Here is a 137,682-nt window from a genome sequence, read left to right on the forward strand (position 1 = left end):
ATGATATAGCCTAATTAGCTTACTCGTGTCGATACATAAATAATTCAAATCATTCGAAATTAACTACTACGCCAGAAAGCATGATTTGGCCGCAGAGGATCATTAGCTTCTTTTTTTTAAAAGCGGTGGATTGTTTTAAGTCGCATAGCCTTCAGCCGGCAGGGCCCGCAATTTGGGAAGCGCTCGCTGCAAATGACAAATAGATGATTGTTGAGTTGCGTCTGTCAGTGAAAAGCAGAGAGATCCAGCCAGGCATATCGCAACATTTAAAAATACAATCGCGGAGAAAATGCTTGGACAACAAATGTCTATTGCTGTAGCATGGACATCACCAGGACCTGGCTTTCAGGGCTTTAGCCACGAATAAGTTTGCGTCAGCCCCGAATCTTTTCGTTCCTGCAACGGTGTAAAAACAAATATAAAACAAATATATATTCATGTTTTTAAATTGTTATTACTGAACGCGCCTCTTAGTTCATAGAGCTGTGGTTACATGAAACTCCCGAAGTCTTCCGACTGTTATCATTAGGATTGTGGTGCTGCGGGTGCACAGCAGAGCGACGCTCCAAACTTCTCAGAATGGTGCCATGTCTCGCAAGATCACTAGATGATTAATTAGGATTCAACATAACAAATCGAATATAATAGCATGATATTGTCAGGCTACTGTTATACCAAAAACATTATTATTTATAACAATTTAGGATGATTGTGCTGAAATGTTGGATTGTATTTCTCATGCGGTGGCTGGTTAACTCCATGTGCTCTCATTGTGATTAGTTAGTCCGGTTAGCCACCCTTATTTACATCACTCAAGAAGAACGAAATACATATTCCCATGAAACTGATTGGGATCAAATGGTTGACTGCATGTAGCATGGACGTTATACCTTTAAAACGTGTAGAATTATCATTCGGGATTGACAGTGATGATGACCTAATTTATAATAAAGTGGTGTTTTAGGATTTTAAAAAGATAACATTTTCCTTTAGCCACTTACAGTATGTGTAAGCAATCGTGCAATTTGGATGATGCGTTGTATGTAGTAGCCTACATTCTAAAATTATTTTATACAAAAGGCTTCATGTTGGTATCAACTTTCATTTAGAAATGATGTCTTAATAATAATTTTAAAACAATGGTGCTACGGTAGACAACCTAAAAAATACCACCATAACTGGTTATAATAAATGTAAAGCAATTGCCATGTGGTCAACTGATAATTCCACCACCGTTTTGATTGGGACAGCGTCATCGCGCTGTTTGGAGACAATTACGGGAACTCTTGATTAATCAATCAATGTCAGATTTTTGTTTTCACGGAATCTCCGTTTGGATATTTGGTTACAATTAGACTGGGAAATGTTAGCTAAATTGAAGTGAGTTCTTTCCTGAAGGCGTCTATTACTGACCAAATAATGATCATTTAGACCAGCCCATTAGGAGAAATATAAACCAGCCCATCTGACATTTGCCAGACCGACAATATGGCCGGTCTATTCTGCCTTAATTAAATGGATATCTTACCTGCTATACTGAGATGATGAGTCAAGTGGTCCTTATTGATTCTCAGCCTTACAGAAGTACTGCCCGCTGTCCTCATTGCTGATCACTGCCGGACCAGGGGAATCCTCTCTGCCGCTCACCGCACAGGAGTAGCTGCCTGCATCCTCCCTGCCTACCGGGTCTAGTTCCAGGTAGTTGGCCATAACCTTGACCTTGTTGGTATAGGTCAAAGGTTGTGTCCCTGTACCAGTTGTAGGTGGGATTCTCGCTCATGAAGCAGGAGCCACAGGTCAGGACGGCCCTCTCGCCATCCACAACTAGGTCAGGGGTCAAATCAACATGGAGCCCTGGGTAGAGTGGGGGTCATTTTGATTTAGTTTTGATTTTATTTCAAACAAAATAGCTTTATTAGATCAAGTCAATCCAGTAAAATAACATAAAGCTTAATAGATTCTCCTCCCAAAGCTTCTAGAAGATTCTCCTCTTTTATGCCCTCTTCAGGATGGTAGCTGTAAATGCTGTAAAATATTTCTGCCATTCACATACAGGAAAACGGTACCAAATAAATTACATTGTTACGTGCTCCACCACCCATGTTATCTACGTCATTAAATGTCCACGTGGGCTGTGTTATGTAGGTAAAACCTGTCGTTCTCTTAAACAGAGAATAAGTTAACATGAACGTCCAATCAGGAGAAACGACAGGGAGTCGCAGTGCATTTTAATGACCAAAATCGTGACATTTCTACCTTTAGATTTTGTGGCATATAGAAAGTTAAGATATCAGACAGAGGAGGTGATATAAATAATACAAATGTTTTGGGATTTTCACCCTCAAGACATTATTCCCAAAAGGTCTTAATGATGAGATGCCCATACATGTTATGTTGTAAATGTGAACATGAACTAATGCCACCCCTCCAGCCTACTCTGACGCTTATTGCACTGTACCCAATGATTTATGAAAACTTACTTGATAGGTCGTTGTTCTCATTGTGGCTTTACAGACCTGTTTAATACCTTATGTACACATTGTATTAGAATACTTATGAAATGCACATTGTTATACAGTGGTACTTCAGTAAAAATACTTTAAAATGTGTACTCTAGTAGTTTTTTGGGGGTATCTGTACTTTACATTTTTGACAACTTTTTTTCTTCTTCTACATTCCTAAAGAAAATAGTTTACTTTTTACTCCATACATTTTCCCTGGCAGGAAAAGGGTCCAATTCACGCGCGTATCAAGAGAATGAATATCCCTGGTCATCCCTACTGCCTCTGGCGGACTAAACACACATGCTTCATTTGTAAATTATGTCTGAGTGTTGGAGTGTGCCCCTGTCTATCTGTAAATTATGTCTGAGTGTTGGAGTGTGCCCCTGTCTATCTGTAAATTATGTCTGAGTGTTGGAGTGTGCCCCTGTCTATCTGTAAATTATGTCTGAGTGTTGGAGTGTGCCCCTGTCTATCTGTAAATTATGTCTGAGTGTTGGAGTGTGCCCCTGTCTATCTGTAAATTATGTCTGAGTGTTGGAGTGTGCCCCTGTCTATCTGTAAATTATGTCTGAGTGTTGGAGTGTGCCCCTGTCTATCTGTAAATTATGTCTGAGTGTTGGAGTGTGCCCCTGTCTATCTGTAAATTATGTCTGAGTGTTGGAGTGTGCCCCTGTCTATCTGTAAATTATGTCTGAGTGTTGGAGTGTGCCCCTGTCTATCTGTAAATTATGTCTGAGTGTTGGAGTGTGCCCCTGTCTATCTGTAAATTATGTCTGAGTGTTGGAGTGTGCCCTTTGCTTTCTGCAAATTTTAAAAACAAGAAAAATGGCGCCATCTGCTTTGCTTAATATAAGGAATTTTGATACTTAAATATATTTGAGCAATTACATTTACTTTTGAAAATCTACCCAATTGTCATACTTGAATAAAGATACCTTAATAAAAATGACTCAAGTACAAGTGAGTCACCCAGTAAAATACTAATTGAGTCAAAGTATTTTTAAAACCAAATACTTTGACTCAATTAGTATTTTACTGGGTGACTCACTTTTACTTGAGTCATTTTTTATTAAGGTATCTTTACTCTCAAGTATGACAATTGGGTAGATTTTCCACCACTTGTTATATTTGGTAATGCTTGCTTATTTTCCCTCGACTCCAACCCCATTCGATGCATTGAACGGATATGGGTGGAGCAATGTCTACATAAGGGTGCCGATTAAAAACACTCACTAAAGCTCTGACGAAGGCCTTGAGGCCGATGCTTAATAAAGAGCAGCGATACTAGCCAGAGCAGTGTTGTTACCATGTACTTGCAACAAAGATAGCTCAGATGTGTTAGTGTCTTTTGAGTTGTGTTAGACTAAAATTGTAAATGGATTAAATGTAGATTTCTTTGTCACTGGCCTGCAGATGATATCGCATAATATCAAAGTGAAATGTTTTCGAAATATTTACAAAATAATTAACACTAGAACCGCTAAAGCAGCCACAATGATTTGTATTTATTTATTACTCTGCCATTTAAAGTCATGCTCCACTCAGTCCTTGACTTTTCCTAACAATAAGTCTATATAAAACACACTGTCTGTGTTAGAATCTTAATATCACTAACAGAACTGGAATTATAACCAGTTTTAGGAGGGCACGTCATTTGTCTGAATGGTTTTCCCCTCACCAGGAAACAAACACTGCCATAAATGCATGGAAAGAAAAAGCGCTTTTTTTGGTGTCACACAATCTGACAAATCTGTCAAGAATCAGAAAGGATTAAACAGGTTTCATGTCCAACGTTTCGACAGACAAGCTGTCTTCAGGGTACAATGACAAACACTGCGAGGTGACTCATTTATATAGTGTCAATAGACACACACCGGTGTCTGTAATCATGGTGTGGCCTGATATCACTGGTTAATTCTCATATATTAAAATAGCATACAAAAAACATAAATGGATAGCGTACGATCATAGATGCAATCTGGCTCCATAGGCCCACAAACATTTACAATGGCAAAATCACAATAATGTCTTCAGATCAAAGTCTACGTTGAGACCGAAGGGAGCAAGGGTCTTTAAGTTAAAGATCCAGGCAGCCTCTCGTTTTAACAATATATTATCAAGGTCACCCCCTCTCCTAGGGTAGGGTGACATGTTCGATGCCAATATAACGCAGAGACGAAATCGAGTGGTTTGCTTCCAAAAAGTGGGCCGCAACTGGGTAAGTCGAGTTTTTGCACCTAATGGTGCTACGATGCTCCGAGATACGTACTTTTAATTCACGCTTTGTTTTACCCACATAATTTTTACCAAAAGGACAAGTTATGAGATAAATAACTGCCTTAGTGGAGCACGTAATAACACCTTTGATTGGGTTCTGTTTCCCTGTTTGGGGGAGTTTGAAGGATCTACATTTATAAGTGACATTACATTTGTACTTTCCATCCAGTAGGGGTGCAAATAGACGTTGTTCAGGAATATCTTGGGGTGGTAAATCAGAGTGTACCAATTGATCTCTGAGGTTTCTGCCCAGCGAGAATACGATCAAGGGAAGGTCCGAAAACACATTACCGATACTGTCATCGGATCTTAGAATGTGAGAGAGGGTCCAGATTGTCTAGCGAAGTTGATTTGTAGGGGTGCAGATTTTGCAGCTCTTTCAGAACATCAGCTTTCTGGATTTGGTTGAAGGAGAAATGGAGGCTGCTTGGGCGAGTTGCTGTGGGGAGTGCAGGGCTGTTGACCAGGGTAGGGGTAGCCAGGTGGAAAGCATGGCCAGCCATAGAAAAATGCTTATTGAAATTCTCAATTATAGTGGATTTATCGGTGGTGACAGTGTTTCCTATCCTCAGTGCAGTAGACAGCTGGGAGGAGGTGCTCTTATTCTCCATGGACTTTAGTGTCCCAGAACTTTTTGGAGTTAGTACTACAGGATGCAAATTTCTGTTTGAAAAAGCTAGCCTTTGCTTTCCTAACTGCCTGTGTATATTGGTTCCTAACTTCCCTGAAAAGTTGCATATCACGGGGGCTGTTCGATGCTAGTGCAGAACGCCATAGGATGTTTTTGTGCTGGTCGAGGGCAGTCAGGTCTGGAGAGAACCAAGGGCTATATCTGTTCCTGGTTCTACATTTTTTGAAAGGGACATGCTTATTTATTATTATTACTTATTATGTCGCTCTTGCTGCTGGTGATTCTCTGATCCACCTCTACGCAGACGACACTATTCTGTATACTTCTGGCCCTTCTTTTGACACTGTGTTAACAACTCTCCAGGCGAGCTTCAATGCCATACAACTCTCCTTCCGTGGCCTCCAACTGCTCTTAAATACAAGTAAAACCAAATGCATGCTCTTCAACCGATCGCTGCCTGCCCCTGCCCGCCTGTCCAACATCACTACTTTGGACGGTTCTGACTTAGAATATGTGGACAACTACAAATACCTAGGTGTCTGGTTAGACTGTAAACTCTCCTTCCAGACTCACATCAAACATCTCCAATCCAAAGTCAAATCTAGAATTGGCTTCCTATTCCGCAACAAAGCATCCTTTACTCATGCTGCCAAACATACCCTTGTAAAACTGACCATCCTACCAATCCTCGACTTCGGTGATGTCATTTACAAAATAGCCTCCAAAACCCTACTCAATAAATTGGATGCAGTCTATCACAGTGCCATCCGTTTTGTCACCAAAGCCCCATATACTACCCACCACTGCGACCTGTACACTCTCGTTGGCTGGCCCTCGCTTCATACTCGTCGCCAAACCCACTGGTTCCAGGTCATCTACAAGACCCTGCTAGGTAAAGTCCCCCCTTATCTCTGCTCGCTGGTCACCATAGCAGCACCTATCTGTAGCACGCGCTCCAGCAGGTATATCTCTCTAGTCACCCCCAAAACCAATTCTTCCTTTGGACGCCTCTCCTTCCAGTTCTCTGCTGCCAATGACTGGAACGAACTACAAAAATCTCTGAAATTGGAAACACCTATCTCCCTCACTAGCTTTAAGCACCAGCTGTCAGAGCAGCTCATAGATTACTGCACCTGTACATAACCCATCTACAATTTAGCCCAAACAACTACCTCTTTACCTACTGTATTTATTTTATTAATTTATTTTGCTCCTTTGCACCCCATTATTTTCTGTCTCTACTTTGCACTTTCTTCCGCTGCAAACCAACCATTCCAGGGTTTTTTTTTAGTTTTATTTTACTTGCTGTGTTGTATTCACTTCACCTCCATGGCCTTTTATATTTTTATTTATTTATTTTATTTATTTATACATATATTTGTTTGCCTTCACCTCCCTTATCTCACCTCACTTGCTCACATTGTATATAGACTTATTTTTTTTTCACTGTATTATTGACTATATGTTTGTTTTACTCCATGTGTAACTATGTGTTGTTGTATGTGTCGAACTGCTTTGCTTTATCTTGGCCAGGTCGCAATTGTAAATGAGAACGTGTTCTCAATTTGCCTACCTGGTTAAATAAAGGTTAAATAAAAAAAAAAAAAAATTTAAGATGGTGAGGAAGGCACTTTTAAAGAATGACCAGGCATCCTCTATTGACGGGATGAGATCAATATCCTTCCAGGATACCCGGCCAGGTCGATTAGAAAGGCCTGCTCGCAGAAGTGTTTCAGGGAGCGTTTGACAGTGATGAGGGGTGGTCGTTTGACCGCAGACCCATTACGGATGCAGGCAATGAGGCAGTGATCGCTGAGATCTTGATTGAAAACAGCAGAGGTGTATTTAGAAGGCAAGTTGGATGGATGATATCTATGAGGGTGCCCATGTTTACAGATTTGGGGTTGTACCTGGTGGGTTCATTGATAATTTGTGTGAGATTGAGAGCATCAAGCTTAGATTGTAGGATGGCTGGGGTGTTCAGCATGTCCCAGTTTAGGTCACCTAGCAGCACAAACTCTGAAGATAGATGGGGTGCCATCAGTTCACATATGGTGTCCAGAGCTCAGCTGGGGGCAGAGGGTGGTCTATAACAAGTGGCAACAGTGAGAGACTTGTTTCTGGAAAGATGGATTTTTAAAAGTAGAAGCTCAAATTGTTTGGGTACAGACTTGGATAGTATGACAGAACTCTGCAGGCTATCTCTGCAGTAGATTGCAACACCGCCCCCTTTGGCAGTTCTATCTTGTCGGAAAATGTCATAGTTATGGATGGAAATGTCATGATTTTTGGTGGTCTTTCTAAGCCAGGATTCAGACACGGCTAAAACATCCGGGTTGGCAGAGTGTGCTAAAGCAGTGAGTAAAACAAACTTAGGGAGGAGGCTTCTAATGTTAACATGCATGAAACCAAGGCTATTACGGTTACAGAAGTCATCAAAAGAGAGCGCCTGGGGAATAGGAGTGGGGCTAGGTACTGCAGGGCCTGGATTCACCTCCACATCACCAGAGGAACAGAGGAGGAGTAGGATAAGGGTACGGCTAAAGGCAAAAAAACCTGGTCGCCAGTACGTAAGTTAAGTTGTAATTTCAAATATTGTTTCTTAAGTACTTTACACCATTGATAAGCAGTACATTATATAGTTCATGTTTAACACAGACAACATGTAAAATCAAACACTTCATGAGAGCCTTGGCATTCAGAATTTGGGTAGAATATGGTATGGTGTCACGGCAAAATAAATAGTGCGGGTATGCGGTACTGGTAAAACGTTAGCCGTTCACAATGAATACATTTCCAAACTTCGATAGGCTATTACACCATGAAATAACATTACGGCATGTCAGCCGCATGAACAATTAGCGACTTGACTGGAAGCCGGGAGGTATACCCTCCAAAATGCGTTGTGGTTTGAGGAGAACACATACATTTTGTCAAGGCGGAGATGAGTGACGGAGACGATCACTGACAAGGCGGAGATGAGTGACGGAGACGATCACTGACAAGGCGGAGATGAGTGACGGAGACGATCACTGACAAGGCGGAGATGAGTGACGGAGACGATCACTGACAAGGCGGAGATGAGTGACGGAGACGATCACTGACAAGGCGGAGATGAGTGACGGAGACGATCACTGACAAGGCGGAGATGAGTGACGGAGACGATCACTGACAAGGCGGAGATGAGTGACGGAGACGATCACTGACAAGGCGGAGATGAGTGACGGAGACGATCACTGACAAGGCGGAGATGAGTGACGGAGACCATCACTGACAAGGCGGAGATGGGTGGCGGAGACCGAGGCACGGGTGGACAACAGTGGACGCATCAATTCAGGCTATTGGCTATTGCCAAAATGATATAGCCTAATTAGCTTACTCGTGTCGATACATAAATAATTGAAATGATTCAAAATTAACTACTACACCAGAAAACATGATTTGGTCGCAGAGGATCATTAGCTTTTTTTTTTAAGCGGTGGATTGTTTTAAGTCGCATGGCCTTCAGCCGGCAGGGCCCGCAATTTGAGAAGCGCTCGCTGCAAATGACAAATAGATGATTGTTGAGTTGCGTCTGTCAGTGAAAAGCAGAGAGATCCAGCCAGGCATATCGCAATATTTAAAAATACAATCACGGAGAAACTGTTCAGAAAACAAATGTCTATTGCTGTAGCATGGATTTCACCAGGACCTGGCTTTCAGGGCTTTAGCCACGAATGATTTTGCGTCAGCCCCGAATCTTTTCGTTCCTGCAACGGTGTAAAAAAAAAGATATAAAAAAGATATATATTAATTTTTAAAAGTTGTTATTACTGAACGAGCCACTTAGTTCATAGAGCTGTGGTTACATGAAACTCCCGAAGTCTTCCGACTGTTATCATTAGGATTGTGGTGCTGCGGGTGCACAGCAGAGCGACGCTCCAAACTTCTCAGAATGGTGCCATGTCTCGCAAGATCACTTGATGATTAATTAGGATTCAACATAACAAATCGAATATAATAGCATGATATTGTCAGGATACTGTTATACCAAAAACATTATTATTTATAACAATTTAGGATTATTGTGCTGAAATGTTGGATTGTATTTCTCATGCAGTGGCTGTTTAACTCCATGTGCTCTCATTGTGATTAGTTAGTCCGGTTAGCCACTCTTATTTACATCACTCAAGAAGAACGAAATGCATATTCCCATGAAACTGATTGGGATCAAATGGTTTACTGCATGTAGCATGGACGTTATACCTTTAAAACGTGTAGAATTATCATTCGGGATTGACAGTGATGATGACCTAATTTATAATAAAGTAGTCCTAATTTGGTGTTTTAGGATTTAAAAAATAGAACATGTTCATTTAGCCACTTATAGTATGTGTAGGCAATCGTGCAATTTGGATGATGCGTTGTATTTAGCATTCCAGCACCGTTTTGATTGGGACAGCGTCATTGCGCTGCTTTGAGACAATTACGGAACTCTTGATTAATCAATCAATGTCAGATTTTTGTTTTCACGGAATTTCCGTTTGGATATTTGGTTACAATTAGACTGGGACATGTTACAATTAGACTGGGACATGTTACAATTAGACTGGGACATGTTACAATTAGACTGGGACATGTTACAATTAGACTGGGACATGTTACAATTAGACTGGGACATGTTACAATTAGACTGGGACATGTTACAATTAGACTGGGACATGTTACAATTAGACTGGGACATGTTACAATTAGACTGGGACATGTTACAATTAGACTGGGAAATGTTACAATTAGACTGGGGCATGTTACAATTAGACTGGGACATGTTACAATTAGACTGGGACATGTTACAATTAGACTGGGACATGTTACAATTAGACTGGGACATGTTACAATTAGACTGGGACATGTTACAATTAGACTGGGACATGTTACAATTAGACTGGGACATGTTACAATTAGACTGGGGCATGTTACAATTAGACTGGGACATGTTACAATTAGACTGGGACATGTTACAATTAGACTGGGAAATGTTACAATTAGACTGGGAAATGTTAGCTAAAATTGAAGTGAGTTCTCATGATCATTAGTCATGAAGGCTAGCTTTTTCAAACAGAAATTTGTATCCTGTAGCACAAACTCCAAAAAGTTCTGGGACACTGTAAAGTCCATGGAGAATAAGAGCACCTCCTCCCAGCTGCCCACTGCACTGAAGCTAGGAAACACTGTCACCACCGATAAATCTACGATAATCGAGAATTTCAATAAGCATTTTTCTATGGCTGGCCACGCTTTCCACCTGGCTACCCCTACGCTGGTCAACAGCCCTGCACTCTCCACAGCAACTTGCCCAAGCCTCCCTTATTTCTCCTTCACCCAAATCCAGATAGCTGATGTTCTGAAAGAGCTGCAAAATCTGCACCCCTACAAATCAGCTGGGCTAGACAATATGGAACTCTCTCTTTCTAAAATGATCCACCGCAATTGTTGCAACCCCTATTACTAGCCTGTTCAACCTCTCTTTCATATGTCTGAGATCCCTAAAAATGTCAAATCGGCCGCAGTCATCCCCCTCTTCAAAGAGTGAGACACTCTAGACCCAAACTGCTACAGACCTATATCTATCCTACCCTGCCTTTCTAAAGTCTTCAAAAGCCAAGTTAACAAACAGATCACCAAACATTTCGAATCTCACCATACCTTCTCCGCTATGCAATCTGGTTTCAGAGCTGGTCATGGGTGCACCTCAGTCACGCTCAAGGTCCTAAACGATATCATAAACGCCATCGATAAAAGACAGTACTGTGCAGCCGTCTTCATCGACCTGGCCAAGGATTTTCTGCTGTCAATCACCGTATTCTTATCGGCAGACTCAACAGCCTTGGTTTCTCAAATGACTGCCTTGCCTGGTTCACCAACTACTTCTCAGATAGAGTTCGGAGGGCCTGTTGTCCGGACCTCTGGCAGTCTCTATGGAGGTGCCACAGGGTTCAATTCTCAGGCCGACTCTTTTCTCTGTATACACCAATGATGTCGCTCTTGCTGCTCGTGATTCTCTGATCCATCTCTACGCAGACGACACCATTCTGTATACTTCTGGCCCTTCTTTGGACACTGTGTTAACAAACCTCCAGACAAGCTTCAATGCCATACAACACGTGGCTTCCAACTGCTCTTAAACGCTAGTAAAACTAAATGCATGCTCTTCAACCGATCGCTGCCCACACCTGCCCGCCCATCGAACATCACTACTCTGGACGGCTCTGACTTAGAATATGTGGACAACTACAAATACCTAGGTGTCTGGTTAGACTGTAAACTGTCCTTCCAGACTCACATTAAGCATCTCCAATCCAAAATTAAATCTAGAATCGGCTTCCTATTTCGCAAACAAAGCATTCTTCACGCATGCTGCCAAACATACCCTCTTAAAACTGACCATCTTACCGATCCTCGACTTCGGCGACGTCATTTACAAAATAGCCTCCAACACTCTACTCAGCAAATTGGATGTATCTATCACAGTGCCATCAATTTTGTCACCAAAGCTCCATATACTACCCACCACTACAAACTGTATGCTCTCGTTGGCTGGCCCTCGCTTCGTATTCGTCGCCGAACCCAATGGCTCCAGGTCATCTATAAGTCTATGCTAGGTCAAGCCCCACCTTCTCAGCTCACTCCAGGGGGGGTTACTACGAAGCAGGGTCAATGAGTTAGCCAGCTAACTTGCGTAAATATTCTAAAATAATGTTTCATTTCTTTGAAAAAAAGCTTAAAATGACATGGTCTAATTGACTGAACAACCAAAAACACATATTGAAGTTTAGCTTTCTTAATGAATCAGAAAATCAATGGTTATTTCTAGTTGTTTATCAAAGTTAGCTGCCCTTTGTTGTTTTTCAAGCTAATGCTAAGAAGTAGGTCAGTAAACAAAGCCATATTTGGGTTGCTGACTCTCAGAACCAATAGATGATTTGCTAGTGACATAAACAGATGAAATTCATACATTTCTAACATCCTCTACTACTCACATCCAACTACGAGGATCACTGCCGGACCAGGGGAATCCTCTCTGCCGCTCACCGCACAGGAGTAGCTGCCTGCATCCTCCCTGCCTACCGGGTCTAGTTCCAGGTAGTTGGCCATAACATTGACCTTGTTGGTGTAGGTCAAAGGCTGTTTGTCCCTGTACCAGTTGTGGGTGGGATTCTCGCTCATGAAGCAGGAGCCACAGGTCAGGACGGCCCTCTCGCCGTCCACAACTAGGTCAGGGGTCAAATCAACATGGAGCCCTGGGTAGAGTGGGGGTCATTTTGATTTAGTTTAGATGTCAAACAAAATAGCTTTATTAGATCAAGTCAATCCAGGAAAATAACATAAAGCATAATAGATTCTCCTCCCAAAGCTTCCAGAAGATTCTCCTCTTATATTGTGTCTCAAAATTATGGAGTCGTCCGTTGACGGATGACGGACAGAGGGATGATTGTAAGTAAAAATAAACACGTGCTTTTGTTGGCCTTTGTGCAGACTTTGTGTGAATGGAAAATAGCTGTCTTAAGTTGAACATTTGACAGACAATGATGAATTGTCACGTTTAACCTGACTCCTGGATTCCCCATCCACCCCCCAGGAGTGACATTGGTCCCAAACAGGAAGCTGTAGGTGCCTGAATTGCTCTCTCTCAGGTCTGTGATTCTCAGCGTGTAAAAGCAGACTATGGTCAAAGAAGAGCCCTTTAAAACCCTAGGATGCATATGTCAAAATGACCCAGCCTAATGTTTTTTTGCTGTATTGATCCCCCAAAAATGTCATCTACTATTCCAGGAATTCATTAAATACGGTGTATTTAATGTTCCAACATTCTAGTTTTGTTTTTAATTTCTTATTTTTTTTAAGTAAAAATAGTTTTTGCATCGATACCCCAAGTTTTCATATGTGGGTCAAATATGACCCGTAGGTATTTCCTATGGAATTCACTACATTGCACTCGTCAAACTGACCTTTCTTTTTGCTGTGTAATTAAATACTGGAAATAATTAATGTAATTAATAAAGTATTTATTAAATATCTTGTTTTTAATGTTCAGGAATCACAGTTTGTTTCTCCTTTTTAACTCATTGAGTAAAATGAGTTTTTGCATAACTACTCCAAGTTTACATATGTCGGGTAAAAAATTACCCATATACATTTCTCATGGAATTTGATAGGAACCTTTGATCCTAGTACATTTTTCCAGTCAGGAATATATTTACAGTGGGCAACACATCTGCAGTCAACAATTTCACAATACTGGAAGACAATTTTGATCATCATCTGATACATGTAAGTATTTTACAAAAAGTTGACCTCACAAAATATTTGATGTCTTCAGATAAAAAAATATTATATAACTTTTGCACATCCATCATTACAGAAGTTAGAGAGAAATGTATACTATATTATAATAATAGTAATAATAATACTAGCTATCTAGCCTGATCTTGATCTTAGCCAGCTAGCCATGCAGCTAGTACAAGTTAGTCTGTTTGTCGGTTGGTCGGATATAATGTTTTCCCCCCAAAATGTAATCAGCCAGGTAATCAGAGAGGGGGGGGGGGGGGGGAGTAGTTGGAAGATGACTAGAAGTATGTGGGAGGGGGGGGTCTAAACTTAGCCGCACTAATGTTAAATTATTCAGAGTATTGGTAGAACCACAATATGTTTTAGGAGTTTTACTTTTCAAATGATTGAAAACGCGTATACAACTACTGTCTACCTTTTTGTGTTTCACTCTTCACTGTGTTGTAAATGGCTCATTTAGAATGCTGCCAGATATACAACCAACATGGTTTTACAGATGCTGGATGAGGAAGCCATTGGTGCCTCTGACACAAAATCTGAGCTATCCAATTCAGATGACACAGACTATGTGCCTGTGGGTCAAGTTGGAGTTGTGGATGTCCCTGGTAGTCCAGCTGTCCTAGATGATTCTACAGATGGGGAGGAGTCCTCAGAGGAGTGAAAACCAGTCAAATAAAAGGGGTCTTACTTAAGTGAACACCCCCACCCCACTAAAGGCAGGACCAGAAGCCATAACATCCTGAGGAGCTGCCCAGGGCCTGTGCCGGGGTCAACAGTTGTGTCACCAAAAGATGCCTGTGAGCTGTTCATTAGTGACAACATCATTGAGGAGGTCCTAAAGTGCACACATTTAGAAGGACTGAGAAAAGCGACAGCAAAAGGGACATAGTGGAGAGAGGTCAACAAAGAGGAACTAAAGGCCTTTATGTGTTTAACCCTCCTCGCCGGCCCTCCTCGCCGGCCCTCCTCGCCGGCCCTCCTCGCCGGCCCTCCTCGCCTGCCCTCCTCGCCGGCCCTCCTCGCCTGCCCTCCTCGCCGGCCCTCCTCGCCGGCCCTCCTCGCCGGCATGGAGAACAGCTGGAATGTCTCCACACGGGAGGCAAATTTTGGATCCACTGCAGAATCCAATGTATAAGGTCACCAAGTCAGTCGGAAGATATGAGGATATCCGTCGCTACCTGAGGCTTGATGACAAGAGGACCAGAGTGTTCAGAGAGGCAACGGACCACCTGGCAGCCTTCCAGTATGTGTGGGACCTTTTCCTAGCAAACTGTAGAGGAAGGTTCATCCCCAGCGACTGGATGAGCAGCTTGTGCCGTTCCGGGGCAGAAGCAGATTCACACAGTACATGCCCAGCAAACCTGCCAAATATGGCATACAGATCTTCTGGGTGTGTGACGCAAGAGTCCCCTATGATGGCATAGTCTACACAGGCTGACAGCCAGCAGAGGAGGAACAACAACCTGTGGCATAGTCTACACAGGCTGACAGCCAGCAGAGGAGGAACAACAACCTGTGGCATAGTCTACACAGGCTGACAGCCAGCAGAGGAGGAACAACAACCTGTGGCATAGTCTACACAGGCTGACAGCCAGCAGAGGAGGAACAACAACCTGTGGCATAGTCTACACAGGCTGACAGCCAGCAGAGGAGGAACAACAACCTGTGGCATAGTCTACACAGGCTGACAGCCAGCAGAGGAGGAACAACAACCTGTGGCATAGTCTACACAGGCTGACAGCCAGCAGAGGAGGAACAACAACCTGTGGCATAGTCTACACAGGCTGACAGCCAGCAGAGGAGGAACAACAACCTGTGGCATAGTCTACACAGGCTGACAGCCAGCAGAGGAGGAACAACAACCTGTGGCATAGTCTACACAGGCTGACAGCCAGCAGAGGAGGAACAACAACCTGTGGCATAGTCTACACAGGCTGACAGCCAGCAGAGGAGGAACAACAACCTTAGAGAGCGTTGTGTGAAAGTTGTTCAGTGGAATGAGACAAACAGGTGAAGTAGCTCTCTAGGTATTATTGCAATACCTCGCTTGTTTATCTTGTTTATCTTTTCAAGTGTGTATTTTAGATAGACATTTTAATCCAAAAATAAATTTAATAGAAATTCCAAATGTATAATTTTGGAAATAAAGTAAATTGACAATTTGTCCCTTTGTTTTGAATCACAGGTCGCAACATCACAATGGACAACTTCTTTACCAGTGTACCTCTAACTTGACAATTGTGGGGACTCCATGACAAAACAAGCCAGACATACCAACAATTATGAAGCCATCCAAGTTCAGGAAGGTGCATCGCTCCGAGTTTGGTTTTAATGGCAACTTGGCCATGGTGAGTCATGTGCTGAAGCAGCGAAAGGCGGTTGTCCTCCTGAGCACCTTGCATGACGACAAAGTGGCGGATGAGGCCTGTGCCAAGAAGAAGAAGCCAGAGATGATCCAATACTATAACTGCACTAAAGGAGGAGTGGACATTATGGATCAGATGGTGCGTAATTACACATGCAAACGCCAGACAAGGAGGTGGCCAATGGTGCTGTGGTACAACCTGCTGGATGTTGCCACCCTCAATGCTTACACAATATTTATGGCACAGAAGCCCAACTTCATGGTAGGTGTGAACAGCACCCGACAGCTGTTCATCAAGGAGCTGGTCAAAGAGCTAGTGATCCCACACATGCAGAGGCTCATAGAAGGCTGTTGCAACCTACCAAAGGTCATCACTGAGGCAATGGAAAGATTGTAGCGGTATTTATTAGAGAGGGGTAAAGAAAGATTTTGTTCGGGTGCCAGGTAGGTATTAACCATGCCGAAAGGAAAAGAGTAGAATAGAGAGAGTACCACTACCAGACCCACACACATCAGCAGAAGAGACTGTCTAGACTGTAGCCTGTTTACCAGATAGCCAGTGGAGAGAAGAGAATACACACCCTATAAAACTCACATCAGAGCACAGAGGTAACCCCACCAAGAATACCTCATACAACAATAATAATAATAATAATAATAATAATAATAACAATGGCAGAGCAATTGAACAGCAACTTCATACCAGAAAGAACCCAGTCATCAACAGAGGATTTGCAATAATCTGTATTCTCTTCCCGCGGAGGAGTGCAGAGGGTATGAATGAGGTAATCTGTATTCTCTTCCAGTGGAGGAGTGCAGAGGGTATGAATGAGGTAATCTGTATTCTCTTCCCGCGGAGGAGTGCAGAGGGTATGAATGAGGTAATCTGTATTCTCTTCCAGTGGATGAGTGCAGAGGGTATGAATGGGGGGGGTGTTCATAGACACAACAAAGGCCTTAAAAAATGTCCACAATCTTCTCGGCCACATGTCCTTCGTACACCCCACCTCAATACAGTTCAAATAACAATACACAACTTTAAAGCAACCTCCCTTTTAACTAAAATGTCCACCCAAATACTTCTGGCAGGGCAGTAATAGTCCAGCTCCAATGAACTTCACTGGGAAGTGCATTAGTAAAATAGAGAGTCTGTTTCAGGGTAAAGCACTGGAACGATAGAGGGAAGAGAAAGAGAGAAGGGGAACCAGAGAGATCTTAGCTGTGGTCTCCAGGCGTGCAGGTGTACTGTCTGACTGTCCGATGGTTTGTAGGATAAAGCTTCGGAACAACGTTGCTAATAATCCATTGCGATCCATAACCGGCGCGGTCCCAAACGAAAACAACCACACCACAGAGCAATCACACGGAGGATTGAGTTAAATACTTTATAAACTACATACGCTGAAAACAAACAAAACTTCTGCAGTATAGCACACACAATCAAACTGTCGCGCCACCCAAGAGCTCCTCCTCAAAGAGCTGAATGAGCCATCTTTATTTCCTCCTTCCTTACTGCTCATGCGCTCTTAAAGTGGCAGCGCACGGTGAAGGCTCCATGCAGGATTTCGCCACAAGATGTCGGGTGATGAGAGAGCCATGCCACCACCACTCACAGCAGCCAGGGCCATAAGAGGAAGAGGTGATGAGAGAGCCATGCCACCACCACTCACAGCAGCCAGGGCCATAAGAGGAAGAGGTGCCAGCTCTGCCCACCACTCACAGCAGCCAGGGCCATAAGAGGAAGAGGTGCCAGCTCTGCCCACCACTCACAGCAGCCAGGGCCATAAGAGGAAGAGGTGCCAGCTCTGCCCACCACTCACAGCAGCCAGGGCCATAAGAGGAAGAGGTGCCAGCTCTGCCCACCACTCGGGGCAGCCAGGGCAGGGCCATAAGAGGAAGAGGTGCCAGCTCTGCCCACCACTCGGAGCAGCCAGGGCAGGGCCATAAGAGGAAGAGGTGCCAGCTCTGCCCACCACTCGGAGCAGCCAGGGCCATAAGAGGAAGAGGTGCCAGCTCTGCCCACCACTCACAGCAGCCAGGGCCATAAGAGGAAGAGGTGCCAGCTCTGCCCACCACTCGGAGCAGCCAGGGCCATAAGAGGAAGAGGTGCCAGCTCTGCCCACCACTCGGAGCAGCGAGGGCCATAAGAGGAAGAGGTGCCAGCTCTGCCCACCACTCGGAGCAGCGAGGGCCATAAGAGGAAGAGGTGCCAGCTCTGCCCACCACTCGGAGCAGCCAGGGCCATAAGAGGAAGAGGTGCCAGCTCTGCCCACCACTCGGAGCAGCCAGGGCCAGAAGAGGAAGAGGTGCCAGCTCTGCCCACCACTCGGAGCAGCGAGGGCCAGAAGAGGAAGAGGTGCCAGCTCTGCCCACCACTCGGGGCAGCCAGGGCCATAAGAGGAAGAGGTGCCAGCTCTGCCCACCACTCGGAGCAGCCAGGGCCATAAGAGGAAGAGGTGCCAGCTCTGCCCACCACTCACAGCAGCCAGGGCCATAAGAGGAAGAGGTGCCAGCTCTGCCCAAGCGCAAAGGATAGAAAAGTCAGCTGCTGGTGATCTCAGTGCAACACACCCGTCTGCAAAGAGCACAGTCACATGCTTGTGCTTTGTAACAAATGCATGGACTACGACAGCATAAGTAAGCATGACACACACACACAGACACACACACTTTGTTAATTTTAGTGTTCATGTTTTCAAATTCACAAGTGTTAGTGATGTCATTAATATTGATGATGAACTTTGGATTTTCAAATAAATGTTTTGAAATATTATAAAACATGTTTAAGGTAGTTTTTGTTTTGTTATTCACAATTATATTGATGATAAGAAAAATATGCTAATATTTTCAAAAGCCGTTATGAATTATCATGATATGTTATCATTGAAATGTGTATAAAACTGTTGGAGACCAAAAACATTTCAAACAGTACAATAATTATTGAAAGGTCCAAATTATCACTCAAAATATTTATGTTCCACAAAATGGATAATATTTTAGACCCATCTAAATAAAACACAGATATTACATTATCGGGTCATCTGGACTCGGCATGTGCGTTCTTGGGAAGTCAGGTTTACTACGCATCCTAGGGTCACACATCAGGATGCAGAATCATAATTCCATCATTAATTAATCGATACTGAAGATGGTCACACTCTATATACTAGGTATATACAGTGGGGAGAACAAGTATTTGATACACTGCCGATTTTGCAGGTTTTCCTACTTACAAAGCATGTAGAGGTCTGTAATTTCTATCATGGGTACACTTCAACTATGAGAGACGGAATCTAAAACAAAAATCCAGAAAATCACATTGTATGATTTTTAAGTAATTAATTTGCATTTTATTGCATGACATAAGTATTTGATACATCAGAAAAGCAGATCTTAATATTTGGTACAGAAACCTTTGTTTGCAATTACAGAGATCATACGTTTCCTGTAGTTCTTGACCAGGTTTGCACACACTGCAGCAGGGATTTTGGCCCACTCCTCCATACAGATCTTCTCCAGATCCTTCAGGTTTCGGGGCTGTCGCTGGGCAATACGGACTTTCAGCTCCCTCCAAAGATTTTAAATTGGGTTCAGGTCTGGAGACTGGCTAGGCCACTCCAGGACCTTGAGATGCTTCTTACGGCGCCACTCCTTAGTTGCCCTGGCTGTGTGTTTCGGGTCGTTGTCATGCTGGAAGACCCAGCCACGACCCATCTTCAATGCTCTTACTGAGGGAAGGAGGTTGTTGGCCAAGATCTCGCGATACATGGCCCCATCCATCCTCCCCTCAATACGGTGCAGTCATCCTGTACCCTTTGCAGAAAAGCATCCCCAAAGAATGATGTTTCCACCTCCATGCTTCACGGTTGGGATGGTGTTCTTGGGGTTGTACTCATCCTTCTTCTTCCTCCAAACACGGCGAGTGGAGTTTAGACCAAAAAGCTCTATTTTTGTCTCATCAGACCACATGACCTTCTCCCATTCCTCCTCTGGATCATCCAGATGGTCATTGGCAAACTTCAGACGGGCCTGGACATGCGCTGGCTTGAGCAGGTGGACCTTGCGTGCGCTGCAGGATTTTAATCCATGACGGTGTAGTGTGTTACTAATGGTTTTCTTTGAGACTGTGGTCCCAGCTCTCTCCAGGTCATTGACCAGGTCCTGCCGTGTAGTTCTGGGCTGACAACTCACCTTCCTCATGATCATTAATGCCCCACGAGGTGAGATCTTGCATGGAGCCCCAGACCGAGGGAGATTGACCGTCATCTTGAACTTCTTCCATTTTCTAATAATTGCGCCAACAGTTGTTGCCTTCTCACCAAGCTGCTTGCCTATTGTCCTGTAGCCCATCCCAGCCTGTTGCATGTCTACAATTTTATCCCTGATGTCCTTACACAGCTCTCTGGTCTTGGCCATTGTGGAGAGGTTGGAGTCTGTTTGATTGAGTGTGTGGACAGGTGTCTTTTATACAGGTAACGAGTTCAAACAGGTGCAGTTAATACAGGTAATGAGTGGAGAACAGGAGGGCTTCTTAAAGAAAAACTAACAGGTCTGTGAGAGCCGGAATTCTTACTGGTTGGTAGGTGATCAAATACTTATGTCATGCAATAAAATGCAAATTAATTACTTAAAAATCATACAATGTGATTTTCTGGATTTTTGTTTTAGATTCCGTCTCTCACAGTTGAAGTGTACCTATGATAAAAATTACAGACCTCTACATGCTTTGTAAGTAGGAAAACCTGCAAAATCGGCAGTGTATCAAATACTTGTTCTCCCCACTGTAGGTCAACATCTTTTGGGGAATTTGTTTTTAACTGACAAGCTAAAAAAGAAGTTCCAAGAAGTAAGAATTACATTTGTGGTGTTGAAATCTGTGCCATCTGCTCCAAGAGAGTTACAAGTTCCCTTTCTGTGAAACCAAAGAAAGAGAAGTACTGGGAGGTTTAGTTTTCAAATGGAAACAGTACACACCAATACATCCAGATCATTCCTTTTCAGGGGGTAAACAAACAAGTACAACTAAAATGTTATTTAATCTCAACTAGTTTACCTGTAGTCATGAGCAGGATGAATCCCAGGTTGGAGTGTTGAGATTCACCTCCCTGCAGAGATGGAAGATGGTGGAGAAAAAGATACAAAAGCACCATCATCATCATCATCATTATAATGAGTATACTAACCAGTCAACATCATTATCATGACAGAACATACTTCATGTACAGTATACTAACCAGTCAACATCATTATCATGACAGAACATACTTCATGTACAGTATACTAACCAGTCAACATCATTATCATGACAGAACATACTTCATGTACAGTATACTAACCAGTCAACATCATTATCATGACAGAACATACTTCATGTACAGTATACTAACCAGTCAACATCATTATCATGACAGAACATACTTCATGTACAGTATACTAACCAGTCAACATCATTATCATGACAGAACATACTTCATGTACAGTATACTCAATGAAAAATGATATGAGAAGAAATACTATGATATGAAAGTATGAGACGACACACAAGGCCTGATAAGAGGAACACCTGTTCATAATTACAACATACATAATACTAACATACGTACTACTAACTGGCTTATTACATTAAAAGTTCCTAACAGTCATCTGCAGGAGAATTAGTCCCTCACTCTGCGGCCATCTGTCAATTTCCCCTCTCAAAGATCTCTCCTCACCTCTGAAGACTGTAGCACCTTGTTTTAACAAATCATTCTATTCTGATACTACAATTTCTCTTTTCTCGATAGAGGGGTCTTCACATCCAGACCACCACACAGGCCTATCAAATACAATTGATGGTGATTCAGTTCATGGATCCTCCTACTGTGTGTATTTATACTACTGTGTGTATTTATACTACTGTGTGCATTTATACTACTCTGTGTATTTATACTACTGTGTGTATTTATACTACTGTGTGTATTTATACTACTGTGTGTATTTATACTACTGTGTGTATTTATACTACTGTGTGTATTTATACTACTGTGTGTATTTATACTACTGTGTGAGAGCTCTAACCAAATCATTCCAAGGTATGTATTTATTTTAGTACCTGCCAATGAACTAGTTGAACTTGAACAAAGATAAAATAATATAGAAGTACTCTTACCATGTTGAAACAGGACTCCAGTAACAGAGACTCTTACCATGTTGAAACAGGAGTCCAGTAACAGAGACTCTTACCATGTTGAAACAGGGGTCCAGTAACAGAGACTCTTACCATGTTGAAACAGGACTCCAGTAACAGAGACTCTTACCATGTTGAAACAGGAGTCCAGTAACAGAGACTCTTACCATGTTGAAACAGGAGTCCAGTAACAGAGACTCTTACCATGTTGAAACAGGGGTCCAGTAACAGAGACTCTTACCATGTTGAAACAGGGGTCCAGTGGGAGCTCTTTCTCACCGTCACTAGAACAGTAGAAACACGTAGACGGACACTGATGGACTTCCTCTTCTCTTCTTCTCTTTTTGTCATAGTTTTTTTCTACTTATTTCACAATGAAAAATGTGTTTGCGTGTTGGTTCTTCTATCCTTGTTTGCCCTCACAGCTGAGGGTGGAAGTGCTCTACACTCACCGGACAGTTTATTACATACACCCATCTAGTACCGGGTCAGACCCCCCTTGCCTCCAGAACAGCCTGAATTATTAGGGGCATTTTACAAGGTGTCGTTTGACAGGGATGTTGGTCCATGCTGACACGATGATGGTATCACACAGTAGGTTGGACAGCAGTACATTCACGTTGTGAACAGCCCGTTCCATCTCATCCCAATGATGCTCTGTTGTAAAACTCATTCCACGGAGCGTTTGCAGGTTTTTACTCCAACCTTGTACCTCACCTGGTTGTCTAGATCTTAATTGAAAGGAAAAACGTCTAAACCGGCAGACACTCGGCCCTCCGTGGAATGAGTTTGACACCCCTGCTCTATTGGGTTGAGGACTGGGGACTGAGCAGGTCACTCAAGTAAACTCACTTTCATGTTCCAGGCTGATGCTGTTCAACTCCTCAGTTCTCTTCTGTTGGTGATCGCCCATTGGAGACTCTTCTTAGTTGAATTAGTTAAAGAGGATGACTACTGATAAATAAGGAAAAAAACTATGAAAACCTCACTAGACCTTATAGTGGTTTATGAGTAGACAGTCCCATGAAATCCCCACAGCACCTCACTAGACCTTATAGTGGTTTATTAGCTTAAATAAAGGGTTAGGGTTGTAAATGAGAACTTGTTCTCAACTGGCCACCTGGTTAAATAAAGGGTTAGGGTTGTAAATGAGAACTTGTTCTCAACTGGCCGACCTGGTTAAATAAAGGGTTAGAGTTGTGAATGAGAACTTGTTCTCAACTGGCCACCTGGTTAAATAAAGGGTTAGGGTTGTAAATGAGAACTTGTTCTCAACTGGCCTACCTGGTTAAATAAAGGGTTAGGTTTGTAAATGAGAACTTGTTCTCAACTGGCCGACCTGGTTAAATAAAGGGTTAGAGTTGTGAATGAGAACTTGTTCTCAACTGGCCGACCTGGTTAAATAAAGGGTTAGAGTTGTGAATGAGAACTTGTTCTCAACTGGCCACCTGGTTAAATAAAGGGTTAGAGTTGTAAATGAGAACTTGTTCTCAACTGGCCTACCTGGTTAAATAAAGGGTTAGGGTTGTAAATGAGAACTTGTTCTCAACTAGCCACCTGGTTAAATAAAGGGTTAGGGTTGTAAATGAGAACTTGTTCTCAACTACCTGGTTAAATAAAGGGTTAGGTTTGTAAATGAGAACTTGTTCTCAACTGGCCTACCTGGTTAAATAAAGGGTTAGGGTTGTAAATGAGAACTTGTTCTCAACTACCTGGTTAAATAAAGGGTTAGGGTTGTAAATGAGAACTTGTTCTCAACTAGCCACCTGGTTAAATAAAGGTGAAATACATTAATAAAACTAAGAACGGCCCATGTTCTGAATTCTGTCGCTGTACATTTCAAAAGTGCTGAACAAAGAGTTTTATTGACTACATCCATCCTAGCTCGCTCATTAATGTCTTAATCGAAATTACGGATTGCCTCTTATCTGATTGTCGTCCCCTTATGCCATAGTTTGTACATCTCAATTGTCAGTAGAAACCACATTTGTTTAAGCAAGTCAGCCATATCAGCTATGTTTTTTTTAAAAGGCAGTAAATTGGGCTGAATGAACTGTTTTGCTGCCAGACAAGGCTACGCTGATAACCAGGTGTAGCAGTGGTAAGATGTTGGAACTGCTGTTGGGACAGCTTTATGTAGGTCCTAACAGTTTGTCACCGTTAGAGTGCAATTCATGTTTAGTGTTGTGTTGTGGCTTTGCTGGCTGGCATGCCACTTTATAATTTATTTTGTCCCACCAAGATTTACATGCTAAAATCACCACAGGATATATAGATTTCCTAGCCTTTCAGGTAATCAATTCTATGCAGTTGGACATTATTATTATTTTGCATTTCTTATACCAATACACTATTCAAAGAGGGACGCAAGTAGTTTTTTGCTGGATGTTAAATACAGCAGCCAATAGAACTCACAGGTAGTTTGAAAGAAGAACGCATGATGGCGGTAGGCTATAGTTGTTATTTATTCAGAACCAACCATTCAATCTTCGTGAAGAGAAGTGAAAGCCTTCTGCATCTAATTCTAGTCCTACATTACTCAAGGATGTCATTAAATGATGAAGATAAGGAAAACAAATGTATTTTATAACTGTTGAAAACAAGAAAGGAATGAAGCAACAATAGAGAAACAGATAGGCTAATAACATCAGGGGAAATGTTATGAAAGGTTATATATGCGTCAGCCTACCAATTATACAAATAGGCCCTATTATATTTCAACATCTAATTCGCTAGCCTATACTTGGAACTTTGTAGGCCGCATGTGCTGCACCAGAATCACATGTTCTCTTCTGCTTTATCATGGTTTGAATGATGTGCACAATTCCAGTCCATATAATACAGTACAGTAATACAGTTCCCGCTCAAAAAGATTAGCCTACTAGAGCTAGTATGATTTATAAACCCCAACAATGCTGTAAAAAAACTAAACAATAGTGAATTAAAGTCATTATGTGGAAAGTCGTTGTCCTGACTCTGTTTTGGGTTACCCTAACGTGCATGTAGAATTTCCATTTCCTGAACTCAACTATTTGATCTGAATACCGTAACTGTACTCATACAGTTACTCTGTACTCATACAGTTACTCTGTACTCATACAGTTACAGCTTCTACCCCCAAGCTGTAAGACTCCTGAACAGCTTCTACCCCCAAGCTGTAAGACTCCTGAACAGCTTCTACCCCCAAGCTGTAAGACTCCTGAACAGCTTCTACCCCCAAGCTGTAAGACTCCTGAACAGCTTCTACCCCCAAGCTGTAAGACTCCTGAACAGCTAATCAAATGGTTACCCGGACTATTTGCATTGTCTCCCCCACCCCAATTTTACGCTCTGTTACTTTACCTCTACCTGTACGGTCAGGTCCATGAGTATTTGGACAGTGACACAATTTGCATCGTTTTGTCTCTGTACGCCACCACAATGGATTTGAAAGGAAACAGTCAAATCAAAGTTTATTTGTCACATGCGCCGAATACAACAGGTGTACAGTGAAATGCTTACTTATAGGCTCTAACCAATAGTGCAAAAAAAAGGTGTGTGTTTGTGTGTAGGTAGGTAAATAAAGAAATAAAACAACAGTAAAAACACATTTGAAAATAAGAGTAGCAAGGCTATATACAGACACCGGTTAGTCAGGCTGATTGAGGTAGTATGTACATGTAGGTATGGTTAAAGTGGCTATGCATATAATGAACAGAGAGTAGCAGTAGCGTAAAAAGAGAGGTTGGGGGGGACACACAATGCAAATAGTCTGGGTAGCCATTTGATTACCTGTTCAGGAGTCTTATGGCTTGGGGGTAAAAACTGTTGAGAAGCCTTTTTGTCCTAGACTTGGCACTCCGGTACCGCTTGCCATGCGGTAGTAGAGAGAACAGTCTATGACTGGGGTGGCAGGGGTCTTTGACAATTTTTAGGGCCTCCCTCTGACACCGCTTGCTGTAGAGGTCCTGGATGGCAGGAAGCTTTGCCCCAGTGATGTACTGGGCCGTACGCACTACCCGCTGTAGCGCCTGGCGGATGGAGGCCGAGCAGTTGCCGTACCAGGCAGAGATGCAACCAGTCAGCATGCTCTCGATGGTGCAGCTGTAGAACCTTTTGGGGATCTCAGGACCCATGCCAAATATTTTAAGTTTCCTGAGGGGGAATAGACTTTGTCGTGCCCTCTTCACGACTGTCTTGGTGTGTTTGGACCATTCTAGTTTGTTGGTGATGTGGACACCAAGGAACTTGAAGCTCTCAACCTGCTCCACTACAGCCCCGTCGATGAGAATGGGGGCGTGCTCGGTCCTCCTTTTTCTGTAGCCCACAATCATCTCCTTAGTCTTGGTTACGTTGAGGGAGAGGTTGTTGTCCTGGCACCACACAGCCAGGTCTCTGACCTCCTCCCTATAGGCTGTCTCATCGTTGTTGGTGATCAGGCCTACCACTGTTGTGTCGCCTGCAAACTTAATGATGGTGTTGGAGTCGTGCCTGGCCGTGCAGTCATGAGTGAACAGGGAGTACAGGAGGGGACTGAGCACGCACCCCTGAGGGGCCCCTGTGTTGAGGATCAGCGTGGCGGATGTGTTGCTACCTTCCCTTACCACCTGGGGGCGGCCCGTCAGGAAGTACAGGATCCAGTTGCAGAGGGAGGTGTTTAGTCCCAGGGTCCTTAGCTTAGTGATGAGCTTTGAGGGCACTATGGTGTTGAACGCTGAGCTGTAGTCAATGAATAGCATTCTCACATAGGTGTTCCTTTAGTCCAGCTGTGATAGGGCAGTGTGGCGTGCAATAGAGATTGCATCATCTGTGGGTCTGTTTGGGCGTTATGCAAATTGGAGTGGGTCTAGGGCTTCTGGGATAATGGTGTTGATGTTTGCTGCTATAGCAACTACTGTACTTCATATTCTGTAGTTGTCTACATATTTCATGGTATTCCTGCGCAAATGAGAACTGATTTAATTTGATCTAGTTTACTATAACCCTGTTCACTTTTTATGATGAAAATATAGAGTCATTTTGAAAGTTCATAAGAGACATGCATCTCACCAACACCGGATGTAATGTTTAGCAATGCAACGGAATGTCCTCATTTCAGGAAGAGCTCATGACTTCTGGCTGCAGTTTTGCAGCTGTGAGCTGGAACCCGCCACCCTGATCCGCCACAGACTCTGGCCCGCCCCCCATCCCCCATCCGCCACAGACTCTGGCCCGCCCCCCATCCCCCATCCGCCACAGACTCTGGCCCGCCCCCCATCCCCCATCCGCCACAGACTCTGGCCTGCCCCCGCCCCCCATCCGCCACAGACTCTGGCCTGCCCCCGCCCCCCATCCGCCACAGACTCTGGCCTGCCCCCCCCCCCACCCCCTCGCCACAAACAGCAATTTCAGTGGACCTCCTGCACCAGTTTGCAGCCCTGCAGCTGGAGTGTCTTTGAGGGGGATTACCTTTCCATAAATCCAATACATGCTAGAAGGTAGTTATTGTATTTGAAATTGGAAATAAAACCATACATGTAAGTGTTTTTTACCATGAGGAGTATTTTTATATACACTGCTCAAAAAAATAAAGGGAACACTTAAACAACACAATGTAACTCCAAGTCAATCACACTTCTGTGAAATCAAACTGTCCACTTAGGAAGCCACACTGATTGACAATAAATTTCACATGCTGTTGTGCAAATGGAATAGACAAAAGGTGGAAATGATAGGCAATTAGCAAGACACCCCCAATAAAGGAGTGGTTCTGCAGGTGGTGACCACAGACCACTTCTCAGTTCATATGCTTCCTGGCTGATGTTTTCCTCTCCTCCAGTCCTGCACTACCACCCCCCTCTCCTCTCCTCCAGTCCTGCACTACCACCCCCCTCTCCTCTCCTCCAGTCCTGCACTACCACCCCCCTCTCCTCTCCTCCAGTCCCCCACCACCCCCTCTCCTCTCCTCCAGTCCTGCACTACCACCCCCTCTCCTCTCCTCCAGTCCTGCACTACCAACCCCCTCTCCTCTCCTCTCCTCTAGTCAGACACTACCAACCCCCTCTCCTCTCCTCCAGTCCTGCACTACCACCCCCCTCTCCTCTCCTCCAGTCCTGCACTACCAACCCCCTCTCCTCTCCTCTAGTCCCGCACTACCACCCCCCTCTCCTCTCCTCCAGTCCTGCACTACCACCCCCTCTCCTCTCCTCCAGTCCCACACTACCACCCCCCTCTCCTCTCCTCCAGTCCCACACTACCACCCCCCTCTCCTCTCCTCCAGTCCTGCACTACCACCCCCCTCTCCTCTCCTCCAGTCCACTACCAACCCCCTCTCCTCTCCTCCAGTCCCACACTACCACCCCCTCTCCTCTCCTCCAGTCCTGCACTACCACCCCCCTCTCCTCTCCTCCAGTCCTGCACTACCACCCCCCTCTCCTCTCCTCCAGTCCTGCACTACCACCCCCTCTCCTCTCCTCCAGTCCCCCACCACGCCCTCTCCTCTCCTCTCCTCTCCTCCAGTCCTGCACTACCACCCCCCTCTCCTCTCCTCCAGTCCTGCACTACCACCCCCCTCTCCTCTCCTCCAGTCCTGCACTACCACCCCCCTCTCCTCTCCTCCAGTCCCCCACCACCCCCTCTCCTCTCCTCTCCTCCAGTCCTGCACTACCACCCCCCTCTCCTCTCCTCCAGTCCCCCACCACCCCCTCTCCTCTCCTCCAGTCCTGCACTACCAACCCCCTCTCCTCTCCTCCAGTCCTGCACTACCACCCCCTCTCCTCTCCTCCAGTCCTGCACTACCACCCCCCTCTCCTCTCCTCCAGTCCTGCACTACCACCCCCCTCTCCTCTCCTCCAGTCCCCCACCACCCCCTCTCCTCTCCTCCAGTCCTGCACTACCAACCCCCTCTCCTCTCCTCCAGTCCTGCACTACCAACCCCCTCTCCTCTCCTCCAGTCCTGCACTACCACCCCCCTCTCCTCTCCTCCAGTCCCACACTACCACCCCCCTCTCCTCTCCTCCAGTCCTGCACTACCACCCCCCTCTCCTCTCCTCCAGTCCTGCACTACCACCCCCCTCTCCTCTCCTCCAGTCCCCCACCACCCCCTCTCCTCTCCTCTCCTCCAGTCCTGCACTACCAACCCCCTCTCCTCTCCTCCAGTCCTGCACTACCACCCCCTCTCCTCTCCTCCAGTCCTGCACTACCACCCCCCTCTCCTCTCCTCCAGTCCTGCACTACCACCCCCCTCTCCTCTCCTCCAGTCCCCCACCACCCCCTCTCCTCTCCTCTCCTCCAGTCCTGCACTACCAACCCCCTCTCCTCTCCTCCAGTCCTGCACTACCACCCCCCTCTCCTCTCCTCCAGTCCTGCACTACCACCCCCTCTCCTCTCCTCCAGTCCTGCACTACCAACCCCCTCTCCTCTCCTCCAGTCCTGCACTACCACCCCCTCTCCTCTCCTCTCCTCCAGTCCTGCACTACCACCCCCTCTCCTCTCCTCCAGTCCTGCACTACCACCCCCCTCTCCTCTCCTCCAGTCCTGCACTACCACCCCCTCTCCTCTCCTCCAGTCCTGCACTACCAACCCCCTCTCCTCTCCTCCAGTCCTGCACTACCACCCCCCTCTCCTCTCCTCCAGTCACACACTACCCCCCCCTCTCCTCTCCTCCAGTCCCACACTACCACCCCCCTCTCCTCTCCTCCAGTCCCGCACTACCACCCCCCTCTCCTCTCCTCCAGTCACACACTACCAACCCCCTCTCCTCTCCTCCAGAAGGGTTATTTCTCTCAAATTGTACAAATGTTTCTACATTCCTGTTAGTAAGCTTTTGATCCTTATTTTCAAGATAATCCATCCACCTGACAGGTGTGGCATATCAAGAAGGTGATTAAAAAGCATGATCATTACACAGGTGCACCTTGTGCTGGGGACAATAAAAGGCCATTCTAAAATGTACAGTTTTGCCACACAACCCAATGCCACAGATGTCTCAAGTTGAGGGAACTTGAAATTGGCATGCTGACGGCAGGAATGTCCACCAGAGCTGTTTCCAGAGAATTGAAGGTTCATTTCTCTTTTTTTTTCTCGTTTTAGAGAATTTGGCAGTAGGTCCAACCGGCCTCACAACTGCAGACCACGTGTAACCATGCCAGCTTAGGACCTCCACATCCGGCTTCTTCACCAGCGGGATTATCAGAGGGGGCAGGGGGTGTGTGGAGGAATATTTCTGTCTGTAATCAATCCTTTTGTGGGGGAAAACTTTCTGATTGGCTGGGCCTGGCTCCCCAGTGGGTGGCCCTATGCCCACCCATGGCTGCACCCCTGCCCAATGATGTGAAATCCAGAGGTTAGAGCCTAATGAATTTATTTCAAATGACTGATTTCCTTATATGAACTGTATCTCAGCAAAATCTTTGAAATTGTTGCATGTTGCATTTATTTTTGTTCAGTATACTTCCTAATGGTGAATCTCTGACTAGTACTTACTAATGGTGAATCTCTGACTAGTACTTACTAATGGTGAATCTCTGACTAGTACTTACTAATGGTGAATCTCTCTGATTAATACTTACTAATGTTGAATTTCTCTGAATACTTCCTAATGATGAATCTCTCTGATTAATACTTACTAATGATGAATTTCTCTGAATACTTCCTAATGGTGAATCTCTCTGAATACTTCCTAATGGTGAATCTCTCTGAATACTTCCTAATGGTGAATCTCTCTGATTAATACTTACTAATGTTGAATCTCTCTGATTAATACTTACTAATGTTGAATCTCTCTGATTAATACTTACTAATGGTGAATCTCTCTGATTAATACTTACTAATGTTGAATTTCTCTGAATACTTCCTAATGATGAATCTCTCTGATTAATACTTACTAATGATGAATTTCTCTGAATACTTCCTAATGGTGAATCTCTCTGAATACTTCCTAATGGTGAATCTCTCTGAATACTTCCTAATGGTGAATCTCTCTGATTAATACTTACTAATGTTGAATCTCTCTGATTAATACTTACTAATGTTGAATCTCTCTGATTAATACTTACTAATGATGAATCTCTCTGATTAATACTTACTAATGATGAATCTCTCTGATTAATACTTTCTAATGTTGAATCTCTTTGATTAATACTTACTAATGTTGAATCTCTCTGATTAATACTTACTAATGTTGAATCTCTCTGATTAATACTTACTAATGTTGAATCTCTCTGATTAATACTTACTAATGATGAATTTCTCTGAATACTTACTAATGTTGAATCTCTCTGATTAATACTTACTAATGTTGAATCTCTCTGATTAATACTTACTAATGATGAATTTCTCTGAATACTTACTAATGTTGAATCTCTCTGATTAATACTTACTAATGTTGAATCTCTCTGATTAATACTTACTAATGGTGAATCTCTCTGAATACTTCCTAATGGTGAATCTCTCTGAATACTTCCTAATGGTGAATCTCTCTGAATACTTCCTAATGGTGAATCTCTCTGAATACTTCCTAATGGTGAATCTCTCTGAATACTTCCTAATGGTGAATCTCTCTGAATACTTCCTAATGGTGAATCTCTCTGAATACTTCCTAATGGTGAATCTCTCTGAATACTTCCTAATGGTGAATCTCTCTGAATTCTAGATCTTCCACTGAAGTACTCTGGAGGAGTGCTTCTCTCGCCTGTGGACAGTGTCAACGCTGTCAGGGCTCTCTCCATGAGGATGTTCTCTGTACCAGGTGTATATATATACAGTGGGGAGAACAAAGTATTTGATACACTGCCAATTTTGCAGGTTTTCCTACTTACAAAGCATGTAGAGGCCTGTCATTTTTATCATAGGTACACTTCAACTGTGAGAGACGGAATCTAAAACAAAAATCCAGAAAATCACATTGTATGATTTTTAAGTAATTAATTTGCATTTTATTGCATGACATAAGTATTTGATCACCTACCAACCAGTAAGAATTCCAGCTATCACAGACCTGTTAGTTTTTCTTGAAGAAGCCCTCCTGTTCTCCACTCATTACCTGTATTAACTGCACCTGTTTGAACTCGTTACCTGTATAAAAGACACCTGTCCACACAAACTAAATTCTTCCAAGGAGCGTTTAAGGAGAGAGGCCAATGGAGAGCATGGTGCATATTGTGCAAGAGACAGAGGCTATAAGTTAGAAGCTTATGCATAGCCCATCATTCATTAGTTACTGCCTTGAATTTATTACCTGAAAGAGGTACGATTGATCCTTCCTCTTTCAGGTAATTCTCTCACTCTGCCTCATTCAGTTAAACCTCTCCATTAGGCCCTCATCTAAGGATTTCACTTTTTAATACGGATTAAATCCAGCCCAAAGCCTAGTCCTGGACTAAAATCATTCTCAACAGAGATTCTCCTTCATCTGTGTCAGGGAAACCAGCCCTAGAAGTCCTTAGAACCTGAAGCCACAGAACGGAGGCTAAAATGCCTGTGATGGTTTTTATTGCATGATTCATACGTTTTGAAGTCTTGCACAAAAAGAGAATCATCAGCATCAAACATACAATATTATTAGTTGTATGATATTTACAATAAATGCATCACTTTTCCCTCATATTATTTACATATTAGTCTCTGGGTACTATGACAACAGCAGTTACAATACTCCTAATAGCACAATGCAGCTCATCAGTACATGACAGTGCTCAATAACAACCGATTTAACTACATCCATCAACCACTGACAGGGTAGAGAGAGGTTTAGTTAGGGTGAACTCTGCCGGGGTAGAGAGAGGTTTAGTTACGGTGAACTCTGCCAGAGTAGAGAGAGGTTTAGTTAGGGTGAACTCTGCCGGGGTAGAGAGAGGTTTAGTTAGGGTGAACTCTGACGGGGTAGAGAGAGGTTTAGTTAGGGTGAACTCTGCCAGAGTAGAGAGAGGTTTAGTTAGGGTGAACTCTGCCGGGGTAGAGAGAGGTTTAGTTAGGGTGAACTCTGACAGGGTAGAGAGAGGTTTAGTTACGGTGAACTCTGCCAGAGTAGAGAGAGGTTTAGTTAGGGTGAACTCTGCCGGGGTAGAGAGAGGATTTAGTTAGGGTGAACTCTGCCGGGGTAGAGAGAGGTTTAGTTAGGGTGAACTCTGCCATGGTAGAGAGAGGTTTAGTTAGGGTGAACTCTGCCAGGGTAGAGAGAGGTTTAGTTAGGGTGAACTCTGACAGGGTAGAGAGAGGTTTAGTTAGGGTGAACTCTGCCAGGGTAGAGAGAGGTTTAGTTAGGGTGAACTCTGCCAGGATAGAGAGAGGTTTAGTTAGGGTGAACTCTGACAGGATAGAGAGAGGTTTAATTAGGGTGAACTCTGACAGGGTAGAGAGAGGTTTAGTTAGGGTGAACTCTGACAGGGTAGAGAGAGATTTAGTTAGGGTGAACTCTGCCGGGGTAGAGAGAGGTTTAGTTAGGGTGAACTCTGACAGGGTAGAGAGAGGTTTAGTTAGGGTGAACTCTGACAGGGTAGAGAGAGGTTTAGTTAGGGTGAACTCTGACAGGGTAGAGAGAGGTTTAGTTAGGGTGAACTCTGACAGGGTAGAGAGAGATTTAGTTAGGGTGAACTCTGCCGGGGTAGAGAGAGGTTTAGTTAGGGTGAACTCTGACAGGGTAGAGAGAGGTTTAGTTAGGGTGAACTCTGACAGGGTAGAGAGAGGTTTAGTTAGGGTGAACTCTGCCAGGGTAGAGAGAGGTTTAGTTAGGGTGAACTCTGCCGGGGTAGAGAGAGGTTTAGTTAGGGTGAACTCTGACAGGGTAGAGAGAGGTTTAGTTAGGGTGAACTCTGCCGGGGTAGAGAGAGGTTTAGTTAGGGTGAACTCTGACAGGGTAGAGAGAGGTTTAGTTAGGGTGAACTCTGACATGGTAGAGAGAGGTTTAGTTAGGGTGAACTCTGACAGGGTAGAGAAAGGTTTAGTTAGGGTGAACTCTGACAGGGTAGAGAGAGGTTTAGTTAGGGTGAACTCTGACAGGGTAGAGAGAGGTTTAGTTAGGGTGAACTCTGCCGGGGTAGAGAGAGGTTTAGTTAGGGTGAACTCTGACGGGGTAGAGAGAGGTTTAGTTAGGGTGAACTCTGACAGGGTAGAGAGAGGTTTAGTTAGGGTGAACTCTGACAGGGTAGAGAGAGATTTAGTTAGGGTGAACTCTGCCGGGGTAGAGAGAGGTTTAGTTAGGGTGAACTCTGACAGGGTAGAGAGAGGTTTAGTTAGGGTGAACTCTGACAGGGTAGAGAGAGGTTTAGTTAGGGTGAACTCTGCCAGGGTAGAGAGAGGTTTAGTTAGGGTGAACTCTGCCGGGGTAGAGAGAGGTTTAGTTAGGGTGAACTCTGACAGGGTAGAGAGAGGTTTAGTTAGGGTGAACTCTGCCGGGGTAGAGAGAGGTTTAGTTAGGGTGAACTCTGACAGGGTAGAGAGAGGTTTAGTTAGGGTGAACTCTGACATGGTAGAGAGAGGTTTAGTTAGGGTGAACTCTGACAGGGTAGAGAAAGGTTTAGTTAGGGTGAACTCTGACAGGGTAGAGAGAGGTTTAGTTAGGGTGAACTCTGACAGGGTAGAGAGAGGTTTAGTTAGGGTGAACTCTGCCGGGGTAGAGAGAGGTTTAGTTAGGGTGAACTCTGACGGGGTAGAGAGAGGTTTAGTTAGGGTGAACTCTGCCGGGGTAGAGAGGACTGGGTTATGATAGGCTGGTGAACTCTGCACATGAGGTTCTGGCTGTTCTGTCCATATTCACTTCTGATTTGAAAACAACTGGATTCAGCTGAGGATGAATGGGGACCGTTGTACAGGCTTCTCTCCCAGCAGATCAAACAACACTGTGTAGAGGTGCCTGAACCAGGAGTGTCCTCCTGACGGGGTAGGAAAGGCTTCAACATGGACCTCAACAACTCAAACTGTGGACAGGTTGAAACAAAGACTAAAGCGTACTGAACTATCTTGAATAAAAGTCCACTTATTCCGGTATTAAAAGCACAGGTATATGTTGGTAATGACCACATCAGAACATGGCCGAGACTAAACCGTTGTTAGATTATCAATACTGGACTGACAAAGACGCAATAAGAACCTCTTGCTTCCAATTCTTAAAGGCAAAAAAATTCTTCAAATTGTCTAAATTTGTGTAGTTTGCATTCTCTCTGAACGACCAGTTTGACCACGATGAGTTTGTTGTGAGTGTTATCAGGTCTGGAAACTTCTACATCAGGAAACTAGACTAGTAAAGTACATACACTATATAGACAAAAGTATGTTGGCACCACTAAAAATTAGTGAATTCAGCTATTTCAGCCACCCCCGTTGCTGACAGGTGCAAAAAGAAAATCAAGCACACAGCCATGCAATCTCCACAGACAAACATTGGCAGTAGAATGGCCTTACTGAAGAGCTCAGTGACTTTCAACGTGGCACCGTCATAGGATACCACCTTTCCAACAAGTTCACAGAACGGGACCGCCAAGTGCTGAAGCGTGTAAAAAATAGTCTGTCCTCGGTTGCAACACTCATTACCGAGTTCCAAAATGCCTCTGGAAGCAAAGTCAGCACAATAATTGTTCGTCGGGAGCTTCATGAAATGGGTTTCCATGGCTGTGCAGCCGCACACAAGCCTAAGATCACTGTGCACAATGCCATTGGTATCTGGAGCGGTGGAAACGCTTTCTCTGGAGTGACCATGATTTTGGGGATGTCATTCGAAAACATAATATTAACTTTCACTGCTATGCAGATGACACACAGCTGTACATTTCAATGAAACATGGTGAAGCCCCAAAATTGCCCTCGCTAGAAGCCTGTGTTTCAGACATAAGGAAGTGGATGGCTGAAAACTTTCTACTTTTAAACTCGGACAAAACAGAGATGCTTGTTCTAGGTCCCAAAAAACAAAGAGATCTTCTGTTAAATCTGACAATTAATCTTGATGGTTGTAAAATCGTCTCAAATTAAACTGTGAAGGACCTCGGCGTTACTCTGGACCCTGATCTCTCTTTGGACGAACATATCAAGACTGTTTCAAGGACAGCTTTTACCCATCTACGTAACATTGCACAAATCAGAAATTGTCTGTCCAAAAATGATGCAGAAAAATGTATCCATGCTTTTGTTACTTCTAGGTTAGACTACTGCAATGCTCTACTTTCCGGCTACCCGGATAAAGCACTGAATAAACTTCAGTTAGTGCTAAACACGGCTGCTAGAATCCTGACTAGAACCAAAAAATGTGATCATATTACTCCAGTGCTAGCCTCTCTACACTGGCTTCCTGTTAAGGCAAGGGCTGATTTCAAGGTTTTACTGTTAACCTATAAAGCGTTACATGGGCTTGCTCATACCCATCTTTCCGAGTTGGTCCTGCCGTACAGACCTACACGTACGCTACGGTCACAAGACGCAGGCCTCCTAATTGTCCCTAGAATTTCTAAGCAAACAGCTGGAGGCAGGGCTTTCTCCTATATATCTCCATTTTTATGGAATGGTCTGCCTACCCATGTGAGAGACGCAGACTCGGTCTCAACCTTTAAGTCTTTACTGAAGACTTATCTCTTCAGTGGGTCATATGATTGAGTGTAGTCTGGCCCAGGAGTGCGAAGGTGAACGGAAAGGCTCTGGAGCAACGAACCGCCCTTGCTGTCTCTGCCTGGCCGGCTCCCCTCTCTCCACTGGGATTCTCTGCCTCTAACCTTATTACAGGGGCTGAGTCACTGGCTTACTGGTGCTCTTTCATGCCGTCCCTAGGAGAGGTGCGTCACTTGAGTGGGATGAGTCACGGACGTGATCTTCCTGTCTGGGTTGGCGCCCCCCCTTGGGTTGTGCCGTGGCGGAGATCTTTGTGGGCTATACTCGGCCTTGTCTCAGGATGGTAAGTTGGTGGTTGAAGATATCACTCTAGTGGTGTGGGGGCTGTGCTTTGGCAAAGTGGGTGGGGTTATATCCTTCCTGTTTGGCCCTGTCCGGGGGTATCATCGGACGGGGCCACAGTGTCTCCTGACCCCTCCTGTCTCAGCCTCCAGTATTTATGCTGCAGTAGTTTGTGTCGGGGGGCTAGGGTCAGTTTGTTATATCTGGAGTACTTCTCCTGTCTTATCCGGTGTCCTGTGTGAATTTAAGTCTGCTCTCTCTAATTCTCTCCTTCTCTCTTTCTTTCTCTCTCTCGGAGGACCTGAGCCCTAGGACCATACGTCAGGACGACATGACTCCTTGCTGTCCCCAGTCCACCTGGCCGTGCTGCTGCTCCAGTTTCAACTGTTCTGCCTGCGGCTATGGAACCCTGACCTGTTCACCGGACATGCTACCTGTCCCAGACCTGCTGTTTTCAACTCTCTAGAGACAGCAGGAGCGGTATAGATACTCTTAATGATCGGCTATGAAAAGACAACTGACATTTACTCCTGAGGTGCTGACTTGCTGTACCCTCGATAACTACTGTGATTATTATTATTTGACCATGCTGAACATTTGAACATCTTGGCCATGTTCTGTTATAATCTCCACCCGGCACAGCCAGAAGAGGACTGGCCACCCCTCATAGCCTGGTTCCTCTCTAGGTTTCTTCCTAGGTTTTGGCCTTTCTAGGGAGTTTTTCCTAGCCACTGTGCTTCTACACCTGCATTGCTTGCTGTTTGGGGTTTTAGGCTGGGTTTCTGTACAGCACTTTGAGATATCAGCTGATGTAAGAAGGGCTATATAAATACATTTGATTTGATTTTGGAATGAGATGTTCAACCAGCAGGTGTCCACGTAGTGTAACTCCCTGTGCTTTAAACCACATGGACACCTCATCTCACAAAACATCACATGCTCCCGCCAAGAACTCCTGAGCACCTAAAAGACTCAAGTAGAAAACCTGAAATAACCTCAATCAGGTTTCAGAGTAAAAGTCCACAATCAGGTTTCAGCTCTGTGGTTTAATAACACTACCTGAACAGGTATACTAGCATCACTCAAATGAAGAAAACAATTAAAACAATATTACGTACTTGTCTAGAATGAAATGTATCCTATGGCTATTACAGGAAACAAACATAATTCAATTCCTTAGATATTACTTATCAGATATAAAACCGCCTGGAACTAACAATATTCCAGTATTACTAGAACGTTGCTCTTTCATGTAAATAAATACTAGAAACCTGTTGAAAGTCATCTATGAGGAGAGCAGTGTCGCTTCAAGAGATGAGACAAATGATGTAGCCGGCTGTAGGTGCTGTCTGTAGCTGGGAGGTGTACTGTAGCTGGGAGGTGTACTGTACTCTACTGACTGTAGCTGGGAGGTGTACTGTACTCTACTGACTGTAGCTGGGAGGTGTACTGTACTCTACTGACTAGCTGGGAGGTGTACTGTACTCTACTGACTGTAGCTGGGAAGTGTACTGTACTCTACTGACTAGCTGGGAGGTGTACTGTACTCTACTGACTGTAGCTGGGAGGTGTACTGTACTCTACTGACTAGCTGGGAGGTGTACTGTACTCTACTGACTGTAGCTGGGAGGTGTACTGTAGCTGGGAGGTGTACTGTACTCTACTGACTAGCTGGGAGGTGTACTGTACTCTACTGACTGTAGCTGGGAGGTGTACTGTACTCTACTGACTAGCTGGGAGGTGTACTGTAGCTGGGAGGTGTACTGTACTCTACTGACTAGCTGGGAGGTGTACTGTAGCTGGGAGGTGTACTGTACTCTACTGACTAGCTGGGAGGTGTACTGTAGCTGGGAGGTGTACTGTACTCTACTGACTAGCTGGGAGGTGTACTGTAGCTGGGAGGTGTACTGTACTCTACTGACTAGCTGGGAGGTGTACTGTACTCTACTGACCGTAGCTGGGAGGTGTACTGTACTCTACTGACTGTAGCTGGGAGGTGTACTGTACTCTACTGACTGTAGCTGGGAGGTGTACTGTACTCTACTGACTAGCTGGGAGGTGTACTGTAGCTGGGAGGTGTACTGTACTCTACTGACTAGCTGGGAGGTGTACTGTACTCTACTGACTGTAGCTGGGAGGTGTACTGTACTCTACTGACTGTAGCTGGGAGGTGTACTGTACTCTACTGACTGTAGCTGGGAGGTGTACTGTACTCTACTGACTAGCTGGGAGGTGTACTGTACTCTACTGACTAGCTGGGAGGTGTACTGTACTCTACTTACTGTAGCTGGGAGGTGTACTGTACTCTACTGACTGTAGCTGGGAGGTGTACTGTAGCTGGGAGGTGTACTGTACTCTACTGACTAGCTGGGAGGTGTACTGTACTCTACTGACTAGCTGGGAGGTGTACTGTACTCTGCTGTCTGTAGCTGGGAGGTGTACTGTACTCTGCTGACTAGCTGGGAGGTGTACTGTACTCTACTGACTGTAGCTGGGAGGTGTACTGTACTCTACTGACTAGCTGGGAGGTGTACTGTAGCTGGGAGGTGTACTGTACTCTACTGACTAGCTGGGAGGTGTACTGTAGCTGGGAGGTGTACTGTACTCTACTGACTAGCTGGGAGGTGTACTGTACTCTACTGACTAGCTGGGAGGTGTACTGTACTCTACTGACTGTAGCTGGGAGGTGTACTGTACTCTACTGACTAGCTGGGAGGTGTACTGTAGCTGGGAGGTGTACTGTACTCTACTGACTAGCTGGGAGGTGTACTGTAGCTGGGATGTGTACTGTACTCTGATGGTTGTGCTTATCTACTACAGACAGGTGTGTTTAGTTCTCTCAGTGCAGACGAGTTACAGACAAACAACTAACCGGTAGAAGGACCTGATTAGCTGGCTATCTGAGTGTAAAAGGACCTGGTTGGAGGTGCAGATTAGTACAGCAGATCCCTGATGAGGAGAGCGACAACATACATTCATAAAGGGCTTTCTGTCCGTCTGTCATCTTGAAGACATTATGGGGTTGGGTCCTGTTCTGCTGCAGGTCAGCGTCTCCCAGTCTGTGGTCAGGTTGTTAGACCTGAAACTCAAGGCCTCTCCTGAAGCCTTGAGGCTGTGTGTCGGGGGCCGGGTCAGGCCTCAGTCCCCTCTGGGTAAGGGTGTTGGGTTAGTGGTGGTCGTGATCCTGGCAGCAGAGCTGTCCCTTGGGGGGCCAGGGCCGCAGCGCCCCCTCCTGGTGGTTCTTGCAGAATGAGTTGGGGCACAGCTGGCAGAACGCCTCAGATGGCTTCCCACACACGTCACAGTGGTGCCACGGGCAATCCCAGCGCCCTGAAATATAACATAATAACCATTATAGAACTAACACATTATGTTATATCTATCTAGTCCAGCGGTTCCCAAACTAGTGGTCACGACCCCATGTTGGGTCGCCTGATATGAAAATGGGATTGTGGGAGAATTTCCAAATTCAAGTTAAAATTAAAAATTAAAAAATATATAATTTTTCTACATTGTATAATAATAGTGAAGACATCAAAACTATGAAATAATACATATGGAATCATGTAATAACCAACATTTAAAAAAAAATATATTTTATATTTGAGATACTTCAAATAGCCACCCTTTGCCTTGATGACAGCTTTGCCCACTCTTGGCATTCTCTCAACCAGCTTCATGAGGTAGTCACCTGGAATGCATTTATTTGGATTTGTTTAACACTTTTTGGTTACTACATGGTTCCATAGATGTTATTTCATAGTTTTGATATCTTCACTATTAGTCTACAATGTGTGACAGGTGCACAAAAAAAAAAAAAAAAACTTGAATGAGTAGGTGTTCTAAAACTTTTGACCAGTAGTCTATATTATATCGTCTTTTTATCTCAAAAGCATTGTAATGTGGTTAACCTTAAACATCAAAATGAAAATGATTCAAATCTAAAAGTTAATTTTCAAGTCGGAGCGCCCTTAGATTGTGGGAAAAGGCCGCACTTAACTGTTGCACTTGAATCATTCCCCTGGTGAATCACTAGCTACACTATGAAACCACACACTATTGAATCATTCCCCTGGTGAATCACTAGCTACACTATGAAACCACACACTATTGAATCATTCCCCTGGTGAATCACTAGCTACACTATGAAACCACACACTATTGAATCATTCCCCTGGTGAATCACTAGCCACACTATGAAACCACACACTATTGAATCATTCCCCTGGTGAATCACTAGCTACACTATTGAATCATTCCCCTGGTGAATCACTAGCTACACTATTGAATCATTCCCCTGGTGAATCACTAGCCACACTATGAAACCACACCCTATTGAATCATTCCCCTGGTGAATCACTAGCCACACTATGAAACCACACACTATTGAATCATTCCCCTGGTGAATCACGAGCTACACTATGAAACCACACACTATTGAATCATTCCCCTGGTGAATCACTAGCTACAATATTGAATCATTCCCCTGGTGAATCACTAGCTACACTATGAAACCACACACTATTGAATCATTCCCCTGGTGAATCACTAGCTACACTATGAAACCACACACTATTGAATCATTCCCCTGGTGAATCACTAGCTACACTATGAAACCACACACTATTGAATCATTCCCCTGGTGAATCACTAGCTACACTATGAAACCACACACTATTGAATCATTCCCCTGGTGAATCACTAGCTACACTATTGAATCATTCCCCTGGTGAATGACTAGCTACACTATTGAATCATCCCCTGGTGAATGACTAGCTACGGTGCGGTCCAGGCAAGAGAGGGTCAGGGGTTAGGGGGTTACCGAAGGGTTTCTTGGTGCGGTCCAGGCAAGAGAGGGTCAGGGGTTAGGGGGTTACCGAAGGGTCTCTTGGTGCGGTCCAGGCAGGAGAGGTGGAAGGGTCAGGGGGTTAGGGTCTTACCGAAGGGTCTCTTGGTGCGGTCCAGGCAGGAGAGGTGGAAGGGTCAGGGGTTAGGGGGTTAGGGTCTTACCAAAGGGTCTCTTGGTGCGGTCCAGGCAGGAGAGGTGGAAGGCCTTGGTGCAGCTCTTCCTGTCACACAGAACCAGCTGCCCTCCGTCTCCACAGCGGAAACACTCGTCCTCAGACTCCTTCCCCTCGTTCCGCGTCCGACGCTTCTTCACTTTCTTCTTGGCTTTCTTCCCCTTGGGCTCCGCGGCCTGGAAACCAGAGGCCTGGACAGGAAACAATAGTCAGATAGGAGCCTGGAAACCAGACGTCTGACAGGAAACAACAGTCAGATAGGGGCCTGGACAGGAAACAACAGTCATATAGGGGCCTGGACAGGAAACAATAGTCAGATAGGGGCCTGGAATCCAGACGTCTGACAGGAAACAATAGTCAGATAGGGGCCTGGAATCCAGAGGCCTGGACAGGAAACAACAGTCAGATAGGGGCCTGGACAGGAAACAACAGTCAGATAGGGGCCTGGAAACCAGACGTCTGACAGGAAACAATAGTCAGATAGGAGCCTGGAAACCAGACGTCTGACAGGAAACAATAGTCAGATAGGAGCCTGGAAACCAGACGTCTGACAGGAAACAATAGTCAGAAAGGAGCCTGGAAACCAGACGTCTGACAGGAAACAATAGTCAGATAGGAGCCTGGCCACCAGACGTCTGACAGGAAACAATAGTCAGATAGGAGCCTGGAAACCAGACGTCTGACAGGAAACAATAGTCAGATAGGAGCCTGGAAACCAGACGTCTGACAGGAAACAACAGTCAGGTAGAGGCCTGGCCACCAGAGGTCTGACAGGAAACAACAGTCAGATAGGGGCCTGGCCACCAGACGTCTGACAGGAAACAGTCAACACCATCATCCCAGAAACCCGAGACCCACTCCAATTTGCATACCGCCCCAACAGATCCACAGATGACGCAATCTCAATCGTACTCCATACTATCCCACCTGGAGAAAAGGAACACCTATGTGAGAATGCTGTTCATTGACTACACCTTAGCATTCAACACCATAGTGCCCACAAAGCCGCCCCCAGGTGGTAAGAGTAGGCAACATCACCTCCACAACGCTGACCCTAACACAGGGGCCCCACAGGGGTGTGTACTTAGACCCCTCCTTTACTCCCTGTTCACTAATGACTGAGTGGCCAGGCACGAATCCAACACCATCATTAAGTTTGCTGACGACACAATAGTGGTAGGCCTGATCACCGACAACGATGAGACAGCCTATAGGAAGGAGGTCAGAGACCTGGCCATGTGGTGCCAGGACAACAACCTCTCCCTCAATGTGAGCAAGACAAAGGAGCTGATCGTGGACTACTGGAAAAGGAGGGCACAACAGTGGAGCAGGTTGAGAGCTTCAAGTTCCTTGGTGTCCACATCACCAACAAACCATCATGGTCCAAACACACCAAGACAGTCGTGAAGATATTTTCTTAACTCTATTTCTTGAACTGCACTGTTGTTAAGTACTTGTATTCAGCATGTAACAAATACAATTTGATTTGAGATAGGGGCCTGGCCACCAGAGGTCTGACAGGAAACAGTCAGATAGAGGCCTGGCCACCAGAGGTCTGACAGGAAACAGTCAGATAGGGGCCTGGCCACCAGAGGTCTGACAGGAAACAACAGTCAGATAGAGGCCTGGCCACCAGAGGTCTGACAGGAAACAACAGTCAGATAGGGGCCTGGCCACCAGAGGTCTGACAGGAAACAGTCAGATAGGGGCCTGGCCACCAGAGGTCTGACAGGAAACAACAGTCAGATAGAGGCCTGGCCACCAGAGGTCTGACAGGAAACAACAGTCAGATAGGGGCCTGGCCACCAGAGGTCTGACAGGAAACAGTCAGATAGGGGCCTGGCCACCAGAGGTCTGACAGGAAACAACAGTCAGATAGGGGCCTGGCCACCAGAGGTCTGACAGGAAACAACAGTCAGATAGGGGCCTGGCCACCAGACGTCTGACAGGAAACAGTCAGGTAGGGGCCTGGCCACCAGAGGTCTGACAGGAAACAGTCAGGTAGGGGCCTGGCCACCAGAGGTCTGACAGGAAACAGTCAGATAGAGGCCTGGCCACCAGAGGTCTGACAGGAAACAGTCAGATAGGGGCCTGGCCACCAGAGGTCTGACAGGAAACAGTCAGATAGGGGCTTGGCCACCAGAGGTCTGACAGGAAACAGTCAGGTAGGGGCCTGGCCACCAGAGGTCTGACAGGAAACAGTCAGATAGAGGCCTGGCCACCAGAGGTCTGACAGGAAACAGTCAGATAGAGGCCTGGCCACCAGAGGTCTGACAGGAAACAGTCAGATAGGGGCCTGGCCACCAGAGGTCTGACAGGAAACAACAGTCAGATAGAGGCCTGGCCACCAGAGGTCTGACAGGAAACAACAGTCAGATAGGGGCCTGGCCACCAGAGGTCTGACAGGAAACAGTCAGATAGGGGCCTGGCCACCAGAGGTCTGACAGGAAACAACAGTCAGATAGAGGCCTGGCCACCAGAGGTCTGACAGGAAACAACAGTCAGATAGGGGCCTGGCCACCAGAGGTCTGACAGGAAACAGTCAGATAGGGGCCTGGCCACCAGAGGTCTGACAGGAAACAACAGTCAGATAGGGGCCTGGCCACCAGAGGTCTGACAGGAAACAACAGTCAGATAGGGGCCTGGCCACCAGACGTCTGACAGGAAACAGTCAGGTAGGGGCCTGGCCACCAGAGGTCTGACAGGAAACAGTCAGGTAGGGGCCTGGCCACCAGAGGTCTGACAGGAAACAGTCAGATAGAGGCCTGGCCACCAGAGGTCTGACAGGAAACAGTCAGATAGGGGCCTGGCCACCAGAGGTCTGACAGGAAACAGTCAGATAGGGGCTTGGCCACCAGAGGTCTGACAGGAAACAGTCAGGTAGGGGCCTGGCCACCAGAGGTCTGACAGGAAACAGTCAGATAGAGGCCTGGCCACCAGAGGTCTGACAGGAAACAGTCAGATAGGGGCCTGGCCACCAGAGGTCTGACAGGAAACAGTCAGGTAGGGGCCTGGCCACCAGAGGTCTGACAGGAAACAGTCAGATAGAGGCCTGGCCACCAGAGGTCTGACAGGAAACAGTCAGGTAGGGGCCTGGCCACCAGAGGTCTGACAGGAAACAGTCAGATAGGGGCCTGGCCACCAGAGGTCTGACAGGAAACAACAGTCAAATAGAGGCCTGGCCACCAGAGGTCTGACAGGAAACAGTCAGATAGAGGCCTGGCCACCAGAGGTCTGACAGGAAACAGTCAGATAGGGGCCTGGCCACCAGAGGTCTGACAGGAAACAGTCAGATAGGGGCTTGGCCACCAGAGGTCTGACAGGAAACAGTCAGGTAGGGGCCTGGCCACCAGAGGTCTGACAGGAAACAGTCAGATAGAGGCCTGGCCACCAGAGGTCTGACAGGAAACAGTCAGATAGGGGCCTGGCCACCAGAGGTCTGACAGGAAACAACAGTCAAATAGAGGCCTGGCCACCAGAGGTCTGACAGGAAACAACAGTCAGATAGGGGCCTGGCCACCAGAGGTCTGACAGGAAACAGCAGTCAGATAGGGGCCTGGCCACCAGAGGTCTGACAGGAAACAACAGTCAGATAGGGGCCTGGCCACCAGAGGTCTGACAGGAAACAACAGTCAAATAGAGGCCTGGCCACCAGAGGTCTGACAGGAAACAACAGTCAAATAGAAGCCTGGCCACCAGAGGTCTGACAGGAAACAACAGTCAAATAGAGGCCTGGCCACCAGAGGTCTGACAGGAAACAACAGTCAAATAGAGGCCTGGCCACCAGAGGTCTGACAGGAAACAGTCAGATAGGGGCCTGGCCACCAGAGGTCTGACAGGAAACAACAGTCAGATAGGGGCCTGGCCACCAGAGGTCTGACAGGAAACAGTCAGATAGGGGCCTGGCCACCAGAGGTCTGACAGGAAACAGTCAGGTAGGGGCCTGGCCACCAGAGGTCTGACAGGAAACAAGACTGTCATATGTTTTTTATAAAGTGTCGCCTCTAAATCTTTCGATGATTTCTGATTGTTCCGAGAGGAGCCAACTCACCTTGGGCCGGTCTCCAAGGAAACCGCTACAGTTGGACGCGCCACAGTGACACACCGTCTTTTCATTACCAAGGCAATCCAGGTTGTAGTTGAAGGTGAGCTCTGTCCCTGGAAAGCACAAAACACCGTGTTAATGTCAGAACCCGGGTCTCCCACGGGAGAAACCAACGTCAGACCAAGAGGAAATTCCCTTTTGAGCCGAGGCTGACACTGATTTTGAAGTCGCAGGTAGGGCTACCTCCTCACGAGACCATGAGACTGACTCATGTCCGGCACATAAACACACTGTCCCTTTAAACCACAAAACAACAAATAACTAAGTCAACCATAAAACAAGAGAACAGTAGTAGACATGTCTGGGTTCTCACCAGCAGGGATGTCACAGACAGCGAACAGCCCGACTCTCGTGTCTCCGTTCACCGTCCACTTCTGTGTGTCACAGTTGGGCTGGCAGCTGTGGTTCATGAAGCGGGAGTAGTTCCCTTTAGGCCCGGCGTCTATGATCCGGTCCTGGAAACGCAACAGGTCAGTATACAGGCCAGTAGTAACATTACAACAGGTCAGTGTACAGGACAGCAGTAACATTACAACAGGCCAGCAGTAACATTATAACAGGTCAGTGTACAGGCCAGCAGTAACATTATAACAGGTCAGTGTACAGGCCAGCAGTAACATTATAACAGGCCAGCAGTAACATTATAACAGGTCAGTGTACAGGCCAGCAGTAACATTATAACAGGTCAGTTTACAGGCCAGCAGTAACATTATAACAGGTCAGTTTACAGGCCAGCAGTAACATTATAACAGGTCAGTGTACAGGCCAGCAGTAACATTATAACAGGTCAGTGTACAGGCCAGCAGTAACATTATAACAGGTCAGTGTACAGGCCAGCAGTAACATTATAACAGGTCAGTTTACAGGCCAGCAGTAACATTATAACAGGTCAGTGTACAGGCCAGCAGTAACATTATAACAGGTCAGTGTACAGGCCAGCAGTAACATTATAACAGGTCAGTGTACAGGCCAGCAGTAACATTATAACAGGCCAGCAGTAACATTATAACAGGCCAGCAGTAACATTATAACAGGTCAGTGTACAGGCCAGCAGTAACATTATAACAGGCCAGTGTACAGGCCAGCAGTAACATTATAACAGGCCAGCAGTAACATTATAACAGGTCAGTGTACAGGCCAGCAGTAACATTATAACAGGTCAGTGTACAGGCCAGCAGTAACATTATAACAGGTCAGTGTACAGGCCAGCAGTAACATTATAACAGGTCAGTGTACAGGCCAGCAGTAACATTATAACAGGTCAGTGTACAGGCCAGCAGTAACATTATAACAGGCCAGCAGTAACATTATAACAGGCCAGTAGTAACATTATAACAGGTCAGTGTACAGGCCAGTAGTAACATTATAACAGGCCAGTAGTAACATTATAACAGGTCAGTGTACAGGCCAGTAGTAACATTATAACAGGTCAGTGTACAGGCCAGCAGTAACATTATAACAGGCCAGCAGTAACATTATAACAGGTCAGTGTACAGGCCAGCAGTAACATTATAACAGGTCAGTGTACAGGCCAGCAGTAACATTATAACAGGTCAGTGTACAGGCCAGCAGTAACATTATAACAGACCAGCAGTAACATTATAACAGGTCAGTGTACAGGCCAGCAGTAACATTATAACAGGCCAGCAGTAACATTATAACAGGTCAGTGTACAGGCCAGCAGTAACATTATAACAGGCCAGCAGTAACATTATAACAGGTCAGTGTACAGGCCAGCAGTAACATTATAACAGGCCAGCAGTAACATTATAACAGGTCAGTGTACAGGCCAGCAGTAACATTATAACAGGTCAGTGTACAGGCCAGCAGTAACATTATAACAGGCCAGCAGTAACATTATAACAGGTCAGTGTACAGGCCAGCAGTAACATTATAACAGGTCAGTGTACAGGCCAGCAGTAACATTATAACAGGTCAGTGTACAGGCCAGCAGTAACATTATAACAGGTCAGTGTACAGGCCAGCAGTAACATTATAACAGGCCAGTGTACAGGCCAGCAGTAACATTATAACAGGTCAGTGTACAGGCCAGCAGTAACATTATAACAGGCCAGTAGTAACATTATAACAGGCCAGTGTACAGGCCAGCAGTAACATTATAACAGGCCAGCAGTAACATTACAACAGGTCAGTGTACAGGCCAGCAGTAACATTATAACAGGCCAGCAGTAACATTATAACAGGCCAGCAGTAACATTACAACAGGTCAGTGTACAGACCAGCAGTAACATTATAACAGGTCAGTGTACAGGCCAGCAGTAACATTATAACAGGTCAGTGTACAGGCCAGCAGTAACATTATAACAGGTCAGTGTACAGGCCAGCAGTAACATTATAACAGGTCAGTGTACAGGCCAGCAGTAACATTATAACAGGCCAGCAGTAACATTATAACAGGTCAGTTTACAGGCCAGCAGTAACATTATAACAGGTCAGTGTACAGGCCAGCAGTAACATTATAACAGGTCAGTGTACAGGCCAGCAGTAACATTATAACAGGTCAGTGTACAGGCCAGCAGTAACATTATAACAGGTCAGTGTACAGGCCAGCAGTAACATTATAACAGGTCAGTGTACAGGCCAGCAGTAACATTATAACAGGCCAGCAGTAACATTATAACAGGTCAGTTTACAGGCCAGCAGTAACATTATAACAGGTCAGTGTACAGGCCAGCAGTAACATTATAACAGGTCAGTGTACAGGCCAGCAGTAACATTATAACAGGTCAGTGTACAGGCCAGCAGTAACATTATAACAGGCCAGCAGTAACATTATAACAGGTCAGTGTACAGGCCAGCAGTAACATTATAACAGGTCAGTGTACAGACCAGCAGTATCATTATAACAGGTCAGTGTACAGGCCAGCAGTAACATTATAACAGGCCAGCAGTAACATTATAACAGGTCAGTGTACAGGCCAGCAGTAACATTATAACAGGTCAGTGTACAGGCCAGCAGTAACATTATAACAGGTCAGTGTACAGGCCAGCAGTAACATTATAACAGGCCAGCAGTAACATTATAACAGGTCAGTGTACAGGCCAGCAGTAACATTATAACAGGTCAGTGTACAGGCCAGTAGTAACATTACAACAGGCCAGTGTACAGGCCAGCAGTAACATTATAACAGGCCAGCAGTAACATTATAACAGGTCAGTGTACAGGCCAGCAGTAACATTATAACAGGTCAGTATACAGGCCAGCAGTAACATTATAACAGGTCAGTGTACAGGCCAGCAGTAACATTACAACAGGCCAGTAGTAACATTACAACAGGCCAGTGTACAGGCCAGCAGTAACATTATAACAGGTCAGTATACAGGCCAGCAGTAACATTACAACAGGCCAGTAGTAACATTACAACAGGCCAGTGTACAGGCCAGCAGTAACATTATAACAGGTCAGTATACAGGCCAGCAGTAACATTATAACAGGTCAGTGTACAGGCCAGCAGTAACATTATAACAGGTCAGTATACAGGCCAGTAGTAACATTACAACAGGCCAGCAGTAACATTATAACAGGTCAGTGTACAGGCCAGCAGTAACATTATAACAGGTCAGTATACAGGCCAGCAGTAACATTATAACAGGTCAGTGTACAGGCCAGCAGTAACATTATAACAGGTCAGTGTACAGGCCAGCAGTAACATTATAACAGGCCAGCAGTAACATTATAACAGGTCAGTGTACAGGCCAGCAGTAACATTATAACAGGTCAGTGTACAGGCCAGCAGTAACATTATAACAGGCCAGTGTACAGGCCAGCAGTAACATTATAACAGGCCAGTAGTAACATTATAACAGGCCAGCAGTAACATTATAACAGGTCAGTGTACAGGCCAGCAGTAACATTATAACAGGTCAGTGTACAGGCCAGCAGTAACATTACAACAGGTCAGTGTACAGGCCAGCAGTAACATTACAACAGGTCAGTGTACAGGCCAGCAGTAACATTATAACAGGTCAGTGTACAGGCCAGCAGTAACATTATAACAGGTCAGTGTACAGGCCAGCAGTAACATTATAACAGGCCAGCAGTAACATTATAACAGGTCAGTGTACAGGCCAGCAGTAACATTATAACAGGCCAGTAGCAACATTATAACAGGTCAGTGTACAGGCCAGCAATAACATTATAACAGGTCAGTGTACAGACCAGCAGTATCATTATAACAGGTCAGTGTACAGGCCAGCAGTAACATTATATCAGGTCAGTGTACAGGACAGCAGTAACATTATAACAGGCCAGCAGTAACATTATAACAGGTCAGTGTACAGGCCAGCAGTAACATTATAACAGGTCAGTGTACAGGCCAGCAGTAACATTATAACAGGTCAGTGTACAGGCCAGCAGTAACATTATAACAGGTCAGTGTACAGACCAGCAGTATCATTATAACAGGTCAGTGTACAGGCCAGCAGTAGCATTATAACAGGTCAGTGTACAGGCCAGCAGTAACATTATAACAGGTCAGCAGTAACATTATAACAGGTCAGTGTACAGGCCAGCAGTAACATTATAACAGGTCAGTGTACAGGCCAGCAGTAACATTATAACAGGTCAGTGTACAGGCCAGCAGTAACATTATAACAGGTCAGTGTACAGGCCAGCAGTAACATTATAACAGGCCAGCAGTAACATTATAACAGGTCAGTGTACAGGCCAGCAGTAACATTATCACAGGTTAGTGTACAGACCAGCAGTATCATTATAACAGGTCAGTGTACAGGTCAGCAGTAACATTATAACAGGTCAGTGTACAGGCCAGCAGTAACATTACAACAGGTCTGTGTACAGGCCAGCAGTAACATTATAACAGGCCAGCAGTAACATTATAACAGGTCAGTGTACAGGCCAGCAGTAACATTATAACAGGCCAGCAGTAACATTATAACAGGTCAGTGTACAGGCCAGCAGTAACATTATAACAGGTCAGTGTACAGGCCAGCAGTAACATTATAACAGGTCAGTGTACAGGCCAGCAGTAACATTATAACAGGTCAGTGTACAGGCCAGCAGTAACATTATAGCAGGTCAGTGTACAGGCCAGCAGTAACATTATAACAGGCCAGCAGTAACATTACAACAGGTCAGTGTACAGGCCAGCAGTAACATTATAACAGGTCAGTTTACAGGCCAGCAGTAACATTATAACAGGTCAGTGTACAGGCCAGCAGTAACATTACAACAGGTCAGTGTACAGGCCAGCAGTAACATTATAACAGGTCAGTGTACAGGCCAGCAGTAACATTATAACAGGTCAGTGTACAGGCCAGCAGTAACATTATAACAGGTCAGTGTACAGGCCAGCAGTAACATTATAACAGGCCAGCAGTAACATTATAACAGGTCAGTTTACAGGCCAGCAGTAACATTATAACAGGTCAGTGTACAGGCCAGCAGTAACATTATAACAGGTCAGTGTACAGGCCAGCAGTAACATTATAACAGGTCAGTGTACAGGCCAGCAGTAACATTATAACAGGCCAGCAGTAACATTATAACAGGTCAGTGTACAGGCCAGCAGTAACATTATAACAGGTCAGTGTACAGGCCAGCAGTAACATTATAACAGGCCAGTGTACAGGCCAGCAGTAACATTATAACAGGTCAGTATACAGGCCAGCAGTAACATTATAACAGGCCAGCAGTAACATTATAACAGGTCAGTGTACAGGCCAGCAGTAACATTATAACAGGTCAGTGTACAGGCCAGCAGTAACATTATAACAGGCCAGCAGTAACATTATAACAGGTCAGTGTACAGGCCAGCAGTAACATTATAACAGGTCAGTGTACAGACCAGCAGTATCATTATAACAGGTCAGTGTACAGGCCAGCAGTAACATTATAACAGGCCAGCAGTAACATTATAACAGGCCAGTAGCAACATTATAACAGGTCAGTGTACAGGCCAGCAGTAACATTACAACAGGCCAGCAGTAACATTATAACAGGTCAGTGTACAGGCCAGCAGTAACATTATAACAGGCCAGCAGTAACATTATAACAGGTCAGTGTACAGGCCAGCAGTAACATTATAACAGGTCAGTATACAGGCCAGCAGTAACATTATAACAGGCCAGCAGTAACATTATAACAGGTCAGTGTACAGGCCAGCAGTAACATTATAACAGGTCAGTGTACAGGCCAGCAGTAACATTATAACAGGCCAGCAGTAACATTATAACAGGTCAGTGTACAGGCCAGCAGTAACATTATAACAGGTCAGTGTACAGACCAGCAGTATCATTATAACAGGTCAGTGTACAGGCCAGCAGTAACATTATAACAGGCCAGCAGTAACATTATAACAGGCCAGTAGCAACATTATAACAGGTCAGTGTACAGGCCAGCAGTAACATTACAACAGGCCAGCAGTAACATTATAACAGGTCAGTGTACAGGCCAGCAGTAACATTATAACAGGCCAGCAGTAACATTATAACAGGTCAGTGTACAGGCCAGCAGTAACATTATAACAGGTCAGTGTACAGGCCAGCAGTAACATTATAACAGGTCAGTGTACAGGCCAGCAGTAACATTATAACAGGTCAGTGTACAGGCCAGCAGTAACATTATAACAGGTCAGTGTACAGGCCAGCAGTAACATTATAACAGGTCAGTTTACAGGCCAGCAGTAACATTATAACAGGTCAGTGTACAGGCCAGCAGTAACATTACAACAGGCCAGCAGTAACATTATAACAGGTCAGTGTACAGGCCAGCAGTAACATTATAACAGGTCAGTGTACAGGCCAGCAGTAACATTATAACAGGCCAGCAGTAACATTATAACAGGTCAGTGTACAGGCCAGCAGTAACATTATAACAGGTCAGTAGTAACATTATAACAGGTCAGTATACAGGCCAGCAGTAACATTATAACAGGCCAGCAGTAACATTATAACAGGTTAGTGTACAGGCCAGCAGTAACATTATAACAGGTCAGTGTACAGGCCAGCAGTAACATTATAACAGGCCAGCAGTAACATTATAACAGGTCAGTGTACAGGCCAGCAGCAATATTATAACAGGTGATCCCTAGCCACCGTGCTTCTACATCTGCATTGCTTGCTGTTTGGGGTTTTAGGCTGGGTATCTGTACAGCACTTTGTGACATCAGCTGATGTAAGAAGGGCTTTATAAATACATTTCATTTATTGATTAACGCTGATGGTAATGAAAAACGCGGTAACACTCAGAACATCTAATTCATTGACTTGTGAATATGGAAGCAGAGCTACAGATCTTGTTTTGTGGCATGTCACAGAGGTCTTGGGTGGAACGACCAAACTGTTTCTCTGGCTCCAGCAGTCAGGGACACCAACACAAGCAGACAGGACCTCTATGTGCTGGAGCCACCTGGTTACAGTGGGCCTCCAATACATTATCAATACATTATGGTTCAATAATTGGACCCCATGACAGCCCAGAGGGTACGACCTTGTCGATGGTGAGCATGTAGAAGTGAGTGATGTCATAGTTTACCTTGTCGATGGTGAGCATGTAGAAGTGAGTGATGTCATTCTCCTGGTAGTACTTGATCCTGGAGCGACATTCCTCTTCATCGATCAACTCTCCGATGTACTCATTCACAAACTCACCCTGCAGGAGAGGCAACCAATCAAATCAGGGATACAGCATCACCCAGACTACTGATACACCCTCATCAACCAATCATATCATGGATTCTTTTGTAAATTGACCAACTTTTTCTTATTTCCTTTTTCTTTTGTGAGGGGTTCAAATCAGACAGGCAATCCACCATCCTGCCCCTCCAGGCAACCCCATAAAAACCCTCCCTATACCACCCCTTCCCTGTAATATATACACACACTGAGTATACAAAACATTAAGGACACCTTCCTAATATTGAGTTGCACCCCCCAGAACAGCCTCCATTTGTTGGGGCCGGACTCAAGGTGTCGAAAGCGTTCCACAGGGAAGCTGGCCCATGTTGACTCCAATGCCAATGCTTCCCACAATTGTGGGTGGACCATTCTTGATACTCACAGGAAACTGTTGAGTGTGAAAAACCCAGCAAAATTGCAGTTCTTGACACAAACCGCTGCATCTGGCACCTACTACCGTTCCCTGTTCAAAGGCACTTAAATCGTTCGTCTCATGGCTTAAATCCATGTCTCAATTGTCTCATGGCTTAAAAATCATGTTTTATACAATCCGTGTATTTATTGTTTATATGTGTTGGGCTTTAACTGAAATTAGTCAAATTAGATTTATAAATTCCATCATTGGATGGTTTGGTAGTTGGGTTCCCAAGGGACTCCAGAGGACGGCATAGCTGACCTAAGTTGTAAATATAGAGAAAAGGAGGAGTCTGGTAACGTGTATCTTTCAAATCTTGGACTGTTCTCAAACCATTACTGTCCATGATAATCGGAAACGGTACGGATTCCACATTCGGATCATTGGGGGGATGCAAAAGGCAAGTCATTATTGTCAAATACTGGAGTACGGGCAGGCCACTTTGATTCCCAGTACGGGCAGGCCATTTTGATTCCCAGTTCGGGCAGGCCATTTTGATTCCCAGTTCGGGCAGGCCATTTTGATTCCCAGTTCGGGCAGGCCATTTTGATTCCCAGTTCGGGCCGGCCATTTTGATTCCCAGTACGTGCAGGCCATTTTGATTCCCAGTACGGACAGGCCATTTTGATTCCCAGTTCGGGCCGGCCATTTTGATTCCCAGTTCGGGCAGGCCATTTTGATTCCCAGTACGGGCAGGCCACTTTGATTCCCAGTTCGGGCAGGCCATTTTGATTCCCAGTTCGGGCAGGCCAGTTTGATTCCCAGTACGGGCAGGCCATTTTGATTCCCAGTACGGGCAGGCCATTTTGATTCCCAGTACGGGCAGGCCATTTTGATTCCCAGTTCGGGCAGGCAACTTTGATTCCCAGTACGGGCAGGCCATTTTGATTCCCAGTACGGGCAGGCCATTTTGATTCCCAGTACGGGCAGGCCATTTTGATTCCCAGTACGGGCAGGCCATTTTGATTCCCAGTACGGGCCGGCCATTTTGATTCCCAGTTCGGGCAGGCCATTTTGATTCCCAGTACGGGCCGGCCATTTTGATTCCCAGTACGGGCAGGCCATTTTGATTCCCAGTACGGGCCGGCCATTTTGATTCCCAGTTCGGGCAGGCCACTTTGATTCAGGCCACTTTGATTCCCAGTACGGGCAGGCCATTTTGATTCCCAGTACGGGCAGGCCATTTTGATTCCCAGTACGGGCAGGCCATTTTGATTCCCAGTTCGGGCCGGCCATTTTGATTCCCAGTACGGGCCGGCCATTTTGATTCCCAGTACGGGCAGGCCATTTTGATTCCCAGTTCGGGCCGGCCATTTTGATTCCCAGTACGGGCAGGCCATTTTGATTCCCAGTACGGGCAGGCCATTTTGATTCCCAGTACGGGCAGGCCATTTTGATTCCCAGTTCGGGCCGGCCATTTTGATTCCCAGTACGGGCAGGCCATTTTGATTCCCAGTTCGGGCCGGCCATTTTGATTCCCAGTTCGGGCCGGCCATTTTGATTCCCAGTTCGGGCAGGCCAGTTTGATTCCCAGTACGGGCAGGCCATTTTGATTCCCAGTACGGGCAGGCCATTTTGATTCCCAGTACGGGCAGGCCATTTTGATTCCCAGTACGGGCAGGCCATTTTGATTCCCAGTTCGGGCAGGCAACTTTGATTCCCAGTACGGGCAGGCCATTTTGATTCCCAGTTCCGGCCGGCCATTTTGATTCCCAGTTCGGGCAGGCCATTTTGATTCCCAGTTCGGGCCGGCCATTTTGATTCCCAGTACGGGCAGGCCATTTTGATTCCCAGTTCGGGCCGGCCATTTTGATTCCCAGTACGGGCCGGCCATTTTGATTCCCAGTACGGGCAGGCCATTTTGATTCCCAGTTCGGGCCGGCCATTTTGATTCCCAGTACGGGCCGGCCATTTTGATTCCCAGTACGGGCCGGCCATTTTGATTCCCAGTACGGGCAGGCCATTTTGATTCCCAGTACGGGCAGGCCATTTTGATTCCCAGTTCGGGCCGGCCATTTTGATTCCCAGTACGGGCAGGCCATTTTGATTCCCAGTTCGGGCCGGCCATTTTGATTCCCAGTTCGGGCCGGCCATTTTGATTCCCAGTTCGGGCCGGCCATTTTGATTCCCAGTACGGGCCGGCCATTTTGATTCCCAGTTCGGGCCGGCCATTTTGATTCCCAGTTCGGGCCGGCCATTTTGATTCCCAGTACGGGCCGGCCATTTTGATTCCCAGTACGGGCAGGCCATTTTGATTCCCAGTACGGGCCGGCCATTTTGATTCCCAGTACGGGCCGGCCATTTTGATTCCCAGTACGGGCAGGCCATTTTGATTCAGGCCATTTTGATTCCCAGTTCGGGCCGGCCATTTTGATTCCCAGTACGGGCCGGCCATTTTGATTCCCAGTACGGGCAGGCCATTTTGATTCCCAGTACGGGCAGGCCATTTTGATTCAGGCCATTTTGATTCCCAGTACGGGCAGGCCATTTTGATTCCCAGTACGGGCCGGCCATTTTGATTCCCAGTACGGGCAGGCCATTTTGATTCCCAGTACGGGCAGGCCATTTTGATTCCCAGTTCGGGCAGGCCATTTTGATTCCCAGTACGGGCAGGCCATTTTGATTCAGGCCATTTTGATTCCCAGTTCGGGCCGGCCATTTTGATTCCCAGTACGGGCAGGCCATTTTGATTCCCAGTACGGGCAGGCCATTTTGATTCAGGCCATTTTGATTCCCAGTACGGGCAGGCCATTTTGATTCAGGCCATTTTGATTCCCAGTACGGGCAGGCCATTTTGATTCCCAGTTCGGGCAGGCCATTTTGATTCCCAGTACGGGCAGGCCACTTTGCAAGAACAACAAAGTCAAGGTATTGGAGTGGGCATCACAAAGCCCTGACCTCAATCCTATAGAAAATGTGTGTGCAGATCTTAAAAAGCTTGTGCGAGCAAAGAGGCCTACAAACCTGACTCAGTTACACCAGCCCTGTCAGGAGAAATGGGCCAAAATTCACCCAACTTATTGTGGGAAGCTTGTGGAAGGGTAACCGAAACGTTTGACCCAAATTAAACAATTTAAAGGCAATGCTACCAAATACAAATTGAGTGTATGTAAACTTCTGACCCACTGGGAATGTGATGAAAGAACTATTATTCTGACATTTCACATTCTTAAAATAAAGTGGGGATCCTAACTGACCTAAGACAGGGGATTTTTACTAGGATTAAATGTCAGGAATTGTGAAAAACTGAGCTTAAATGTATTTGGCTAAGGTGTATGTAAACTGTATAGACACACACACACACACATACCTTCTTAATATCCCGTAGTGCCACCAGACCCCAGCCCTTGCCAGCAGTCTTGATGATCTTAGTCACTGGGTAGTGTCTCTTGGTGAAGTCCTGGTTGCAGCATCGCTCTGCGTTGGGACAGACCTGAGGGTGGCACTCGTACATCAACATCCTGTTCAGGCATTCTGACTCAAACCCACACGGCTTCTCGTCCGTGGGCTTACAGTTACACTTGGGGATTTCTGACACGTCGGCTGTGTAGACTTGCACCCGGCCACAGGGCTTGTTGATCTGCAGAACATACAGGGGAGAACATACAGTACAAATATCAAACTGGACAAAGGTGAACAAAGGACCGAGTTTGAAGGAATAAGTTGAAGTTTGGAGGACTCAGATGAAACGCGTTTGAAGGACTCAGATGAAACGCGTTTGAAGGACTCAGATGAAACGCGTTTGAAGGACTCAGATGAAACGCATTTGAAGGACTCAGATGAAACGCATTTGAAGGACTCAGATGAAACGCTTTTGAAGGACTCAGATGAAACGCTTTTGAAGGACTCAGATGAAACGCTTTTGAAGGACTCAGATGAAACGCGTTTGAAGGACTCAGATGAACCGCATTTGAAGGACTCAGATGAAACGCTTTTGAAGGACTCAGATGAAACGTGTTTGAAGTCTTGGCTCTCTCTAATTCTCTCTTTCTTTCTCTCTCTCGGAGGACCGGAGCCCTAGGACCATACGTCAGGACTATCGGGCATGATGACTCCTTGCTGTCCCCAGTCCGCCTGGCCTTGCTGCTATTCCAGTTTCAACTGTTCTGCCTGCGGTTATGGAACCCCTACCTGTCCCAGACCTGCTGTTTTCAACTCTTAATGATCGGCTATGAAAAGCCAACTGACATTTATTCCTGATTATTATTTGACCATGCTTGTCATTTATGAACATTTTGAAAATCTTGGCTCTCTCTAATTCTCTCCTTCTCTCTTTCTTTCTCTCTCTCGGAGGACCTGAGCCCTAGGACCATACGTCAGGACTACCGGGCATGATGACTCCTTGCTGTCCCCAGTCCACCTGGCCTTGCTGCTATTCCAGTTTCAACTGTTCTGCCTGCGGTTATGGAACCGCCACCTGTCCCAGACCTGCTGTTTTCAACTCTTAATGATCGGCTATGAAAAGCCAACTGAAAATTATTCCTGATTATTATTTGACCATGCTTGTCACTTGTGAACATTTTGAACATCTTGGCATAGTTCTGTTATAATCTCCACCCGGCACAGCCAGAAGAGGACTGGCCACCCCTCATAGCCTGGTTCCTCTCTAGGTTTCTTCCTAGGTTTTGGCCTTTCTAGGGAGTTTTTCCTAGCCACCGTGCTTCTACACCTGCATTGCTTGCTGTTTGGGGTTTTAGGCTGGGTGTCTGTACAGCACTTCGAGATATTAGCTGATGTACGAAGGGATATATAAAATAAACTTGATTGATTGATTGACCGCATTTGAAGGACTAAGGTGGACCGCGTTTAAAGGACTAAGGTGGATCGCGTTTAAAGGACTAAGGTGGATCGCGTTTGAAGGACTAAAATGGACCGAGCTTAAAGGACTAAGGTGGACCGAGCTTAAAGGACTAAGGTGGACCGCATTTAAAGGACTAAGGTGGACCGAGCCTAATGGACTAAGTTGGACCGCGTTTGAAGGACTAAGTTGGACCGCGTTTGAAGAACTAAGTTGGACCGAATTTGAAGGACTAAGTTGGACCGAATGTGATGGACTAAGAGGGACCAAGTATAACGGACTAAGATCAAATCAAATCAAATTTTATTGGTCACATGGTTAGCAGATGTTAATGCGAGTGCAGCGAAATGCTTGTGCTTCTAGTTCCGACCGTACAGTAATATCTAACAAGTAATCTAACAATTTCACAACTACTACCTTATACACACAAGTGTAAAGGAATGAATATGAATATGTACATATAAATATATGGATGAGCGATGGCCGAACGGCATAGGTAAGATGCAGTAGATGGTATAGAGTATAGTATATACATATGAGATGAGTAATGTAGGGTATGTAAACATTATATAAAGTGGCATAGTTTAAAGTGGCTAGTGATACCTTTATTACATCCAATTTTTTATTATTAAAGTGGCTGGAGTTGAGTCAGTATGTTGGCAGCGGCCACTAAATGTTAGTGGTGGCTGTTTAACAGTCTGATGGCCTTGAGATAGAAGCTGTTTTTCAGTCTCTCGGTCCCTGCTTTGATGCACCTGTACTGACCTCGCCTTCTGGATGATAGCGGGGTGAACAGGCAGTGGCTCGGGTGGTTGTTGTCCTTGATGATCTTTATGGCCTTCCTGTGACATCGGGTGGTGTAGGTGTCCTGGAGGGCAGGTAGTTTGCCCCCGGTGATGCGTTGTGCAGACCTCTACCCTCTGGAGAGCCTTACGGTTGTGGGCGGAGCAGTTGCCGTACCAGGCGGTGATACAGCCTGACAGGATGCTCTCGATTGTGCATCTGTAAAGGTTTGTGAGTGTTTTTGGTGACAAGCCGAATTTCTCCAGCCTCCTGAGGTTGAAGAGGCGCTGTTGCGCCTTCTTCACCACGCTGTCTGTGTGGGTGGACCATTTCAGTTTGTCCGTGATGTGTACGCCGAGGAACTTAAAACTTTCCACCTTCTCCACTACTGTCCTGTCGATGTGGATAGGGGGGTGCTTCCTCTGCTGTTTCCTGAAGTCCACGATCATCTCCTTTGTTTTGTTGACGTTGAGTGTGAGGTTATTTTCCTGACACCACATTCCGAGTGCCCTCACCTCCTCCCTGTAGGCCGTCTCGTTGTTGTTGGTAATCAAGCCTACCACTGTAGTGTCGTCTGCAAACTTGATGATTGAGTTGGATGCGTGCATGGCCATGGGTGAGGCCTGAGAACGCGCCCTTGTGGGGCTCCAATGTTGAGGATCAGCAGGGTGGAGATGTTGTTTCCTACCCTCACCCCTTGGGGGTGGCCCGTCAGAAAGTCCTGGACTGAGTTTGAAGGACTAAAATGGACTGAGTTTCAGGACAGAAGTAAGAGTACAGTTACAAAGGGTTAGGTTTATAGAGTTCAGACCTTGATGTATTTGTACGGAGGTGGTTTCCTGTTGTTCTCCTGCGTCTCCTTGGCCTCCCGTTCCATCTTGATCTCCTTGAAGCGATTCTCTGCCTCCAACAGCGCTGGAGAGACAGATTACTGTTATCTTCAGTTGTCTAAGTGATACTATAACAGGCATTATATGCACAAAAGACAATGATCGGTAGTGCAGCGACGTGTCGTTTCAATGTTCAATGTAATATGCGGAGCATTCTTTAACTGTCTAAAACACTGAACTGTTATGGCCTCCTCCCTCCTTTGTGTCTTTTATGGAGGAGGACCTAGCTTTTTCTCCAAGACAAAGGGTCATACAAGTGTCCGTTCACACACCTAGGGGCAATGCCATGTGACCTCACAGGACTACAAAAAGCCTCTTATCCTGCTGGACCTCTCAACTCTGGACACAAAGGAGGGAGAAGCACCTCTATCTCCAGCAACCCGTCTACAGGGCCTGGATCTTTGCCTTTAAATGTCCAGAAATTGTAATTTGATAAATTATGGAAAAAGTACCTTTTTGGGAATAGTACCTGTAATGGAGTAGAGAAATTGGGACGGAAGTGCCCATGCACTAAACAGACTCAGAAAACATCTCAGAAGAAGGCTTAAGACCTTCAAAGAGCTAGTGTAGCCTGAACAGTACACTACAGATCACCTTCAAGGACAAAGAGCTAGTGTAACCTGAACAGTACACTACAGAGCACCTTCAAGGACAAAAAGCTAGTGTAACCTGAACAGTACACTACAGATCCCCTTCAAGGACAAAGAGCTAGTGTAACCTGAACAGTACACTACAGATCACTTTCTTCAAGGACAAAGAGCTAGTGTAACCTGAACAGTACACTACAGATCCCCTTCAAGGACAAAGAGCTAGTGTAACCTGAACAGTACACTACAGATCACTTTCTTCAAGGACAAAGAGCTAGTGTAACCTGAACAGTACACTACAGATCACCTTCAAGGACAAAGAGCTAGTGTAACCTGAACAGTACACTACAGATCCCCTTCAAGGACAAAGAGCTAGTGTAACCTGAACAGTACACTACAGATCCCCTTCAAGGACAAAGAGCTAGTGTAACCTGAACAGTACACTACAGATCACCTTCAAGGACAAAGAGCTAGTGTAACCTGAACAGTACACTACAGATCACTTTCTTCAAGGACAAAGAGCTAGTGTAACCTGAACAGTACACTACAGATCCCCTTCAAGGACAAAGAGCTAGTGTAGCCTGAACGGTACACTACAGATCCCCTTCAAGGACAAAGAGCTAGTGTAGCCTGAACGGTACACTACAGATCACCTTCTTCAAGGACAAAGAGCTAGTGTAACCTGAACAGTACACTACAGATCCCCTTCAAGGACAAAGAGCTAGTGTAACCTGAACAGTACACTACAGATCACCTTCAAGGACAAAGAGCTAGTGTAACCTGAACAGTACACTACAGATCACCTTCTTCAAGGACAAAGAGCTAGTGTAGCCTGAACAGTACACTACAGATCCCCTTCAAGGACAAAGAGCTAGTGTAACCTGAACAGTACACTACAGATCACCTTCTTCAAGGACAAAGAGCTAGTGTAGCCTGAACAGTACACTACAGATCACCTTCTTCAAGGACAAAGAGCTAGTGTAACCTGAACAGTACACTACAGAGCACCTTCTTCAAGGACAAAGAGCTAGTGTAACCTGAACAGTACACTACAGATCACCTTCTTCAAGGACAAAGAGCTAGTGTAGCCTGAACAGTACACTACAGATCCCCTTCAAGGACAAAGAGCTAGTGTAACCTGAACAGTACACTACAGATCCCCTTCAAGGACAAAGAGCTAGTGTAACCTGAACAGTACACTACAGATCCCCTTCTTCAAGGAAAGTCAAGCAAGGAGCCAACAGATTAGAGCAACAAGCATCAGGACACCAACTCAGGACAAGCTACAACAGACTTTGATCACAGACTGAGTATTACATTTAATGTTCAGGATCTGCAGGTCTTCACTTCCATTTCAAGATTATTCTCATTATGATTGATGAGTGTTATTAAATGTTGATCAATTGTGTTTGTCTTGTTATTCTTGGGAAGAACTCCAATTGATTTTAAAATAATTCATACCTTCAGATTATTATTATTCAAATTTTCTAAGTATTATTCTAACTTTAGCCTTAGAGAGAGTTAGTGTCAATAACTGTTAAGTCAGGCTTTCTTAGAATACTATTTTGTCCAAGTAAGGACAGTGGGCTGCTGAATATTCCATGGGTGAGTTTACCGTTCTTGAAGACCTTCCCTATCCCAGTCTTCTGGACCTTGCTGCCCCTGTCTCCCTCCATGTAGGGGAAAACTCGGCCCTGGTGCGTCCAGAAGTAGTCCTTAGAACCGAAGAAGAACACTGGGAACTCTCCGATTTTGTGGCGAAGGTGCTGGATGTTGGTGGGGATGTTCCGGGGGTGCTGGATCTCTGCAGGCCACCACCTGGACATAACGAGGGAAATTACACAGTATTCTAAAAAACACACACACAGGGTTTATACCTGCCCACATACCATATCGTCATACCGTCCTTCTCTCAACCCGGGATTTATGGTATTACCGGTTTAGTACCCAAGTGGGCCGCAAAAAAGCCCATTGGGCATCTATTACCAGTATGCTAACCAAATAAGCATAAGTAATAGCGAATTTCCATGGCGGCTGCTAGCTAAATATGCTAACGACCAGAAATAAATTATTTTTTTGTTGCAAAGACAGGCGCTCCAGCTTAAAGTTCTACATACAGTTGCAAGAGAAAGTATGTGAACCCTTTGGAATTACCTGGATTTCTACATAAAATGTGATCTGATCTTCCTCTAAGTCACAACAATAGTATTTTTATGGCCTATATTGAATACTTATTTTAAACATTCACAGTGTAGGTTGGAAAAAGTTTGTGAATTCAGAACTCCGGTAACCTGGAGTCCAATCAATGAGACGAGATTGGAGATGTTAGTTAGAGCTGTCCTGCAATATAAAATACACTCACAAAATGTGAGTTTGCTATTCACAAGAAGCATTGACCGATGTGAACCATGCCTCGAAACAAAAGAGATCGCAGAAGACCTAAGATTAAGAATTGTTAACTTGAATAAAGCTGGAAAGGGTTACAAAAGTATCTCTAAAAGCCTTGATGTTCATCAGTCCACGGTAAGACAAATTGTCTATAAATGGAGAAAGTTCATCACTGTTGCTCCTCTCCCTAGGAGTGGCCGTCCTGCAAAGATGACTGCAAGAGCACAGCGCAGAATGCTGAATGAGGTTAAGAAGAATCCTAGAGTGTCAGCTAAAGACTTACAGAAATCTCTGGAACATGCTAACATCTTTGTTGATGAGTCTACGATACGTAAAACACTAAACAAGAATGGTGTTCATGAGAGGACACCACAGAAGAAGCCACTGCTGTCCAAAAATAACATGGCTGCACGTCTGAAGTTCGCAAAAGAGCACCTGGATGTTCCACAGTGCTAGTGGCAAAATATTCTGTGGACAGATGAAACTACAGTTGAGTTGTTTGGAAGGAACAACACTTTTAACGCATTAGAAATATCTTTCTGAGTTTTGTAAAAACATTTCTAAAATGCTTCTTATTGTAATTTCTGCTTCAGTTGCACTTCTAAACTCATAATTCAGGACCAGGCCTTCTATCAGCAGGCAGCGCTCTGACTGACCTCTTCTATCAGCAGGCAGCGCTCTGACTGACCTCTTCTATCAGCAGGCAGCGCTCTGACTGACCTCTTCTATCAGCAGGCAGCGCTCTGACTGACCTCTTCTATCAGCAGGCAGCGCTCTGACTGACCTCTTCTATCAGCAGGCAGCGCTCTGACTGACCTCTTCTATCAGCAGGCAGCGCTCTGACTGACCTCTTCTATCAGCAGGCAGCGCTCTGACTGACCTCTTCTATCAGCAGGCAGCGCTCTGACTGACCTCTTCTATCAACAGGCAGCGCTCTGACTGACCTCTTCTATCAGCAGGCAGCGCTCTGACTGACCTCTTCTATCAGCAGGCAGCGCTCTGACTGACCTCTTCTATCAGCAGGCAGCGCTCTGACTGACCTCTTCTATCAGCAGGCAGCGCTCTGACTGACCTCTTCTGTCAGCAGGCAGCGCTCTGACTGACCTCTTCTATCAGCAGGCAGCGCTCTGACTGACCTCTTCTATCAGCGCTCTGACTGACCTCTTCTATCAGCAGGCAGCGCTCTGACTGACCTCTTCTATCAGCAGGCAGCACTCTGACTGACCTCTTCTATCAGCAGGCAGCGCTCTGACTGACCTCTTCTATCAGCAGGCAGCGCTCTGACTGACCTCTTCTATCAGCAGGCAGCGCTCTGACTGATATGGAGATACTTTTCTCTCTACTTTTCTCGGTGTAGCCAGACTATTTTTCTCCTGTAAAATGCAAGTTTAACTTTAAGCAAAACATTAGGTAGCTGTAGCTGCCTACATTCTTCCTGTCATTCCTTCCTGTTTTTGCAAAAAATTCCTTGCTTTTTCATTGTAAGCTCATCTACTTTTTTGTCTGTCAATATCATTACACTTCTGTTGTCATCTGATGAAAATGTAGCTGTTTTCAGCCTAATGTGTTGCAACGATGTATTTTCTGAAGGAAAACTAGTTGCACGGTCCTGGTCTCTATTGAAGCAAAAAAAGACTTTCAATATAAAACGTGACCCCTGACAATACACAGCTGGACTCACCTGCTCCTGCTTTCTCCTGTTGTGCTATTTACAAACAAACACGTGACTGGGTCAGCGGTTCTGGGGAACTATGGTAAGCTTCATAATGTGACTGGGTCAGCGGTTCTGGGGGACTATGGTAAGCTTCATAATGTGACTGGGTCAGCGGTTCTGGGGGACTATGGTAAGCTTCATAATGTGACTGGGTCAGCGGTTCTGGGGGACTATGGTAAGCTTCATAATGTGACTGGGTCAGCGGTTCTGGGGAACTATGGTAAGCTTCATAATGTGACTGGGTCAGCGGTTCTGGGGGACTATGGTAAGCTTCATAATGTGACTGGGTCAGCAGTTCTGGGGGACTATGGTAACTATGGTAAGCTTCATAATGTGACTGGGTCAGCGGTTCTGGGGAACTATGGTAAGCTTCATAATGTGACTGGGTCAGCGGTTCTGGGGGACTATGATAAGCTTCATAATGTGACTGGGTCAGCGGTTCTGGGGGACTATGATAAGCTTCATAATGTGACTGGGTCAGCGGTTCTGGGGGACTATGGTAAGCTTCATAATGTGACTGGGTCAGCGGTTCTGGGGGACTATGGTAAGCTTCATAATGTGACTGGGTCAGCGGTTCTGGGGAACTATGGTAACTATGGTAAGCTTCATAATGTGACTGGGTCAGCGGTTCTGGGGAACTATGATAAGCTTCATAATGTGACTGGGTCAGCGGTTCTGGGGGACTATGATAAGCTTCATAATGTGACTGGGTCAGTGGTTCTGGGGGACTATGGTAAGCTTCATAATGTGACTGGGTCAGCGGTTCTGGGGGACTATGGTAAGCTTCATAATGTGACTGGGTCAGCGGTTCTGGGGAACTATGGTAACTATGGTAAGCTTCATAATGTGACTGGGTCAGCAGGTTCTGGGGGAACTATGGATAAGCTTCATAATGTGACTGGGTCAGCGGTTCTGGGGGACTATGGAGTAAGCTTCATAATGTGGAGCTGTGGTCTAGCTGGTTCTGGGGGACTATGGTAAGCCTTCATAATGTGACTGGGTCAGCGGTTCTGGGGGACTATGGTAAGCTTCATAATGTGACTGGGTCAGCGGTTCTGGGGAACTATGGTAACTATGGTAAGCTTCATAATGTGACTGGGTCAGCGGTTCTGGGGAACTATGGTAACTATGGTAAGCTTCATAATGTGACTGGGTCAGCGGTTCTGGGGGACTATGGTAAGCTTCATAATGTGACTGGGTCAGCGGTTCTGGGGGACTATGGTAAGCTTCATAATGTGACTGGGTCAGCGGTTCTGGGGAACTATGGTAACTATGGTAAGCTTCATAATGTGACTGGGTCAGCGGTTCTGGGGAACTATGATAAGCTTCATAATGTGACTGGGTCAGCGGTTCTGGGGGACTATGATAAGCTTCATAATGTGACTGGGTCAGTGGTTCTGGGGGACTATGGTAAGCTTCATAATGTGACTGGGTCAGCGGTTCTGGGGGACTATGGTAAGCTTCATAATGTGACTGGGTCAGCAGTTCTGGGGGACTATGGTAAGCTTCATAATGTGACTGGGTCAGCGGTTCTGGGGAACTATGGTAACTATGGTAAGCTTCATAATGTGACTGGGTCAGCGGTTCTGGGGAACTATGATAAGCTTCATAATGTGACTGGGTCAGCGGTTCTGGGGGACTATGATAAGCTTCATAATGTGACTGGGTCAGTGGTTCTGGGGGACTATGGTAAGCTTCATAATGTGACTGGGTCAGCGGTTCTGGGGGACTATGGTAAGCTTCATAATGTGACTGGGTCAGCGGTTCTGGGGAACTATGGTAACTATGGTAAGCTTCATAATGTGACTGGGTCAGCGGTTCTGGGGAACTATGGTAACTATGGTAAGCTTCATAATGTGACTGGGTCAGCGGTTCTGGGGGACTATGGTAAGCTTCATAATGTGACTGGGTCAGCGGTTCTGGGGAACTATGGTAACTATGGTAAGCTTCATAATGTGACTGGGTCAGCGGTTCTGGGGAACTATGATAAGCTTCATAATGTGACTGGGTCAGCGGTTCTGGGGGACTATGATAAGCTTCATAATGTGACTGGGTCAGCGGTTCTGGGGGACTATGGTAAGCTTCATAATGTGACTGGGTCAGCGGTTCTGGGGGACTATGGTAAGCTTCATAATGTGACTGGGTCAGCAGTTCTGGGGGACTATGGTAAGCTTCATAATGTGACTGGGTCAGCGGTTCTGGGGAACTATGGTAACTATGGTAAGCTTCATAATGTGACTGGGTCAGCGGTTCTGGGGAACTATGATAAGCTTCATAATGTGACTGGGTCAGCGGTTCTGGGGGACTATGATAAGCTTCATAATGTGACTGGGTCAGTGGTTCTGGGGGACTATGGTAAGCTTCATAATGTGACTGGGTCAGCGGTTCTGGGTAACTATGGTAACTATGGTAAGCTTCATAATGTGACTGGGTCAGCGGTTCTGGGGAACTATGGTAACTATGGTAAGCTTCATAATGTGACTGGGTCAGCGGTTCTGGGGAACTATGGTAACTATGGTAAGCTTCATAATGTGACTGGGTCAGCGGTTCTGGGGGACTATGGTAAGCTTCATAATGTGACTGGGTCAGCGGTTCTGGGGGACTATGGTAAGCTTCATAATGTGACTGGGTCAGCGGTTCTGGGGAACTATGGTAACTATGGTAAGCTTCATAATGTGACTGGGTCAGCGGTTCTGGGGAACTATGATAAGCTTCATAATGTGACTGGGTCAGCGGTTCTGGGGGACTATGATAAGCTTCATAATGTGACTGGGTCAGTGGTTCTGGGGGACTATGGTAAGCTTCATAATGTGACTGGGTCAGCGGTTCTGGGGGACTATGGTAAGCTTCATAATGTGACTGGGTCAGCAGTTCTGGGGGACTATGGTAAGCTTCATAATGTGACTGGGTCAGCGGTTCTGGGGAACTATGGTAACTATGGTAAGCTTCATAATGTGACTGGGTCAGCGGTTCTGGGGAACTATGATAAGCTTCATAATGTGACTGGGTCAGCGGTTCTGGGGGACTATGATAAGCTTCATAATGTGACTGGGTCAGTGGTTCTGGGGGACTATGGTAAGCTTCATAATGTGACTGGGTCAGCGGTTCTGGGGGACTATGGTAAGCTTCATAATGTGACTGGGTCAGCGGTTCTGGGGAACTATGGTAACTATGGTAAGCTTCATAATGTGACTGGGTCAGCGGTTCTGGGGAACTATGGTAACTATGGTAAGCTTCATAATGTGACTGGGTCAGCGGTTCTGGGGAACTATGATAAGCTTCATAATGTGACTGGGTCAGCGGTTCTGGGGGACTATGATAAGCTTCATAATGTGACTGGGTCAGCGGTTCTGGGGGACTATGGTAAGCTTCATAATGTGACTGGGTCAGCGGTTCTGGGGGACTATGGTAAGCTTCATAATGTGACTGGGTCAGCGGTTCTGGGGGACTATGGTAAGCTTCATAATGTGACTGGGTCAGCGGTTCTGGGGGACTATGGTAAGCTTCATAATGTGACTGGGTCAGCGGTTCTGGGGGACTATGGTAAGCTTCATAATGTGACTGGGTCAGCGGTTCTGGGGAACTATGATAAGCTTCATAATGTGACTGGGTCAGCGGTTCTGGGGGACTATGATAAGCTTCATAATGTGACTGGGCAGTGGTTCTGGGGGATTATGGTAAGCTTCATAATGTGACTGGGTCAGCGGTTCTGGGGGACTATGGTAAGCTTCATAATGTGACTGGGTCAGCGGTTCTGGGGAACTATGATAAGCTTCATAATGTGACTGGGTCACCGGTTCTGGGGAACTATGATAAGCTTCATAATGTGACTGGGTCAGCTGTTCTGAGGGACTATGGTAAGCTTCATAATGTGACTGGGTCAGCGGTTCTGGGGGACTATGGTAAGCTTCATAATGTGACTGGGTCAGCGGTTCTGGGGAACTATGGTAAGCTTCATAATGTGACTGGGTCAGCTGTTCTGAGGGACTATGGTAAGCTTCATAATGTGACTGGGTCAGCGGTTCTGGGGGACTATGGTAAGCTTCATAATGTGACTGGGTCAGCGGTTCTGGGGAACTATGGTAACTATGGTAAGCTTCATAATGTGACTGGGTCAGCGGTTCTGGGGGACTATGGTAAACTTCATAATGTAAAATAATGTGACATAATGTGACATAGGGTAATATGTACATGTAGGTAAAGTTATTAAAGTGACTTTGCATAGATAATAACACAGTAGCAACAGCATAGAGGAGGAAGGGAGGGCAGTGCAAATAGTCTGTGTAGCAATTTGATTAGATGTTCATGAGTCTTATGGCTTCGGGGTAGAAGCTGTTGAGAAGCCTCTTGAACCTAGACTTGGCGCTCCGGTACCCCTTGCCATGCGGTAGCAAAGAGAACAGTCTATGACTAGGGTGGCTGGAGTCTTTGACAATTTTTTGGGACTTCCTCTGACACCGCCGGGTATAGAGATCCAGGATGGCAAGAAGCTTGGCCCCAGTGATGTACTGGGCCGTTCGCACTACCCTCTGTAGTGCCTTGCGGTCGGAGACCGAGCAGTTGCCATACCAGTCAGGATGCTCTCGATGGTGCAGCTGTAGAACCTTTTGAGGATCTGAGGATCCATGCCAAATCTTTTTAGTTTCCTGAGAGGGAATAGGTTTTGTCGTGCCATCTTCACGACTGTCTTGGTGTGTTTGGACCATGTTAGTTTGTTGGTGATGTGGACGCCAAGGAACTTGAAGCTCTCAACCTGCTCCACTACAGCCCCGTCGATGAGAATGGGGGCGTGCTCGGTCCTCCTTTTCCTGTAGTCCACAACCATCTCCTTTGTCTTGATCACGTCGAGGGAGAAGTTGTTGTCCCTGCACCACACGGTCAGGTCTCTGACCTCCTCCCTATAGGTTGTCTTGTTGCTGTCCGTGATCAGGCCTATCACTGTTGTGTCATCGGTGAGTGAACAGGGAGTACAGGAGGAGACTGAGCATGCACCCCTGAGGGGCCCCCGTGTTGAGGATCAGCGTGGCAGATGTGTTGTTACCAACTGGGGAAGGCCCGTCAGGAAGTCCAGGATCCAGTTGCAGAGGGAGGTGTTTAGTCCCAGGGTCCTTAGCTTAGTGATGAGGGAACTATGGTGTTGAACGCTGAGCTGTAGTCAATGAATAGCATTCTCACATGGGTGTTCCTTTTGTCCAGGTGGGAAAGGGCAGTGTGGAGTGCAATAGAGATTGCATCATCTGTGCATCTGTTGGGGCGGTATGCAAATTATTTTGGGTCTGGTGTTTCTGGGGTAATGGTGTTGATGTGAACCATGATCAGCCATTCAAAGCACTTTATGGCTACAGATGTGAGTGCTACGGATCGGTAGTCATTTAGGCAGGTTACCTTGGTGTTCTTGGGCACAGGGACTATGGTGGTCTGCTTGAAACATGTTGGTATTCCAGACTCAGACAGGGAGAGGTTGAAAATGCCAGTGAAGACACTTGCCAGTTGGTCAGTGCATGCTCGCAGTACATGTCCTGGTAATCCGTTTGGCTCTGCAGCCTTGTGTATGTTGACCTGGTTAAAGGTCTTACTGACATCGGCTGCGGAGAACGTCATCACACAGTCGTCCGGAACAGCTCATGCATGTTTTAGTGTTACTTGCCCCGAAGCGAGCATATTAGTATTTTAGCTCGTATGGTAGACTCGTTTCACTGGGCAGCTCTCGGCTGTGCTTCCCTTTGTAGTCTGTAATAGTTTGCAAGCCCTGCCACATCCGACGAGCTTCGGAGCCGGTGTAGTACGACTCGATCTTAGTCCTGTATTGAAGCTTTGCCTGTTTGATGGTTCGTCTGAGGGCATAGCTGGATTTCTTATAAGCTTCCGGGTTAGAGTCCCGCTCCTTGAAAGTGGCAGCTCTACCCTTTAGCTCAGTGCGGATGTTGCCTGTAATCCATGGCTTCTGGTTGAGGTATGTACGTACAGTCACTGTGGGGACGATGTCATCGATGCACTTATTGATGAAGCCAGTGACTGATGTGGTGTGCTCCTCAATGTCATCAGAAGAATCCAGGAACATTTTCCAGTCTGTGATAGCAAAACTGTCCTGTAGCTTAGCATTTGCTTCATCTGACCACTTTTTTATTGATCGTATCACTGGTGCTTCCTGCTTTAGTTTTTGCTTGTAAACAGGAATCAGGAGGATAGAACTATTGTCAGATTTGCCAAATGGAGGGCGAGGGAGAGCTTTGTACGCATCTCTTGTGTGTGGAGTAAAGGTGGTCTAGAGTTTTTTCCCCCACTGGTTGCACATTTAACGGTACTGGTAGAGTATGAATGAGCAAGACAAATGATTTAAGTGCCTATGAAAGGGGCATGGTAGTTGGTGCCTGGCGCACCGGTTTGATTGTGACAACAACTGAAAGGTTGCTGGGATTTTCATGCTCAACAGTTTCCTAAGAATGGTCCACGACCCAAAGGATATCCCGTCAACTGTGGGAAGCATTGGAGTCAACATGGGCCAGCATCCCTGTGGATGCTTTCAACAACTTGTAGAGTCCATTCCCCGACAAATTTGTAGGCGGATCTGGAGAATATCCATCAAAAATGCAGGACTAAGTTTAATCTGTGTCTGGGAAACCTTCCCACAGTGTTCTAGCACATACACAAACATACTGTCAGCACTAGAACCTGGCCGTAACAGTAGCCGACTGACCCGTAGTTAGCCATGTCTCTGTACTGACCCGTAGTTGGCCATGTCCCTGCACTGACCTGTAGTTGGCCATGTCCCTGCACTGACCCGTAGTTGGCCATGTCTCTGCACTGACCCGTAGTTGGCCATGTCTCTGCACTGACCCGTAGTTGGCCATGTCCCTGTACTGACCCATAGTTGGCCATGTCTCTGCACTGACCCGTAGTTGGCCATGTCTCTGTACTGACCCGTAGTTGGCCATGTCTCTGTACCGACCCGTAGTTGGCCATGTCCCTGCACTGACCTGTAGTTGGCCATGTCTCTGTACTGACCTGTAGTTGGCCATGTCCCTGTACTGACCCGTAGTTGGCCATGTCTCTGCACTGACCCGTAGTTGGCCATGTCCCTGTACTGACCCGGAGTTGGCCATGTCCCTGTACTGACCCGTAGTTGGCCATGTCTCTGCACTGACCCGTAGTTGGCCATGTCTCTGTACTGACCCGTAGTTGGCCATGTCCCTGTACTGACCCGTAGTTGGCCATGTCTCTGCTCTGACCCGTAGTTGGCCATGTCTCTGTACTGACCCGTAGTTGGCCATGTCCCTGTACTGACCCGTAGTTGGCCATGTCCCTGTACTGACCCGTAGTTGGCCATGTCTCTGCTCTGACCTGTAGTTGGCCATGTCTCTGCACTGACCCGTAGTTGGCCATGTCTCTGTACTGACCCGTAGTTGGCCATGTCCCTGTACTGACCCGTAGTTGGCCATGTCTCTGTACCGACCAGTAGTTGCCCATGTCTCTGTACCGACCAGTAGTTGCCCATGTCTCTGTACCGACCCGTAGTTGGCCATGTCCCTGTACTGACCCGTAGTTGGCCATGTCCCTGTACTGACCCGTAGTTGGCCATGTCCCTGTACTGACCCGTAGTTGGCCATGTCTCTGCACTGACCCGTAGTTGGCCATGTCTCTGTACTGACCCGTAGTTGGCCATGTCCCTGTACTGACCCGTAGTTGGCCATGTCCCTGTACTGACCCGTAGTTGGCCATGTCCCTGTACTGACCCGTAGTTGGCCATGTCTCTGCACTGACCCGTAGTTGGCCATGTCCCTGCACTGACCTGTAGTTGGCCATGTCCCTGTACTGACCCGTAGTTGGCCATGTCTCTGCTCTGACCCGTAGTTGGCCATGTCCCTGCACTGACCCGTAGTTGGCCATGTCCCTGCACTGACCCGTAGTTGGCCATGTCCCTGTACTGACCCGTAGTTGGCCATGTCCCTGCACTGACCCGTAGTTGGCCATGTCCCTGCACTGACCCGTAGTTGGCCATGTCTCTGCACCGACCCGTAGTTGGCCATGTCCCTGCACCGACCTGTAGTTGGCCATGTCCCTGCACTGACCCGTAGTTGGCCATGTCCCTGTACTGACCCGTAGTTGGCCATGTCCCTGTACTGACCTGTAGTTGGCCATGTCCCTGTACTGACCCGTAGTTGGCCATGTCTCTGCTCTGACCCGTAGTTGGCCATGTCCCTGCACTGACCCGTAGTTGGCCATGTCTCTGCACTGACCCGTAGTTGGCCATGTCCCTGCACTGACCCGTAGTTGGCCATGTCCCTGCACTGACCTGTAGTTGGCCATGTCCCTGTACTGACCCGTAGTTGGCCATGTCTCTGCTCTGACCCGTAGTTGGCCATGTCCCTGCACTGACCTGTAGTTGGCCATGTCCCTGCACTGACCCGTAGTTGGCCATGTCTCTGCACTGACCCGTAGTTGGCCATGTCCCTGCACTGACCCGTAGTTGGCCATGTCTCTGCACTGACCCGTAGTTGGCCATGTCTCTGCACTGACCCGTAGTTGGCCATGTCCCTGCACTGACCCGTAGTTGGCCATGTCCCTGCACTGACCCGTAGTTGGCCATGTCTCTGCTCTGGCCCGTAGTTGGCCATGTCCCTGCACTGACCCGTAGTTGGCCATGTCTCTGTACTGACCCGTAGTGTCTCTGCACCGACCTGTAGTTGGCCATGTCCCTGCACTGACCCGTAGTTGGCCATGTCCCTGCACTGACCTGTAGTTGGCCATGTCCCTGCACTGACCCGTAGTTGGCCATGTCCCTGCACTGACCTGTAGTTGGCCATGTCCCTGCACTGACCTGTAGTTGGCCATGTCCCTGCACTGACCTGTAGTTGGCCATGTCCCTGCACTGACCCGTAGTTGGCCATGTCCCTGCACTGACCTGTAGTTGGCCATGTCCCTGCACTGACCCGTAGTTGGCCATGTCCCTGCACTGACCTGTAGTTGGCCATGTCTCTGTACTGACCTGTAGTTGGCCATGTCTCTGTACCGACCTGTAGTTGCCCAGTTTGACCCAAATGATGTCTCTGTATTTGGGTTTCTTTCCGGCCCGGCAGTAGTTACAGAACCAGCTGCCGTCCGGCATCACGATGTTCAGACAGTCTGGGTGGAACGCTGCTGGACACGACTCACAGCACAGGAGCTGGCCACCTAAAGGACGACACAGACAGTATCTGACTTAGTGCACAAGGCAACACGTTCTCCTGCTTGGACTCCAGCAACAGTCTTCAATGCATCAATATTACTGTCGTCCTACAGAGGAGCAACACGTTCTCCTGCTTGGACTCCGGCAGCAGTCTTCAATACATCAATATTACTGTCGTCCTACAGGGGAGCAACACGTTCTCCTGCTTGGACTCCAGCAGCAGTCTTCAATGCATCAATATTACTGTCGTCCTACAGAGGAGCAACACGTTCTCCTGCTTGGACTCCGGCAGCAGTCTTCAATACATCAATATTACTGTCGTCCTACAGGGGAGCAACACATTCTCCTGCTTGGACTCCAGCAGCAGTCTGTCTGCATCAATATTACTGTCGTCCTACAGAGGAGCAACACGTTCTCCTGCTTGGACTCCAGCAGCAGTCTGTCTGCATCAATATTACTGTCGTCCTACAGAGGAGTAGATACTGACCTTTGGAGCAGATGAAGCACCAGCTGACGTTGACATGTGTGTGGTGGCAGTAGTTGTGTTGCAGTGTGTGTGTGTGTGTGTAGTTATAGTTGTGTATCTGTACCTTTGGAGCAGACGAAGCACCAGCTGACGTTGACATGCGAGTGGTGGCTGTAGCCCTTCTTGGGTGAGAAGTGGTTGGTGCAGATGATGGTGGTGGGGGTCAACATCTCACTGCCAGCCGCAACACACACCTCTCCTGTATGGTACGCCACCGGGCAGCGCAGGCAACGCATCAGCTTACCTACAATACACCACGGTATTAACACACCTGACCTACAATACACCACAATATTAACACACCTGACCTACAATACAACATTATATTAACACACCTGACCTACAATACACCACGATATTAACACACCTGACCTACAATACAACATGATATTAACACACCTGACCTACAATACAACATTATATTAACACACCTGACCTACAATACAACATTATATTAACACACCTGACCTACAATACACCACAATATTAACACACCTGACCTACAATACAACATGATATTAACACACCTGACCTACAATACAACATTATATTAACACACCTGACCTACAATACAACATTATATTAACACACCTGACCTACAATACACCACGATATTAACACACCTGACCTATAATACAACATTATATTAACACACCTGACCTACAATACACCACGATATTAACACACCTGACCTATAATACAACATTATATTAACACACCTGACCTACAATACACCACGATATTAACACACCTGACCTACAATACAACATTATATTAACACACCTGACCTATAATACACCACGATATTAACACACCTGACCTATAATACACCACGATATTAACACACCTGACATACAATACACCACGATATTAACACACCTGACCTACAATACACCACGATATTAACACACCTGACCTATAATAAAACATTATATTAACACACCTGACCTATAATACAACATTATATTAACACACCTGACCTATAATACAACATTATATTAACACACCTGACCTATAATACAACATTATATTAACACACCTGACCTATAATACACCATTATATTAACACACCTGACCTATAATACACCACGATATTAACACACCTGACCTATAATACACCACGATATTAACACACCTGACCTATAATACACCACGATATTAACACACCTGACCTATAATACACCACGATATTAACACACCTGACCTATAATACAACATTATATTAACACACCTGACCTATACTATAACATTATATTAACACACCTGACCTATAATACAACATTATATTAACACACCTGACCTATAATAAAACATTATATTAACACACCTGACCTACAATACAACACGATATTAACACACCTGACCTACATTACAACATTATATTAACACACCTGACCTATACTACAACATTATATTAACACACCTGACCTATAATATACCATTATATTAACACACCTGACCTATAATACACCATTATATTAACACACCTGACCTATAATACAACATTATATTAACACACCTGACCTACAATACACCACAATATTAACACACCTGACCTACATTACAACATTATATTAACACACCTGACCTATAATACACCACGATATTAACACACCTGACCTACAATACACCACGATATTAACACACCTGACCTATACTACAACATTATATTAACACACCTGACCTACATTACAACATTATATTAACACACCTGACCTACAATACACCACATGATATTAACACACCTGACCTATAATACAACATTATATTAACACACCTGACCTATAATACAACATTATATTAACACACCTGACCTATAATACAACATTATATTAACACACCTGACCTGACCTACAATACAACATTATATTAACACACCTGACCTATAATACAACATTATATTAACACACCTGACCTATACTACAACATTATATTAACACACCTGACCTATAATACAACATTATATTAACACACCTGACCTATAATACAACATTATATTAACACACCTGACCGATAATACACCATTATATTAACACACCTGACCGATAATACACCACGATATTAACACACCTGACCTATACTATAACATTATATTAACACACCTGACCTATACTATAACATTATATTAACACACCTGACCTATAATACACCATTATATTAACACACCTGACCGATAATACACCACGATATTAACACACCTGACCTATACTATAACATTATATTAACACACCTGACCTATACTATAACATTATATTAACACACCTGACCTATAATACAACATTATATTAACACACCTGACCTATAATACACCATTATATTAACACACCTGACCTACAATACACCATTATATTAACACACCTGACCGATAATACACCATTATATTAACACACCTGACCTATAATACAACATTATATTAACACACCTGACCGATAATACACCACGATATTAACACACCTGACCTATACTATAACATTATATTAACACACCTGACCTATACTATAACATTATATTAACACACCTGACCTATAATACAACATTATATTAACACACCTGACCTACAATACACCACGATATTAACACACCTGACCTATAATACAACATTATATTAACACACCTGACCTATAATACAACATTATATTAACACACCTGACCTATAATACAACATTATATTAACACACCTGACCTATAATACACCATTATATTAACACACCTGACCTATAATACACCATTATATTAACACACCTGACCTATAATACACCACGATATTAACACACCTGACCTATAATACAACATTATATTAACACACCTGACCTATAATACACCATTATATTAACACACCTGACCTATAATACAACATTATATTAACACACCTGACATACAATACACCACGATATTAACACACCTGACCTACAATACACCACAATATTAACACACCTGACCTATAATAAAACATTATATTAACACACCTGACCTATAATACAACATTATATTAACACACCTGACCTATAATACAACATTATATTAACACACCTGGCCTATAATACAACATTATATTAACACACCTGACCTATAATACACCATTATATTAACACACCTGACCTATAATACACCATTATATTAACACACCTGACCTATAATACACCACGATATTAACACACCTGACCTATAATACACCACGATATTAACACACCTGACCTATAATACACCACGATATTAACACACCTGACCTATAATACACCACGATATTAACACACCTGACCTATAATACAACATTATATTAACACACCTGACCTACAATACACCACGATATTAACACACCTGACCTATAATACAACATTATATTAACACACCTGACCTATAATACAACATTATATTAACACACCTGACCTATAATACAACATTATATTAACACACCTGACCTATAATACACCATTATATTAACACACCTGACCTATAATACAACATTATATTAACACACCTGACCTACAATACACCATGATATTAACACACCTGACCTATAATACACCATTATATTAACACACCTGACCTACAATACACCATGATATTAACACACCTGACCTATAATACACCATGATATTAACACACCTGACCTATAATACAACATTATATTAACACACCTGACCGATAATACACCACGATATTAACACACCTGACCTATACAACATTATATTAACACACCTGACCTATACTATAACATTATATTAACACACCTGACCTATAATACACCAATAACACACCTGACCTATAATACACCATTATATTAACACACCTGACCTATAATACACCACGATATTAACACACCTGACCTATAATACACAACATTATATTAACACACCTGACCGATAATACACCACGATATTAACACACCTGACCTATACTATAACATTATATTAACACACCTGACCTATACTATAACATTATATTAACACACCTGACCTATAATACAACATTATATTAACACACCTGACCTACAATACACCACGATATTAACACACCTGACCTATAATACAACATTATATTAACACACCTGACCTATAATACAACATTATATTAACACACCTGACCTATAATACAACATTATATTAACACACCTGACCTATAATACACCATTATATTAACACACCTGACCTATAATACACCATTATATTAACACACCTGACCTATAATACACCACGATATTAACACACCTGACCTATAATACAACATTATATTAACACACCTGACCTATAATACACCATTATATTAACACACCTGACCTATAATACAACATTATATTAACACACCTGACATACAATACACCACGATATTAACACACCTGACCTACAATACACCACAATATTAACACACCTGACCTATAATAAAACATTATATTAACACACCTGACCTATAATACAACATTATATTAACACACCTGACCTATAATACAACATTATATTAACACACCTGGCCTATAATACAACATTATATTAACACACCTGACCTATAATACACCATTATATTAACACACCTGACCTATAATACACCATTATATTAACACACCTGACCTATAATACACCACGATATTAACACACCTGACCTATAATACACCACGATATTAACACACCTGACCTATAATACACCACGATATTAACACACCTGACCTATAATACACCACGATATTAACACACCTGACCTATAATACAACATTATATTAACACACCTGACCTACAATACACCACGATATTAACACACCTGACCTATAATACAACATTATATTAACACACCTGACCTATAATACAACATTATATTAACACACCTGACCTATAATACAACATTATATTAACACACCTGACCTATAATACACCATTATATTAACACACCTGACCTATAATACAACATTATATTAACACACCTGACCTACAATACACCATGATATTAACACACCTGACCTATAATACACCATTATATTAACACACCTGACCTACAATACACCATGATATTAACACACCTGACCTATAATACACCATTATATTAACACACCTGACCTATACTACAACGGGAGACAAACCTCAGACAACTAGTTAAATGTTCATGTGGTATCGTTAAGCAATAAGGCCTGAGGGGGTGTGGTATATGGCTAATATACCACGGCTAAGGGCTGTTCTTAAGCACGACGTAACGCGGAGGCGCCTTATTGCTATTATAAACTGGTTACCAACATAATTAGAGGAGTAAAAATAAATGTTTTGTCATACCCGTGGTATACGGTTTGATATACCACGGCTGTCAGCCAATCAGCATTCAGGGCTCAAACCACCCAGTTCATAAACTCAGGGTTAGCGTTTAGCAGTTAGGGCCCCAGTCTGCCTCACCCTTGGTAGCCTTGGGTTAGGTTGTAGGGGTTAGTGCTCACCCTTGGGTTAGGTTGTAGGGGTTAGTGCTCACCCTTGGGTTAGGTTGTAAGGGTTAGTGCTCACCCTTGGGTTAGGTTGTAGGGGTTAGTGCTCACCCTTGGGTTAGGTTGTATGGGTTAGTGCTCACCCTTGGTAGCCTTGGGTTTGGAGTGACAGCTGATGCAGGTGTGAAGCGGGCAGTGGAAGCCCTTGTTGTCAAACACAGTGAGGGTATTGTTGCGGACGCAGGCTTCATGGTAGAACATCCCACAATGCTGCACGTTACAGCGATGCACCTGCCCCTCCGACAGCTTACAGCTGAAACACTGGTGCACCCCTGGAGAGAGAGAGGGAGTCAGGGTTAACACTGGAGAGAGAGAAAGGGAGTCAGGGTTAACACTGGAGAGAGAGGGAGTCAGGGTTAACCCTGGAGAGAGAGAGAGAGAGTCAGGGTTAACCCTGGAGAGAGAGAGGGAGTCAGGGTTAACCCTGGAGAGAGAGAGGGAGTCAGGGTTAACATTGGAGAGAGAGAGGGAGTCAGGGTTAACACTGGAGAGAGAGGGAGTCAGGGTTAACACTGGAGAGAGAGAGGGAGTCAGGGTTAACACTGGAGAGAAAGAGGGAGTCAGGGTTAACACTGGAGAGAGAGAGGGAGTCAGGGTTAACACTGGAGAGAGAGGGAGTCAGGGTTAACACTGGAGAGAGAGAGGGAGTCAGGGTTAACACTGGAGAGAGAGAGGGAGTCAGGGTTAACACTGGAGATAGAGAGGGAGTCAGGGTTAACCCTGGAGAGGATAGACAGATGGTGTTAACCTGCCACCAGTCATTACCAGGAGAGGTATCTTACCTGAGGTGCAGTCTGGACAGAGCAGCCTGTCCTGTGGTTTGAGGGTGGATCCTAGACAGGATAGGTATCTTACCTGAGGTGCAGTCTGGACAGAGCAGCTTGTCCTGTGGTTTGAGGGTGGATCCTAGACAGGAGAGGTATCTTACCTGAGGTGCAGTCTGGACAGAGCAGCTTGTCCTGTGGTTGGAGGGTGGATCCTAGACAGGAGAGGTATCTTACCTGAGGTGCAGTCTGGACAGAGCAGCTTGTCCTGTGGTTGGAGGGTGGATCCTAGACAGGAGAGGTATCTTACCTGAGGTGCAGTCTGGACAGAGCAGCTTGTCCTGTGGTTGGAGGGTGGATCCTAGACAGGAGAGGTATCTTACCTGAGGTGCAGTCTGGACAGAGCAGCTTGTCCTGTGGTTTGAGGGTGGATCCTAGACAGGAGAGGTATCTTACCTGAGGTGCAGTCTGGACAGAGCAGCTTGTCCTGTGGTTTGAGGGTGGATCCTAGACAGGAGAGGTATCTTACCTGAGGTGCAGTCTGGACAGAGCAGCTTGTCCTGTGGTTTGAGGGTGGATCCTAGTCAGGAGAGGTATCTTACCTGAGGTGCAGTCTGGACAGAGCAGCTTGTCCTGTGGTTTGAGGGTGGATCCTAGACAGGAGAGGTATCTTACCTGAGGTGCAGTCTGGACAGAGCAGCTTGTCCTGTGGTTGGAAGGTGGATCCTAGACAGGAGAGGTATCTTACCTGAGGTGCAGTCTGGACAGAGCAGCTTGTCCTGTGGTTGGAGGGTGGATCCTAGACAGGAGAGGTATCTTACCTGAGGTGCAGTCTGGACAGAGCAGCTTGTCCTGTGGTTGGAAGGTGGATCCTAGACAGGAGAGGTATCTTACCTGAGGTGCAGTCTGGACAGAGCAGCTTGTCCTGTGGTTGGAGGGTGGATCCTAGACAGGAGAGGTATCTTACCTGAGGTGCAGTCTGGACAGAGCAGCTTGTCCTGTGGTTGGAGGGTGGATCCTAGACAGGAGAGGTGAAAGGACCCACAGCACTGACCCTCACATGGCACCACGTCCTCTCCAACCTGCTCACACACCTACAACAGACAAACACCGTCAGCAACATAGTGAACCCCACACCGACAAGACAGCAACATAGTGAACCCCACACCGACAAGACAGCAACATAGTGAACCCCACACCGACAAGACAGCAGCATAGTGAACCCCACACCGACAAAACAGCAACATAGTGAACCCCACACCGACAAGACAGCAACATAGTGAACCCCACACCGACAAGACAGCAACATAGTGAACCCCACACCGACAAGACAGCAGCATAGTGAACCCCACACCGACAAGACAGCAACATAGTGAACCCCACACCGACAAGACAGCAACATAGTGAACCCCACACCGACAAGACAGCAACATAGTGAACCCCACACCGACAAGACAGCAACATAGTGAACCCCACACCGACAAGACAGCAACATAGTGAACCCCACACCGACAAGACAGCAACATAGTGAACCCCACACCGACAAGACAGCAACATAGTGAACCCCACACCGACAAGACAGCAGCATAGTGAACCCCACACCGACAAGACAGCAACATAGTGAACCCCACACCGACAAGACAGCAACATAGTGAACCCCACACCGACAAGACAGCAACATAGTGAACCCCACACCGACAAGACAGCAACATAGTGAACCCCACACCGACAAGACAGCAACATAGTGAACCCCACAACGACAAGACAGCAACATAGTGAACCCCACACCGACAAGACAGCAACCTACAACAGACAAATACCGTCAGCAACACATTGAAACCCCCCCAACCCAGCCCCAATAAAACTCCCCCCCAACCCAGTCCCATTGAAACTCCCCGTCCAACCCAGTCCCATTGAAACTCCCCCCCAACCCAGCCCCAATAAAACTCCCCCCCAACCCAGTCCCATTGAAAGTCCCCCCCAACCCAGTCCCATTGAAACTCCCCCCAACCCAGTCCCATTGAAACTCCCCCTCCAACCCAGTCCCATTGAAACTCCCCCCAACCCAGTCCCATTGAAACCCCCCCCCCAACCCAGTCCCATTGAAACTCCCCCCAACCTAGTCCCATTGAAACTCCCCCCAACCCAGTCCCATTGAAACTCCCCCCAACCCAGCCCCATTGAAACTCCCCGTCCAACCCAGTCCCATTGAAACTCCCCCCCAACCCAGCCCCATTAAAACTCCCCCCAACCCAGTCCCATTGAAACTCCCCCTCCAACCCAGTCCCATTGAAACTCCCCCCCAACCCAGTCCCATTGAAACTCCCCCAACCCAGCCCCAACCAACTCCCCCCCAACCCAGTCCCATTGAAACTCCCCCCCAACCCAGTCCCATTGAAACTCCCCCCCAACCCAGTCCCATTGAAACTCCCCCCAACCCAGTCCCATTGAAACTCCCCCCAACCCAGTCCCATTGAAACCCCCCCTCCCCAACCCAGTCCCATTGAAACTCCCCCAAACCGAGCCCCATTGAAACTCCCCCCCAACCCAGTCCCATTGAAACTCCCCCCCAACCCAGTCCCATTGAAACTCCCCCTCCAACCCAGCCACATTGAAACTCCCCCCAACCCAGTCCCATTGAAACTCCCCCAAACCCAGCCCCATTGAAACTCCCCCCCAACCCAGTCCCATTGAAACTCCCCCAAACCCAGCCCCATTGAAACTCCCCCCCAACCCAGTCCCATTGAAACTCCCCCAAACCCAGCCCCATTGAAACCCCCCCCCAACCCAGTCCCATTGAAACTCCCCCCAACCCAGTCCCATTGAAACCCCCCCTCCCCAACCCAGTCCCATTGAAACTCCCCCAAACCGAGCCCCATTGAAACTCCCCCCCAACCCAGTCCCATTGAAACTCCCCCCCAACCCAGTCCCATTGAAACTCCCCCTCCAACCCAGCCCCATTGAAACTCCCCCCAACCCAGTCCCATTGAAACTCCCCCAAACCCAGCCCCATTGAAACCCCCCCCAACCCAGCCCCATTGAAACTCCCCCCAACCCAGCCCCATTGAAACTCCCCGTCCAACCCAGTCCCATTGAAACTCCCCCCAACCCAGTCCCATTGAAACTCCCCCTCCAACCCAGTCCCATTGAAACTCCCCCCCAACCCAGTCCCATTGAAACTCCCCCAACCCGAGCCCCAACGCAACTCCCCCCCAACCCAGTCCCATTGAAACTCCCCCCCAACCCAGTCCCATTGAAACTCCCCCTCCAACCCAGCCCCATTGAAACTCCCCCCAACCCAGTCCCATTGAAACTCCCCCCAACCCAGTCCCATTGAAACTCCCCCTCCAACCCAGTCCCATTGAAACTCCCCCAAACCCAGTCCCATTGAAACTCCCCCCCCAACCCAGTCCCATTGAAACTCCCCCAAACCCAGCCCCATTGAAACTCCCCCCAACCCAGCCCCATTGAAACTCCCCCCAACCCAGCCCCATTGAAACTCCCCGTCCAACCCAGTCCCATTGAAACTCCCCCCCAACCCAGCCCCATTAAAACTCCCCCCAACCCAGTCCCATTGAAACTCCCCCTCCAACCCAGTCCCATTGAAACTCCCCCCCAACCCAGTCCCATTGAAACTCCCCCAACCCAGCCCCAACCAACTCCCCCCCAACCCAGTCCCATTGAAACTCCCCCCCAACCCAGTCCCATTGAAACTCCCCCCCAACCCAGTCCCATTGAAACTCCCCCCAACCCAGTCCCATTGAAACTCCCCCCAACCCAGTCCCATTGAAACCCCCCCTCCCCAACCCAGTCCCATTGAAACTCCCCCAAACCGAGCCCCATTGAAACTCCCCCCCAACCCAGTCCCATTGAAACTCCCCCCCAACCCAGTCCCATTGAAACTCCCCCTCCAACCCAGCCACATTGAAACTCCCCCCAACCCAGTCCCATTGAAACTCCCCCAAACCCAGCCCCATTGAAACTCCCCCCCAACCCAGTCCCATTGAAACTCCCCCAAACCCAGCCCCATTGAAACTCCCCCCCAACCCAGTCCCATTGAAACTCCCCCAAACCCAGCCCCATTGAAACCCCCCCCCAACCCAGTCCCATTGAAACTCCCCCCAACCCAGCCCCATTGAAACTCCCCCCAACCCAGCCCCAACCCAGTCCCATTGAAACCCCCCCTCCCCAACCCAGTCCCATTGAAACTCCCCCAAACCGAGCCCCATTGAAACTCCCCGTCCAACCCAGTCCCATTGAAACTCCCCCCCAACCCAGCCCCATTAAAACTCCCCCCAACCCAGTCCCATTGAAACTCCCCCTCCAACCCAGTCCCATTGAAACTCCCCCCCAACCCAGTCCCATTGAAACTCCCCCAACCCAGCCCCAACCCAGCCCCATTGAAACTCCCCCCCAACCCAGTCCCATTGAAACTCCCCCCCAACCCAGTCCCATTGAAACTCCCCCCCAACCCAGTCCCATTGAAACTCCCCCCAACCCAGTCCCATTGAAACTCCCCCCAACCCAGTCCCATTGAAACCCCCCCTCCCCAACCCAGTCCCATTGAAACTCCCCCAAACCGAGCCCCATTGAAACTCCCCCCCAACCCAGTCCCATTGAAACTCCCCCCCAACCCAGTCCCATTGAAACTCCCCCTCCAACCCAGCCCCATTGAAACTCCCCCCAACCCAGTCCCATTGAAACTCCCCCAAACCCAGCCCCATTGAAACTCCCCCCCAACCCAGTCCCATTGAAACTCCCCCAAACCCAGCCCCATTGAAACTCCCCCCCAACCCAGTCCCATTGAAACTCCCCCAAACCCAGCCCCATTGAAACTCCCCCCCAACCCAGCCCCATTGAAACTCCCCCCAACCCAGCCCCATTGAAACTCCCCGCCCAACCCAGCCCCATTGAAACTCCCCCAAACCCAGCCCCATTGAAACTCCCCGTCCAACCCAGTCCCATTGAAACTCCCCCCCAACCCAGCCCCATTAAAACTCCCCCCAACCCAGTCCCATTGAAACTCCCCCTCCAACCCAGTCCCATTGAAACTCCCCCCCAACCCAGTCCCATTGAAACTCCCCCAACCCAGCCCCAACCAACTCCCCCCCAACCCAGTCCCATTGAAACTCCCCCCCAACCCAGTCCCATTGAAACTCCCCCCCAACCCAGTCCCATTGAAACTCCCCCCAACCCAGTCCCATTGAAACTCCCCCCAACCCAGTCCCATTGAAACCCCCCCTCCCCAACCCAGTCCCATTGAAACTCCCCCAAACCGAGCCCCATTGAAACTCCCCCCCAACCCAGTCCCATTGAAACTCCCCCCCAACCCAGTCCCATTGAAACTCCCCCTCCAACCCAGCCACATTGAAACTCCCCCCAACCCAGTCCCATTGAAACTCCCCCAAACCCAGCCCCATTGAAACTCCCCCCCAACCCAGTCCCATTGAAACTCCCCCAAACCCAGCCCCATTGAAACTCCCCCCCAACCCAGTCCCATTGAAACTCCCCCAAACCCAGCCCCATTGAAACTCCCCCCAACCCAGCCCCATTGAAACTCCCCCCAACCCAGCCCCATTGAAACTCCCCGTCCAACCCAGTCCCATTGAAACTCCCCCCCAACCCAGCCCCATTAAAACTCCCCCCAACCCAGTCCCATTGAAACTCCCCCTCCAACCCAGTCCCATTGAAACTCCCCCCCAACCCAGTCCCATTGAAACTCCCCCAACTCAGCCCCAACCCAGTCCCATTGAAACTCCCCCCCAACCCAGTCCCATTGAAACTCCCCCCCAACCCAGTCCCATTGAAACTCCCCCCCAACCCAGTCCCATTGAAACTCCCCCCAACCCAGTCCCATTGAAACTCCCCCCAACCCAGTCCCATTGAAACCCCCCCTCCCCAACCCAGTCCCATTGAAACTCCCCCAAACCGAGCCCCATTGAAACTCCCCCCCAACCCAGTCCCATTGAAACTCCCCCCCAACCCAGTCCCATTGAAACTCCCCCAACCCAGCCCCAACCCAGTCCCATTGAAACTCCCCCCCAACCCAGTCCCATTGAAACTCCCCCCCAACCCAGTCCCATTGAAACTCCCCCCCAACCCAGTCCCATTGAAACTCCCCCCAACCCAGTCCCATTGAAACTCCCCCCAACCCAGTCCCATTGAAACCCCCCCTCCCCAACCCAGTCCCATTGAAACTCCCCCAAACCGAGCCCCATTGAAACTCCCCCCCAACCCAGTCCCATTGAAACTCCCCCCCAACCCAGTCCCATTGAAACTCCCCCTCCAACCCAGCCCCATTGAAACTCCCCCCAACCCAGTCCCATTGAAACTCCCCCAAACCCAGCCCCATTGAAACTCCCCCCCAACCCAGTCCCATTGAAACTCCCCCAAACCCAGCCCCATTGAAACTCCCCCCCAACCCAGTCCCATTGAAACTCCCCCAAACCCAGCCCCATTGAAACCCCCCCAACCCAGACCCAGCCCCATTGAAACTCCCCCCAACCCAGCCCCATTGAAACTCCCCGTCCCAACCCAGTCCCATTGAAACTCCCCCCCAACCCAGCCCCATTAAAACTCCCCCCAACCCAGTCCCATTGAAACTCCCCCTCCAACCCAGTCCCATTGAAACTCCCCCCCAACCCAGTCCCATTGAAACTCCCCCAACTCAGCCCCAACCCAGCCCCACTCCCCCCCAACCCAGTCCCATTGAAACTCCCCCCCAACCCAGTCCCATTGAAACTCCCCCCCAACCCAGTCCCATTGAAACTCCCCCCAACCCAGTCCCATTGAAACTCCCCCCAACCCAGTCCCATTGAAACCCCCCCTCCCCAACCCAGTCCCATTGAAACTCCCCCAAACCAAGCCCCATTGAAACTCCCCCCCAACCCAGTCCCATTGAAACTCCCCCCCAACCCAGTCCCATTGAAACTCCCCCCAACCCAGTCCCATTGAAACTCCCCCAAACCCAGCCCCATTGAAACCCCCCCCCAACCCAGTCCCATTGAAACTCCCCCCAACCCAGCCCCATTGAAACTCCCCTCAACCCAGCCCCAACCCAGTCCCATTGAAACCCCCCCTCCCCAACCCAGTCCCATTGAAACTCCCCCAAACCCAGCCCCATTGAAGCTCCCCGTCCAACCCAGTCCCATTGAAACTCCCCCCCAACCCAGCCCCATTAAAACTCCCCCCAACCCAGTCCCATTGAAACTCCCCCTCCAACCCAGTCCCATTGAAACTCCCCCCCAACCCAGTCCCATTGAAACTCCCCCAACCCAGCCCCAACCCAGTCCCATTGAAACTCCCCCCCAACCCAGTCCCATTGAAACTCCCCCCCAACCCAGTCCCATTGAAACTCCCCCCCAACCCAGTCCCATTGAAACTCCCCCCAACCCAGTCCCATTGAAACTCCCCCCAACCCAGTCCCATTGAAACCCCCCCTCCCCAACCCAGTCCCATTGAAACTCCCCCAAACCGAGCCCCATTGAAACTCCCCCCCAACCCAGTCCCATTGAAACTCCCCCCCAACCCAGTCCCATTGAAACTCCCCCTCCAACCCAGCCCCATTGAAACTCCCCCCAACCCAGTCCCATTGAAACTCCCCCAAACCCAGCCCCATTGAAACTCCCCCCCAACCCAGTCCCATTGAAACTCCCCCAAACCCAGCCCCATTGAAACTCCCCCCCAACCCAGTCCCATTGAAACTCCCCCAAACCCAGCCCCATTGAAACCCCCCCCCAACCCAGTCCCATTGAAACTCCCCCCAACCCAGCCCCATTGAAACTCCCCCCAACCCAGCCCCAACCCAGTCCCATTGAAACCCCCCCTCCCCAACCCAGTCCCATTGAAACTCCCCCAAACCCAGCCCCATTGAAACTCCCCGCCCAACCCAGTCCCATTGAAACTCCCCCCCAACCCAGTCCCATTGAAACTCCCCCCCAACCCAGTCCCATTGAAACTCCCCCTCCAACCCAGTCCCATTGAAACTCCCCCCCAACCCAGTCCCATTGAAACTCCCCCAACCCAGCCCCAACCCAGTCCCATTGAAACTCCCCCCCAACCCAGTCCCATTGAAACTCCCCGTCCAACCCAGTCCCATTGAAACTCCCCCCCAACCCAGTCCCATTGAATCTCCCCCCAACCCAGTCCCATTGAATCTCCCCCCAACCCAGTCCCATTGAAATCTCCCCTCCCCAACCCAGTCCCATTGAATCTCCCCCCAACCCAGTCCCATTGGAACTCCCCTCCAACCCAGTACCATTGAAACTCCCCCCCAACCCAGTCCCATTGAAACTCCCCCTCCAACCCAGCCCCATTGAAACTCCCCCCAACCCAGTCCCATTGAAACTCCCCCAAACCCAGACCCATTGAAACTCCCCCCCAACCCAGTCCCATTGAAACTCCCCCAAACCCAGCCCCATTGAAACTCCCCCCCAACCCAGTCCCATTGAAACTCCCCCAAACCCAGCCCCATTGAAACCCCCCCCCAACCCAGTCCCATTGAAACTCCCCCCAACCCAGCCCCATTGAAACTCCCCCCAACCCAGCCCCAACCCAGTCCCATTGAAACCCCCCCTCCCCAACCCAGTCCCATTGAAACTCCCCCAAACCCAGCCCCATTGAAACTCCCCCCCCAACCCAGTCCCATTGAAACTCCCCCCCAACCCAGTCCCATTGAAACTCCCCCCCAACCCAGTCCCATTGAAACTCCCCCCCAACCCAGTCCCATTGAAACCCCCCCCCCAAACCAGTCCCATTGAAACTCCCCCCCAACCCAGTCCAACTGAAACTCCCCCCAACGAAACTCCCCGTCCAACCCAGTCCCATTGAAACTCCCCCCCAACCCAGTCCCATTGAATCTCCCCCCAACCCAGTCCCATTGAATCTCCCCCCAACCCAGTCCCATTGAATCTCCCCCCAACCCAGTCCCATTGAATCTCCCCCCAACCCAGTCCCATTGGAACTCCCCTCCAACCCAGTACCATTGAAACTCCCCCCCAACCCAGTCCCATTGAAACTCCCCCCCAACCCAGTCCCATTGAAACCCCCCCCAAACCAGTCCCATTGAAACTCCCCCCCAACCCAGTCCCATTGAAACTCCCCCCAACCCAGTCCCATTGAAACTCCCCCCAACCCAGTCCCATTGAAACTCCCCCCCAACCAAGTCCCATTGAAACTCCCCACCCAACCCAGTCCCATTGAAACTCCCCCCCCAACCCAGTCCCATTGAAACTCCCCCCAACTCAGCCCCATTGAAACTCCCCCTCCAACTCAGTCCCATTGAAACTCCCCACCCAACCCAGTCCCATTGAAACTCCCCCTCCAACCCAGCCCCATTGAACTCCCCCCCAACCCAGTCCCAATGAAACTCCCCCCCAACCCAGTCCCATTGAAATTCCCTCCCAACCCAGTCCCATTGAAACACCCCTCCCAACCTAGTCTCATTGAAACTCCCCCCCCAACTCAGTCCCATTGAAACACCCCTCCCAACCCAGTCTCATTGAAACTCCCCCTCCAACCCAGTCCCATTGAAACTCCCCCCAACTCAGCCCCATTGAAACTCCCCCTCCAACCCAGCCCCATTGAACTCCCCCCCCAACCCAGTCCCAATGAAACCCCCCCCAACCCAGTCCCATTGAAACTCCCCCCCCAACCCAGTTCCATTGAAACTCTCCTCCAACCCAGTCCCATTGAAACTCCCCCCCAACCCAGTCCCATTGAAAGTCCCCCCCCCAACTCAGTCCCATTGAAACCCCCCTCCCAACCTAGTCTCATTGAAACTCCCCCTCCAACCCAGTCCCATTGAAACTCCCCCTCCAACCCAGTCCCATTGAAACTCCCCCTCCAACCCAGTCCCATTGAAACTCCCCCCAACTCAGCCCCATTGAAACTCCCCCTCCAACCCAGCCCCATTGAACTCCCCCCCAACCCAGCCCCAATGAAACCCCCCCCCCCCAACCCAGTCCCATTGAAACTCCCCCCCAACCCAGTCCCATTGAAACTCCCCACCAACCCAGTCCCATTGAAACTCCCCCCCAACCCAGTCCCATTGAAACTCCCCCCAACCCAGTCCCATTGAAACTCCCCCCAACCCAGTCCCATTGAAACTCCCCCCAACTCAGCCCCATTGAAACTCCCCCTCCAACTCAGTCCCATTGAAACTCCCCACCCAACCCAGTCCCATTGAAACTCCCCCTCCAACCCCGCCCCATTGAACTCCCCCCCAACCCAGTCCCAATGAAACTCCCCCCAACCCAGTCCCATTGAAACTCCCCCCCAACCCAGTCCCATTGAAAGTCCCCCCCCCAACTCAGTCCCATTGAAACCCCCCTCCCAACCTAGTCTCATTGAAACTCCCCCTCCAACCCAGTCCCATTGAAACTCCCCCTCCAACCCAGTCCCATTGAAACTCCCCCTCCAACCCAGTCCCATTGAAACTCCCCCCAACTCAGCCCCATTGAAACTCCCCCTCCAACCCAGCCCCATTGAACTCCCCCCCAACCCAGCCCCAATGAAACCCCCCCCCCCCAACCCAGTCCCATTGAAACTCCCCCCCAACTCAGTCCCATTGAAACTCCCCCTCCAACCCAGTCCCATTGAAACTCCCCCTCCAACCCAGTCCCATTGAAACTCCCCCCAACCCAGTCCCATTGAAACTCCCCCTCCAACCCAGTCCCATTGAAACTCCCCCTCCAACCCAGTCCCAATGAAACTCCCCCCCAACCCAGTCCCATTGAAACTCCCCCTCCAACCCAGTCCCATTGAAACTCCCCCTCCAACCCAGTCCCATTGAAACTCCCCCCCAACCCAGTCCCGTTGAAACTCCCCCCCAACCCAGTCCCATTGAAACTCCCCCTCCAACCCAGTCCCATTGAAACTCCCCCCCAACCCAGTCCCATTGAAACTCCCCCCAACCCAGTCCCATTGAAACTCCCCCCCAACCCAGTCCCATTGAAACTCCCCCCAAACTCAGCCCCAGGAGATGAGTGGAGACATTCTAGAGTCTCACCTGACAGACAGATTCCTTCTTGGAGCCTCCTCCGTTAGCCTTCTTGGCCCCGTTGGCCTGGTCTATGCTGTCACTGGGGGACTCTGGACGCTCCTCACTGCCAGAGCCCTCTGGCTCAGGACTGGCTGCTGCTCGCTTCCTCTTCTTGGCATGGGAAGCTGCTGATTGGATGGCCAAGTCATGCCTCTTCCTGATTGGCTTAATCTTCTCTGATTCTTTCTCTGGTGATTTAGAACTAGTGGATCCTTTGACTTCGTTCTCCGTTTTCTTTCTGTTTCTCTTCTTCGTGGGTGCGCAGAACTCTGCTGCCATAGCCTGGGAGTTAGGAGAGGAAGATCAGACTCATCCTCACAGGGACATCTAAAGGCAACATACCAGGAATAAACAGTGCCACTAATTATTAACTCACCTTCTGTTTGTCACCTACTCTAGGTTTCTTTTTGGGCTGTTGGTCCTTCTCCTCAGTCTCCTTCAGAGCTCGTTTACCGGGCTGTTGGTCCTTCTCTTCAGTCTCCTTCAGAGCTTGTTTACCGGGCTGTTGGTCCTTCTCTTCAGTCTCCTTCAGAGCTCGTTTACCGGGCTGTTGGTCCTTCTCCTCAGTCTCCTTCAGAGCTTGTTTACCGGGCTGTTGGTCCTTCTCTTCAGTCTCCTTCAGAGCTCGTTTACCGGGCTGTTGGTCCTTCTCCTCAGTCTCCTTCAGAGCTCGTTTACCGGGCTGTTGGTCCTTCTCCTCAGTCTCCTTCAGAGCTCGTTTACCGGGCTGTTGGTCCTTCTCCTCAGTCTCCTTTAGACCTTGTTTACCGGGCTGTTGGTCCTTCTCCTCAGTCTCCTTCAGAGCTTGTTTACCGGGCTGTTGGTCCTTCTCCTGAGTCTCCTTTAGACCTTGTTTACCGGGCTGTTGGTCCTTCTCCTCAGTCTCCTTCAGAGCTCGTTTACCGGGCTGTTGGTCCTTCTCCTGAGTCTCCTTTAGACCTTGTTTACCGGGCTGTTGGTCCTTCTCCTCAGTCTCCTTCAGAGCTCGTTTACCGGGCTGTTGACCAGGCTGCTGCTTCTGACGTTCCTTCCTACCTGCAAACAGAGACAGGAGATGATAGTGGTGTGCCAAGTAGTTGGACAAAATGAGTATCACAACGGATATGGGCTATTTTATGGATACCACTATATGGAGTATTTTGAGTAATTATCCGGAAACATTTCTTATGTCAGTCAAGTGAGGTGCTATGTGGTCTTAATAACTCGACTGGCTAGTTTGCCTGTCTGTAAAGAGAAGGGCGGGCTGGACGTTGATCCTGCAGCTCTGATTGGATAGCGAAGCTGTATTTCTACCGTCCACTCGCTTCATAATTTTACCTGATCACTTTTCCCTTGCATGTTTTCAGTCTGATCATTTAGATTCCTTCTGCCAGCTACTATGATAAATCACATGGTGAGGACGTTTGTTATCAAGCTATCAATGTGCATAATATCTAACAAGTTGTGCAGGGTTGGGAACAAGATGAAACACTGTAGCTCATTCTGAGTGAGTGACAGCAAACTGCAAGTTGAGGACACATCCACAGACCTCAACAGCGCACTGCTCCTAATCTAAATTTTTTTTGCAGCGAGAACGCGCAGGGAGGTATTGTGCGAACATATACTTAAGCATATTAAAACACTTCTTCCCAATCACAAGTATCATCCGATTATCAACTGTCAATTTACAGATATGATTACGAGAGTGGCTATGTTGGCACACCCCTAGGAGAGGTTATGAAACAACGCAATTCATTTAGGGATAAATTCATCGTTAGCACTTTGGTAGGAGCATCGTTAAATCTCCCCGAGCGGGTTTCCCAAAACCAGCATTACTTAAGATGCACTTCAAAAAGCTCATTATTTAGAACAGCAAAGAAAACAGCAAATATGCTTTTTGCCCTTTATACACAGATCTCTGCTAAACATAGAAGATGGTTATCGACCACCGATAACTTCAGAATGAAGTTGACTACAAATAATAATAATTTGGTGGGTGCTTATATTTGTCTTATTTCACGCATGGTGCGAATTGGAAAGATGTTTCTTGCATATCCCAACTCCTGAAGAAACTTGCCATTGGCCCATAAGACCCATAAACTTCTACAGATGCAGCCCAACAGAATGCTCTCAATGGTGCATCACCGCCTGGTACAGCAACCGCCTGGCTCTTCAGAGGGTGTTGCGGTCAGCCCAACGCATCACTGTGGGCACGCTGCCTGTCCTCCAGGATATTTACAGCACTCCGTGTCGAAGAAAGACCAAGAAGATATATTAAGGACCTCATAATCCATATTTAATCAACTTCAAAATCAAATGGTGTCACGTGCTCCGAATACATCAGTAGTAGACCTTACCGTGACATGCTTACTGACGAGCCGTGACATGCTTACTGACGAGTAAAGGGTTTAACTTCTTTGGGGTAGTATTTTCACGTCCGGATGAAAAGCGTGCCCAGAGTAAACTGCCTGATACTCAGGCCCAGATGTTAGGATATGCATATTATTAGTAGATTTGGATAGAAAACACTCTGAAGTTTCTAAAACTGTTTGAATGATGTCTGTGAGTATAACATAACTCATATGGCAGGCAAAAACCTGAGAAAAAATCCAACCAGGAAGTGGGATATCTGAGGTTTTTAGTTTTTCAACTCTTTGCTTATCCAAGATACAGTGGAAATGGGGTCATATTGCACTTCCTAAGTATTCCACTAGATGTCAACAGTCTTTAGAACCTTGTTTGATGCTTCTACTGTGAAGTGGCGGCGAATGAGAGGGGATTGAGTAAGGACTGCCATGAGCTAACCATGCACTGACCATACACGTTCATGTGAGAGTTAGCTTGAGTTCCATTGCATTTCTGAAGACAAAGGAATTCTCCGGTTGGAACATTATTGAAGATTTATGTTAAAAACATCCTAAAGATTGTTTCTATACTTAGTTTGACATGTTTCTACGGACTGTAATATGACTTTTCGTCTGAACTTTTGCCTGGACCTGCCCACACGTCGTGAGTTTAGATTGTGTACTGAACGTGCGAACAAGGAGGAATTTGGACATAAATTATGGACTTTATGGAACAAAACAAACATGTATTGTGTAACATGAAGTCCTATGAGTGTCATCTGATGAAGATCATCAAAGGTTAGTGATTCATTTTATCTATATTTCTGCTTTTTGTGACTCCTCTCTTTGGCTGGAAAAATGGCTGTGTTTTTCTGTGACTTGGCTCTGACCTAACATAATCGTTTGGTTTGCTTTCGTCGTAAAGCCTTTTTGAAATCGGACACTGTGGCTTTAAAATGGTGTAAAATACATGTATGTTTGAGGAATTTTAATTATGGGATTTCTGTTGTTTTGAATTTGGCGCCCTGCAGTTTCACTGGCTGTTGACGAGGTGAGACGCTACCGTCCCACATACCCTAGAGAGGTTAAACATTGTTTCCAATGCTTGTTCAATTAACCCTAAACAATTAATGAACATGCACCTGTGGAACGGTCGTTAAGACACTAACAGCTTAGGCAATTAGTCACAGTTATGAAAACATAGGACACTAAAGAGGCCTTTCTACTGACTCTGAAAAACACCAAAAGAAATATGCCCAGGGTCCCTGCTCATCTGCGTGAAAGTGCCTTAGGCTTGCTGCAAGGAGGCATGAGGACTGCAGATGTGGCCAGGGCAAAAAATTGCAATGTCCGTACTGTGAGATGCCTAAGACAGCGCTACAGGGAGACAGGACTGACAGCTGATTGTCCTCGCAGTGGCAGACCACGAGTAACAACACCTGCCCAGGATCGGTACATCCGAACATCACACCTGCGGTACAGGAACAAGATGGCAACAACAACTGCCCGAGTTACACCAGGAACGCACAATCCCTCCATCAGTGCTCAGACTGTCCGCAATAGGCTGAGAGAAGCTGGACTGAGGGCTTGTAGACCTGTTGTAAGGCAAGTCCTCACCAAACATCACCGGCAACAACGTCGCCTATGGGCACAAACCCACCGTCGCTGGAGCAGACAGGACTGGCAAAAGGTACTCTTCACTGACGAGTCGTGATTTTGTCTCACCAGGGGTGATGGTCGGATTCGTGTTTATCGTTGAAGGAATGAGAGTTACACCGAGGCCTGTACTCTGGAGCGGGATTGATTTTGGAGGTGGAGGGTCGGTCATGGTCTGGGGTGGTGTGTCACAGCATCATCGGACTGAGCTTGTTGTCATTGTAGGAAATCTCAACGCTGTGCGTTACAGGGAAGACATCCTCCTCCCTCATGTGGTACCCTTCCTGCAGGCTCATCATGACATGACCCTCCAGCATGACAATGCCACTAGCCATACTGTTCATTCTCAGCGTGATTTCCTGCAAGACAGGAATGTATGTGTTCTGCCATGGCCATCGAAGAGCCCAGATCTCAATCCTATTAAGCACGTCTGGGACCTGTTGGATCGGAGGGTGAGGGCTAGGGCCATTCCCCACAGAAATGTCCGGGAACTTGCAGGTGCCTTGGTGGAAGAGTGGGGTAACATCTCACAGCAAGAACTGGCAAATCTGGTGCAGTCCATGAGGAGGAGATGCACTGCAGTACTTAATGCAGCTGGTGGCCACACCAGATACCGACTGTTACTTTTGATTTTGACCCCCCCTTTGTTCAGGGACACATTATTCCATTTCTGTTAGTCACATGTCTGTGGAACTTGTTCAATTTATGTCTCAGTTGTTGAATCTTGTTATGTTCATACAAATATTTACACATGTTAAGTTTGCTGAAAATAAACACAGTTGACAGTGAGAAGACATTTTTTTTCTTCTGAGTTTATGTACATGTAGGTAGGGGTAAAAGTGACCAGGCAATCAGGATAGATAATATACCAAGTCACAGCAGCGTATGTCAAGAGTGTAAAAGCGTGTATGTCTGAGCGTGTGTGTGTGGCGTCAATATGCATGTGTTTGTGTTTTGTTTTTGTGTGAGCGTATGTAGTGTGTGTGTGTTGGAGTGTTAGTACAGTCCAGTCAGTGTGCATTGTACCATGATAGGGCCTTAGCGACGCGTGCGGACCATGATAGGGCCTTAGTGATGTGTGCGGACCATGATAGGGCCTTAGCGACGCGTGCGGACCATGATAGGGCCTTAGCGACGCGTGCGGACCATGATAGGGCCTTAGCGATGTGTGCGGACCATGATAGGGCCTTAGCGACGCGTGCGGACCATGATAGGGCCTTAGCGACGCGTGCGGACCATGATAGGGCCTTAGCGACGTGTGCGGACCATGATAGGGCCTTAGCGACGCGTGCGGACCATGATAGGGCCTTAGCGACGTGTGCGGACCATGATAGGGCCTTAGCGACGTGTGCGGACCATGATAGGGCCTTAGCGACGTGTGCGGACCATGATAGGGCCTTAGCGATGTGTGCGGACCATGATAGGGCCTTAGCGACGCGTGCGGACCATGATAGGGCCTTAGCGACGCGTGCGGACCATGATAGGGCCTTAGCGATGTGTGCGGACCATGATAGGGCCTTAGCGACGCGTGCGGACCATGATAGGGCCTTAGCGACGCGTGCGGACCATGATAGGGCCTTAGCGACGTGTGCGGACCATGATAGGGCCTTAGCGACGCGTGCGGACCATGATAGGGCCTTAGCGACGTGTGCGGACCATGATAGGGCCTTAGCGACGTGTGCGGACCATGATAGGGCCTTAGCGACGTGTGCGGACCATGATAGGGCCTTAGCGACGTGTGCGGACCATGATAGGGCCTTAGCGACGCGTGCGGACCATGATAGGGCCTTAGCGACGTGTGCGGACCATGATAGGGCCTTAGCGACGCGTGCGGACCATGATAGGGCCTTAGCGATGTGTGCGGACCATGATAGGGCCTTAGCGATGTGTGCGGACCATGATAGGGCCTTAGCGACGTGTGCGGACCATGATAGGGCCTTAGCGACGCGTGCGGACCATGATAGGGCCTTAGCGACGCGTGCGGACCATGATAGGGCCTTAGCGACGCGTGCGGACCATGATAGGGCCTTAGCGACGCGTGCGGACCATGATAGGGCCTTAGCGACGCGTGCGGACCATGATAGGGCCTTAGCGACGCGTGCGGACCATGATAGGGCCTTAGCGACGCGTGCGGACCATGATAGGGCCTTAGCGACGCGTGCGGACCATGATAGGGCCTTAGCGACGCGTGCGGACCATGATAGGGCCTTAGCGACGCGTGCGGACCATGATAGGGCCTTAGCGACGTGTGCGGACCATGATAGGGCCTTAGCGACGCGTGCGGACCATGATAGGGCCTTAGCGACGCGTGCGGACCATGATAGGGCCTTAGCGACGCGTGCGGACCATGATAGGGCCTTAGCGACGCGTGCGGACCATGATAGGGCCTTAGCGACGCGTGCGGACCATGATAGGGCCTTAGCGACGCGTGCGGACCATGATAGGGCCTTAGCGACGCGTGCGGACCATGATAGGGCCTTAGCGACGCGTGCGGACCATGATAGGGCCTTAGCGACGCGTGCGGACCATGATAGGGCCTTAGCGACGCGTGCGGACCATGATAGGGCCTTAGCGACGCGTGCGGACCATGATAGGGCCTTAGCGACGCGTGCGGACCATGATAGGGCCTTAGCGATGTGTGCGGACCATGATAGGGCCTTAGCGACGCGTGCGGACCATGATAGGGCCTTAGCGACGCGTGCGGACCATGATAGGGCCTTAGCGACGTGTGCGGACCATGATAGGGCCTTAGCGATGTGTGCGGACCATGATAGGGCCTTAGCGACGCGTGCGGACCATGATAGGGCCTTAGCGACGCGTGCGGACCATGATAGGGCCTTAGCGACGTGTGCGGACCATGATAGGGCCTTAGCGACGTGTGCGGACCATGATAGGGCCTTAGCGACGCGTGCGGACCATGATAGGGCCTTAGCGACGCGTGCGGACCATGATAGGGCCTTAGCGACGCGTGCGGACCATGATAGGGCCTTAGCGACGCGTGCGGACCATGATAGGGCCTTAGCGACGCGTGCGGACCATGATAGGGCCTTAGCGACGTGTGTGGACCATGATAGGGCCTTAGCGACGTGTGTGGACCATGATAGGGCCTTAGTGATGTATGCTTAACAAGTGACATAACAGTTGCATGGACTTACTCGGTGTGCAATAATAGTGTTAAACATGATTATTAAATGACTACCTCATCTCTGTACCCCACACATACAGATAATTGTAAGGTCCCTCAGTCGAGCTACACATTTTAAGCACAGATTCAACCACAAAGACCTGGGAGGTTTTCCAAAGGTTCGCAAAGAAGGGCACCTAAGCAGACATTGAACATCCCTTTGAGAATGGAAAAGTTAATTTCACTTTGGATGGTGTATCAATACACCCAGTCAATACAAAGATACAGGCGTACTTCCTAAGTTTGACCCAACAAACTTGGTTTGAGCTTTTTCCTAGTCATCCGTTTGAGTTTTTACTGTTTGTTGAGAACCTAACAAGAGGCCCTATGGAAATAATGGACTGAGTTGATATCAGCAACAGCTCACCTTTGGGATCTTCCTTCAGCTGTTCGTTAATCAAATCAATGTTTATATAAACAGCACATTTCAGACATGGAATGCAAAGCAATGTGCTTCACAGGGAAAAAAACTATCAAAATAAAATCTGAAATATTTACTTCACACCAAACAGATGTGAACAACGACAAAACCTGAACGACAAAAAATGGGAAGTGTTTTAGTATTGGAACCTTTCTCAGCCAGAAGAAGAAAACATGCATTAGCTGACAACTCTAGTTTAAGTAAGCTAAATAATACCTATAAACACACCACACAGAGAAACAGATGATATGTTGACATGACCCTAACTTACCTATAGCTGTAGGTGCAGCTGACGGGGTTTCTGACAGAGAAACAGACGATATGTTGATATGACCCTAACTTACCTATAGCTGTAGGTGCAGGTGACGGGGTTTCTGACAGAGAAACAGACGATATGTTGATATGACCCTAACTTACCTATAGCTGTAGGTGCAGCTGACGGGGTTTCTGACAGAGAAACAGACGATATGTTGATATGACCCTAACTTACCTATAGCTGTAGGTGCAGCTGACGGGGTTTCTGACAGAGAAACAGACGATATGTTGATATGACCCTAACTTACCTATAGCTGTAGGTGCAGCTGACGGGGTTTCTGGGATGTCTGTGGTCACAACAACCCCTTTGGATCTCGTCCTCTCAGTTTTCAGTTTGGACCTCCTCTGGTTCTGAGATTCAAGTAGTTCAGTCTCTGAGGTGGTGGAGAGGCCATCCTACAAACACGTTACTTCAAACTTAGGACAACACAAAGATCAGCAGAAAGGGACTGTTTTAACTCTTGAAACCCAATTTTAAACTTATCAATACATTGGTCTGTAAATAACATACTACATAGACCATAAACATTGAGGTAAGAAGCAGTATATGCTAGTTATTCCAGACCTGAAACAGCATCTGTGTTGGTCCTTTAGGGGAGACCACGATGTTAGCTTTCTTTTTCTGTGTAAAAGTAGTCTGCTTCCGTTTCCCATCTGTTTTTCTGGGGCCTCCTCTCTTCTTCCCCAGGGAAGTGCTGCTGTCTGCCTGGGGGCTCAGCCTGGATGGTTCCTGATCCAGGTCTGGTACAGGATAAGGGCCAGGCTCAGCAGGGTAAAGCTTAGCCAGCACGCAGGGGTTGAGGTGTGGTCCGCCACTATCGTGGGTAAAGGTGTACTTGACCAGGCGTTCCTCCAGGGCCAGGCAGGCAGCCTCTTTGGCTTGAGTGATGCCCACCACCCACTGGGCATTGACCTTACGAGGAACAGACGGAGTGGTACTCTGGGGACAGAGGACAGTAGACCTCAGAATAACTAGTGGAAGACAGTTAATGTTAGGGCTGGACAAAATATCTAAATAATTTGAATTAATGTTTAAGCGCAATGTTCCAAACACCTGTATCGTAAGAATCAAGTGTTCTACTTTGTTATCAAGCAAATAGTGCCATCAGAAAGAATTCAGACCCCTTGACTTTTTCCACATCTAGTTACAGCCTTATTCTAACATGGATTAAATACATGTTTTCCTGCAGCAATGGGAAAACAATATTGAGCTCAGGTGCAACCTGTTTCCATTGATCATCCTTGAGATGTTTCTATAACTTGATTGGAGTCCACCTGTGGTGAATTCAATTGATGGGACATTTGGAAAGTCACACACCTGTCTATAAAAGGTCCCACAGTTGACCGTGCATGTCCGAGCAAAATACAAGCCATGAGGTCGATGGAATTGTCCGTAGAGCTCCGAGACAAGATTGTGTCGAGGCACAGATCTGGCGAAGGGTACCAAAAACTTCTGCAGCAGTGAAGGTCACCAAGAACACAGTGGCCTCCAACATTCTTAAATGGAAGAAGTTTTTAAACCACCAAGACTCTTCCTACAGCTGGCCGCCTGGCCAAACTGAGCAATCTGGGTAGAAGGGCCTTGGTCAGGGAGGTGACCAAGAACCCGATGGTCACTCTGACAGAGCTCCAGAGTTCCTCTGTGGAGATGGGAGAACCTTCCAGAAAGACAACTTCCTCTACCATAAAGGCCTGATTGGTGGAGTGCAGCAGAGTGGCACTCCTATGTAATAGGCACATGACAGACGGCCAAAAGGCACCTGAAGGACTCTCAGACCATGAGAAACAAGAGTCTCTGTTCTGATAAAACCAAGATTCAACTCTTTGGCCTGAATGCCAAGCTTCACATCTGGAGGAAACCTGGCACCATCCCTTCCAGCAGGGACTGAGAGACTAGTCAGGATCGAGGCAAAGATGAACGGAGCAAAGTACAGAGTTCAAGCCTTGACGACAATATAACCTGCTGTTCCAAGTACGTGAGGTCTGCAGCCTCTGCGTTAAAAGGACTAACATGTCAACTAAAGAACTAAGCCAACCTCAGCGTGAGCTTTGGTTGCAAATGGTATGAACTTTGAACTCTTATTCACTACAGAAGTGATACCTCCTAGCCGTTGAGTTAGCAACAGCAGCTACAAACCTGGGCTAGGAAAGGACAGACAGAGTATCCCGTCTACCACACAACGACGACACTACAGCGTATCCCGTTCACCAGCAGAGACACTCTTCAAAGGACAAAGGACCCGGTTGGGCAACACGGCCTTCCATCTACCACCAACCTATTGAAGCGCAGCTCAGAGTAAATATTTATTGCATTTTCCTTTTCCAAATGGGCGGTAATTTAGAATGCATAGGATACTGTATTTACGATAGCATGGCTTCTCCCTTGGTTCCTCAAGTCTTCCCGCACTTTCACTCGAAACCAGCCCCCTTTTCTTTTGTGTAACCAGCTGTCATATCTGTTCCGTCCGCTAGGGACGTTTTCCTTTATGACGTAATTTGTAATCAAGGTATGATTCATTCTGTGTATATGTAATTCTGTGTGATTAGTTAGGTATTTAGTAAATAAATAATTAAACCCAATTATTGTATTATGTATTGCTGAGGAAAAAGGGGGAGGCTTGCAAGCCGAAGAACACCATCCCAACCGTGAAGCGCGGGGGTGGCAGCATCATGTTGTGGGGGTGCTTTCCTGCAGGGACTGGTGCACTTCACAAAATAGATGGCATCATGAGGACGGAAAACTATGTGGATATATTGAAGCAACATCTCAAGACATCAGTCAGGAAGTTAAAGCTTGTTGTGGCAAAATGGCTTAAGGACAACAAAGTCAAGGTATTGGAGTGGCCATCACAAAGCCCTGACCTCAATCCCATAGAACTGATGTGGGCAGAACTGAAAAAGCGTGTGCGAGCAAGGAAGCCTACAAACCTGACTCAGTTACACCAGCTCTGTGAGGAGGAATGGGCCAAAATTCACCCAACTTATTGTGGGAAGCTTGTGGAAGGCTACCCGAAACGTTTGACCTAAGTTAAACAAAGGCAATGCTACTAAATACTAATTGAGTGTATGTAAACTTCTGACCCACTGGGAATGTGATGAAAGAAATAAAAGCTGTAAATAAATCATTCTCTACTGTTATTCTGACATTTCACATTCTTAAAATGAAGTGGTTTTCCTAACTGACCTAAAACAGGGAATTTTTACTTGGATTAAATGTCAGGAATTGTGAAAAACTGAGTTTAAATGCATTTGGCTAAGGTGTATGGAAACTTCAGACTTAAACTGTATATATCTCATCAATCTACACACAATACCCCATAATGACAAAGACAAAACAGGTTTAGACATTTTTGCAAATGTATTACGCATTTAAACTGAAATCTCACATTTACATAAGTATTCAGATCCTTTACTCAGTACTCTGTTGAAGCACCTTTGGCAGCGATTACAGCCTCGAGTCTTCTTGGGTATGACTCTACAAGCTTGGCACACCTGTATTTGGGGAGTTTCTCACATTCTTCTCTGCAGATCCTCTCAAGCTCCGTCAGGTTAGATGGGGAGCATCGCTGCACAGCTATTTTCAGTTCTCTCCAGAGATGTTAGATCAGGTACAAGTCTGGGCTCTGGCTGGGCCACTCAAGAACATTCAGAGACTTGTCCCAAAGCCAGCCTGCATTGTCTTGGATGTGTGTGTAGGGTCGTTGTCCTGTTGGAAGGTGAACCTGCGCCCCAGTCTGATAACCTGCTCAGGACTTCATAAAGGATCTCTCTCTGTACTTTACTCTGTTCATCTTTCCCTCGATCCTGACTAGTCTCCCAGTCCCTGCCGCTGAAAAACATCCCCACAGCATGATGCGGCCACCTCCATGCTTCCCCGTAGGGATGGTGCCAGGTTTCCTCCAGACGTGACGCTTGGCTTTCAGGCCAAAGAGTTAAATCTTGGTTTCATCAAACTAGAGAATCGTGTTTCTCATGGTCTTAGTCCTTTAGGTGCCTTTTGACAAACTCCAAGCGGGCTGTCATGTGCCTTTTACTGAGGAGAGACTTCCAACTGGCCACTCTACCATAAAGGCCTAGTTGGTGGAGTGCTGCAGAGATGGTGGTCCTTCTTGAATGTTCTCCCATCTCCACAGAGGAACTCCAGACCTCTGTCAGAGAGACCATCGGGTTGTTGGTCAACTCCCTGACAAAAGCCCTTCTCCCCCGATTGTTCAGTTTGGCCGGGCGGCCAGCTCCACCAAACTTCTTCACTGTGTTCTTGGGGACCTTCAATGCTGAAAAAAAAATTGTACCCTTCCCCAGATCTGTCCCTCAACACAATCCTGTCTCGGAGCTCTACGGACAATTCCTTTGACCTAATTTTTTTGTTAAAGTTTAACCCTTTTTCTCCCCAATTTTGTGGTATCCAATTGGTAGTTCCAGTCTTGTCTCATCGCTGCAACTCCCGTACGGACGAGAGAGAGGCGAAGGTCGAGAGCCGTGCGTCCTCCGAAACACACCGCACTGCTTCTTGACACAATCCCCACTTGCGGGGCCAGCCGCACCAATGTGTCGGAGGAATCACCGTACACCTGGCAAACGTGTACTGCGCCCGGCAGTACTGCGCCCGGCCCGCCACAGGAGTTGTTAGTGCGCGATGGGACAAGGACATCCCTGCCGGCCAAACCCTTCACTAACCCGAACGACGACATTGGGCCAATTGTGCGCCGCACCGTGGGTCTCCCGGTTGCGGCCAGCTGCGACAGAGCCTGGACTCAAACACAGAATCGATGCAGTGCCTTCGACCACTGTGCCACTCGGGAGGCCTTCATGGCTTGGTTTTTGCTCGGACATGCACTGTCAACTCTGGGACCTTATAGACAGGTGTGTGCCTTTCCAATCATGTACAATCAATTGAATTTACCACAAGTGGACTCCAAACAAGTTGTGGAAACATCTCAAGGATGACCAATGGAAACAGGATGCACCTGAGCTCAATTTCAAGTCTCATAGCAAAGGGTCTGAATACTTATGTAAACAAGATGTTTTTTTATATGAATTTGCAAAACTTCCTAAAAACCTATTTTCGCTTTGTCATTACGGGGTATTGTGTGTAGATTGATGAGTAATTTTTGTAAATCAATTTTAGAATAAGGCTAACGTATCAAAATGTGGACAAAGGGAAGGGGTCTGAATACTTCCCGAACAGCCTGTATATTCAGCCTGTTGGAACCATTGGTATTTTTATCATAGGTACACTTCAACTGTGAGACTCATGTATAATTTCACAAACTCTGAATTCATGATATTATTGCTGACTGTTTAAATGGATTTGACCTTTAAATTGTACAACAAAGCTTATTTAGAGAAAAACATTTTTTTTATCAAGATATATATATATATATATGAATCGCTCAGTTTTAGGCCATATCGCCCAACCCTAATTACTTAATTGGCAAAGTGGGCAAACTTAGGCAGGAAATGCCAACAACAAGCAGTGAGCCTTCGTACTCATGCATTAAAAACTAATAATGAAAGAAAAGTATTGCAAGTTTGAATTTTGTAAAGTTAGTGTGGGAGATGTGCAAAAATGATTGTTATCGATCAGTAATGACAAACCTCCTGTCATTGACAACTTAGATGGAAAGCTACTGAGGATGGTAGCTGACTCTATAGCCACTCCTATCTGTCTTTGTCCTCAGGCCTGGAGGGAAGTCAGAGTCATTCCGCTACCCAAGCGTGGTAAAGCGGCCTTTACTGGTTCTAACACCAGACCAATCAGCTTGCTGTCAGCTCTTAGCAAACTGTTGGGAAAAAATTGTGTTTTATCAAATACAATGCTATTACTCTTTTAAACAAATTGACAACAGACTTTCAGAATGCTTATAGAGAAGGACACTCAACATGTACTGCACTGACACAAATGACTGATGATTGGTTGAAAGAAATTGATAATAAAAAGATTGTGGGAGCTGTAGTGTTAGATTTCAATGCAGCCTTTGATATTATTGACCATAACCTGTTGTTGAAAAAACTTGTGTTATGGCTTTTCAACCTCTGCCATATTGTGGATTCAGAGCTATCTATCTAATAGAAAGAGGGTTTTCTTTAATGGAAGCATCTAATGTCAAACATGTAATGCGTGGTGTACCGCAGGGCAGCTCTCTAGGCCCTCTACTCTTTTCTATTTTTTACCAATGACCTGCCACTGGCATTGAACAAAGCATGTGTGTCCATGTATGCTGATGATTCAACCATATACGCATCAGCAACCACAGCTAATGAAGTCACTGAAACCCTTAACAAAGAGTTGCAGTCTGTTTTGGAATGGGTGGCCAGTAATAAACTGGTCCTGAACATCTAAAACGAAGACATTGTATTTGGTACAAATCATTCCTTATGCTCTAGACCTCAGCTGAATCTGGTAATGAATGGTGTGGCTGTTGAACAAGTTCACTAAATTACTTGACGTTACCTTAGATTGTAAACTCATGGTCAAAACCTATAGATTCAATGGTAGTAAAGATGGGGAGAGGTCTGTCCATAATAAAGTGATACTTTCGACCTTCGTCTCTCCAAGATAGTAATTACTAGCGATTGGATACCACGGAAATTGGGGAGAAAAGGGGATAAAATTTAAAAATAAATAAATAAAGTGATACTGTGCTTTTTTGACACCACACTCCACAAAGTCCTGCAGTCTCTAGTTTTTTATATATTTTTTATTATTATTGTCCAGTCGTGTGGTCCAGACCTAGTTAAGTTGCAGCTGGCCCAGAACAGAGGCACGTCTTGCTCTTCATTGTAATCAGAGGGCTGATATTAATACTATGCAGCCAGTCTTGGCTAAGAGTTGAGGAAAGACTGACACTTCTTTGTTTTTATAAGAAACAATGTGTTGGAAATCCCAAATTGTTTGCCTAGTCAACTAACACACAGCTCTGACCCCACCAGACATGCCACCAGGGGTCTTTTCACAGTCCCCTGGTCCAGAACAAATTCAAGGAAACGTACAGTATTATACAGAGCAATAAGTGCATGGAACTCCCTTCCATCTTATATAGAGCAGGTGAGCGGCACACCTGGTTTCAACAGACCAATGAAGAAACACCTCACAGCACAACGCCTCTCCCCCATGTGACTGACTTGTGTGTGTATGAACTGACATGTGACCGACTTGTGTGTGTATGAACTGACATGTGACCGACTTGTGTGTGTATGAACTGACATGTGACCGACTTGTGTGTGTATGAACTGACATGTGACCGACTTGTGTGTGTATGAACTGACATGTGACCGACTTGTGTGTGTATGAACTGACATGTGACCGACTTGTGTGTGTATGAACTGACATGTATGTGGAACTGATAGAGGCACACACACACTACATGTTCATGTTTTTAAATGTAAATTGTAAAGTCTTTTGTCTGTAATGTATTTTCGTCACGTGTCAGACCCCAGTAAGACTAGCTGTCCCCATTGGTGTTGACTAATGGAGACCCCAGTAAGACTAGCTGTCCCCATTGGTGTTGACTAATGGAGACCCCAGTAAGACTAGCTGTCCCCATTGGTGTTGACTAATGGAGACCCCAGTAAGACTAGCTGTCCCCATTGGTGTTGACTAATGGAGACCCCAGTAAGACTAGCTGTCCCCATTGGTGTTGACTAATGGAGACCCCAGTAAGACTAGCTGTCCCCATTGGTGTTGACTAATGGAGACCCCAGTAAGACTAAATGTCCCCATTGGCGTTGACTAATGGAGACCCCAGTAAGACTAGCTGACCCCATTGGTGTTGACTAATGGAGACCCCAGTAAGATTAGCTGTCCCCATTGGCGTTGACTAATGGAGATCCCAGTAAGACTAGCTGTCCCCATTGGCGTTGACTAATGGAGATCCCAGTAAGACTAGCTGTCCCCATTGGCGTTGACTAATGGAGACCCCAGTAAGACTAGCTGTCCCCATTGGTGTTGACTAATGGAGACCCCAGTAAGACTAGCTGACCCCATTGGTGTTGACTAATGGAGACCCCAGTAAGACTAGCTGACCCCATTGGTGTTGACTAATGGAGACCCCAGTAAGACTAGCTGTCCCCATTGGTGTTGACTAATGGAGACCCCAGTAAGACTAGCTGTCCCCATTGGCATTGACTAATGGAGACCCCAGTAAGACCAGCTGTCCCCATTGGTGTTGACTAATGGAGACCCCAGTTAGACTAGCTGTCCCCATTGGTGTTGACTAATGGAGACCCCAGTAAGACTAGCTGTCCCCATTGGTGTTGACTAATGGAGACCCCAGTAAGACTAGCTGTCCCCATTGGCGTTGACTAATGGAGACCCCAGTAAGACTAGCTGTCCCCATTGGTGTTGACTAATGGAGACCCCAGTAAGACTAGCTGTCCCCATTGGCGTTGACTAATGGAGACCCCAGTAAGACTAGCTGTCCCCATTGGTGTTGACTAATGGAGACCCCAGTAAGACTAGCTGTCCCCATTGGCGTTGACTAATGGAGACCCCAGTAAGACTAGCTGTCCCCATTGGCGTTGACTAATGGAGACCCCAGTTAGACTAGCTGTCCCCATTGGCGTTGACTAATGGAGACCCCAGTAAGACTAGCTGTCCCCATTGGTGTTGACTAATGGAGACCCCAGTAAGACTAGCTGTCCCCATTGGTGTTGACTAATGGAGACCCTAGTAAGACCAGCTGTCCCCATTGGTGTTGACTAATGGAGACCCCAGTTAGACTAGCTGTCCCCATTGGTGTTGACTAATGGAGACCCCAGTAAGACTAGCTGTCCCCATTGGTGTTGACTAATGGAGACCCCAGTAAGACTAGCTGTCCCCATTGGCGTTGACTAATGGAGACCCCAGTAAGACTAGCTGTCCCCATTGGTGTTGACTAATGGAGACCCCAGTAAGACTAGCTGTCCCCATTGGCGTTGACTAATGGAGACCCCAGTAAGACTAGCTGTCCCCATTGGTGTTGACTAATGGAGACCCCAGTAAGACTAGCTGTCCCCATTGGCGTTGACTAATGGAGACCCCAGTAAGACTAGCTGTCCCCATTGGCGTTGACTAATGGAGACCCCAGTAAGACTAGCTGTCCCCATTGGTGTTGACTAATGGAGACCCCAGTAAGACTAGCTGTCCCCATTGGTGTTGACTAATGGAGACCCCAGTAAGACCAGCTGTCCCCATTGGTGTTGACTAATGGAGACCCCAGTAAGACTAGCTGTCCCCATTGGTGTTGACTAATGGAGACCCCAGTAAGACTAGCTGTCCCCATTGGTGTTGACTAATGGAGACCCCAGTAAGACTAGCTGTCCCCATTGGCGTTGACTAATGGAGACCCCAGTAAGACTAGCTGTCCCCATTGGCGTTGACTAATGGAGACCCCAGTAAGACCAGCTGTCCCCATTGGCGTTGACTAATGGAGACCCCAGTAAGACTAGCTGTCCCCATTGGCGTTGACTAATGGAGACCCCAGTAAGACTAGCTGTCCCCATTGGCGTTGACTAATGGAGACCCCAGTAAGACTAGCTGTCCCCATTGGTGTTGACTAATGGAGACCCCAGTAAGACTAGCTGTCCCCATTGGTGTTGACTAATGGAGACCCCAGTAAGACTAGCTGTCCCCATTGGCGTTGACTAATGGAGACCCCAGTAAGACTAGCTGTCCCCATTGGCGTTGACTAATGGAGACCCCAGTAAGACTAGCTGTCCCCATTGGTGTTGACTAATGGAGACCCCAGTAAGACTAGCTGTCCCCATTGGTGTTGACTAATGGAGACCCCAGTAAGACTAGCTGTCCCCATTGGTGTTGACTAATGGAGACCCCAGTAAGACCAGCTGTCCCCATTGGCGTTGACTAATGGAGACCCCAGTAAGACTAGCTGTCCCCATTGGTGTTGACTAATGGAGACCCCAGTAAGACTAGCTGTCCCCATTGGCGTTGACTAATGGAGACCCCAGTAAGACTAGCTGTCCCCATTGGCGTTGACTAATGGAGACCCCAGTAAGACTAGCTGTCCCCATTGGCGTTGACTAATGGAGACCCTAGTAAGACCAGCTGTCCCCATTGGTGTTGACTAATGGAGACCCCAGTAAGACTAGCTGTCCCCATTGGTGTTGACTAATGGAGACCGCAGTAAGACTAGCTGTCCCCATTGGTGTTGACTAATGGAGACCCCAGTAAGACTAGCTGTCCCCATTGGCGTTGACTAATGGAGACCCCAGTAAGACTAGCTGTCCCCATTGGTGTTGACTAATGGAGACCCCAGTAAGACTAGCTGTCCCCATTGGCGTTGACTAATGGAGACCCCAGTAAGACTAGCTGTCCCCATTGGCGTTGACTAATGGAGACCCCAGTAAGACTAGCTGTCCCCATTGGCGTTGACTAATGGAGACCCCAGTAAGACTAGCTGTCCCCATTGGTGTTGACTAATGGAGACCCCAGTAAGACTAGCTGTCCCCATTGGCGTTGACTAATGGAGACCCCAGTAAGACTAGCTGTCCCCATTGGTGTTGACTAATGGAGACCCCAGTAAGACCAGCTGTCCCCATTGGCGTTGACTAATGGAGACCCCAGTAAGACTAGCTGTCCCCATTGGCGTTGACTAATGGAGACCCCAGTAAGACTAGCTGTCCCCATTGGCGTTGACTAATGGAGACCCCAGTAAGACTAGCTGTCCCCATTGGTGTTGACTAATGGAGACCCCAGTAAGACTAGCTGTCCCCATTGGTGTTGACTAATGGAGACCCCAGTAAGACTAGCTGTCCCCATTGGCGTTGACTAATGGAGACCCCAGTAAGACTAGCTGTCCCCATTGGCGTTGACTAATGGAGACCCCAGTAAGACTAGCTGTCCCCATTGGTGTTGACTAATGGAGACCCCAGTAAGACTAGCTGTCCCCATTGGTGTTGACTAATGGAGACCCCAGTAAGACCAGCTGTCCCCATTGGCGTTGACTAATGGAGACCCCAGTAAGACTAGCTGTCCCCATTGGTGTTGACTAATGGAGACCCCAGTAAGACTAGCTGTCCCCATTGGCGTTGACTAATGGAGACCCCAGTAAGACTAGCTGTCCCCATTGGCGTTGACTAATGGAGACCCCAGTAAGACTAGCTGTCCCCATTGGTGTTGACTAATGGAGACCCCAGTAAGACTAGCTGTCCCCATTGGCGTTGACTAATGGAGACCCCAGTAAGCTAGCTGTCCCCATTGCGTGCTAGCCCATGTAGCTGATTGGTCACCAGGAGACCCCAGTAAGACTAGCTGTCCCCATTGGTGTTGACTAATGGAGACCCCAGTAAGACCAGCTGTCCCCATTGGCGTTGACTAATGGAGACCCCAGTAAGACTAGCTGTCCCCATTGGTGTTGACTAATGGAGACCCCAGTAAGACTAGCTGTCCCCATTGGTGTTGACTAATGGAGACCCCAGTAAGACTAGCTGTCCCCATTGGCGTTGACTAATGGAGACCCCAGTAAGACTAGCTGTCCCCATTGGCGTTGACTAATGGAGACCCCAGTAAGACTAGCTGTCCCCATTGGCGTTAACTAATGGAGATCCCAGTAAGACTAGCTGTCCCCATTGGTGTTGACTAATGGAGACCCCAGTAAGACTAGCTGTCCCCATTGGTGTTGACTAATGGAGACCCCAGTAAGACTAGCTGTCCCCATTGGTGTTGACTAATGGAGACCCCAGTAAGACTAGCTGTCCCCATTGGTGTTGACTAATGGAGACCCCAGTAAGACTAGCTGTCCCCATTGGTGTTGACTAATGGAGACCCCAGTAAGACTAGCTGTCCCCATTGGTGTTGACTAATGGAGACCCCAGTAAGACTAGCTGTCCCCATTGGTGTTGACTAATGGAGACCCCAGTAAGACCAGCTGTCCCCATTGGTGTTGACTAATGGAGACCCCAGTAAGACTAGCTGTCCCCATTGGTGTTGACTAATGGAGACCCCAGTAAGACTAGCTGTCCCCATTTGTGTTGACTAATGGAGACACCAGTAAGACTAGCTGTCCCCATTGGCGTTGACTAATGGAGACCCCAGTAAGACTAGCTGTCCCCATTGGCGTTGACTAATGGAGACCCCAGTAAGACTAGCTGTCCCCATTGGCGTTAACTAATGGAGATCCCAGTAAGACTAGCTGTCCCCATTGGTGTTGACTAATGGAGACCCCAGTAAGACTAGCTGTCCCCATTGGTGTTGACTAATGGAGACCCCAGTAAGACTAGCTGTCCCCATTGGTGTTGACTAATGGAGACCCCAGTAAGACTAGCTGTCCCCATTGGTGTTGACTAATGGAGACCCCAGTAAGACCAGCTGTCCCCATTGGTGTTGACTAATGGAGACCCCAGTAAGACTAGCTGTCCCCATTGGTGTTGACTAATGGAGACCCCAGTAAGACCAGCTGTCCCCATTGGTGTTGACTAATAGGGATCCTAATAAATCACATCTGACCTTCCTGTGGACGACCCGGGAGGCAGGTTGTTTGTTGCCATGGCAGAGCTCGACATATTGCTCCTCCCCCCTGAATGACACCATGTTCTTCTGAAAGATGTAGCCTCTCTCCAGGGTGTCTCCAAAGTACTGGACGTGGTACATGATTCCAGCTGTCCGGCTGTTAATTGCTGAGGAAATAAAAGGAGCAAAACCATATCAGAACCTGGGAACAGAAAGATCAGTGTGTGTCTGAAGTACAACGCTGCATTGTGTTTGTGTAGTACCTTTGTGTTTGAGGTGTGTGTTGAGTTCTGGATCAGTGGACACCATGCAGGGCCACCAGGAATAACCTGACACCTTGGTCCACACCACATCACCCACGGAGAACCCTGCATGGACAGGGATAGACTCCTCCTCCTCCAGGCTCTCCTCCTCCAACCCCACCAGAGTACTGACCTGCTGGATCTGAGAGAAAGCACAACACGCGGTCAGAAACCAAATCAACGCTGACTATCAGGACTCTCAGAAACAAGGACTCACAAGGAGTGTAAGATGAAGTTGATCTTGATATAACAACAAGAAGACTTTCTATAATCCAAAGTGTTTGTTAAGGCAGATAAAGATACAGTTCATGTTCTCTTTTATGGTCTACTACAGAATAACATTGTATTGAACTAGAGAAGTAGAGCTCCCCCACCTGTTGTGGGGTAGCAGTGCCCTCCTCTGGCTGACTGGCAGCAGACACCTCCACGGGAACAGGGTTAGAGGTAGAGCTGTGTTTGAGTTTAATGGGTCTTCTCTTTCTCCTCCCCTCCTTGCTGGCTAGAGCCACGAGGCCCTCAGTATCCGTGGGCAGGTTGGGTCCCTCTCCACAGCACGGCTCGAAGCGCGGCGGCTTCCCCTTGGACACCATCTTGGTGATCTTCAGTTTAATCTCGGGGGAGTTGGCCTTCCTCTGGGGGCTGGGGTGGGACTCAGCACCCTTCAGGGTGGGGGGCTCAGGGGGGCACAGCTTGGGCAGCTTGTCCTGGTCTCCGTTCAGCATGAGGGACGTCAGGTCCTTCAGCCTCTCATGCCTGTGGTTGTTATGGTTATGACCATGGGCAGCCATGTTGTTTAGAACACTGTCCTGGAGCGTCACAGCCAGCTGGGCAGCTGCCTTGTCCATCAGCAGGGCCGGGTCCGCCCCCAGGGCCCCCCCACCCCGACCCTTCCTCCCCCCCAGGGGCTCAGACGGCTGCTTCATGCTGACTGGGTTGAGTGCCTCTGGCATCGAGGGCAGAGACCGTCCCTTACTGTCCATCCCATCCAACTCCAGCCTCACTCAGCTACAGCACAGAAAGAGGAGAGAAATAATGAATTACTCCTTATGGTCCAAAGTCCAAGGACCTTAAATAAAAACTTCCACTTTAAAGTCAGTTTCGATCTGTCTAATTATTAAATTAAACCTAATGTTGTCATTCTATTAACTAGAAAATCAAAATAATATTTACATCTACTCTTCGAATTGGAAATACACACAGGTGTGTGCCTGAGTCTATACCAATGGTTCCAACAGGTGTGCTGCTTGAGGAACTCTCAGGTGTGCTGCAAAACCTTTCCTAATCTTGACCATTTTTTATAACCCTGACTTATAAACATGTAAAGTTGACTTGGGAGCCCTAGTGTTGGTCAGATAATACATGAAATGGTTACACATGGTTCCATCTGTATGGTTGGTTCCAGTCCAGTGTGCTCATGCGGTTGTTACATTTGTATCACCTGAGGGGTGCGCATCACCAGCAAAGTCATTTGTGTCATTTTACTTTTGTCTATAAAAACAGTTAGCACAACTAAGTCTGATAGGGTTGTGTCATTTATTTCTTAATATATGGCTCTGGGCTCAGCTTTACCACAGCCTCTGCTCTAGAAACAAACAGAGTGGCTTCGTGTACATGGTTGCACCTTTACAATACAGAAAACCACTCCTCTGTAGCCCAAACTGTTTAAAACTAAAACATATTTTAACTTCTTATGGCTGCAGGGGCAGTATTGAGTAGCTTGGATGAAAGGTGCACAGAGGTGCCCAGAGTAAACAGCCTGCTCCTCAGTCATAGTTGCTAATATATGCATTATATTATTAGTATTATTAGTATTGGATAGAAAACACTCTGAAGTTTCTAAAACTGTTTGAATTATGTCTGTGAGTATAACAGAACTCATATTGCAGGCAAAAACCTGAGAAAAAATCCAAACAGGAAGTGGAAATTCTGAGGCTGGTAGATTTTCAACCAAGCTCCCATTGAAATCACAGCGAGATATGGATGAGTTTTCACTTCCTACGGATTCCACTAGATGTCAACAGTCTGTAGAACTTTGTCTGATGACTCTACTGTGAAGGGGGGCCGGATGAGAGGAGAATTAGTCAGGTCTGCCCTGAGGTGACCATTCTTTGACCATGCGCGGTCACATGAGAGATAGCTCCGTTCCATCGCTCATCTGAAGTCAATGTAATTCTCCGGTTGGAACGTTATTTAAGATTTATGTTAAAAACATCCTAAAGATTGATTCAATACATCGTTTGACATGTTTCTACTGACTGTTACGGAACTTTTGGACATTTCGTCAGGTTTTAGTGAACTCGCTTCCCTGACGTTGGATTTGTATACCACACGCGACAAAAATAGCTATTTGGACATAAATGATGGACATTACCGAACAAAACAAACATTTCTTGTGGAAGTGGGAGTCCTGGGAGTGCATTCCGACGAAGATCAGCAATGGTAAGTGAAGATTTATAATGCTTTTTATGAGTTTTGTTGACTGCACAATTTGGCGGGTAACTGTATGGCTTGCTTTTGTGGCTGAACGCTGATTTCAGATTATTGAATATTGTGTTTTGCTGTAAAGCTTTTTGAAATCTGACACAGCGGTTGCATTAAGAGTAAGTGTTATCTTTAATTCTATGTAAAACATGTATCTTTCATCAAAGTTTATGATGAGTATTTCTGTTATTTGACGTGTCTCACTGCAATTTCTCTGGATATTTTGGAGGCATTTCTGAACATGGCGCCAATGTAAACGGAGGTTTTTGGATATAAATATGAACTTAATCGAACAAGACACATATGTATTGTGTAATATGAAGTCCTATGAGTGTCATCTGATGAATATCAAAGGTTAGTGATAATTTTATCTCTATTTGTGCTTTTTGTGACTCCTCTCTTTGGCTGGAAAAATGGCAGAATTTTTCTGTGAGTTGGTGGTGACCTAACATAATCGCTTGTGGTGCTTTCGTCGTAAAGCCTATTTGAAATCGGACACTTTGGTGGGATTAACAACAAGATTACCTTTAAAATGGTATAAGATACATGAATGTCTGAGGAATTTTAATTATGAGATTTCTGTTTTGAATTTGGCGCCCTGCACTTTCACTGGCTGTTGTCATATCGATCCCGTTAACGGGATTGCAGCCATAAGAAGTTTTTTCTGGTTTAGATTCGCGTGACGCTCTTAAAAGGTGTACACACAAATTAACCATCATGGGTAAGGAACTAAGAAAATATTTCAAATAAATCCTTTTTAATTAGACAAGACAGTTACGAATTCAAATTCTGCCTACTCTGGCCAAATCCAGACGACTCTGGGCCAATTGTGCGCCGCCTGGATTCGAACCCGGTACTATAGTGACGCCTGGATTCGAACCAGGTACTACAGTGACGCCTGGATTCGAACCAGGTACTACAGTGACGCCTGGATTCGAACCAGGTACTATAGTGACGCCTGGATTCGAACCAGGTACTATAGTGACGCCTGGATTCGAACCAGGTACTATAGTGACGCCTGGATTCGAACCCGGTACTATAGTGACGCCTGGATTCGAACCCGGTACTATAGTGACGCCTGGATTCGAACCCGGTACTATAGTGACGCCTGGATTCGAACCCGGTACTATAGTGACGCCTGGATTCGAACCCGGTACTATAGTGACGCCTGGATTCGAACCAGGTACTATAGTGACGCCTGGATTCAAACCCGGTACTATAGTGACGCCTGGATTCGAACCAGGTACTATAGTGACGCCTGGATTCGAACCCGGTACTATAGTGACGCCTGGATTCGAACCCGGTACTATAGTGACGCCTGGATTCGAACCCGGTACTATAGTGACGCCTGGATTCGAACCCGGTACTATAGTGACGCCTGGATTCGAACCCGGTACTATAGTGACGCCTGGATTCGAACCAGGTACTATAGTGACGCCTGGATTCGAACCAGGTACTATAGTGACGCCTGGATTCGAACCAGGTACTATAGTGACGCCTGGATTCGAACCAGGTACTATAGTGACGCCTGGATTCGAACCAGGTACTATAGTGACGCCTGGATTCGAACCAGGTACTATAGTGACGCCTGGATTCGAACCAGGTACTATAGTGACGCCTGGATTCAAACCAGGTACTATAGTGACGCCTGGATTCGAACCCGGTACTATAGTGACGCCTGGATTCGAACCAGGTACTATAGTGACGCCTGGATTCGAACCCGGTACTATAGTGACGCCTGGATTCGAACCAGGTACTACAGTGACGCCTGGATTCGAACCCGGTACTATAGTGACGCCTGGATTCGAACCAGGTACTATAGTGACGCCTGGATTCGAACCCGGTACTATAGTGACGCCTGGATTCGAACCGGGTACTATAGTGACGCCTGGATTCAAACCAGGTACTATAGTGACGCCTGGATTCGAACCCGGTACTATAGTGACGCCTGGATTCAAACCAGGTACTATAGTGACGCCTGGATTCGAACCGGGTACTATAGTGACGCCTCTTGCACTGAGATGAAGCGGTCCAAGGCACTGCGCCACTTGGAGCCCTAGTTTAGCAATAAAACATATGTTACAGAAAATAGATGATTATCAATAAATACATGAAGAGATGGAGGTCATTATCAATAAATACATGGAGAAATTGTAGGTGTGCCGCAGAATTGTATATCACATCAAGGTGTGCCACGGTTCACAAAAAGTTGGGAAACACTGGTCTAGAAGATTTCACATTGTCGACATTAAAATGTTGATAAACCTATTTATTTGGTTTGTACACTGTGTAGTAGCACAATCTTTTGAAAAGCCAGGGGACATTGTTAATCGACACAAAATAGGAATTTTCAAACAAAGACTCCAGAATGACAATACCGAGCATGTCAAAACAATTAGCAACAAGCTTGATCAACAGGTGAAAACATTCACAACTACATCTGTTCTAGATGACCCTTCTTCCTGCAGCAGGATATAGATTACCCTTCTTCCTGCAGCAGGATATAGATTACCCTTCTTCCTGCAGCAGGATATAGATTACCCTTCTTCCTGCAGCAGGATATAGATTACCCTTCTTCCTGCAGCAGGATATAGAATACCCTTCTTCCTGCAGCAGGATATAGATGACCCTTCTTCCTGCAGCAGGATATAGATGACCCTTCTTCCTGCAGCAGGATATAGATGACCCTTCTTCCTGCAGCAGGATATAGAATACCCCTCTTCCTGCAGCAGGATATAGATGACCCTTCTTCCTGCAGCAGGATATAGATGACCCTTCTTCCTGCAGCAGGATATAGATGACCCTTCTTCCTGCAGCAGGATATAGATGACCCTTCTTCCTGCAGCAGGATATAGATGACCCTTCTTCCTGCAGCAGGATATAGATGACCCTTCTTCCTGCAGCAGGATATAGATGACCCTTCTTCCTGCAGCAGGATATAGATTACCCTTCCTCCTGCAGCAGGATATAGATGACCCTTCCTCCTGCAGCACGATTGGATTTACATTTTATTAAGAGCGCTCCTGAAAAGGCATTAAACTTATTAAATACAGATTATTATTTTTTAACTCTAGTGCAGTACAAGTGTTTGGAAATATGAATGGATAATTTGAAATACTTAAATATTTAATATTGTATTATTTATACCAGTTAGGGATGCACGATATATCGTTGAACATATTGGAATCGGCCGATATTAGCTAGAAATGCCAACATCGACCCGATGTCTAGTTTAACGCCGATGTGCAAAACAGACGTCAAAGCTGACGTGCATACATTTACGTCATTTAGCAGACGCTCTTATCCAGAGCGACTTACAGAGCGACTTACAAATACCTATATAACACAGCCTTCCTAACATAGCCCAATGTCTGCTGTGTGGATCGAGCAGTCAACAAGTCCAGCAGTCATTTGAAAGAGTAAGAACATTTCAGCTCAACAACTCCAAGGTGAAATCCATTAACGCCAAGATAATGGAATTTATTGCCCTTGACAATCAACCGTTCTGTCGTGGGTGATGTTGGCTTTCGCTGACTGGTCGAGCACCAGTACACACTACCAAGTGCACTTTTTTTCAGATGTTGCCCTACCGGAGTTACACAGTAATAGCGGCACTGCTATTAGCTTCACGACAGACATTTGGACGAGCGATATCAGCCCCATGAGCATGCCGAGTCTGACAGCACAGTGGGTCGTCGAGGATTTCGTACTGAGGAAAGTAGTATTGCATGCTCATGAATGTGCTGGTTGTCATACCGCTGCTGCCATTTCAATGGCACATGAACACACTAGCTAACTCCATTCGAACCAACTGACTAGAGAAATAAATTCATCAACTGCACCTGCAGCAGACGTGATACCCTCTGTCATGGCATTGAAACGCCTGCTCAACAAAACTGCCGACACAGGCTGTGAACAAGCGATTCGGTGTCACCACCATGCTCAATGCTATGTACAAGGACCGCTACTTCGATGCAGACAAAACACATGGTTTACGTGAAATGTTACATACACAGCTGGACAAGATGTAAACGGACACAGTGACAGTGCGCACCAAGGAAGAGGCCAAGGACAGACAGAGCTGAAACTTCAGTGCTTGACATGTGTGATGAAATCCTGGTTGAGAATGAAAGACTGAACAACGAAACAGCACAGAAAGTAAAATAAATAGGTTTGATTATGTTTTACTGGTAATATGTCAATGCCAACAAAATAACGTTTTGGTCAGTGGTGGTGGTGTGTGTAACCTTTATTGAACTAGGCAAGTCAGTTAAGAACAAAATCTTATTTACAATGACGCCCTACCCACGGCCGAAAGTGATATTTTTAAAAACATATATTTTTTGTTTTCACAAATGACCTATTGCATTTTCTTGTTGGCACAATAAAAGTGGCCATTGATAACAATTCTATATGATTTGAACGAGTTATCCATATTACAATGTCATATAACGTGGCCTTTTATTTTGAAGGTTTCGGCATTACCATACGAGAGGTGACGTCATCGTGTGCGCTGCTGGCAGAATACTAGTCTGCTCTAGACTAGAGCTAAGGGATGCACCAAGCAGGGGAAAAACAACTACTCTGAAAATGCACAGGACGATACATCAGTCTGATAAAATAGAACTAAACCACATCGTTAACTCACTAAAATGGCTCCACATTCATCTGAACAGTTTAAATGAGTAGCTTAGCTCGATAAGTTTGGTAGCTAGTCAGCAGGTCATCAACCAACGCAAACTGATCTGATAAGTGCCTTAGTGGGCGCCCGCACATGATTGAAAATGTAGCAGCTAACGTTAACTAGCAACGAGAAAACGTGTTAGGTGCTCACTAAGCCACAGAACAACGAGAGGGTTAGTTATAAACATATTTGGCTAAGCACTCTGGTTGGCTCGCTTGCTACTGTCATGTCCCAATAATTAATGATCAGTACAGGCAAGGTACCAAAGATAGTTATAACTCACTAATTAGCCACTGTGAATGGTTAACTGCCAACGTCATCCACCGAGAAAAGCCGCGGAAACTTGAGAAAGCCTAGCTAGTTAACGGACTTCAACAACAGCAGTAGTATGATTTACCAAGCACATCATAGACGCCACATTCTCACTCTGGTAAAATATTTGAAAATGTTGAGATTGTGACGCGACAACTACTTAACTAAACTGGCGTAAGGTATAGCTAACGTAGCTAGCTATTTAGCTAGGAACCCTGGCTATTGACTAAGTCTAGCTGAGTAGCGTCAACTAAACCATGACGGATACAGAATGACAATGTTCTGTTACTTCACATAGCTAGTGAAACGAATCAGAAAATTCTCGGAATTAACCGACGCTCAATGACACTAGCTAGTTTCTGAGTAAATTCAAGTTAGCGAGATAAGTGAATTGACATTCAGCTAACATTAGCTAGCTACTTGCCTATGACATGCTAAATTAAACACACGTTTATTGAAAGATGATCACAGTCGCGTTCTCCTCTCATAAGCATAGTAATTGGTTAAATTACCTGCTGAATTTCTCGAATAGTTATCAATTTGGAAAATAGTCAGTTTGAATCATCTTGAAAAAGCCGACTACGTTCAATTTAAAGCTTGCGGGGAAACTCAGTTCCTGAGTCCCAATCAGCGCGAAAAATACTCACTTTCGATTGGTTGAGAGCAACTGTAACGCTGCGTTCTTCTTCTATGATATCATGGCGGTCCGCAAACAATCGTTTATGTTCATGCCGCAACGTACTGTGTTGGAATGTACGATCAATCATGATCTGCCATGAAAATAAAATTCAAAAGCAAATAAATCCCTAGCTTAAACCACAGCTTCCCCTCCCCAACCCCATCAAACTTGATCTATATCATGCTGGAACACTCCAGCCTTAGGATTGTTCAGCATGTCAACAACCATTTCAACCGTAACATCTATTACCCCCAATATCTCTTTTGCCGTCTCCACAATGCCCTTCTATCCTGGCATTTCTGCTTTCCACGACCTGAGTCATATTGATAACCTTACCAATAAAAGCTGTGAAGTCAACTTTATTCATTATCAAAGTGTCCTTTGACACCGCACATTCATGAGCACCAGATTTCTGAACAGGCCTCCAAACCATTCCAAGACCATCAGAAGCACCTGCCCGACAGTAGGTCCACTTACTACAGGTGCATCCATGTGAGCTCCATCATTCCACACTGTAGTTCCACCAATCTGTCTTACAACCTCTGCAGTCTGCATACAATGCATCATGACTAATTCTATATCTCTGAGCCTCTCTAGCCTCTCTCTGCACCTGGCATCCACCAAATTCTGCACTATGTTCCCTCCCACAATTACAACACTTAACCTTCACATTGCTCCCACATTCACCATAATCATGTTCCCTTCCACACTTGGCACATCTTTTCTTTCCTTCACACTGAGCAGCTACATGTCCCATTATTTGGCAATGAAAACACTGCAGTGCATATGGGACACATTCTCTAACATTGAAACTAAGGAATCCTACCTGTACTTTCCCAGGCATAAGCTTCTCTAACCTCAGCAGCACTTCTTTGACCATCTTTAATACTGATCAACCTTCAGGCCTCAATCACTTTTCCTTCCTTCACATGTTCTTTAATATCATCGATGGACATATATTTTGGGACACCAGTGATGACTCCCCTCAACCTGGCATGAGCACCAGGGACATGGCTTTTAATCTTCCCATTAGGCTTCTACATTTTCAGAATCTCTTGCTGAGCCTGGCAACCACACAATATTAACAATCTACCATTTTCCAATTTACCAAGCTAATTTGACTTCACCTAGCTCTTTCTCTACGGCATTAGTTCATATATTTGAATTTAACCACAATATTTGTTGTATTATTTGTTCTGTCTTTTCTGGTGGATTAAACTGGAATTGCTTCCAACTTTCTATGTTTTAAAAATAGCGATATTTGGGAGATGATTTCCTTTTCAAATGACTGAAAGTGAGAGATTATAATCTGAATAAAGGGAGAGGTTTTAATCTGAATAAGGGAAGAGATTATAATCTGAATAAAGGGAGAGGTTTTAATCTGAATAAAGGAAGAGGTTGTAATCTGAATAAATGGAGAGGTTATAATCTGAATAAAGGGAGAGGTTTTAATCTGAATAAAGGGAGAGAATGTAATCTGAATAAAGGGAGAGGTTGTAATCTGAATAAAGGGAGAGGTTTTAATCTGAATAAAGGGAGAGGTTATAATCTGAATAAAGGGAGAGGTTGTAATTTGAATAAAGGGAGAGAATGTAATCTGAATAAAGGGAGAGGTTGTAATCTGAATAAAGGGAGAGGTTGTAATCTGAATAAAGGGAGAGGTTGTAATCTGCATAAAGAGAGAGATTGTAATCTGAATAAAGGGAGAGGTTGTAACCTGAATAAAGGGAGAGGTTGTAATCTGAATAAAGGGAGAGGTTGTAATCTGAATAAAGGGAGAGGTTGTAATCTGAATAAAGGGAAAAAGGCCTTTCTTGATCATAGGGTGAGACATTCTTACTCATTTGCTAGAGAACCAGTTCGTATAACTTTTACATGACTGAAGCCTTTAGTGAGAGGTCTAATGCTTTCATATCTAATCATTTCTGCCCTCCTAATTCATAATCATTATATAAATAGGCCCGTTTAATTTAGTCTGGTTTGCCGTTCCAAATAAAATTGAATGTTTTTTCTCACATTTGTTTCTTACATTAAAAAACGGTTTGCTAGGTGTAGGCAAGACCATAAGAAAATAGGTCAACTGGGATATGACTAAATAGTTAATCAGGGGGATTTTCCCACAAATAAATCTTATCTATTTTTGCTAAAATGTATTGGATTGAGATAATTTCTTTCGGGATATGTATACCGAGTATCTCCACTTCACCATCAGACCATTTTATTGGTAAACTACACGGTAATGTTAAAGTTGTATTTTCAGTGATCCAATACATAATATAGAACACTGATCATAATTTGGTTGTAATCCAGAGAGGTTAGAAAAAGTATCTAGATCCTCTATGAGGCTGTGGATCCAAGTTGTGGATTTAAAAGAAAACATGAATCATCAGCGTTACAATGACACCTTTGTTTTTAAGCCCTGGATTTCTAGGCCCTTGATATTATTGTTGGATCTGATTTTAATAGATAACATTTTGATGGCCATAATAAATAGATCTGCCGATAGTGGACAACCTTGTTTTACTCCTCTTGATAGTTTAAACAATTCTGAGAAGTAGCTGTTATTTACTATTTTACATATAGGGCTACTATACATGATTTTAACCCATTTTATAAGAGATTCTCCAAAATTGAAATGTTCCAGGCATTTATATATAAACTCCAGTCGTACTTTATCAAAAGCCTTTTCAAAGTCCTCTATGAACAGCAGGCCTGGTGTCCCCGATATTTCATAGTGTTCTATTGTTTCCAGTACTCGTCTTATATTATCTCCAATGTATCGTCCATGTAAAAACCCTGTCTGATCAGAATGGATAATATCCGACCTTTTTAATTCTATGCGCTACGCATTTGCATCACAACAACCGCTAAAAGTATTTCCAATACTCTCACCTACATTTTCTTTATATATAGCTATTAAATATATGTATATATTCAAATATCTTGCGTATCTTAATTTCCATCATTAACAATTAATATACGTAATAATGTCGGCAGTTCGGGCAAAGGATTGTTACCTATAATCCTAACCCTAACCCTATAACCAGGATTGTTACCTATAACTCTAACCATAACCCTATAACCAGGATTGTTACCTATAACCCTATAACCAGGATTGTTACCTATAACCCTAACCCTATAACCAGGATTGTTACCTATAACCCTAACCCTAACCCTATAACCAGGATTGTTACCTATAACCCTAACCCTATAACCAGGATTGTTACCTATAACCCTAACCCTATAACCAGGATTGCCGTTGCATTACATTACATTTTTGTCAAGCAATTATTATTTTAGCAAACAATTATTGTTGATTCCTCCTATGTTGTCTCCTAACATCCTTACCCCCTTGCAACAGATGTGGGATACACACACAAACACACACACACACACACACACACACACACACACACACACACACACACACACACACACACACACACACACACACACACACACACACACACACACAAAACACACACACACTCTTACACACTCAACCCCTTTCCCCGCAATCAACCATAAGCTCAGATGCTCAACGGTTGTTACATTCCAGAGCCAATCTCATCCCATTTATATCTAAATATAGTATAACCTACCAATCAATGTATATTTTTTATTTATTAAAGGGATATTTCGGGATGTCCTGATATATATATATATACAGTATATATATATATAAATTCAGTACCAGTCAAAAGTTTGGACACACCTACTCATTCAAGGGTTTTGCTTATTTTTTAAAAACTATTTCTACATTGTAGAATAATAGTGAAGACATCAAAACTATGAAATAACACATATGGAATCACGTAGTAGCCAAAATAGTGTTAAACAAATCTAAATATATTTTATATTTGAGATTCTTCAAAGTAGCCACCCCAGCTAAGTTACTCATGCAAAGATTTAAAACACAATTATGTGTTTTATCTCCAGTACTTTGCCATGATTGTCAGTTATGTAGCTGCTCTACTGATAATCTCAGTGCGTCCTTGCTGGGATGACACAATCAGTCTACTACCGAAGAATATCAACACCAAACACATTGGTTCCACGGGAGCGGACAGTACACAGCATACCATAATGTTCTGAATAATGGCCCAGTCTACCGCGCTCCCTATTCCACTGAACCGCTTAGGCGTAACAAACACAAGTCCAACATTTATCATAAACTGTTAAACTACCTGTTCACTACCCTCCTGCTCTCCGGGGATGTGCAACTCAACCCTGGGTCTAACATCACCGAGCCAGCCTCAACCCTGGGTCTAACATCACCGAGCCAGCCTCTACCCTGGGTCTAACATCACCGAGCCAGCCTCAACCCTGGGTCTAACATCACAGAGCCAGCCTCAACCCTGGGCCTAACATCACCGAGCCAGCCTCTACCCTGGGTCTAACATCACCGGGCCAGCCTCAACCCTGGGTCTAACATCACCGAGCCAGCCTCAACCCTGGGTCTAACGTCACCGAGCCAGCCTCAACCCTGGGCCTAACATCACCGAGCCAGCCTCAACCCTGGGTCTAACATCACCGAGCCAGCCTCTACCCTGGGTCTAACATCACCGAGCCAGCCTCTACCCTGGGTCTAACGTCACCGAGCCAGCCTCTACCCTGGGTCTAACATCACCGAGCCAGACTCAACCCTGGGTCTAACATCACCGAGCCAGCCTCAACCCTGGGTCTAACATCACCGAGCCAGCCTCAACCCTGGGTCTAACATCACCGAGCCAGCCTCAACCCTGGGCCTAACATCACCGAGCCAGCGATACTCACTGGAGTGGAAAGCAGTGGATGGCCTCATCCATTGACCGGTGAGTACTATGGTCCCATGGTTTCTCTCGACTCACCCGGCTCCGAGATTAAATTTGAACTCTTCAAACATACCCAAGTTGCTATACGTGATCCCTGACTCTGCTCCCAGAATGCAATCTGTTTTAATTAGTTCCCCGCATCCAGTGCAAGCTGAAGGGATAGTTAATTGCACTACCGAACTGCCCCTAATCAAAACCAAACACAGAATATTTGACTTTTTTCAATTTGTCAATTGCTCTGGAGTTATCTGGGACCCACGAGCCCAGCGGTCTACTAGGGGGGTAGTGGCATTCCAAAAAGTTCCAAATTCAACTTCTGACAGACTCCAACCTTGACTTCCTCTCCCTTTAAGAGACATGGCTCCATAAAAACTCTCCATATACTGTTTGGATTGAGCCTGGGTAAAATGTTTTCAGGAGAGACAGGATTGAAGGAAGAGGAGGGAGTGTGATGATTTACATTAAAGAACATATCCCATGTAAACAAATTGAGTGGTCATGTGATAATGAACTAGAATGTATTGGCCTGAACGTTACACTGTCTCCCCAAATGTATTTTACCCTTATTGGAATGTATAGACCACCTTCCACCAAAGTGTGTTTTTTGATCAGTTTAATAACATGCTTAGGGAATGTGATTTTGGGAAAGAGGTCATCTTAATGGGAGATTTTAACATTAATTATGAAGACAAGTCTTGTAGGAAAACCTGAAATGGATCACAAATATCCTTTAACTTACACAGCTAGTTAAAGGGCCAACCAGGGTGACTTGTTGCTCTAAAACACAGATTGATTTGGTGTTCAGTAATAAACCAGAGAGAGTGACTAAATCATTCAATATGGTTACTGGGCTATCTGATCATAATCTGACAACTATAGCCAGAAAGCTGTCTAAGAGCAGGTTTAACCTCTCTACTGTTAGAAAGCCGGATCAACTCAGAATACCTAAGAGTGAATTCAACTATTTTGAAAACGCAATTAAGGGAATAAACTGGAATGATCTCTTGTCCTATACAGACGTGGAAGCTGATAGTCAGGTTTTTCTATCCACAATACAGACTACAATAAATGGTTTCCTAAAGAAAATCCAATCCAAACCTGGCCAAAAGAGCACTCTTCCTTGGCTAAATGGAGGAAACTGATGAAAGAACGAGATTATGCTCTAAAAATAGCCCTAAGATCCAAATTAGAGCATGACAGACGTAGGTTTACCTTGTTGAGAAATAAGGTGATGAAAGAAATCAGACAGGCCAAGGCAAACGTTTTTATTAACAGAATTGGTGAAGCAAAGGGAAATTCTAAATTGATCTGGGAGAATCTAAAAGTTAACAGGGAAAGACAATAATAACACTGCAAAAAGACTAGAACTCATGGTGATTAACAATCTAACACAGGATGCAGTCGAAATAGCAATAGCCTTCAATTCCTACTTTGTTTACTCTGTCAGGGTACTGACACAGAACCCCTCCACTGGTTTATTGGGCTCAGTGCTAGTAAATGATGCTCAACCTGTCTTCATCATAAGGGAGGTTTCTGAGTCAAAGGTGGACAAGGTGATTAGCTCACTAAAGAACTCTAAAGCCAAAGATGTGTTTGGGATGGACTCTACCTTTCTTAAAAACTACAAAGAGTCACTCATTGGCCCCATTACTAAGGACACCAACACATCTATTGGTCTGGGGATGTTTCCAAGGGTCTGGAAGTCGGCCATAATAACGACCATCTTTAAATCAGGTGACCCTGCTGACGTGAGTAACTACAGGCCCATTAGTATACTACCTGTGGTGTTGAAGGTTGCTGAAAAGTGTGTAGCAGAACAACTGATTGCCCACCTCAACAACAGCCCCTTCACATTACACTCCATGCAGTTTGGCTTCAGAGCGAAACACTCCACAGAAACGGCCAACTGCTTTCTTCTGGAAAATGTGAAGTCCGAGATGGACAAAGGGGGCATTGTTTTTGGACCTAAGGAAGGTTTTTGATACTGTTAACCATGAGGTTCTCATCACAAAATTGTCCAAGTTCAACTTTTCCCCCAATGCCTTGAGATAGATGAAATCATACCTTGAAGGCAGAATCCAGTGTGTCAGAGTGAGCAATGAGCTGTCACCCACTCTTAGCTATGATGTGGGCATGCCCCATGGGTCAATACTGGGGCCCCTCCTGTACATTAATTTTATCTTTATTTAACTAGGCAAGTCAGTTAAGAACAAATTTTTATTTTCAATGACAGCCTAGGAACAGTGGGTTAACTGCCTTGTTCAGGGGCAGAACGACAGATTTTTACCTTGTCGGCTCAGGGATTTGATCTTGCAACCTTTTGGTTACTAGGCCAACGCTCTAACCACTGGGCTACCTGCCACCCCACTAACCTGCCTTCTGTCTGTACTGGGTCTGAAGTTCAGATGTGTACAGATGATACAGTGATATATGTGTATGCAAAGAGCAAACAACAAGTTGCACATGAACTCACTACTGTAATGGTCCAGGTTACAAAGTGGCTCACTACTGTAATGGTCCAGGTTACAAAGTGGCTCACTACTGTAATGGTCCAGGTTACAAAGTGGCTCACTACTGTAATGGTCCAGGTTACAAAGTGGCTCACTACTGTAATGGTCCAGGTTACAAAGTGGCTCACTACTGTAATGGTCCAGGTTACAAAGTGGCTCAGTGACTCACTACTGTAATGGTCCAGGTTACAAAGTGGCTCAGTGACTCACTACTGTAATGGTCCAGGTTACAAAGTGGCTCAGTGACTCACTACTGTAATGGTCCAGGTTACAAAGTGGCTCAGTGACTCACTACTGTAATGGTCCAGGTTACAAAGTGGCTCAGTGACTCACTACTGTAATGGTCCAGGTTACAAAGTGGCTCAGTGACTCACTACTGTAATGGTCCAGGTTACAAAGTGGCTCAGTGACTCACTACTGTAATGGTCCAGGTTACAAAGTGGCTCAGTGACTCACTACTGTAATGGTCCAGGTTACAAAGTGGCTCAGTGACTCACTACTGTAATGGTCCAGGTTACAAAGTGGCTCAGTGACTCACTACTGTAATGGTCCAGGTTACAAAGTGGCTCAGTGACTCACTACTGTAATGGTCCAGGTTACAAAGTGGCTCAGTGACTCACTACTGTAATGGTCCAGGTTACAAAGTGGCTCAGTGACTCACTACTGTAATGGTCCAGGTTACAAAGTGGCTCAGTGACTCACTACTGTAATGGTCCAGGTTACAAAGTGGCTCAGTGACTCACTACTGTAATGGTCCAGGTTACAAAGTGGCTCAGTGACTCACTACTGTAATGGTCCAGGTTACAAAGTGGCTCAGTGACTCACTACTGTAATGGTCCAGGTTACAAAGTGGCTCAGTGACTCACTACTGTAATGGTCCAGGTTACAAAGTGGCTCAGTGACTCACTACTGTAATGGTCCAGGTTACAAAGTGGCTCAGTGACTCATGTTTGCATCTCAATGTGAAAAAAACTGTCTGCATGTTCTTCACAAAGAGGACAACTGATGCTACTGAGCCAGATGTCTGTGTGTCAGGGGAGAAGCTCCAGGTGGTATCTGATTATAAGTACCTTGGCATCATACTTGATTCCAACTTCACTTTTAAAAAGCAGGTGAAAAAGGTAACTCAAATAACCAAATTCAACCTAGCTAATTTCTGACTTATACGAAATTGTTTGACTAGCAAAACTATACTTCAAATCTACGATACTCCCCCACTTAACATACTGCTTGACTAGTTGGGCCCAAGCTTGCTGTTAAAACCCATTCAGTCTGTCTACAAACAGGCTCTCAAAGTGCTTGATTTGAAGCCCAATAGCTATCATAACTGTTACATCCTCAGAAAGCATGAGCTCCTGAGTTGGGAAAATCTTGTGCAATACACCGACGCATGTCTTGTATTCAAGATCCTAAATGGCCTGGCTCCCCCTCCACTCAGTACTTTTGTTAAACCGAAAACCCAAGCATATGGCAGCAGATCCACAAGGTCTGCCATGAGAGGTGACTGTATAGTTCCCTTAATAAGGATCCACCCCTTTTTTTTAAATGTTCTCCTAAAATGACATACCCAAATCTAACTGCCTGTAGCTCAGGACCTGAAGCAAGGATATGCATATTCTTGGTACCATTTGAAAGGAAACACTTTGAAGTTTGTGGAATTGTGAATGGAATGTAGGATAATATAACACAATAGATCTGGTAAAAGACAATACAAATAAAAAAACAACCGTTCTTTTGTATTTTTTTTGTACCATCTTCTTTGAAATGCAAGAGAAAGGCCATAATGTATTATTCCAGCCCAGGTACAATTTAGATTCTGGCCTCTAGATGGCAGCAGTGTATGTGCAAAGTTTTAGACTGGTCCAATGAACCATTGCATTTCTGTTCACAATTTTGTATCAAGACTGCCCAAATGTGCCTAATTTGTTAATTAATAACTTTTCATGTAAAAAAAATTGCACTCTCCTCAAACAATAGCATGGTATTCTTTCACTGTAATAGTTACTGTAAATTGGACAGTGCCGTTAGATTAACAAGAATTTAAGCTTTCTGCAAATATCAGATATGTCTATGTCCTGGGAAATTTTCTTGTTACTTACAACCTTATGCTAATCGCATTAGCCTACGTTAGCTCAACCGTCCCGTGGAAGGGACACCGATCCCAATAAGGAAAAGCACCTTTAGTCAATCTGCTTTCTCTGTGAGAGCTTCCCATGTTTGGAATACACTACCATCAGACACACATAACTGCACCACATATCACACTTTCACACAATGCATGAAGACATGGCTAAAGGTCAATCAGATTTGTGAACATAATCCCTAGTTGTGTATTGCCGCTTTCCATGTTATCTGTTGTCTGTAGCTTGTGAGGTGTGGAAACACTTTGTTGATTTTATGGATTTTGTCTTGTTGCTTTTTGTGCTATGTTTCTCTGTCTGCATTCTACATCTTGGTTGTCCTATGTTGCTCTGCATGTGCTCACTGATTGTCTGTATTGTTATTGTAATTGTTTTTAATAACGTGCCCAGGGGCTGCGGTTGAAAATTAGCTGGTTGGCTAAAACCGGCACTTTTACTGAAATGTTGATTCATGTGCACTATCCCTGTAAAAATAAATAAACTCAAACTCACAATTATTCTACAATGTAGAAAATAGTTACAATAAAGAAAAACCCTTGAATGAGTGGGTGGTCTAAATATTCTCATTATTGTTTTATTGTGTTACTATTTCCTTTTTTGCAAATGTTTCTTACTTTTTGACTCAGAATTGTTGGGAAAGGGTTGGTAGGTAAACGTTTCACGGTAAAGTCTACACCTGCTGTATTCGACGCATGTGACATTAACATTTGATTGATTTTACTCTTATTTTGAAAAAAATGAATCTGCAATCATGATGCTGTCATTATATCCTGCTGCCAGGAGAACGGTAATCTACTCAAATCGGTCTCCAGGAAGACATAAATCAACGGGAAAATGGCGGAAGTGGATGTTCTGTTTGAATCAGATTGCTTGTGGAGTGGACATGAGAGTGAGAGGAATTGGATTACAGAGGAGAATGCAGAAGGGAATAAGATAACTAAAATGGTAGTGGAAACTAGTCAATCCAAACCTAGTTCTTCGTCTTTTTTGGTTAGAATAAGGGTTTTTAATCGATGTTGTTACCAGAGAGTTGTTACCACAATTCTATTAAAATTGTGGATGCGTTGGGTGAGGTGGCATCAATAAGAATAATGAGAAGTGGGCTTATTTTTGTGTTTGTTTGTGTTTCTATGGACAGAAGGAGCCTGCTTTGCGCCTCAAGATGTCGGATTGGAGTGTGTCGATCTTCGAAGCAGGGCGCCTATCGAGGGTTTTATCTCTGGGGTGGCGCTAGAAGTAAAGGATTTATAGAGTGCGGAAGCCCACTCCATCCGTTCTATTGTTTTTTGATGAGTCTCACGTGTATTTGGGTTACATGAGATTCCCTGTGAGAGCCTTCGTGCCCTAACCCATACAGTGTGATAAATGTACATTGTTTTGTCATGTGTCAAGTGTATATAGACGGGAGGAGTATTATATGCCAGCTGAGCCTAAATGCTTCAATTGTGGTGGTGAACATGCACCTAACTTTCTGCAGTGTCCTGTTTGGGTGAAGGAGACGGAGGAATACGTGCTGTCCAGAATGTCTCCTATCTGGAGGCGTTGAGAAGAAAGGAGGGAAGTTGAAGAACTGGTAGTAGAATGGTAGTAGGAGCAGAGACACCAGATGATGTTCCTTGTCAGCAGAGGGATCCTGACATGTTGCACGTTAAGAAGGTGGACTTTTTTTTGCAGTTATTACTTTGGTTATCAACTGCACAGTGCAAACGAAGAGGACATCTGAGAAAACAGGCACCAGGAGTGCAGCTGAGCGCTTTTTGGGACTCAGGGACTTCTCTAGAGAGGCATTACAAGGAATCCTGTCGATGAATGCTCCGCCCTCACAGGCACCTGTGTAGAGATGTGATTTGAATATGACTGAATGATGGTTGTTTGATTGATTTTTGTATTATCTCGGATACCCCCCTTCCCGCAATGGAATATATTATGTTTTGTTTCAATAGCCGGTACAGTAGGTGGCGGCGATTCACAAATAGGTGTAGACTGCCATTAAACTTTAAAGAAGAAGAAGAAGAAGATAGACGAAGACGGAAGCCAATATAATCCGCAGTTCATCCACCTCGCCGCACTCACCCACGGAGAAAGCAAGGACATGGGGCTAGTTCAGCTAGTGACATATTGAAGTAGCTAGCAGCACGTTAGCGTTGGTTTTCCCATTAGTTTTAACCAGTTGGCTAACTAGCTAAACTCCGTTAGCAGTTGATCAGAATGGCGTTAATCCTGTTGACGCGGTCTCGCACTCCGTTGATGAAAACATCTCGGTCGTTAAAGAGCGAGTTCCGCAAAGGTGAGAATGATTCTTCATGTCGACTGGAACTGTAGATACGTGTATACGTCTTTTGTTGTAACTTATGTCTTGGTTTGTATTTGGTGGTTTTGACATTGTAGGTAGACTGCCAATGCTGTTTAGCTGTGAATGTCATTGTTGGTTAATGATGAAACCGTAGTTAAACTAGTGAGATTAGCTGGTTCAGATAGTTAAGTAGCTAACATTAGTCAAACCCTTGGCTTTGTAGAATGATAAATGTTCATAGTTTAAGTGTTTTATGACCGTGTAGAGGTTAACGAGTTGTTTCACTGAGATAATGGTAACGTTAGCTAACTATACGGGCTATTTCTGTTAATAAGTTACTATAGTTAGCAACTAACAGTAGCTCCGCCGCTAACGGTGTATACCGGTTCCAGAAACGTGTGTTGTGGCGTGGTCCTGTCATGGACGTTCGGGCCTTTGTTGTTGATCAATTACACCGGGCTTTACAGCGCCGCGGACAAAACGCCGCGGACAGAGGCGCCGCAACAACTTCTAGACGGATTCCAGCTCATCTATTAGCTACAACGTTAGCTAAGCGGTTCAACTTGGGCATTTAACGTTTAGTGTTTCTGTTCTAGAGGTTGTGATTACATTGTCAGGTCATCTAAGGCCAATACTAATGTCAGGGGGTGAAACGGTCCGTGAGGCCTAGAAGACGTAGCTACAGCTAACGTTAGTTGTCAAATCTCCCTATCACCAGGCTCCCCGGTTGGTGTGGATGCGACTGTCATTATTCGAATAAAGCTCTCTAGTCTAGCGCATCCACTTCCTATACAAACCATCGGGGTTCAGATCCTCGACAGCTTTTAGTCCATTAACATTCAAATGTATTTTGTCATGCTGTTATATCCATAAACATGTCATGTATGTATTTTGCGGTGTAATGTGGTCGGAAATGTGGTCGCTTCAGGCACCACACCTTGCGAATGGAGCGAATTCATGTAAGGGGAGGATACGTCATTCGAGGGCAGGCTTGTTCATAGGGATGGGTACCTCCTCCTCCAGTCGACTCCTTAACCAGCCGCTCCAGTTTGCTATGGTGCCGTTTCCCTGGCCTGCTATGGTGCCGTTTCCCTGGCCTGCTATGGTGCCGTTTCCCTGGCCTGCTATGGTGCCGTTTCCCTGGCCTGCTATGGTGCCGTTTCCCTGGCCTGCTATGGTGCCGTTTCGCTGTCTATCTATCTCACAGCACTGCCGTGCCGAGACAGTCTGCGTAAAACCGGTCTATTTCAAATGATCCGCGTGTAATAGCAAGTTAAACCTGGTATAAACCACCAGAGCAAAACACATTGTGTCGGTCTGCGATGTTGTGAAGCATGGAGACATGTTGTTAGGGAGTAGCAGGGACATGCCAGCAGTCTCAATTTCATCAACAATCAGTCCATTGATGCAGCGGACGTTAGGTCTGTTCATGACACATGTACACACTGATTGGGTTGTTTATTGCATGAATTTGAACATTTATGTACATGTTTATAGAGGTGTTTATAGAGGTGTTTATAGAGGTGTAGGTGTTTATAGAGGTGTTTATAGAGGTGTAGGTGTTTATAGAGGTGTTTATAGAAGTGTTTATAGAGGTGTAGGTGTTTATAGAGGTGTTTATAGAGGTGTAGGTGTTTATAGAGGTGTAGGTGTTTATAGAGGTGTTTATAGAAGTGTTTATAGAGGTGTAGGTGTTTATAGAGGTGTTTATAGAGGTGTTTATAGAGGTGTTTGTGTTTATAGAGGTGTTTATAGAAGTGTTTATAGAGGTGTAGGTGTTTATAGAGGTGTTTATAGAGGTGTAGGTGTTTATAGAAGTGTTTATAGAGGTGTAGGTGTTTATAGAGGTGTTTATAGAGGTGTTTATAGAAGTGTAGGTGTTTATAGAGGTGTAGGTGTTTATAGAGGTGCAGGTGTTTATAGAGGTGTAGGTGTTTATAGAGGTGTAGGTGTTTATAGAGGTGTAGGTGTTTATAGAGGTGTAGGTGTTTATAGAGGTGTTTATAGAAGTGTTTATAGAGGTGTAGGTGTTTATAGAAGTGTTTATAGAGGTGTAGGTGTTTATAGAGGTGTTTATAGAGGTGTAGGTGTTTATAGAGGTGTAGGTGTTTATAGAGGTGTAGGTGTTTATAGAGGTGTAGGTGTTTATAGAGGTGTTTATAGAGGTGTAGGTGTTTATAGAGGTGTTTATAGAGGTGTAGGTGTTTATAGAGGTGTAGGTGTTTATAGAGGTGTAGGTGTTTATAGAGGTGTAGGTGTTTATAGAGGTGTTTATAGAGGTGTAGGTGTTTATAGAGGTGTTTATAGAGGTGTAGGTGTTTATAGAGGTGTAGGTGTTTATAGAGGTGTAGGTGTTTATAGAGGTGTAGGTGTTTATAGAGGTGTTTATAGAGGTGTAGGTGTTTATAGAGGTGTTTATAGAGCTGTAGGTGTTTATAGAGGTGTAGGTGTTTATAGAGGCGTAGGTGTTTATAGAGGTGTAGGTGTTTATAGAGGTGTAGGTGTTTATAGAGGTGTAGGTGTTTATAGAGGTGTTTATAGAGGTGTTTATAGAGGTGTTTATAGAGGTGTAGGTGTTTATAGAGGTGTAGGTGTTTATAGAGGTGTTTATAGAGGTGTTTATAGAGGTGTTTATAGAGGTGTTTATAGAGGTGTAGGTGTTTATAGAGGTGAGGTGTTTATAGAGGTGTTTATAGAGGTGTTTATAGAGGTGTAGGTGTTTATAGAGGTGTTTATAGGTGTTTATAGAGGTGTAGGTGTTTATAGAGGTGTTTATAGAGGTGTAGGTGTTTATAGAGGTGTAGGTGTTTATAGAGGTGTTTATAGAAGTGTTTATAGAGGTGTAGGTGTTTATAGAGGTGTTTATAGAGGTGTTTATAGAGGTGTTTGTGTTTATAGAGGTGTTTATAGAAGTGTTTATAGAGGTGTAGGTGTTTATAGAGGTGTTTATAGAGGTGTAGGTGTTTATAGAGGTGTTTATAGAGGTGTAGGTGTTTATAGAGGTGTAGGTGTTTATAGAGGTGTAGGTGTTTATAGAGGTGTAGGTGTTTATAGAGGTGTAGGTGTTTATAGAGCTGTTTATAGAGGTGTAGGTGTTTATAGAGGTGTAGGTGTTTATAGAGGTGTAGGTGTTTATAGAGGTGTTTATAGAGGTGTAGGTGTTTATAGAGGTGTTTATAGAAGTGTAGGTGTTTATAGAGGTGTTTATAGAGGTGTTTATAGAGGTGTAGGTGTTTATAGCGGTGTTTATAGAAGTGTAGGTGTTTATAGAGGTGTTTATAGAGCTGTTTATAGAGGTGTAGGTGTTTATAGAGGTGTAGGTGTTTATAGAGGTGTAGGTGTTTATAGAGGTGTTTATAGAGGTGTAGGTGTTTATAGAGGTGTAGGTGTTTATAGAGGTGTAGGTGTTTATAGAGGTGTAGGTGTTTATAGAGGTGTAGGTGTTTATAGAGGTGTAGGTGTTTATAGAGGTGTAGGTGTTTATAGAGGTGTAGGTGTTTATAGAGGTGTAGGTGTTTATAGAGGTGTAGGTGTTTATAGAGGTGTTTATAGAGGTGTTTATAGAGGTGTTTATAGAGGTGTTTATAGAGGTGTAGGTGTTTATAGCGGTGTTTATAGAGGTGTAGGTGTTTATAGAGGTGTAGGTGTTTATAGAGGTGTAGGTGTTTATAGAGGTGTAGGTGTTTATAGAGCTGTTTATAGAGGTGTAGGTGTTTATAGAGGTGTAGGTGTTTATAGAGGTGTAGGTGTTTATAGAGGTGTAGGTGTTTATAGAGGTGTAGGTGTTTATAGAGGTGTAGGTGTTTATAGAGGTGTAGGTGTTTATAGAGCTGTTTATAGAGGTGTAGGTGTTTATAGAGGTGTAGGTGTTTATAGAGGTGTAGGTGTTTATAGAGGTGTTTATAGAGGTGTAGGTGTTTATAGCGGTGTTTATAGAGGTGTAGGTGTTTATAGAGGTGTAGGTGTTTATAGAGGTGTAGGTGTTTATAGAGGCTGTTTATAGAGGTGTAGGTGTTTATAGAGGTGTAGGTGTTTATAGAGGTGTAGGTGTTTATAGAGGTGTAGGTGTTTATAGAGGTGTTTATAGAGGTGTAGGTGTTTATAGAGGTGTTTATAGAGGTGTAGGTGTTTATAGAGGTGTAGGTGTTTATAGAGGTGTAGGTGTTTATAGAGGTGTAGGTGTTTATAGAGGTGTAGGTGTTTATAGAGGTGTTTATAGAGGTGTAGGTGTTTATAGAGGTGTAGGTGTTTATAGAGGTGTTTATAGAGGTGTTTATAGAGGTGTTTATAGAGGTGTAGGTGTTTATAGAGGTGCAGGTGTTTATAGAGGTGTAGGTGTTTATAGAGGTGTAGGTGTTTATAGAGGTGTTTATAGAGGTGTAGGTGTTTATAGAGGTGCAGGTGTTTATAGAGGTGTAGGTGTTTATAGAGGTGTAGGTGTTTATAGAGGTGTAGGTGTTTATAGAGGTGTTTATAGAGGTGTAGGTGTTTATAGAGGTGTTTATAGAGGTGTTTATAGAGGTGTTTATAGAGGGTGTTTATAGAGGTGTTTATAGAGGTGTAGGTGTTTATAGAGGTGCAGGTGTTTATAGAGGTGTAGGTGTTTATAGAGGTGTAGGTGTTTATAGAGGTGTTTATAGAGGTGTAGGTGTTTATAGAGGTGTAGGTGTTTATAGAGGTGTAGGTGTTTATAGAGGTGT

General features: G+C 46.1%; 2 protein-coding genes across 5 annotated transcripts in view; one reads left to right on the plus strand and one right to left on the minus strand.

Moving 5' to 3' along the window:
* Positions 1 to 38,129: 38,129 nt before the first annotated feature.
* On the minus strand, positions 38,130 to 121,172 carry LOC139563577 (histone-lysine N-methyltransferase NSD2-like). 2 transcript variants are annotated; one of them, XM_071382364.1, is made up of 20 exons: positions 121,058 to 121,172; positions 113,443 to 114,073; positions 113,030 to 113,210; positions 112,764 to 112,933; positions 100,884 to 101,258; positions 100,567 to 100,714; positions 92,795 to 93,453; positions 92,386 to 92,700; positions 82,345 to 82,471; positions 80,697 to 80,885; positions 75,220 to 75,399; positions 74,478 to 74,634; positions 62,977 to 63,179; positions 60,696 to 60,799; positions 57,614 to 57,736; positions 53,746 to 53,862; positions 46,543 to 46,684; positions 46,176 to 46,282; positions 42,114 to 42,315; positions 38,130 to 40,433 (listed from the first exon to the last, which is right to left on the minus strand). In XM_071382364.1, exons 2-20 carry the CDS (start codon positions 114,046 to 114,048, stop codon positions 40,270 to 40,272), a joined length of 4,269 nt encoding a protein of 1,422 aa, XP_071238465.1. In that variant the 5' UTR covers positions 114,049 to 114,073; positions 121,058 to 121,172; the 3' UTR covers positions 38,130 to 40,269. The 2 variants fall into 2 exon arrangements, with proteins under 2 accessions (XP_071238465.1, XP_071238464.1); XM_071382363.1 differs by having other exon boundaries at positions 57,614 to 57,883.
* An 11,532-nt stretch (positions 121,173 to 132,704) lies between these two features.
* Positions 132,705 to 137,682, plus strand: part of letm1 (leucine zipper-EF-hand containing transmembrane protein 1) — a 37,938-nt gene continuing 32,960 nt past the window's right edge. For 2 of the 3 annotated variants that reach the window (XM_071382734.1, XM_071382735.1), the window contains exon 1: positions 132,705 to 132,976. In XM_071382734.1, the coding sequence (XP_071238835.1) occupies positions 132,898 to 132,976 (79 nt within the window). In that variant the 5' untranslated portion in view covers positions 132,705 to 132,897. The remainder of the gene's footprint in view (positions 132,977 to 137,682) is intronic. The other variant, XM_071382736.1, reaches the window with a different exon arrangement.

Source organism: Salvelinus alpinus, chromosome 34 (genome assembly GCF_045679555.1).
Source record: "Salvelinus alpinus chromosome 34, SLU_Salpinus.1, whole genome shotgun sequence".
Classification (NCBI taxonomy): domain Eukaryota; kingdom Metazoa; phylum Chordata; class Actinopteri; order Salmoniformes; family Salmonidae; genus Salvelinus; species Salvelinus alpinus.

Bases quoted from the DNA above. Each gene is read 5' to 3' on its own strand.
- LOC139563577 (XM_071382363.1), bottom strand. From the start codon at position 114,048: ATGGACAGTAAGGGACGGTCTCTGCCCTCGATGCCAGAGGCACTCAAC. The intron at 113,211-113,442 runs GTGGGGGAGCTC...GCTTTCTCTCAG, and splicing joins GCACTGCTACCCCACAACAG to ATCCAGCAGGTCAGTACTCT. The intron at 63,180-74,477 runs GTCGGTACAGAG...CGTTATGTCCAG, and splicing joins GTCAAACTGGGCAACTACAG to GTGGTGGCCTGCAGAGATCC.